At 40.6% G+C, this 144,179-nt stretch overlaps 1 protein-coding gene across 1 annotated transcript; it reads left to right on the plus strand.

Moving 5' to 3' along the window:
* Positions 1–6,479: 6,479 nt before the first annotated feature.
* On the plus strand, positions 6,480–73,087 carry LOC128658012 (gastrula zinc finger protein XlCGF8.2DB-like). The gene is made up of 2 exons (XM_053712454.1): positions 6,480–6,543; positions 72,144–73,087. The coding sequence occupies exons 1-2, from the start codon at positions 6,480–6,482 to the stop codon at positions 73,085–73,087; spliced, it is 1,008 nt and encodes a 335-aa protein (XP_053568429.1).
* Positions 73,088–144,179: the final 71,092 nt, after the last annotated feature.

Consider the following 144,179-nt stretch of genomic DNA (forward strand, 5'->3'; position numbering starts at 1 on the left):
CTCAGTAACTGCCCCTTGTGTATGTTCTCCTTCCATCTTACGTGATGGCAGCTGTCCCTGTGGATGTAATTGTTACAATCCACGGGTTTGAAGTATGTGGAGGTCTTAAGTTTCCCATCTTCTACTGTTATTTTCAAATCCAAGAATGTGATTTCCGTACTGCTGATCTCATGGGTGAATTTTAGGTTGCAGATGTTATCATTCATGACACTGATGGTATGTTCGAGGTCTTCCTTGGATCCTTTCCATATTAAAAGGATTTCATCTATGTATCTATGATAGGAGACCAGGTCCGCGCCGGCTGGGCAGGATTCCCAAAATATATGTTCCCACTTGCCCATATAAAGATTCGCATAGCTCGGCGCGAACCTGGTCCCCATAGCTGTACCGCACAGCTGTCTATAAAATTTCCCATCATGGTTAAAGTAGTTGTGTGTCAGAATAAAGTTGATTCCCTCTAAGATAAATCTCTTCTGGAGTTCCGGCACTGTGTCATCCTTCCCTAGGAAGTATTCTATCGCCTCCCGACCTCCTTCATGCGGTATACTGGTGTATAAGGAGGTGACGTCACAGGTGACGAGTAGATAGTCTTCCATCCATTCTATGTTTTCCAATATGTTTAATACTTGTGTGGAATCTCTTATGTAAGATGGTAATTGTATCACATATTTCTGTAGATTCCTGTCTAGATATTCAGACAGATTGCTGGATAAAGACCCAATGCCTGATATGATGGGTCTTCCCGGGGGGTTGATGAGTGTCTTATGAATTTTAGGGAGGTAATAGAAGACAGTGGTGACAGGGTGTTTGATGTCAATATAACTGTGTTCTTTATTGTTAAGAATTCCATTGTCGTGTGCCTCCCCTAATAAGCCTTCTAATTCGTCCTTATACCCTCCTACGGGATTGTTTCTCAGGACCTCGTAAGTCTCCTGGTCGGATAGAATCCTTCTGCATTCTGTACTGTAGTCCTCTTTGTTTAGGACCACAATCCCGCCACCCTTATCCGCGGGTTTGATCACCAAGTCTTTGTTTTTCTCTAGTGTTCTGATAGTTTGCATCTGGCTTTTCGTGAGGTTGTGTTTATACTTGTTCAATTGGTTTTGGCTAATGTTCTTCAGATTGCTGCATACTATGGTCTCAAAGGCTTCTATGGCGTTACCTTTGCTTTGGGTGGGATAAAACGATGACCTGGGTTTGAGGTCAGAATGCTGGTATGGATCTAAACCAGATTGTATGTTTGATCTTATTCCCAAAGGTCTTGTATTATGTTCTATCGGAGATTTCATGAAATGTCGCTTTAGCGTCAATTTCCTTACAAACTGTTTGATATTAACAAATGTATCGAATTTGTTGAGACTTTTGGAGGGTGCGAAGGAGAGTCCATATCCTAAAACTGAATTCTCCTGCTCTGTTAAAGTGGTAGTGCTGGGATTGAAAATCCCTTTGGGCGTATTTTTCTTCTCTGGACTTTTGGACTCTGGTTTTTGCTTGTTGGTGTTTATTCTCCTTCCGCCCCTCTTTCCTCTACGATTTTTCTTTTATCCATAGGATGTTGGAAATCGTCTGCATTGGAATTTTTTCTTTTTGTGGAAGTCCTTTCTAATTCCTTGGTTGTGATCTGATGTTCTTCTAAAAAATGATGTCCTGAAGTCAAGTTGGTAAGAGTGGTGCTGGGTTTCTCACTGATAACCCTGTTGACTGGTGTACTGATCGTGGGTCTCGGATCTTGTTGTATGGTCACCCGATTCTGTGGATCCATAGATTTCGGTTGGTTGCCATTGGGCGTATTCCTATAACCTTGGTATTCCCTCCTACTGTAGTTGTAGTTGTTGGAATGGTGATTCTGGTACTTCGGGTATTGTTGTTTGTTAAACCTGTTCGGTGTGTATGGTGTTTCCTCAGGTCTAGTATCGAACTGTCTTCTTTCATTTGGTCTGGTGGGGTCACTCCCATAGGTAGATCTGTCATAGTTCCTCCATCTTGGATAATGATCATATCCATATGTAAATTCCTCGTCTGGGTTCCAGCGAGGGGAATGGAAGTTCTCCCTTTGATTAAATGGTCTATGGGAGATATGACTGTTCGACTCCCTATGGTTATGGAAATCGCCATTATAATTATTCCTCCTGTACATTGCCCCACTGGGCCGACGTGGATAGCCCCACTGGTTCCTGTGGTTGAACATATGCGGTGGTCTTTCTCTTCCCCACCTGAATTGGTTCTGATGTTGTCTATGTTCAAATTGGTTGTATCTTTCTCTTGGGGTGTTTTGTTCTTGTTCATAAACCTGATCCTCTCTGTTCTGGAATCTTGGTTTCTGTCTACTCTTTTTATATGTGACCATTGTCCACTCTTCGTCAGCGGGCGGTCTTTCCTCCAAAATACTTGGATGTGGGGCTTCTGTCTCTGTATCTTCAATGGCATGACCTTCTTCACTGTTCCTAATAAGGTTGAGTTCTCTATTTAATTTCTTGCTTTTCTTGCTTATAATATCTTCTCTAATCTTGGAGACCCTCCTTTCCAAATTCTCTTTCTTCTCGATTACTTCTTTGGTGTCTATCGGGTGACCCTCTGGTCCGATCAGGTCATCCTCATTGGTTTTAATCTCTATGTCTACTTGTTTTAGAATAGACTCTCTATGTTCAATAATAGCTTCCATGAGTGACCTTGATGCTCTTATGAGTATATCACACCATTGCTTGGTGAAATCTGGGTTATCTGATTGGAATGCACACTCTTTCTTAATTATCAGCCCCTTCGGGATGATATTTAACTCCAGGCATTTTCTCAGAAAAGTTATTTCTGCCTTATATTTGACTTCTTGTATTAGTAATCTCTCTAGATTCTTAAACACAGAGGTAAAGTCTACTACACCCGGTCCAGTCTTAGTGTTGGGCGTGGATATACCATTGATCTCTAAGGTAATGTCTTGCCTAATAGATTTAGTAAAGTCCATCTCTGTCTATATTGGACTAGAGATAGTGAAATGAAGTGAATAGGGTAAAAACTCACTAGAAAACACTAGAAACACACTCACATACAAGCTGCTTATGAGAGATGGGGAGTACTTAGATTATCAGAGAATTATTCTCACAGCGCTAGAAGGACCTGTAGCTCCTATCTAAAATGGGCCCCCAATGCCCACGGGAAGAGTACTAATAGAAGATAAGTTAAGAGTGGAGCGCCAACAAAGGCAAGGTCTGGTGTGTGTGTGAGGGATGTGTTCACACTATCTTATGTGGGGGCTATATCCCTGTGATTAACTGCAAAGGTTAATAATGGTAAAAAATGATAAGGATAAAAGTAATAACACAATTTTAATACAAACACAAATTACATCACTAAACATGGATCCATGGTACATAAAAACATATATATATATATATATATATATATATATATATATATATATATATATATATATATATATATATATATATATATATATATATATATATATATATTTATAAAAACAATTCTAAAAAACACAGCACTTAAAATATAGGTTTGAATACCAGGGGGAATATGTCCCTCCAAGAGAAAGTTACGATATTGTTAGAACTGATATGGGTATGTAAATCGTAGAGGTGGTTGGACTCAACTACCCTCTATAACATTGGGTACAGGGCTACCCGAAAATGGTTCAAGTCACTGGTAGGTTGGTTCCTACTAGTCTGATCGATGCAATATACAAATTGTACAGAAGCAGAGAAATATATAAAAAAAAAAAATATGAGAAAATACAAATAAAAATTCACAACGTGGTGTGTATCATATGTGGAAAAAAAGGGGAAAAAATGGTTATAAAAGAAGGTGATCACAGATTGTACTAGTGTGTACACAAACTAGTGTTGATCAAAAAATGATTCCAAAAAAGTGATAACCAAAAAATACATGTCACACACATCATGTGGGTGACATGTATGGGGGATGCAGGGTACAGGTGAGTGTATGTGTGTGATGTGTCTGAGGGATGCAGGGCACAGGTGAGTGTATGTGTGTGACATGTATGGGGGATGCAGAGCACAGGTGAGTGTATGTGTGTGATGTGTCTGAGGGATGCAGGGCACAGGTGAGTGTATGTGTGTGACATGTATGGGGGATGCAGGGCACAGGTGAGTGTACGTGTGTGATGTGCTTGAGGGATGCAGGGCACAAGTGAATGGATGTTATTTTCAAAAACCTCACAAAACCCTGTAATAACTCTTACATGGGAATTCTAATTGGTTACAATGGGGGCTGTATTTGCAGCTAGTAAAGTAACTAATTCCCAGCTAACTTGCTTTACTGTATGACACAGGTTGTATTTACTGTTGTGCTGATGTCATTACATGGGTGGTTTCCTCCAGATGTGACTGCTAGTGATGTAGGCTCAGGTGTTTTTAACTTAAATTACACAATATATCACACTAAACTAAATAGAGACCATGTAAATAGTGATTTATTTATTTATTCTTTTTTTTCCAGATGAAAAAGATGCTAAGATTTCATGTAACATGGAACAAACAGAAGATCAGTGGCTAAGTAATATGCCAGAAGCCGCAGAGCAGGAAATATGTGACAATATAAATACAGGTGAGTGTACATGTGTGATATGTCTGTGGAACGCTGGGTACAGGTGAGTGCACATGTGATGTGTCTGTGGGACGCAGGGTACAGGTGAGTGCACGAGTGTGATGTGTCTGACGGATGCAGAGCAATGGTGAGTGCACGTGTGTGACATGTCTGACGGATGCAGAGCAAAGGTGAGTGCACATGTGATGTGTCTGACCATGGAACTTCCAGTAAAGTAACCTACAAGTTTCTCATAAAATTGCGCATACATAAATAGCATTATGAACACATTTTTCAAAGAAATACCTTATTTCTTTTTAAAGATACGATGAGTCTACGGATTTCATCCTTACTTGTGGGATATCGCCTCCTGGTCAGCAGGAGGAGGCAAAGAGCACCACAGCAGAGCTGTATATATAGCTCCTCCTTTCCCTCCCACTCCAGTCATTCTCTTTGCCTGTGTTAGTGATAGGAAGAGGTAAAGTGAGGTGTTAGTTTAGATTCTTCAATCAAGAGTTTATTATGTTTTAAATGGTACGAGTGAGTGCTATTTTACCATAGGGTGTAGCCATATTCCTTGTCAGCCTCTAGAGTAGAGCTACAGGTGGCTTTAGAGCAATGGGAACTGGTGGGACTTAACCCTCACTGCGCCTTCCATATTAGTGCTGCCCTTCAGATGCTGATGGTCTTAGCAGATATTAACTAAGGCCCTTTTGTGTCCACAGAGCTGCAGGAGGGAGCAGACCTCTTGATCCTGTGAGACTGATCATGTTGTCGCTCAGCACAGAGGTAAGTGCAGTCTTTTACTTTCTGGGACACTTGCTACCTCAGAAATGACTGTACACTTCTGACCTGTTGGGGAACAAGGGCTCTCTGGGTAGGGCTTTTCTCTGTAATAGTGTGTGGGAGTTTTCATGGGGCCATGTCAACCGACACAAGGGTGCTGTTTACATTATGTCAAATGTTAAGAGCTATAATTTATTTGGCCTAATGTATGATAACAGGACTGTATGTTATACCGGAGGGCTTGTTATAGGTCACTGCTTAGTGTGCTTATACGAATTGACGCTGGGGGTATGTTACCGGAGTCTTGCTATAAGACTCCGGTTTACGGCTGTGTTTTTGTCTCATGGTCCGGTCTTTTTTTAGACTACTTTCAGCAATGGCCGATGTGACGCCCATGCGAGTAACGCCACGACCACATGGTTGAAAGTTAAGCAAGCGGTCTTGGGCGTTTGTTGACTACATCCCGGATTCGTTATTAGTGTGGTCAGAGGACCGTGGGGGAAGGTAGGCGCCTCAGCAGAGCTGTTGAGGCGAGGTGCTGGTTAGGTTATAATTCATCCTAATGGTACTGATATCGTTTCTCAGTGCAAAAACTGACATATTGTTAATACTTTCTTTTTTAAAGGCACAGTATCTAGTCAGGTTTAAAGTATTCTGACTGATTTTTAGTCTGTGCTGATATTTCTATACTGTTTGGCTATAAATTGAAAACCTATAATTTAAAGACCAAAGTGTTTCTTGCTTTCTATTGTCATGGATTCAGGTGATATCCAGACTGTAACGTGTTCTATGTGTTTGAATGCCACTGTGGAACCTCCTGCTCCTTTTTGTCCCTCATGCCTTACATTATAGAGACAACATTTTTTTTTGACAAATCTTTGCCTAAGGCGAATGCTTCTCAAGAGTCTACAGATGAGATGCAGAGTATGCCGCAGCTTTCTCCCCAAGCGTCACAGCCCTAAACGCCCGCTCAAGCGAGACCTTGTATTTCACCAGTTTCTGCAGCATTTACGTTAAAAGACATAGCTGCAGTGATGTCCTCTACACTTTCTGATGCGTTATCTAATTTTCCCATATCGCACGGCAAGCGTTCAAGACAGGACAACTATGTAGTCAATTCAGCCTCTGATACTATGATGGCGATTGCAGAAGTACCCTCCCGGGGTTCTGAGTTGGAGGGTACAGAGGTACTCTCTGAAGGTGAACTTTCTGAATCAGGGAATGCTGTACCTTTGACTGATTCTGATGTAGTTTCTTTCAGGTTTAAGCTTGAGCACCTCCGTTTATTACTGAGGGAGGTGTTGGTTACTCTGGATGATTGTGACTCAATATTGGTCCCTCCAGAGAAATTGAGTAAGTTTGACAGATACTTGGAAGTTCCATCTTATTCGGATGTCTTTCCAGTCCCAAAGAGGACTTCAGAGATTATTACAAAGGAATGGGAGAGACCAGGTATTCCCTTCTCTCCTCCCGTTTTTAAAAAAATGTACCCTATAGCCGACGCTATTAGAGATGCCTGCTGCTGCTTCCAAGTCAGCATGAAGGGTCGGCCCCAGATCCGGGACCGGATCTATTAGGGGGCAGACTCTCTCTCTTTGTCCAAGCTTGGATAAGAGATGTTCAGGATCCCTGGGCACTGGACATTGTGTCTCAGGGATATCAGTTGGAGTTCAGAAATTCTTCCCCCAGAGGAAGGTTTCTTCTTTCTCGATTATCTGCAGACCAGATAAAAAGAGAGGCGTTCTTACATTGTGTAGGAGACCTCTTTTCCATGGGAGTAATATATCCCTTCCCAATACAGGAACGGGGACAAGGGTTTTATTCAAATCTGTTTGTAGTCCCCAAAAAGGAGGCAACGTTCCGACCTATTTTACCTCAAAAGTCTGAACAAGTTTCTCAGAGTCCTATCCTTCAAGATGGAAACTATTCGTACCATTCTTCCATTGATCCAGGAGGGTCAATTTATGACTACCATGGATCTAAAGGATGCATATCTTCATGTTCCTATCCACAGAGATCATCACAAGTTCCTGAGGTTTGCCTTTCTGGACAAACATTTTCAGTTCGTGGCTCTTCCTTTCGGCCTGGCCACAGCACCCAGAATTTTCGCAAAGGTTCTGGGGTCCCTGCTGGCGGTTCTAAGACCGCGGGGCATTGTGGTGTCGCCGTATCTGGACGATATTCTGATTCAAGCGTCATCTTATCAGCTAGCAAAGTCTCATACCGACATTGTCCTATCCTTCCTTAGGACTCATGGGTGGAAGGTAAATCTGGGAAAGAGTTCACTAATTCCGCAGACAAGGGTGCCCTTCTTGAAAATTTTTCTGACAGAGGTCAGACGGTTAAAGATCATGGATACATGTCAAGCCCTTCAGTCCAATCCTCGGCCCTCAGTGGCTTAGTGCATGGAGGTAATTGGGTTGATGGTGGCGGCAATGGACATCATTCTGTTTGCTCGATTCCATCTCAGGCCTCTGCAACTGAGCATGCTCAGACAGTGGAATTGAGATTATACAGATGTATCTCCTCGAATAAATCTATATCAGGAGACAAGGGACTCTCTTCTGTGGTGGTTGTCGCTGGATCATCTATCCCAGGGGACTTGCTTCCGCAGACCCTCATGGGTGATGGTGACAACGGATGCCAGCCTGTTAGGATGGGAAACAGTCTGGAACTCCCTACGGGCTCAGGGTGTATGGACTCAGGCAGAGTCTCTCCTTCCCATCAATATTCTAGAGTTGAGAGCGATATTCAATGCGCTTCAGGCTTGGCCTCAGTTGGCTTCGGCCCGATTCATCAGATTTCAGTCGGAAACATAACAACTGTAGCTTACATCAATCATCAGGGAGGAACAAAGATTTCCATAGCAATGACAGAATAAGCCAAGATAATACAGTGGGCGGAGTCTCACTCTTGCCATCTGTCAGCAATCCACATCCCTGGGGTGGAAAACTGGGAAGCGGATTTTCTGAGCAGACAGACATTTAATCCGAGAGAATGGGAACTCTATCCGGAGGTATTTTCAAACCTGATTCTCAGATAGGACAGGCCGGAGTTGGATCTCATGGCATCTCGTCAGAATGCCAAGCTTCCAAGATACAGGTCCAGGGATCCCCAGGCCAAGCTGATAGATGCCTTGGCAGTGCCTTGGTCTTTCCGCCTAGCTTATGTATTCCCTCCATTTGCTCTCCTTCCCCCGGGTGATTGTTCGAGTCAAACAGGAGAGGGCATCGGTGATCCTCATTGCCCCTGCGTGGCCTCGCAGGATTTGGTATGCCGATCTGGTGGACATGTCATCTCAGCCTCTATGAAAACTCCCATTGAGGAAAGATATTCTCATTCAGGGACCCTTCCATCATCCGAATCTAGTTTCTCTGCAGCTGACGGCTTGGAGATTGAACACTTAGTTTTATCTAAGCGAGGGTTTTCGGAGTCGGTCATAGATACCTTGATTCAGGCACGTAAGCCTGTTACTAGGAAGATTTACCATAAGATATGGCTAAAATATCCTTATTGGTGCGAATCCAAGGGCTACTCATGGAGTAGGGTTAGGATTCCCAGGATTTTGTCTTTTCTCCAAGAAGGATTAGAGAAAGGGTTGTCAGCAAGTTCCTTAAAAGGACAGATTTCTGCTTTGTCTATTTTGTTACACAAGCGTCTGGCTGATGTTCCAGGTGTCCAATCTTTTTGTCAGGCTCTGACTAGGATCAGGCCTGTGTTTAGACCTATTGCTCCTCCTTGGAGTTTGAATTTAATTCTTATAGTTCTTCAAGGGGTTCCGTTTGAACCTATGCATTCCATAGATATCAAGTTATTATCTTGGAAAGTTTTATTTTTGGTTGCTATTTCTTCTGCTCGAAGAGTATCTGAGCTTTCGGCATTACAATGTGATTCTCCTTATCTTATTTTCCATTCGCATAAGGTGGTGTTGTGAACCAAACCGGGTTTTCTTCCTAAGGTTGTTTCAAATAAGAATATTAACCAGGAAATTGTTGTTCCTTCCTTGTGTCCTAATCCTTCTTCTAAGAAGGAGCGTCTGTTACATAATTTGGACGTGGTCCGTACTTTGAAGTTCTACTTACAGGCGACTAAGTATTTTCGCCAATCGTCTTCATTATTTGTTGTTTTTTCTGGGACACGTAGGGGTCAGAAAGCTACGGCTCCCTCTTTCTTTTTGGCTGAAGAGTATCACCCGCTTTGCTTATGAGACTGCTGGACAGCAGCCTCCTGAATGAATTACGGCTCATTCCACTAGGGCTGTGGCTTCCTCATGGGCATTCAAAAATGATGCTTCTGTTGAACAGATTTGCAAGGCTGCAACTTGGTTGTCTCTTCACACTTTTTCCAAATTTTCCAAATTTGATACCTTTTCCTCATCTGAGGTTGTTTTTGGGAGGAAAGTTCTTCAAGCAGTGGTGCCTTCCGTTTAGGTTCCCTGTCTTGTCCCTTTTCATCCGTATACTCTAGCTTTGGTATTGTATCCCACAAGTAAGGATGAAATCGATGGACTTATTGTATCTTTAAAAAGAAAAGGAAATGTATGCTTACCTGATAAATTTGTTTCTTTTACAAGATACGATGAGTCCACAGATTTCATCCTTACTTGTGGGCTATCGCCTCCTGGTCAGCAGGAGGAGGCAAAGAGCTCCACAGCAGAGCTGCATAAATAGCTCCTCCCTTCCCTCCCAACCCAGTCATTCTCTTTGCCTGTGTTAGTGATAGGAAGAGGTAAGGTGAGGTGTTAGTTTAGATTCTTCAATCAAGAGTTTTTTGTTTTTAAATGGTGCCAAAGTGTACTATTTTACTATAGAGCAGCCTCTGGAGGTATAGCCTTATGGCTATGGGAACTGGTGAGGTTTTTAACCTCGCTGCGCCTCCCATAATTGTGCTGCTCTTCTGTGATGGTCTTAGAGAAGTTTAACTAAGACCCTTCTGTCTTCACAGGACCTCAGGAGGAAGAGTGGACCTCTTGACACTGTGAGTTTCTCATGCTGTTCCTCAGCATGGAGGTAAGTGCAGTCTTTCATTTCTGGGGCTCTGCAGCATATCTCAGAACTGACTGTACTCTGCCTTTTTCTATATGGGGCTATGGGCTTACGGGCTTCCCTTCGTCAGTATGCAGATTCTCATTAATGTATAAGGAAGAATGAGAACCGACATATTGCTTATTTCCTCCAGACATTCTGGCATTTCTGAACTTAGCCTAGAAGCGCTGGGATATTTCTGCTGGTATACAGTTTATATGTACTATATTGGGCAACTCTCTATTTAATTTTATTGAACTCATAGAGATGGCTGATGCTGGGGGTAGTGCCAAAGTTGGGGCTGAAGAGCATCATTCATTTGGCATATGAGACTTCTGGACAGCAGCCTCCTGAACGAATTACGGCTCATTCCACTAGGGCTGCGGCTTCCTCATGGGCATTTAAACATGATGCATCTGTGGAACAGATATGCAAAGCTGCAACTTGGTCGTCTCTTCACACTTTTTCCAAATTTTCCAAATTTGATACTTTTGCTGCTTTTGGGAGAAAGGTTCTTCAAGCAGTGGTGCCTTCCGTTTAGGTTCCCTGTCTTGTCCCTCCCGTTTCATCAGTGTACTATAGCTTTGGTATTGTATCCCACAAGTAAGGATGAAATCCGTGGACTCATCGTATCTTGTAAAAGAAAAGGGAAATTTTATTCTTACCTGATAAATTTGTTTCTTTTACGATACGATGAGTCCATGGCCCTCCCTGTTTTTTATGAGACAGGTCTTTATTTTTGTTAAACTTTAGTCACCTCTGCTCCTTGGCTTTTCCTTTCTCTTCCTAACTTCGGTCGAATGACTGGGTTGGGAGGGAAGGGAGGAGCTATTTATGCAGCTCTGCTGTGGAGCTCTTTGCCTCCTCCTGCTGACCAGGAGGCGATATCCCACAAGTAAGGATGAAATCCGTGGACTCATCGTATCGTAAAAGAAACAAATTTATCAGGTAAGAATACATTTCCCTTTTCTTTTTAGATACGATGAGTACACGGCCCACCCTGTTTTATGAGACAGGTCTTATTTCTTTCATGTAATTAGCAAGAGTCCATGAGCTAGTGACGTATGGGATATACATTCCTACCAGGAGGGGCAAAGTTTCCCAAACCTCAAAATGCCTATAAATACACCCCTCACCACACCCACAATTCAGTTTTACAAACTTTGCCTCCGATGGAGGTGGTGAAGTAAGTTTGTGCTAGATTCTACGTTGATATGCGCTTCGCAGCAAGTTGGAGCCCGGTTTTCCTCTCAGCGTGCAGTGAATGTCAGAGGGATGTGAGGAGAGTATTGCCTATTTGAATGCAGTGATCTCCTTCTACGGGGTCTATTTCATAGGTTCTCTGTTATCGGTCGTAGAGATTCATCTCTTACCTCCCTTTTCAGATCGACGATATACTCTTATATATACCATTACCTCTGCTGATTCTCGTTTCAGTACTGGTTTGGCTTTCTACAAACATGTAGATGAGTGTCCTGGGGTAAGTAAATCTTATTTTCTGTGACACTCTAAGCTATGGTTGGGCACTTTGTTTATAAAGTTCTAAATATATGTATTCAAACATTTATTTGCCTTGACTCAGAATGTTCAACTTTCCTTATTTTCAGACAGTCAGTTTCATATTTGGGATAATGCATTTGATTTAATCATTTTTTCTTACCTTCAAAAATTTGACTCTTCCCTGTGGGCTGTTAGGCTCGCGGGGGCTGAAAATGCTTCATTTTATTGCGTCATTCTTGGCGCGGACTTTTTTGGCGCAAAAAATTTGTTTCCGTTTCCGGCGTCATACGTGTCGCCGGAAGTTGCGTAATTTTTTGACGTTATTTTGCGCCAAAAATGTCGGCGTTCCGGATGTGGCGTCATTTTGGCGCCAAATAATGTGGGCGTCTTATTGGCGCGAAAAATATGGGCGTCGCTTTTGTCTCCACATTATTTAAGTCTCATTTTTCATTGCTTCTGGTTGCTAGAAGCTTGTTCTTTGGCATTTTTTCCCATTCCTGAAACTGTCATTTAAGGAATTTGATCAATTTTGCTTTATATATATGTTGTTTTTTCTCTTACATATTGCAAGATGTCTCACGTTGCATCTGAGTCAGAAGATACTACAGGAAAATCGCTGTCTAGTGCTGGATCTACCAAAGCTAAGTGTATCTGCTGTAAACTTTTGGTAGCTATTCCTCCAGCTGTTGTTTGTATTGATTGTCATGACAAACTTGTTAAAGCAGATAATATTTCCTTTAGTAAAGTACCATTGCCTGTTGCAGTTCCTTCAACATCTAAGGTGCAGAATGTTCCTGATAATATAAGAGATTTTGTTTCTGAATCCATAAAGAAGGCTATGTCTGTTATTTCTCCTTCTAGTAAACGTAAAAAATCTTTTAAAACTTCTCTCCCTACAGATGAATTTTTAAATGAACATCATCATTCTGATTCTGATGACTCTTCTGGTTCAGAGGATTCTGTCTCAGAGGTTGATGCTGATAAATCTTCATATTTATTTAAAATGGAATTTATTCGTTCTTTACTTAAAGAAGTACTAATTGCTTTTGAAATAGAGGATTCTGGTCCTCTTGATACTAATTCTAAACGTTTGGATAAGGTATTTAAAGCTCCTGTGGTTATTCCAGAAGTTTTTCCTGTTCCTAATGCTATTTCTGCAGTAATTTCCAAAGAATGGGATAAATTGGGTAATTCATTTACTCCTTCTAAACGTTTTAAGCGATTATATCCTGTGCCGTCTGACAGATTAGAATTTTGGGACAAAATCCCTAAAGTTGATGGGGCTATTTCTACCCTTGCTAAACGTACTACTATTCCTACGTCAGATGGTACTTCGTTTAAGGATCCTTTAGATAGGAAAATTGAATCCTTTCTAAGAAAAGCTTATCTGTGTTCAGGTAATCTTCTTAGACCTGCTATATCTTTGGCTGATGTTGCTGCAGCTTCAACTTTCTGGTTGGAAACTTTAGCGCAACAAGTAACACATCATGATTCTCATGATATTATTATTCTTCTACAGCATGCTAATAATTTTATCTGTGATGCCATTTTTGATATTATCAGAGTTGATGTCAGGTTTATGTCTCTAGCTATTTTAGCTAGAAGAGCTTTATGGCTTAAAACTTGGAATGCTGATATGGCTTCTAAATCAACTTTACTTTCCATTTCTTTCCAGGGTAACAAATTATTTGGTTCTCAGTTGGATTCCATTATTTCAACTGTTACTGGTGGGAAAGGAACTTTTTTACCACAGGATAAAAAATCTAAAGGTAAAAGCAGGGCTAATAATCGTTTTCGTTCCTTTCGTTTCAACAAAGAACAAAAGCCTGATCCTTCATCCTCAGGAGCAGTTTCAGTTTGGAAACCATCTCCAGTCTGGAATAAATCATAGCCAGCTAGAAAGGCAAAGCCTGCTTCTAAGTCCACATGAAGGTGCGGCCCTCATTCCAGCTCAGCTGGTAGGGGGCAGGTTACGTTTTTTCAAGGAAATTTGGATCAATTCTGTTCACAATCTTTGGATTCAGAGCATTGTTTCAGAAGGGTACAGAATTGGTTTCAAGATGAGACCTCCTGCAAAGAGATTTTTTCTTTCCCGTGTCCCAGTAAATCCAGTAAAGCTCAAGCATTTCTGAAATGTGTTTCAGATCTAGAGTTGACTGGAGTAATTATGCCAGTTCCAGTTCCGGAACAGGGGATGGGGTTTTATTCAAATCTCTTCATTGTACCAAAGAAGGAGAATTCCTTCAGACCAGTTCTGGATCTAAAAATATTGAATCGTTATGTAAGAATACCAACGTTCAAGATGGTAACTGTAAGGACTATCTTGCCTTTTGTTCAGCAAGGGAATTATATGTCCACAATAGATTTACAGGATGCATATCTGCATATTCCGATTCATCCAGATCATTATCAGTTCCTGAGATTCTCTTTTCTGGACAAGCATTACCAGTTTGTGGCTCTGCCGTTTGGCCTAGCTACAGCTCCAAGAATTTTTACAAAGGTTCTCGGTGCCCTTCTGTCTGTAATCAGAGAACAGGGTATTGTGGTATTTCCTTATTTGGACGATATCTTGGTACTTGCTCAGTCTTTACATTTAGCAGAATCTCATACGAATCGACTTGTGTTGTTTCTTCAAGATCATGGTTGGAGGATCAATTTACCAAAAAGTTCTTTGATTCCTCAGACAAGGGTAACCTTTCTGGGTTTCCAGATGGATTCAGTGTCCATGACTCTGTCTTTAACAGACAAGAGACGTCTAAAATTGATTGCAGCTTGTCGAAACCTTCAGTCACAATCATTCCCTTCGGTAGCCTTATGCATGGAAATTCTAGGTCTTATGACTGCTGCATTGGACGCGATCCCCTTTGCTCGTTTTCACATGCGACCTCTTCAGCTCTGTATGCTGAAGCAATGATGCAAGGATTACACGAAGATATCTCAATTAATATCTTTAAAACCGATTGTTCGACACTCTCTAACATGGTGGACAGATCACCATCGTTTAATTCAGGGGGCTTCTTTTGTGCTTCCGACCTGGACTGTAATTTCAACAGATGCAAGTCTCACAGGTTGGGGAGCTGTGTGGGGATCTCTGACGGCACAAGGAGTTTGGGAATCTCAGGAGGTGAGATTACCGATCAATATTTTGGAACTCCGTGCAATTTTCAGAGCTCTTCAGTTTTGGCCTCTTCTGAAGAGAGAATCGTTCATTTGTTTTCAAACAGACAATGTCACAACTGTGGCATACATCAATCATCAAGGAGGGACTCACAGTCCTCTGGCTATGAAAGAAGTATCTTGAATTTTGGTTTGGGCGGAATCCAGCTCCTGTCTAATCTCTGCGGTTCATATCCCAGGTATAGACAATTGGGAAGCGGATTATCTCAGTCGCCAAACGTTGCATCCGGGCGAATGGTCTCTTCACCCAGAGGTATTTCTTCAGATTGTTCAAATGTGGGAACTTCCAGAAATAGATCTGATGGCGTCCCATCTAAACAAGAAAATTCCCAGGTATCTGTCCAGATCCCGGGATCCTCAGGCGGAGGCAGTGGATGCATTATCACTTCCTTGGAAGTATCATCCTGCCTATATCTTTCCGCCTCTAGTTCTTCTTCCAAGAGTAATCTCCAAGATTCTGAAGGAATGCTCGTTTGTTCTGCTGGTAGCTCCGGCATGGCCTCACAGGTTTTGGTATGCGGATCTTGTCCGGATGGCCTCTTGCCAACCGTGGACTCTTCCGTTAAGACCAGACCTTCTGTCACAAGGTCCTTTTTTCCATCAGGATCTGAAATCCTTAAATTTAAAGGTATGGAGATTGAACGCTTGATTCTTGGTCAAAGAGGTTTCTCTGACTCTGTGATTAATACTATGTTACAGGCTCGTAAATCTGTATCTCGAGAGATATATTATAGAGTCTGGAAGACTTATATTTCTTGGTGTCTTTCTCATCATTTTTCTTGGCATTCTTTTAGAATACCGAGAATTTTACAGTTTCTTCAGGATGGTTTAGATAAGGGTTTGTCCGCAAGTTCTTTGAAAGGACAAATCTCTGCTCTTTCTGTTCTTTTTCACAGAAAGATTGCTATTCTTCCTGATATTCATTGTTTTGTACAAGCTTTGGTTCGTATAAAACCTGTTATTAAGTCAATTTCTCCTCCTTGGAGTTTGAATTTGGTTCTGGGAGCTCTTCAAGCTCCTCCGTTTGAACCTATGCATTCATTGGACATTAAATTACTTTCTTGGAAAGTTTTGTTCCTTTTGGCCATCTCTTCTGCCAGAAGAGTTTCTGAATTATCTGCTCTTTCTTGTGAGTCTCCTTTTCTGATTTTTCATCAGGATAAGGCGGTGTTGCGAACTTCTTTTGAATTTTTACCTAAAGTTGTGAATTCCAACAACATTAGTAGAGAAATTGTGGTTCCTTCATTATGTCCTAATCCTAAGAATTCTAAGGAGAAATCGTTGCACTCTTTGGATGTTGTTAGAGCTTTGAAATATTATGTTGAAGCTACGAAATCTTTCCGTAAGACTTCTAGTTTATTTGTTATCTTTTCCGGTTCTAGAAAAGGCCAGAAAGCTTCTGCCATTTCTTTGGCATCTTGGTTGAAATCTTTAATTCATCTTGCCTATGTTGAGTCGGGTAAAACTCCGCCTCAAAGAATTACAGCTCATTCTACTAGGTCAGTTTCTACTTCCTGGGCGTTTAGGACTGAAGCTTCGGTTGACCAGATTTGCAAAGCAGCAACTTGGTCCTCTTTGCATACTTTTACTAAATTCTACCATTTTGATGTATTTTCTTCTTCTGAAGCAGTTTTTGGTAGAAAAGTACTTCAGGCAGCGGTTTCAGTTTGAATCTTCTGCTTATGTTTTTCGTTAAACTTTATTTTTGGGTGTGGATTATTTTCAGCAGGAATTGGCTGTCTTTATTTTATCCCTCCCTCTCTAGTGACTCTTGTGTGGAAAGATCCACATCTTGGGTAGTCATTATCCCATACGTCACTAGCTCATGGACTCTTGCTAATTACATGAAAGAAAACATAATTTATGTAAGAACTTACCTGATAAATTCATTTCTTTCATATTAGCAAGAGTCCATGAGGCCCGCCCTTTTTTTGTGGTGGTTATGATTTTTGTATAAAGCACAATTATTCCAATTCCTTATTTTATATGCTTTCGCACTTTTTTATCACCCCACTTCTTGGCTATTCGTTAAACTGAATTGTGGGTGTGGTGAGGGGTGTATTTATAGGCATTTTGAGGTTTGGGAAACTTTGCCCCTCCTGGTAGGAATGTATATCCCATACGTCACTAGCTCATGGACTCTTGCTAATATGAAAGAAATTAATTTATCAGGTAAGTTCTTACATAAATTATGTTTTTTGTTAAACTTCAGTCACCTCTGCACCTTGGCTTTTCCTTTCTCTTCCTAACTTCGGTCGAATGACTGGAGTGGGAGGGAAGGGAGGAGCTATATATACAGCTCTGCTGTGGTGCTGTTTGCCTCCTCCTGCTGACCAGGAGGCGATATCCCACAAGTAAGGATGAAATCCGTGGACTTGTATCTAAAAAGAAACAAATTTATCAGGTAAGCATAAATTTCCTTTTGACTGATGTGCTAGCTCAGTCCTAAACATGTAAGTAAGTTTGCTTTTTCCTGGTTAATAGGTGCCTCTATGGACGAGTTTACACCATGCACACACAATGCTTCTGTAATATTTGTTTGCCTGTGCACTATAGATCATTAGCAAGACCTAAGTTATCATATGACTCCGCACTTCAGAGGGTACATGTGTCTTAGCAGTAAATTTTAAAATGCTAGATTTCTAATATAGTATTGTTTTTACCTTTTTTATATTTATAGCCCATGTCCTCGTAATTTACTTTCTAAATAATACATGATTTCCTGAGACTGGTGTACAGTCCTTTAGGAAATCAAGGGTTAAGTCATCATGTAGCCACTACAAAATTACTAGCTTCTAGATTTCTTTTATGTAATTGGCAAGAGTCCATGAGCTAGTGACGTATGGGATATACAATCCTACCAGGAGGGGCAAAGTTTCCAAAACCTCAAAATGCCTATAAATACACCCCTCACCACACCCACAATTTAGTTTTACAAACTTTGCCTTCTATAGAGGTGGTGAAGTAAGTTTGTGCTTGATTTTCTTCTGTGATATGCGCTTCTCAGCATTTTGAAGCCCGATTCCTCTCAGAGTACAGTGTTTGTCAGAGGGATGTGAAGAGAGTATCACCTATTGATTCTATGGTTTTCCTCATATCTTTTCAAAGTTTTCTGTTATCGGTCGTAGAGATTTATCTCCTACCTCCCTTTTCAGATCGACAATATACTCTCATATTACATTACCTCTACTGATACTTTTTCAGTACTGGTTTGGCTATCTGCTATATGTGGATGGGTGTCTTTCGGTAAGTTTGTTTTCATTACTTAAGACACTCTCAGCTATGGTTTGGCACTTTATGTATTAATATAAAGTTTTAAATATATGTATTGTACTTATATTTGCCATGAGTTAGGTTTATGTATATTCCCTTTTGCAAAATTGGGAAACATATTTAGGAAGTTATTTTTTCTTACCTGGGGTATAGTCTTTTCTTCAAATTGACTGCTTTTTCATTAATTTTCGCGGGCAAAATTAGGCTTGCAAGGTCGCAAAATGCTGATATTTATTGTGTCATTCTTGGCGCAAGGTACTTTCGGTGACGCAAATTTGTAATTCCTTGCACAAGGTTGCGTCTACCATGATGCGAGTTGTCATTTCCGGATGTTGTTAGGGCCAAAAAAAATTTGCGCTGCGCGTCATACTTGCCGCCAAATAATTTAATTATTTAAACCCCACTTCCTATATGCCTCTTGCCTTTTTTATACTCGGAGGACTATGCGGTTTGCATTTTTTGCCATTCATGAAACTGCCATATAAGGAAATTGATCATTTTGATTTATATGTTGTTTTTTTCTCTTACATTTGCAAGATGTCTCAATCTGATCCTGTCTCAGAAACCACTGTTGAAACCTTGCTGCCTGATAACAGTTCTACCAAAGCTAAGTGTATCTGTTTTAAGTTAGCAGAGATTATATCTCCAGCTGTAGTATGTAACAGTTGTCATGATAAGCTTTTATATGCAGAGAATGTATCCATCAGTACTAGTACAATGCCTGTTGTTCCTTCAACATCTAATGTGCATGATATCCCTGTGAATATAAAAGATTTTATTTCTGATGCGATTCAGAAGGCTTTGTCAGCTATTCCGCCTTCTAATAAACGTAAAAGGTCTTTTAAAACTTCTCATAAAGTTGAAGAAATTTAAAATGACCGACAACATTCTGAATTATCCTCCTCTGATGAGGATCTATCTGGTTCAGAAGATCCTACCTCAGATATTGACACTGACAAATCTACTTATCTCTTTAAGATGGAGTATATTCGTTCCTTGTAAAGAGAGGTTTTAATTAGTTTGGATATTGAGGAAACTAGTCCTCTTGATACTAAAACTAGTAAACATTTAAATTCTGTTTATAAACCTGTGGTTACTCCAGAGGTTTTTCCAGTTCCTGATGCTATTTCTGATATGATTTCAAAGGAATGGAATAGGCCTGGTTCTTCTTGTATTCCTCCTTCTAGGTTTAAAAAGTTGTATCCTTTGCCAGCAGTTATATTGGAGTTTTGGGAAAAAATCCATAAAGTTGATGGGGTTATTTCTACTTTTGCCAAACGTACTACTATTCCTATGGAAGATAGTACTTCTTTTAAGGATCCTTTAGATAGGAAACTTGAATCTTATCTAAGAAAAGCTTATTTATTTTCTGGCTACATTCTTAGGCCTGCTATATCCATGGCTGATGTTGCAGCTGCATCAACCTTTTGTTTGGAAAGCTTAGCGCAACAGGAAATGGATCCTGATTTTTCTAGCATTGTTCGCTTGCTTCAACATGCTAATCATTTTATCTGTGAAGCTATTTTTGATATCATCAAAATTGATGTTAAATCTATGTCTAGCTATTTTAGCTAGAAGAGCTTTGTGGCTCAAATATTGGAATGCTGACATGGTATCTAAGTCTAGATTACCATCTCTTTCTTTCTAAGGTAACAATTTATTTGGTTATCAGTTGGATTCAATTATTTCAACTGTCACTGGGGGGGAAGGGAGTTTTTTTTTTACCTCAGGATAAAAGATCTAAGGGTAAATCTAAAGCTTCTAATCGTTTTCGTTCTTATCAACAGAATAAGGAACAGAAAGCCTATCCTTCCACCAAAGAATCTGGTTCCAAATGAAAACCTTCATCAAGTTGGAATAAATCCAAGGCTTTAAGAAACCAAAGCCAGCCCCCAAGTCCGCATGATGGTGCAGCCTTCATTCCAGCTCAGCTGGTGGGGGCAGATTAAAATTTTTCCAAAACATTTGGGCAGATTATGTCCAAAATCATTATATTCAGAGTATTGTCTGTCAGTATATGGCTGGATTATAACACAATATATTTAATAATTATCCTTTAAACTAAACCCCAATAAAATATGCATATACCAAAAACCATAAAATTAATATAAATTCCTGAATTCTTTTTATTAGTTAATATTTATAGACACATTAAAATACATTTGTAGGAACCAGGATATGAGTCAATACTATACACGTTTAAAACTATTAAAATATGCTATGCAAAGTTCATAAAAGTTGTCTTATTCACAATAGCCTCCCAAATCAGAGTTGCATTTAAAATATCACAATGAGACTAAGATATAAGCTCCTAACATTCAGACTGGTCCAATTTTAACAGTGCTTAGTTAAACAATAGGACAATATACACTCTAATTGAAATACCAGAGAGTTGTATATATTTGTGTAAACAACCAATTCCTATGCCAATTTATTTAAGCTGAAATAAATTCGTAGTTATCTACAATTAAGACCAATTCTGAGTTATAAATCTATATTTGCAAAGATAAACTACTTAGCATTTAGGATTAGTTTAAAATACACCAGCTATGAATACAAGGTTAAAATACAATTTATTCCTTTAAGTCTGCTACCTACAGCAACAATGGATGTTTGTTTTAAATATTTAGCATACAAAAGGCAAGCTTAAAACTATTCAGGACTATGAATATAATTCTAAAATATAAATAATGCTCTTTAAGTCTATCAGTTGTAATTTTACTGCAGTGACTATGCATATATTTTGATTTAGACATTTACCTGTAATTAGCAACCTTTTATATTTTACCAAATACTTTGGATTTAAATATCAAAAATTAGAACAATCATACATCACCAAAAATGACCAAATCGATAAGTCAGTTTCCAAAAACTTCTTGTTTCATCTCAGAAGACAAATAAGTATATTTTGCAATCAATGAGAAAAGGTAGCTCAGCTTTGCTTATAATAACTGTATTTCAGACGCCCAGCAATCAGTTATCAGTAAAGGTCAGCAGCATGTGTCCTTTTTTCTATCTTGCATTTAGCTTATATATGTTTTAATCATTGATGAAACAATATGGGAGGCCCTACGGATCTGCGCATGAATTGGTCACCTGGGAAATTTCATTTTTAACAGCCAAAGGCCTTCTGGCTGTAATACTGGATTTTGGCCATCGGGGGGCAGCATGACAAACAAACAGCAATGCAGTCCTAACATTCATTTTTGCTATATTTTAAATATCTCCCTATATAATGATTATTTAACATACTTTAAATTATTGCATTAATAAATTTCTCTTGTTAGCATTGATATTTCATTTAGCACAACAGAAAATTTACAATTTGATATCAAACATCAATATTTTATAGTCATATCACATCAAAGTGACTTCCATACATCCATCTCACTATATTTCAAGAGATGTATTTAAAGTTTCATAAATATTTAGTGCATAATCATATGATATGACTTAGGTCATCCCATGCAGGCAATCCTGTATTTATCATCTTTTAGCTTCATCTGGAAAATAGAAAAACAAGCAATATGTTATACTAATCCCATTTTGAAATATATATATATAATTATTTAATCTATTACAATTCTGAATTGTATTTCCCATGTCCATATGTATATGTAATACAATCTGAGGCATATTTAATATGTTGTCTGAATATATGTAAATATATATATATATATATATATATATATATATATATATATATATATATATATATATATATATATATATATATATATTCATACAAAATACAGCAGATAAAACATTGTTATATTTTTTTATTTTTAATCATGTAGGCTGTATTAAAAATTGAAGTTAAAATAGCTTCATTGTAACGTGTTTTTGCTGGTGTTTTTTTCTGTTCAGCACAGATGTTGATTTAATTCAACAGGGGCAATTTAGCACCTATGTGCATAACACTGTTTCCTTTGAAATTGTCTGTTCAGCTGAGAACTGATTTTTCCTGAGTCCAATCAAGTTTCAAAAGGGCTGTTTGTGATTATACAATTGCATAATTTAGCATATTGAGTGTTTAGGAAAGGTTCCGGCTGGATCTTGATGTAATTTAGCAATGTCTCCCATGTCTGAATTAAGAACTTGCAATACACCGTGTATTATCTTTTGAGACAATCTGTCCTTCTTTGAAGTGACTGTTTAAGTTAAGTAGATCAAATGTTTTATTGTCCACAATTGGACGCATTGTAACTTTGCATACTGAATGGGGGAGGATTGCATTTTGGTCAGTCAAAGCATTTAATGTCTTATAAATGAATGAATCATTTTGTGCTGATAGCCAAATATATAATAATATATATATTAATCTTCACATATACCTTGACATGTCTCTCAAGGGTATCGAATAGGATTCAGAGTAAGACCTCCTGTGAGAAAAAAATTTCTCTCACACGTTCCAGCAAATCCAGTGAAGGCTCAGGCTTTTCTGAAGTGTGTTTCAGATCTAGAGTTTTCAGGCGTAATCATACCAATTCCGTTTCAGGGTCTGGGGTTTTATTCAAATCTATTCATTGTCCCAAAGAAAGAAAATTCATTCAGGCCAGTTATGGATCTGAAAATTTTGAATCTTTTTGTAAGAGTGCCAACTTTCAAAATGGTGACTATAAGGACTATTCTGATTTTTGTTCAGCAAGGGCATTATATGTCCACAATAGACTTACAGGATGCATATATTCATATTCATCCAGACCACTATCGGTTTCTGAGATTCTCTTTTCTAGACAAGCATTACCAATTTGTCGCTCTTCCACTTGGCCTAGCGACAGCTCCAATAATTTTTTCAAAAGTTCTCGGTGCCCTACTCTCTGTAATCAGAGAACAGGGTATTGCAGTGTTTCCTTATTTGGATGATATCTTGGTACTTGCTCAGTCTTTACATTCTGCTGAATCTCACACAAATCAACTAGTGTTTCTTCAAAGACATCGTTGGAGGATCAATTTTCCAAAAAGTTCCTTGATTCCTCAGACAAGGGTCACCTTTTTAGGTTTCCAGATGGATTCAGTGTCCATGACTCTGTCTCTAACCGACAAGAGACAAATACAATTGGTTTCAGCTTGTCGAAACCTTCAGTCTCAATCATTCCCTTTAGTGGCTATGTGCATGGAGTTTTAGGTCTCATGACTGCAGCATCAGACGAGATCCCCTTTGCTCATTTTCATATGAGACCTCTTCAGCTTTGTATGCTGAATCAATGGTGCAGGGATTATACGAGGATATCACAATTAATATCCTTAAATCCCAATGTTCGACTCTCTTTGACTTGGTGGTTAGATCACCATCGTATAGTTCAAGGGGCCTCTTTTGTTCGTCCAACCTGGACTGTGATCACAACAGATGCAAGTCTTTCAGGTTGGGGAACTGTCTGGGGATCTCTGACAGCACAAGGGGTTTGAAAATCTCAAGAGTTTACCAATCAATATTTTAGAACTCTGTGCAATTTTCAGGGCTCTTCAGGTTTGGCCTCTGTTAAAGAGAGAATCATTCATTTGTTTTCAGACAGACAATATCACAACTGTGGCATATGTCAATCATCAGGGTGGGACTCACAGTCCGCTAGCTATGAAAGAAGTATCTCGGATAGCTCTTGTCTAATTTCTGTGGTACATATCCCAGGTGTAGACAATTGGGAAACGGATTATCTCAGCCGTCAGACTTTACATACGGGGAAGTGGTCTCTCCATCCAGATGTGTTTTTTCAGATTGTTCAGATGCTGGGGCTTCCAGAAATAGATCTGATGGCTTCCCATCTAAACAAGAAACTTCCCAGGTACTTGTCCAGGTCCAGGGATCCTCAGGCGGAGTGGATGCGTTAGCAGTTCCTTGGTTTTACCAACCTGCTTATATCTTCCCGCCTCTAGTTCTTCTTCCAAGAGTGATCTCCAAGATCATCATGGAACAATCATTTGTGTTTCTGGTAGCACCAGCATGGTCTCACAGGTTCTGGTATGCGGATCTTGTCCAGATGTCCAGTTGCCAACCTTGGCTACTTCCTTTAAGACCAGACCTTCTGTCTCAAGGACCGTTTTTCCATCAGGATCTCAAATCGTTAAATTTGAAGGTATGGAAATTGAACGCTTAGTGCTTAGTCATAGAGGTTTCTCTGACTCAGTGATTGATGCTATGTTACAGGCTCATAAATCTGTTTCTAGGAAGAGTTATTATCGAGTTTGGAAGACTTATATTTCATGGTGTTCTTCTCATAAATTCTCCTGGCATTCTTTTAGAATTCCTAGAATTTTACAGTTTCTTCAGGATGGTTTGGATAAAGCTTTGTCTGCAAGTTCCTTGAAGGGACAAATCTCTGCTCTTTCTGTTTTATTTCACAGTAAGATTGCTAAGGTTCCTGATATTCACTGTTTTGTGCAGGCTTTGGTCCGTATCAAGCCTGTCATTAAATCAATCTCTCCTCCTTGGAGTGTTAATTTTGTTTTGAAGGCTTTACAGGATCCTCCTTTTGAGCCTATGCATTCTTTAGATATTAAACTACTTTCTTGAAAAGTGTTGTTCCTTTTGGCTATCTCTTCTGCTAGAAGAGTTTTCAAATTATCTGCTCTTTCTTGTGAGTCTCCTTTTTCTGATTTTCATCAGGATAAGGCAGTTGTGAATTCTAACAACATTAATAGGGAAATTGTTGTTCCCTCTTTGTGTCCTAATCCTAAGAATTCTTTTGAGAGATCCTTACATTCTCTGGATGTTGTGAGAGCTTTGAAATATTATGTTGAAGCTACGAAAGATTTCAGGAAGACTTCTAGTCTATTCTGTTGTCTTTTCTGGTTCTAGGAAAGGTCAGAAAGCTTCTGCCATTTCCTTGGCATCCTGGTTAAAGCTTTTGATTCATCAGACTTATTTGCAGTCGGGTCAGGCCCCACTTCAGAGAATCACAGCTCATTCTACTAGATCAGTTTCCACTTCGTGGACTTTTAAGAATAAAGCTTCAGTTGATCAGATTTGCAAAGCAGCAACTTGGTCTTCTTTGCATACACTTACTAAATTCTACCATTTTGATGTATTTGCCTCTTCGGAATTAGTTTTTAGTAGAAAAGTTTTTCAGGCAGCTGTTTTTAGTTTGATTCCTCTGCTTATGTTTTAAGTTTTTTCTTTTCAATTATGAGAGAAACTTATTTTTTTGGATGTGGACTTAATTTTTTCAGCGGAAAATGGCTGTTTTTATTTTTATCCCTCCCTCTCTAGTGACTCTTATGTGGAGTACCACATCTTGGGTATTACTATCCTATACGTCACTAGCTCATGCCAATTACATGAAAGAAAACATCATTTATGTAAGAACTTAGCTGATAAATTAATTTCTTTCATATTGGCAAAAGTCCATGAGACCCACCCTTTTCTTCTACAAGATACGACGAGTCCACGGATTTCATCCTTGTGGGTTTATCCTCCTGCTAACAGGAAGTGGCAAAGAGCACCACAGCAGAGCCGTATATATAGCTCCTCCCTTCCCTCCACCCCCAGTCATTCTCTTTGCCTGTGTTAGTACTAGGAAGAGGTAAAGTGAGGTGTTAGTTTTAGATTATTCAATCAAGAAGTTTTTTATTTTAAAATGGTACCAGTGAGTACTATTTTTCCTTTAGCAGACGTTACTAAGATCCATTCTGGTTCCCACAAGCTTCTGAAGGTAATGCAAGAGAAATCTTCAGTGTGGAGAACGGTGTCATGCTACAAGCAGCATTGAAGTATGTTCAGTCCTTTAATTCTGAGGAGACTTGTTATATCAGAACTGGCTGACATTTTTCCCTGTAAGGGAAGGGGTAAGCAGTAGACCTATATGACTGAGGGTGTTACTGAAATTACTGTGTATTATATATATTGCTACTACGTTTTTGGTATAGCTATATTGGGGCTTGACACTGGGAGAGGCAGCTTGACTCTTATATATTTAATATGGAAGGAGTCAGTAGGGCTGCAGTAATATGGAATATGCTTATTAGGGGTATAGAAACCACATGGCTTATTTTTAAACCGCTTCTCATGTGGTTAGGCAGACTGTTGATGCGACGTCCATGATGGGCGGGGCCTATTTCGTGCGCTCAGATGCGCAGTTTCTTCATCCTAGAAGGCAGCAGGCACTTGCTCCAGTGGGACCTAGGGTTGAATATCAGTCACCGGATCGTTATTGAGTCAATCTTGTGTACCCAGGGGGCAGGTAGGCGCCACAGCTCTGTGCAGGTGCTGTTATCGTTATTTAAAGGTTTTTTTTTTCAGAATAAAAAAGGCTGTTTAAAAAATGATTTAGCTTTTTATCAGGTGCTGCAAAAATTTTTGGCAAATTTGAACTACTCTGTGTAATTTTTTAGTGCTAAAAACTTGTTTTGATGCAGTTCGGTAAAATTGTTGCGCTTTTATTATTTAAACGCGCAGTACATTTTTTTCTAAACGTTCTTTGACTATAAATAGGGTTAAAAATGACTATTGTGGCTATTGCTAATCTGTTTAACATGTCTGACACTGTGGAAACTAATTGTTCTATGTGTTTAGAGGCCATTGTGGAACCCCCCTTACTTTGTGTACCTCTTGTACTGAAAGGGCCTTACAATGTAAAAAGCATATTTTATGTAAAGAAAGTTTGCCTATGGATGATTCTCAGTCTGAAAAAGAGAATCAGGATATGCCATCTAATTCTCCCCAAGTGTCACAACTACCCTTACAGAGGTATTATCTAAGTTACCAGTGTTACAGGGTAAACGTAGTAGGACAGGACTTAATGTGAATACTGAGTCCTCTGATGCTTTGTTGGCTATTTCCTCACAGCCTGTCACTAGAAAGATCTATCATAAGATATGGCGCAAATATCTTTTTTGGTGTGAATCCAAGGGCTACTCATGGAGTAAAGTTAGGATTCCCAGGATTCTGTCCTTTCTCCAAGAAGGATTGGAGAAAGGGTTATCAGCAAGTTCCTTAAAGGGACAAATTTCTGCTTTGTCAATTTTGCTACACAAACGTTTGGCAGATGTTCTAGACGTTCAGTCTTTTTGTCAGGCTTTAACCAGAATTAAGCCTGTGTTTAGACCAATTGCTCCACCCTGGAGTTTGAATTTAGTTCTTTATGTTCTTCACGGGGTTCTGTTTGAACCCATGCATTCCATAGATATTAAGTTGTTATTTTGGAAAGTTTTGTTTTTGGTTGCAATTTCTTCTGCTTGTAGAGTTTCTGAGCTTTCAGCATTGCAATGTGATTCGCCTTATCTTATCTTCCATTCTGATTAGGTGGTCTTACGTACCAAACCTGGTTTTCTTCCTAAAGTTGTTTCTAATAAGAATATTAATCAGGAAATTGTTGTTCCTTCATTATGTCCTAACCCTTCTTCTAAGAAGGAGCGTATGTTGCATAACTTGGACGTGGTCCGTGCCCTGAAGTTTTACTTGCAGGCGACTAAGGATTTCCGTCAATCATCTTCATTATTCGTTGTTTTTTAAAGAATTACGGCTCATTCTACTAGGGCTGTGGCTTCCTCATGGGCTTTTAAAAACGATGCTTCTGTTGAACAGATTTGCAAGGCTGCAACTTGGTCGTCTCTTCACACTTTTTCCAAATTTTACAAATTTGATACTTTTGCTTCTTCTGAGGCTGGTTTTGGGAGAAAGGTTCTTCAAGCAGTGGTGCCTTCTGTTTAGTTTCCTGTCTTGTCCCTCCCTGTCATCCGTGTCCTGTAGCTTTGGTATTGTATCCCACAAGTAAGGATGAAATCCGTGGACTCGTCGTATTGTAGAAGAAATCAATTTATCAGGTAAGCATAAATTTACTTTTCTTCTACAAGATACGACGAGTCCACAGCCCACCCTGTCATTTTTAAGACAGGTTTATATTAATTTTCTTTTTATAAACTTCAGTCACCTCTGCACCTTTGGCTTTTCCTTTCTCTTCCTAACTTCGGTGGAATGACTGGAGGTGAAGGGAAGGGAGGAGCTATATATACGGCTCTGCTGTGGTGCTCTTTGCCACTTCCTGTTAGCAGGAGGATAAATCCCACAAGTAAGGATGAAATCCGTGGACTCGTCGTATCATAGACAAAATCAATTTTCAGGTAAGCATAAATTTACTTTTTATGGTGGTTATGTTTTTTTTGTATAAAGCACAATTATATTTCCAGTTCCTTTTTTTGATGCTTTTTAATCCTTTTTCTATCACCCCACTACTTGGTTATTTGTTAGACTGAATTGTGGGTGTGGTGAGGGGTGTATTTATAGGCATTTTATGGTTTGGGAAACTTTGCCCCTCCTGGTAGGATTGTATATCCCATATATCACTAGCTCATGGACTCTTGCCAATATGAAAGAAATGAGATTATCAGGTAAGTTCTTACATAAATTATTTTATGGGCTGCCTCGTTGTTTTATACAAATTTTTTAGCCATAAAAAAGACGCTCATAGACAGATATTTAATATTTACATACATTTTAATGCGTTAAATGGACATACATTTTATTTTAAAATTAGATTCCTAAAAAGGTTAAAAGTAATAACTGCTTCATTTCGTGCACACAAGCAATAGTTATAAAATGTAAAGTCATTCAAAAAGGGGGGTAAGAAGAAATGCAGGCTGCACTATCAGGAGGTTCCGTAAGAAACAATACTTTATTTCATCTCTTTAAAAATATTTACAAGCACACTCCATTGTAGTTACCCAAACACTCAGGGAGAAAAAGGCTGCTTTCCCTTTTGGGAATGCAAGGTACGCCATTTTGAAACGGCTACCTTGCATTCAACTTCAGTGTACAACGGTGACCGTATGAAGAGGACGCTCCGCGCAGGATGTCTTCGGCTTCCAGGATGGCTCCGCTCTGCACCGCCTGGATGAAGATAGAAGACGCCCCCGGGATAGATGAAGATATCGCCACCTGGATGAAGACTTCTCGCCGCGTGGATGAAGATGGATGTCCGGACTTCAGGAACCATGAATAGATATTCTGGGGTTAGTGTTAGGTTTTTTTTTTTAGTTTTTTTGGGGTGGGTTTTTTTTTAGGTTAGGGCTTTGGTCTTTTTTAAAAGAGCTGAAAGCCCTTTTAAGGGCAATGAAAAATAGCTGAATGCCCTTTTAATGACAATGCCCATCCAAATGCTCCTTTAGGGGCAATGGGTAGCTTAGGTTTTTTTTTAAATTGTTTTGTATTTTGGGGGGTTGGTTGGATGGTGCGTTTTACTATTGGGGGACTTTGTATTTTTTTACAGGTAAAAGAGCTTTTTAACTTAGGGCAATGCCCAACAAAAGGTCCTTTTTAAGGGCTATTGGTAGTTTATTGTAGGCTAGGGGGTTTTGCGATGTGGGGGGGCTGGCGGTTAATGGGTTTATTTAGTAGCGGCGTTGTGGCGGGCCGGAGGTTTAGGGGTTAACAGGTTTCTTTTGTGTCGGGGAGAGGTGGATTAGGGGTTAATAACTTTTATTAGTGTCGGCAGTGTCGGCAATCTCGGGGAGCAGCGGATTAGGGGTTAATAGCTTTATTATAGTGGTGGCGATGTCGGGAAACGGCGGAATAGGGGTTAATAACTTTTATTAGTGTCGGCGATGTCGGGGAGCGGCGGAATAGGGGTTAATAACTTTATTATAGTGTCATCGATGTCGGGGAGCGGCGGAATAGGGGTTAATAACTTTATTATAGTGGCGGCGATGTCAGGGACCGGCGGAATAGGGGTTAATAACTTTTTATTAATGTCGGGGATGTCAGGTGCGGCAGATTAGGGGTGATTAGACTCAGGGTTTAGGTTAGATTTAAACGTAACTCTTTTTTCCCCATAGACATTAATGGGGTTGCGTTACAGAGATTTTTTATACCGCACTTCAGGTATTAGGTTTTTTTCTAACACTTCCTCCCCATTGATGTCTATGGGGGAAAGCGTGCACAAGCACGTCAACACAGCCCTTGGTTTTTGTGCGGTATGGAGCTTATCACCACCATGTGCGGTATGGAGCTTATGGCAACGCTCATGGAGGCTTTTCAGTAACTCGTAATGGCAGCTATATGGAGAGTGAAATAACGCAACTTTTTTGGCGATAGTTTCGCACCCTGTTTAGCGCAAAATTCGTAATCTAGGTGATTTCTAGACATTCCAGAAATATTTGTTTGCATATTTTCACTAATATAGTTTATATAAAAAAACTAAGTTTTGTTTTTCATTACAAAGCAATAAAACTGAATGCGTTGTGCACACAAGCAATAAGCCTCATGTTGTATATTAAACAAACTTGACCCTCTGCTGTGGTGTAAATGCTCTTAGCCTTTTTAAAGGACCAGTTCCCTCAGGAGAGAGAGTTACTTAGCAGTAATAACACCTTATTAACAATCAAAATGGATGAATAATCATAACCATTGTAATATGATTTTTTTTTTTTTTTTTTTTTAACTTGTTTCATTCTTTGCAAGCCATCAAGCTTGATGATCCTGAAATGCCCTGATAAAAAGGGCGGGCAACAGTGCTATATTAGCCCGTCCCATGACCAATCAATTTGCGCTAATTTATACTATGCAAAATATAGTAATTTTGCAGTCTGCATGTGCAATCTGCATCTGAATGATGGTGTGCGCGTGATGCAGTGGGCGAACTTATCTAGTTATTTTAGAGGCTGCTACAAGTTCACTGCATGTGTCCATAAACAACAAATCGCAACTGTGTTGCAAATATCCACCTTAATTTGGTTGCACATTAAAGTGCCTATATAAGGATCTGGTCTGTTTGTGTATAACACTGTGAATGAGTAAAGTATATGAAAGTACCTTCAGTATTTTATTATTATTATACTTTATTTATGAAGCGCCATCATATTCCGCAGCGCTGTCCATGGATCCAGTTGATATAAATAAAACAATAATATAAAACTTGTAAGAAACAGGACAAAATTTAGAAACACATACACGAGGAATTGAGGGCCCTATTCCCGTGGGAACTTACAATTTAGAAGGGTAGGAGGTTGAGAAACAGGAGGTGAGGACTGCAGGATTGAGAAAGATGTTAATGCACAGTTACATGAGGGAAATGTTGTTAGGTAAGAGAAATAGTATTGAGTTGGGTGGTAGGCTTCTCTGAACAGAAAAGTCTTCAGAGAACATTTAAAGGAAGATAGATTAGGGCAAAGCCTGACAGCATTAGGGAGAGTGTTCCAGAGGGTGCTGCACGACAGAAGTCCTGCAGTCTAGCATGAGAAGAGTTGATAGTCGCAGATGCAAGGTGCAGGTCATTGTTGGATCTTAGTGGGCGGGCTGGAGTATACTTGTCGAGAGGATAGGTAGAGGGTAGCAGTGTTGGTGAGCGCTTTGTATGCAAGGATGAGAATTTTGAATTTAATTCTGCTGTGAATGGGGTGCCAATGAAGGGACTTGCAGAGAGGTGCAGCAGATACAGAGTGATGGGAAAGGTGGATCAGCCTGGCAGAGGCATTTAGGATGGATTGAAGGGGGGAGAGGCAGGAAAAAGGAAGGCCAGTAAGTAGGTTATTGCAGTAGTCAAGTTGGGAAATAACAAGGGAGTGGATTATTTGCTTTGTGGTGTTAGCTCACAGAAAAGGTCGAATCTTGGAAATATTGCGTAGATGGTTGCGGCAGGATGTAGAAAGCGAATGGATATGGGGATGAAGGATAGATTTGAGTCAAGTGCAACTCTGAGGCAGCGGACTTGGGGCGATGGGGAAATGGTGATGCCGTCAACAGGGATAGAGAAGTCACAAGTCGATGCCGTCAACAGGGATAGAGAAGTCACAAGTCGGCGTAGAGCTTGAGGGGGTTTGATAAGAAGGAGCACAGTCTTGAACATGTTAATCTTTAGGTGGTGAGAGGCCATCCAGGAAGAAATACCAGATAAGCAGTTGCTGACATGAGAAAGGACAGAGGGAGAGAGAGCAGGGGTGGAGAGGTAGATTTGGGTGTCATCAGCATAGAGGTGATATTTGAAGCCATAACTGTTGATAAGTTTACCCAGCGAAGAAGTATAAATGGAGAAGAGTAGAGGACCCAGAACAAAACCTTGAGGTACTCCAACAGACAGAGTCATTGGAGATAAGGAGTCGCCGGCAAATGACACAGAAAAAGACCTGTGAGAAAGATAAGAGTGAATCCAGGAAAGAGCAGTGTCACAGAGGCCAAAAGAGCTAGGGGTCTGTAGGAGGAAGGGGGTGGTCTACTGTGTCGAAGGCAGCTGAGAGGTCAAGTAAGATGAGTATAGAGTAGTGGCCAATATTTTTAGCAGAGAGACGATCGTTAGTAACCTTGGTAAGGGCAGTCTCAGTTGAGTGTTTGGGGCGGAATCCGGATTGCAGGGGGTCAAGCAAGAAGTTGGTGGACAGGAAGTGGGTTAGGCGATTGTAAACTAGTTTTTCAAGGAGTTTTGATGTTAGTGGAAGCAGTGATATGGGGCGGTAGCTTTCAGGAGAATTAGGGTTTTTGGAGTATGGGAGTGACTTTTGCGTGTTTGAAAAAAGATGGGAATGAGCCGGTAGAGAGAGAGACGTTGAAAAAGTGGGTAAGAACAGGAGTGAGGGTGGAAGATAGGGAGGGTATTAGATGGGAAGTGATAGGGTGGAGCAGGCAGGTAGTGAGGCGTGAGGAAGATAGAAACTTCATTCTCAGTGACTGGATGGAAGATGCAGAGGGTGGCAGAGGGAGTAACTGGGCCTGTTGATGGAATATTGCAGGTTGGTGTTGGGATGTTGCTTCGGATAGTACCTTTAAGACACGATGAGTCCACGGATCATCTTAATTACTAATGGGATATACACCACCTGGTCAGCAGGAGGAGGCAAAGAGAACAACAGCAGAGCTGTTAAATAGCTCCTCCCTTCCCTCTCACCCCAGTCATTCTCTTTGCCTACGTTAGTGATAGGAAAAGGTAAAGTGAGGTGTTAGTATAGATTCTTCGAACAAGAGTTTATTATTTTTAAAGTAGTACAAGATTGTGCTGCTTTGTTCTAGGGTGTAGCCGTAGTCCATATCAGTCTCTACAGTAGAGCTTTTGGTGGCTTTAAAGCAATGGGAACTTGTGGGACATAATTCTCACTGCGCCTCCCATAAATTGTATGCAGCCCTTTCTCTGAAAGTCAGAGGGGATATACTCAGTCCTTTTTTTCTACACAGGCCCATGTGAGGGAGAGGACCTCGCAAGCAGAGTGTACTGCCCTGCTGTCGGGCAGCAATTTAAGGTAAGTGCTGACTTTCTTATATTCTGGGGAAGGATTTCTCTCATACTAAGTGGGCACTTTATTTGCTAAGAAGAGAATGAGAGGGGGCTGCTTAAGATTAAACTCCTTTATTCTCTGGGACACCTTATCTCTCCTACTGGAGAGAACGTGACAGCATTGCAGGCACTGGGGCTCAGGAAACTTTAATTTGGTGATGGTTCCCTTAGGACTTAAGACGCTAATCTGAAGAGATTCAGTGTGAGGTGTTTGTTTGTGTAGACCGCTGTCAAATAGCAGGCGGTAGACCCAATCTGTCTTCAGGTTAATTATTTCCCGGTGGCGTTTTCTGTACTATAACAATGGCGACCGGGAGATTATTTTGTGTACCGCCCACGATGGGCGAGGTTTGTGTGGCGCCAATTTGGCCCGCGCACTTCCTACTCAAGAGTCACTGATTAATAAAGCTGAGACAGTGACGTAGGGGTAGAACTGGATAGCGTTTCAGCTAGACACCGGTTAATTACAATTAAGACAGTAACATCCAGTGCTAGACTCGCAGTCTTTAACGTCTACGCAGAGGTTGGACAGCGTTCAGCTGACTTTTGGACTTGTTTCCAAAACACTGGTTATTTTCAAATAATACAGTATCGTCAAGTGCTGGACTTTCAGTCTTTAATGTCTACACAGAGGTCGCACAGCTTTTCAGCTGAGTTCCGGACCTTTTTTTGGGCTAAATTTATGTCTTACGTTTTAAAAAAAAAAAAAATGCTTTTGGTAGCAGGGCTCCTCAGCAAGGTTCTTCAAGCACAGGCTGAGGGGTAAATGTAGTCTGCAGTAGTTTTCGTACTATGATAGATTCTTTCAGCACTCAAAAATTAAAAGTTACTCTTTACAATTTAAAGAGACAGTAACGTTTTTTATGTATAAAAAATGTAACCTGTTTTCTTTGTCTAAATCATCTTTTTGTGACTCTGAATGGACCTAGAGGCCCTGCTAGGGGTCTCTTGGTTTTCTGCTTTGTTGCAAATGTGTTATAAAGATAGATTTTTATGAAACTACTCCTTCTAAACCATATTATTTAGGAGTTTATTGACAATGGTAATGGTTGTCACAAATGTTTCCTATTATGTCCCACAACTTTACAGCCCACACGCAGTGTCCTGCGCTTCCTCTCTCTCGCTCCACCTGGAGTTTAATAACTTTTCATGCATTGTCTGTTTTTTTCCATACTGCAGGGAAAAGTACAAGAGGACATTTATTCAATCAATGAATAATGTGACTAATTCAGTAGTATCTATGCCAAATGTTTTTTTCCTGTATCTTGAAAAAGGAGGATACTTCGGTGGTAACTGAGGGGAATTTTCGGACTCGGATGGGGTAATTCTCTTATCCGATCCTGAGAATGCTTCCTTTAGTTTTAGCTTGTATACCTTAATTTGTGTCTTGGAGGTTTTAGCTACCCTGGACGGCTACGACACTGCCGGGCCGGCGTAGTCTATCTTAGAGAGTGCAGTAAAACTTTATTAATATGGTGACATACCCTTCATGGTGGAAGTATGTTCTGTACTAGATAGGGTTATACAGATATTTGTTCAAGAATAGGAGAAACCGGGTTCCCCTGTTTTTATCCTCAAAGCCCTATATTTAAAGGAATGGTTTTTATAGCAGACTCTATCAAGGAGTTGTTGCAGAAGGGAGATACTATTCCCATGGAGGATAGTAGTTTCTTTTAGACCCTATGCAGAAGTACCCTTTGGTCAGAAGAGTTAGAGGGTTTACATTGTCAACCTGCGGTTGGTATGCTGTCACCAGTGCGGCGGCATACTGGTTTGTTTTGGACAGTCTCCCCTTTCAAAGGGATAGTATGAAGTACAGAGGTTTCTTAAACTGGGAGCTATAATTCAGGCTTTGATAGCTAAGTAATAGCCTGATAGTTAGCCAAGCTACCTAGCAAGTGGAAGGTTTGCAGTTGGAATCCAGCGGCTGCTATTTGCATATTAAGTGTGCCTGCAAGGTGACATGGTTAAAATTTTGGTCTGATGATGTTTCATCCACAGGATGAGAGAAATAAGCGAAGGGACGTCAGAGATATTTTTAGGTCCTTTTGAGATTTCTAGGGAAATTCTTTCCCTCCTTTTCCCTTGCAGGAACAGTCTTAGTCTTCCTGGAAGACCCAATCTGTCTTTGAATAGGAGAAAGCAGTCCAAGAAGCTTGCTGTTCAATTGAAGACAGCATAAGGGCCTGCACCCGATCAGTATGGGGTCAGGTTTTTCTACTTCTATCAGGCTTGGGTTGGTGTTTTTCATGATATGTACATTGTGGCCCAGGGCCTCACTAGGACAGCTGTCTGTTTTTAAGTCGACAGAAAATAGAGAGGCGATTTGTCGCTTGCGAAGCCTCTCTGACCTGAGAGTAATAATTCTTGATACAATCCAGGAATGAGACCTGGGCTGCTACTTCTATCTGTGCGTGGTTCCAAGAAAGAGGGAACCTTTAGACCTATTTTAGAACCCACTCAGGGTTCTTAGCCTGACGTATTTAAGATAGACGCTATCGTTCCGTTCTTCTTTTGGGCCAAGGCGAGGACCACTGGAGATTTGAAGGATGCATACCTGCATCTTCCCTTCTACTGCGTTTATTTCTAGATTTTATAGGGTTTGTTTTTCTAGACAAACATTCCAATCTGCCTTTCAACATGCAAGATATCACTATATTTTTCCTGGGGTTTCCCGGATGGGTGAATTTGGTAGAGAGTTCCTTAGTTCCTCCTACAAGGGTAGTTTTACCTTGGAGAGATATTAGTCTCCTCATCAATGAAGCTGACAGTAGTGAGGAATCGAGGATTCAACTCTTACCTAACACTTCAGTTCCAGCAGTGGTTCAGTGCATTTAGGTACTTGGGCTGATGGTAGCAGCAATGGACATCATCCCGTTTGCTCGGTTCCACCTGAGTCAATGGAACGGAGATTATGCGGACTTGTCTCCTTGAATATCTCTGGATCAGGAGACAAGGGATTCTTTTCTATGGTGGCTGTCTCTGGATCATCTTTCCCAGGGATCATGCTTTCGCAGACCAGCTTGGATAATTGTGACAACAGTCGCCAGCCTTCTGGGATGGGGAGCAGTAGGGGGCTCCCTACAATCTCAGGGAATTTATACTCCGCCAGAGTCTATTCTTCCTATAAGCATTCCAGAGCTGAGAGCTATCTACAATGCTCTTCTGGCCTGGTCTCAGTTAGCCACGTTATGGTTTATCAGGTTCCATTCAGACAACATAACCTCAGTGGTTTTCATCAATCATCAGGGAGGAACGAGGAGTTCCTTGGTGATGTCTGAGGTAGCCAAGATATTTAAGTGGGCAGAGCCTATTTTTTTGCTGTCTATTGGCGATCCACATCCCAGGGGTGGAAAACTGGGAGGCGGATTTCCTGAGTAGGCAGACCTTTCATCCGGGGGAGTGGGAACTCCACCCGGGAGTGTTATCCAGCCTGATTCTCAAGTGGGGTCAGCTGGAATTAGATCTCATGACATTGCTGCAGAATGCCAAGCTCCCGAAAGATCCAGGGACCCCCAGGCGGAACTGATAGATGCTCTGGCGGTCCCTTGGACCTTCAATCTAGCATACCTGTTTCCTCCGTTTGCTCTTCTTCCTTGAGTAATTGCTTGAATTAAACAGGAGAGGGCCTTAGTGATCCTCATAGCACCGGCCTGGCCTCGCAGGATTGGGTATGCAGATCTGGTGGATATGACATCTCTACCACCTTGGAGACTCCCTTTGAGGAAGGACCTTCTGATTCAGGGACCCTTTCTTCTCCCGAATCTAGTATCTCTGAAGCTGACTGCTTGGAGATTGAAAACTTAATTTTGTCCAAGCGGGGTTTTTTCCGATTCTGTTTTAGAGACCATGATTCAGACTCGTAAGCCTGTTACTAAAAAGATTTTCCATAGATTTGGCGTAAATATCTCTATTGGTGTGAATCCAAGGGCTACTCATAGAGTAGTGTTAGGATTTCTGGAATTTTGTCTTTTCTCCAAAAGGGTTTGGAGAAAGGTTTATCGACGAGTTCCCTAAAGAGGAACATCTCTGCCTTATCTATTTTGTTACACAAACGTCTGACGGATGTTCCAGATGTACAATCGTTCTGTCAGGCCTTGGTCAGGATCAGGCCTGTGTTCAAACCTCCTCCATGGAGTCTTACTTTAGTTCTCAAAGTTCTTCAAGGGGTTTAGTTTGAGCCTATGCATTCCATAGATATTAAGTTGTTATCTTGGAAAATTTTATTTCTGGTTGCTATTTCTTCTGCTCGGAGAGTGTCAGAGCTCTCAGCATTGCAGTATGAGTCTACTTATCTTATTTTCCATTCAGATAAGGTAGTTTTACGTACAGTACTAAATTAGAATTTCTTCCTAAGGTTGTTTCTGATCGGAACATTAATTAGGAGATTGTTGTTCCTTCCTTGTGTCCTAATACTTCTTCTCAGAGAAACAAACTTCTGCAATATTTGGATGTAGTCCGTGCTTTAAGGTTTTACCTACAGGCAACTAAGGACTTTCGTCAATCTTCTTCTTTGTTTGTGGTTTTCTCAGGAAAATGTAAGAGATAGAAGGCTACGGCTACTTCTCTTTCTTTTTGGCTGAAGAGTATCATACATTATGCATATGAGACTACTGGACAACAGCCTCCCAAAAGGGTTACGGATCATTCCACTAGGGCTGTTGCTTCCTCATGGGCGTTCAAAAATGAAGCTTTCTGTGGAACAGATTTGCAAGGTTGCAACTTGATCCTCTCTTCACACTTTTTCAAAGTTCTACAAATTTGACACTTTTGCCGCTTTTGGGAATAAGGTTCTTCAAGCAGTGGTGCCTTCCGTTTAGGTTTCCTGTCTTGTCCCTCCCGTATCATCTGTGTACTCTAGCTTTGGTATTGGATCCCATTAGTAATTAAGATGATCCGTGGTGTCTTTAAAAAAGAAAAGAAAATGTATGCTTACCTGATAAATTTATTTATTTTTTGACACGATGAGTCCACGACCCACCCTGTTCTTGTAGACAGGTTGTGGGTTATTTAAACTTCAGACACCTCTGCAACTTGGCTTTTCCTTTCTCTTCCTAACTTCGGTAGAATGACTGGAGTGGGAGGGAAGCTGTGGTGCTCTTTGCCTCCTCTTGCTGTCCAGGAGGTGAATATCCCATTAGTAATTAAGATGATCGTGGACTCATCGTGTCAAAAAAAGAAATACATTTATCAGGTAAGCATACATTTTCTTTTTTTGTTTAAATAGTAGTCTGCCAGGTCTTGAGCACTAAAGAAAGATGGGGTGATGGAGCATGTGGGTAGAGGAGAGAGTTAAAGGTGGAGAAGAGTCATTTAGGGTTTGAGGAAAGAGTAGATATGAGAGAAGAGAAGTAGGTTTGCTTGGCTAAGTGAAGGGCAGAAGTGTATGAATGAAGAATAAACTTATAGTGTATGAAATGAGGTTCAGAGTGAGTTTTCCTCCAGACACGCTCAGCACTACGGAAGCATTTTTGCAAATAGCGTGTTTGCTGAGAGTGCCAGGGCTGTAACTATGTGATGTTTTGCGCAGTTGGGGAGGGGCAAGTGTGTCTAGTGCAGAGGAGAGCGTTTTGTTATAGTGGGCTGTTGCGAGATCAGGGCAGGTTATAGTGAAAGTGTGAGGTAGGAGATCTTGAATGATTTTTGAAAATTGGAGCGGATCCACAGCATGTAGATTTCTACAGGTGCGGGGGCGGGATGGAGGAGTGGGTTTAGCTGTTGCATTAATATGATATACTATTTAATATTATATACTAAAGTACCTTCAGTATTTGTTGTGTTGAGCTAAACGCTCATGTTTCTTCAAAACTCCTGCACTGTTCATGTTCACCCAATGTCCGGTTCCACATCACCTGACCAGAACTTCCCCAAACGCAGATTCATAAATAAGGTCTACAGAGCAGCACCAAAATTTAGCTTTCTTTTACAAAGATATGACGAGTCCACGGATTTCATCCTTACTTGTGGGATATTAACCTCCTGCTAACAGGAAGTGGCAAAGAGCACCATAGCAGAGCTGTATATATAGCCCCTCCCTTCCCCTCCACCCTCAGTCATTCTCTTTGCCTGTGTTATACAAGGAAGAGGTAAAGTGAAGTGCTAGTTTTATTTTCTTCAATCAAGAAGTTTTTTATTTTAAATGGTACCGGTGTGTACTATTTTCCTCAGGGGAATATGGAAGAAGATTTCTTCCCTGAGGTTAATGATCTTAGCAGTTGTAACTAAGATCCACGCTGGTTCCCACAAGATTTCTGAAGGTAACACATGAGAGATCCTCAGTGTGGAGACCGGTTTTATGCTACAAGCAGCATTAAGGTATGTGCAGCCTTTTATTTCTGAAGAGACTTGATATATCAGAACTGGCTGGCATTTATTTCCCCATATGGGAATGGGGTAAGCAGTAAACCTGTTTCACAGAAGGGTATTACTAGAGTCCCCTGTTATTACTTTATTATATTTCTGACATAAGGGCATGATATGACACTCTGGGAGAGGCATAAGAACTTTTAATCGATAAGCTGTTAAAACAATTAAGTTATTTTTTATTATATATCCAGCATGACTTGCTGGGATGTTTTTGGGTTGTGTTTTGTGTTCCACTTAGCTGTATGTTAAACCGCTTCCCATGCGGTTGTGTTTGGGCCTACTCCAACTTCGGCCATAAGGGGCGGGGCTTGTCTTCGCACGCTCAGATGCGCACTTCCTTCTGACAGAGGAGCAGCAAGCAGTAACTCCGGTTGCTCCTGGACAGTAGTCTCTGGCTTGGAGTGTTGGCTATTGATTCCGAAGTACCCGGGGGCAGGTAGGCGCCACAGCAGTGCTGTGGCGAGGTGCAGAGGGTGCTTTTGTGTAAACTGATATACTTTTCACGTTAGAGCCTTATTTTTTCACCTTTCTCATAGGGTGCAATATTTTTTGGATATACTAATTAGTTTTAGTGAATTTTGGTAGCAAATTAATGTTATTTAAGCAGTTTTGGAAAAATTGTTCACTTTTTCTTTCTTAAAGGCGCAGTACACGTTTGTCAAAGTTTTATTTAAAACAATAAATAAAGTGTTTAAACTACTTTTGTGGCTATTATTAGTCTGTTCAACATGTCTGACATTGAGGATTCTCATTGTTCTATGTGTTTAGAAGCTATTGTGGAACCCCCTCTTACATTGTGTACCTCTTGTACTGAAAGGGCCTTACATTGTAAAGACCATATTTTAGGTCAAGATAGTGTGCCTAAGGATGATTCTCAATCTGAAGAGAATCAGGTTATGCCATCCAATTCTCCCCAAGTGTCACAACCTTTAACGCCCACACAAGTGACGCCAAATACCTCTAGTGCGTCTAATTCTTTTACTCTGCAGGAGATGGCTGCAGTTATGTCAACTACCCTTACAGAGGTATTATCTAAATTACCAGTGTTGCAGGGTAAACGCAGTAGGTCAGGTATTAATGTAAATACTGAATCCTCTGATGCTTTATTGGCTATTTCCGATGTACCCTCACAGTGTTCTGAGTTGGGGGTCAGGGAATTGCTGTCTGAGGGAGAAATTTTAGACTCAGGGAATGTGTTACCTCAGACAGATTCAGACGTTATGTCCATTAAATTTAAGCTTGAACACCTCTGTCTGTTACTTCGGGAGGTCTTAGCGACTGGATGATTGTGATCCTATTATGATACCACCAGAGAAATTGTGTAAAATGGACAAATATCTAAAAGTGCCTACTTATACTGATGTTTTTCTGGTTCCTAAAAGAATTTCGGAAAATATTAAGAAGGAATGGGATAGACCAGGTATACCATTTTCTCCCCCTCCTTCTTTTAAGAAAATGTTTCCCATATCGGACACCATTCGGGACTTGTGGCAAACGGTCCCTAAGGTGGAGGGAGCTATATCTGCCTTGGCAAAGCGTTCAACTATACCCATTGAGGACAGTTGTGCTTTCAAAGACCCTATGGATAAAAGATTAGAGGGTCTCCTAAAGAAATTGTTTATTAATCAGGGTTTTCTTTTACAACCTACTGCTTGCATTGTTCCAGTAACTACTGCAGCAGCCTTTTGGTTTGAAGCTCTGGAAGAGTCCCTGAAGGTTGAGACTCCGTTACATGACATTTTGGATAGAATTAAGGCTCTCAAGTTAGCTAATTCTTTTATTACTGATGCCGCTTTTCAAATTGCTAAATTAGCAGTGAAAAATGCAGGATTTGCTATGTTAGCGCGTAGAGCGTTGTGGCTCAAATCTTGGTCTGCTGATGTGTCATCAAAACATAAGCTTTTAGCTATTCCTTTTAAAGGTAAGACCCTTTTCGGGCCAGAATTGAAGGAAATCATTTCTGACATTACAGGAGGTAAAGGCCATGCCCTACCTCAGGATAAGTCTGTTAAGATGAGGGGTAAACAGAATAATTTTCGTTCCTTTCGGAATTTTAAGGGAGGACCTTCTGCTTCCTCCTCAAAGCAGGGAGGGAATTTTACCCAATCTAAGTCAGTCTGGAGACCCAACCAGAATTGGAATAAAGGTAAACAATCCAAGAAGCCCGCTGCTGCTACAAAGACAGCATGAAGCGGTGGCCCCCGATCCGGGACCGGATCTAGTAGGGGGCAGACTTTCTTTTCTTTGCCCAGGCTTGGGTAAGATATGTTCAGGTCCCCTGGGCACTAGAAATAGTGACCCACGGTTATCAGTTGGATTTCAAGGATTTTCTCCCAAGAGGGAGGTTTCATCTTTCAAGATTATCTGCAGACCAGGTAAAAAGAGAGGCATTCTTACGCTGTGTAAAAGACCTTGTTACCATGGGAGTAATTTGTCCAGTTCCAAAATCGGAACAAGGACAGGGGTTTTACTCAAATCTATTTGTGGTTCCCAAAAAAGAGGGAACTTTCAGACCCATCTTAGACCTCAAGTGTCTAAACAAATTTCTCCCATCGTTCAAAATGGAGACTATACGAACAATTTTACCAATGATCCAGGAAGGTCAATTTATGACTACCGTGGGCTTGGAGGATGCTTACCTTCATATTCCTATCCACAAGGATCATCATCAGTTTCTAAGGTTTGCCTTCCTGGACAAACATTATCAGTTCGTGGCTCTTCCCTTCGGGTTGGCCACAGCACCCAGAATCTTCACAAAGGTTCTAGGGTCTCTTTTGGCGGTTCTCAGACCGCGCGGCATAGCAGTGGCGCCTTATCTGGACGATATTCTAATTCAGGCATCAACATATCAACTGGCAAAATCTCATACGGACATAGTGTTGTCTTTCCTGAGAACCCACGGTTGGAAGGTGAACATAGAGAAGAGTTCACTTGTTCCACAGAGGTCAGAAAATCAAAGATTCTAAATACTTGCCGAGCACTTCAGTCCATTCCTCGGCCATCAGTGGCTCAGTGTATGGAGGTAATTGGATTAATGGTAGCGGCAATGGACATCGTTCCGTTTGCTCGCTTTCATCTCAGGCCACTGCAACTGTGCATGCTCGGACAGTGGAATGGGGATTATGCAGATTTATCTCCTCAGATAAATCTGGATCAAGAGACCAGAAACTCTCTTTGGTGGTTGTCACCGGATCATCTGTCCCAGGGGACTTGTTTCCGCAGACCCTCGTGGGTGATAGTGACAACGGACGCCAGCCTACTGGGCTGGGGTGCAGTCTGGAATTCCCTGAAGGCTCAGGGTGTTTGGACTCAGGTGGAGTCTCTACTTCCAATCAATATTCTGGAACTGAGAGCAATATTCAATGCGCTTCAGGCGTGGCCTCAGTTGGCTTCGGCCAAATTCATCAGATTCCAGTCGGACAACATCACGACTGTGGCATATATAAATCATCAGGGGGGAGCAAGCAGTTCCTTAGCAATGATAGAAGTATCCAAGATAATTCGTTGGGCAGAGGCCCACTCTTGTCATCTGTCGGCAATCTACATCCCAGGAGTAGAGAACTGGGAAGCGGATTTTCTAAGTCGACAGACTTTTCATCCGGGGGAGTGGGAACTTCACCCGGAGGTATTTGCCTCATTGATTCTCAGATGGGGCAGACCGGAATTAGATCTGATGGCATCTCAACAGAATGCCAAGCTTCCAAGATACGGATACCAGTCAAGGGATCCTCAGGCCGAACTGACAGATGCCTTGGCAGTGCTTTGGTTGTTCAGCCTAGCTTATGTGTTTCCACCGTTTCCTCTCCTTCCACGCGTGATTGCTCGAATCAAACAGGAGAGAGCTTCAGTAATCCTGATAGCGCCTGCGCAGCCACGCAGGACTTGGTATGCGGATCTAGTGGACATGTCTTCTCTGCCACCGTGGAAACTTCCATTGAGACAGGACCTTCTCATTCAAGGTCCATTCCAACATCCAAATCTAATTTCTCTGCAGCTGACTGCGTGGAGATTGAATGCTTGATTTTATCGAAGCAAGGATTCTCTGATTCGGTCATCAATACTTTGATACAGGCTAGAAAGCCTGTCACTAGAAAAATCTATCATATGATATGGCGTAAATATCTTTATTGGTGTGAATCCAAGGGTTACTCATGGAGTAAAGTTAGGATTCCTAGGATTCTGTGTTTTCTCCAAGAAGGATTGGAGAAAGGGTTATCAGCAAGTTCCTTAAAGGGACAAATTTCTGCTTTGTCAATAATGTTTCACAAATGTTTGACAGATGTGCCAGATGTTCAGTCTTTTTGTCAGGCTCTATCTAGAATTAAGCCTGTATTTAGACCCATTACTCCTCCTTGGAGTTTGAATTTAGTTCTTCGAGTTCTTTAAGGGGTTCCGTTTGAACCCATGCATTGCATGGATATCAAATTGTTATCTTGGAAAGTTCTGTTTTTAGTTGCTATTTCTTCTGCTCGAAGAGTTTCTGAGCTTTCAGCGCTACAGTGTGATTCTCCTTATCTCATTTTTCATTCTGATAAGGTGGTGTTACGTACCAAACCTGGATTCCTTCCTAAGGTTGTTTCAAATAAGAATATTAATCAGGAAAATGTAGTTCCTTCCTTATGTCCTAACCCTTCTTTAAAGAAGGAGCGTCTGTTGCATAATTTGGATGTGGTCCGTGCCTTAAAGTTTTACTTACAGGCAACTAAGGATTTCCGTCAATCATCTTCATTATTCATTGTTTATTCTGGAAAGCGTAGGCGTCAGAAAGCTACGGCTACCTTTTTTTTTTTGGCTGAGAAGTATCGTCCGTCTGGCATATGAGTCTGCTGGACTGCAGCCTCTTGAAAGAATTACGGCTCATTCTACTAGGTCTGTGGCTTCTACATGGGCCTTTAAAAATTATGCTTCTGTTGAACAGATTTGTAAGGCTGCGACTTGGTCGTCCCTTCATACTTTTTCCAAATTTTACAAATTTGATACTTTTACTTCTTCTGAGGCTATTTTTTGGAGAAAGGTTCTTCAAGCAGTGGTGCCTTCCATTTAGGTTCCTGTCTTGTCCCTCCCTTTCATCAGTGTCCTATTGCTTTGGTATTGGTTTCCCACAAGTAAGGATGAAATCCGTGGACTAGTCATATCTTTGTAAAAGTAAATTTATGCTTACCTGATAAATTAATTTCTTTTACGATATGACGAGTCCACGGCCCAACCTGTTATTTTAAGACAGATTTATTTTATTTTTTGTAAACTTCAGTCACCTCTGCACCTTTTTAGCCTTTCCTTTTCTCTTCCTATGCCTTCGGCCGAATGACTGAGGGTGGAGGGAAAGGAAGGGGCTATATATACAGCTCTGCTGTGGTGCTCTTTGCCACTTCCTGTTAGCAGGAGGTTTGTATTTATTTTAACTAGGTAGTATAGTTATTAATTAGTTATTAACTATTTAATAACTACCTAGCTAAAATAAAGAGAAATTTACCTGTAAAATAAAACCTAACCTAAGTTACACTAACTCCTAACACTACACTACAATTAAATCAATTACCTACATTAAATAAATTAAATTGGCTAAATCACAAAAAAAACACTAAATTACAGAAAATAAAAAACAAATTACAGATCTTTAAACTAATTACACCTAATCTAATAGCCCTATCAAAATAAAAAAAAAGCCCCCCCAAAATAAAACAAAAACCCTAGCCTAAACTAAACTACCAATAGCCCTTAAAGGGGCCTTTTGCGGGGCATTGCCCCAAAGAAATCAGCCCCCAACAGTAAAACCCACCACCCACACAACCAACCCCCCAAATAAAATACTAACTAAAAAAACCTAAGCTCCCCATTGCCCTGAAAAGGGCATTTGGATGGGCATTGCCATTAAAAGGGCATTTAGCTCTATTGCAGGCCCAAAGCCCTAACCTAAAAAATAAACCCACCCAATACACCGTTAAAAAAATCCTAACACTAACCCATGAAGATTCACTTACCGGGAGAAGTCTTCATCCAAGCGGCAAGATGTCCTCAACGAATCCGGCAGAAGTGGTCCTCCAGATGGGCAGAGTGGTCCTCCAGACGGGCAGAAGTCTTCATCCAGACGGCATCTTCTATCTTCATCCTTCCAGCGCGGAGCGGGTCCATCTTCAAGACATCCGACGCGGAGCATCCTCTTCCAACGAAGTCTTCTTGCTGAATGAATATCTCTTTAAGTGACGTCATCCAAGATGGCGTCCCTTCAATTCCGATTGGCTGATAGAATCCTATTAGCCAATCGGAATTAAGGTAGGAAAAATCCTATTGGCTTATCCAATCAGCCAATAGGATTGAGCTTGCATTCTATTGGCTGTTCCAATCAGCCAATAGAATGCAAGCTCAATCCTATTGGCTGATTGGATCAGCCAATAAGATTGAACTTCAATCCTATTTGGTGATTGCATCAGCAAATAGGATTTTTCCTACCTTTATTCTGTTTGGCTGATAGGATTCTATCAGCCAATCGGAATTGAAGGGACACCATCTTGGATGACGCCACTTAAAGGAATCTTCAGTCGCCGTTGGATGGAAGAGGATGCTCCGCGTCGGATGTCTTCAAGATGGACCCGCTCCGCTCCGGATGGAAGAAGATACCGCCTGGATGAAGACTTCTGCCGCTTGGAGGACTTCTTCTGGCCGGATCGGATGAAGACTTCTGCCCCTCTGGATGTCCACTTCTGCCCGGCTGGGTGAAGACGGCTCAAGGTAGGGTGATCTTCAAGGGGGTAGTGTTAGGTTTTATTAAGGGGGGATTGGGTGGGTTTTAGAATAGGGTTGGGTGTGTGGGTGGTGGGTTTTAATGTTGGGGGGTATTGTCTTTTATTTTACAGGTAAAAGAGCTGATTACTTTGGGGCAATGCCCCGCAAAAGGCCCTTTTAAGGGCTATTTGTAATTTAGTATAGGGTAGGGAATTTTATTGTTTTGGGGGGCTTTTTTATTTTATTAGAGGGATTAGATTAGGTGTAATTAGCTTAAAAAAATTGTAATTCTTTTTTTATTTTCTGTAATTTAGTGTGTTTTTTTTCGTAATTTAGTTTATTTAAATTAATTGAAAGTAGTTTAGGTAATTAGTTTAATTATAGTGTAGTGTTAGGTGTAATTGTAACTTAGGTTAGGGTTTATTTTACAGGTCCTTTTGCATTTATTTTAACTAGGTAGTTATTAAATAGTTAATAACTATTTAATAACTATTGTACCTAGTTAAAATAAATACAAAGTTGCCTGTAAAATAAAAATAAACACTAAGATGGCTACAATGTAATTATTAGTTATATTGTAGCTAGCTTAGGGTTTATTTTATAGGTAAGTATTTAGTTTTAAATAGGATTCATTTATTTAATTGTAGTAATTTAATTTCATTTTATTTAAATTATATTTAAGTTAGGGGGTGTTAGGGTTAGACAGATTTAGGGGTTAATATATTTATTATAGTGGCGGTTATGTTGTGGGCGGCAGATTAGGGGTTAATAAATGTAGGTAGGTGTCGGCGATGTTAGGGACGACAGATTAGAGGTTAATAAAATGTAACTAGTGTTTGCGAGGCGGGAGTGCGGCGGTTTAGGGGTTAATACATTTATTAAAGTGGCAACGATGTCCGGTCGGCAGATTAGGGGTTAAATAATTTTATTACAGTGTTTGCGATGTGGGGGGGGGGCTCGGTTTAGGGGTTAATAGGTAGTTTATGGGTGTTAGTGTACTTTTTATCACTTTAGTTAAGCGCTTTATGTTCCGGCGTTAGCCCATAAAACTCCCTACTACTGAATTTTAAATGCGTTAGGAGTCTGGAAAGGAGAGGCTGTACCGCTCACTTTATCCAGCGATCGTAATACCGGCATTAGGTAAATCCCATTAAAAAGATAGGATACGCAATTGACGTAAGGGGATTTGCGGTATGCTAAAATCGTGGAAAAATGCCTGACTCGTAATACCAGCGGGCGTTAAAAAGCAGGATTAGGACCCCTTAACGCTGCTTTTTAAGGCTAACGCAAGTTTCGTAATCTAGCCGATTGAGCGCCATTATACATGCTGTGGATATGAGCACATGTAAATATAAATAAAAGTATATATTATATTGGTGATATTGGTCATGCGTTATATGATATATTTTTTAATTATTTGAAAGCTCGTAAATTTTGTTACTAATACCAGCAACAGCTGAATTCTATTAAATAAGTATCTCCTATACAGATTAAAAGTATGCTCTGAATACTCTCTAAGTGAATATACACACTAATTTAAATATTAAACATACTTTCGCGATAATAGAAGTTATATAGACATCCATCTACTAATAGTAATAAGTCTAACTGTAGTTTACTATTATAAGATACCAACCATACTTAACCATCTCTCTGACCCTATACTGGGAAACCTCCCTTACAACCCCTTAGGGCTAATTCATCAGTGTTTATTTTATATATATATATATATATATATATATATATATATATATATATATATATATATATATATATATATATAGGTATCCAAAACACCAGAACTCGCCCACAAAGGAAAAATGCCTGGGTGCAAATTTGTAAAAGATATGCAGCCAAAAGAAAATGCACTCTCAGGACTTTCATAAACAAGTTACTTTTATTTCTGTAACGTTTTCGGAGGTCTTGCCTCCTTCATCAGCATAAATAAAGTGAAAACAAACAAACTCTTAAATAGTGACATACTCACTCAAAATCATTTCAAACCACTACCTGTGCTGGCGCCAAAATTACCGGTGTTGGACCGCATAATGCGTTCCAAATGTGCTAAGTGGCGGAAGTAGTGCGCCAAACTACTTCCGGTTGTCAAAAATCTATAGCCGTAAATAATCGGCTTACTCTATATAACTGCTATAATTGTAAAGCCATTGTGGCGTGTTTTATCTAAACAGATAAAGCAAATTCTTAGCGTGCAAACGTTTATGCTAATAAATTAAATAGTGATAGTAAATGAGACAGCCGCTTGTTGCCATGACAACATAAACAATGCTGGAGTGTAATCCTGAACAGGAACAGACAAACAGTAACTATGTTTCTAAATACACCAAAATGTGTTAGAACGGGCCTGTTATTTGGCTACAATGTATATGTTTACAGATGATGTATTAATAAGAGAGGATACCCAAATCTATTTGTTAGGCACGCCAGCTGACATGATGTGCTATATATATATGTTGTTATGTTATCTTATGTTAAAGATATTGAATCAGTATATAATCAGTTGATATTCACAAATTTTGCAGAACTTTAAAGCTTAAAGAATTTTTCCAGAATACTATATCAGATAACACCAAAACTGCAATTGAACGTCAATGTCATATACCAAGCTCATTTGAGCCTACCAATTATAGTGCTAGCACCAAGACCTTTATTCGCATGGTCTCCCAAGACCTAGACAAGGATAGAGAGCACTCTATATGGAAACATAATCTCACACAAATGGAAAGAGAAGCCATTAAAACACTCCAGGATGACACCTCCCTCACCATTAGACCAGCGGATAAGGGAGGGGCCATAGTCCTTTTGAACTATGACTACTACAAAGGTGACATTGTACATCAACTCTCAGATACATCTACATACATGGCTCTGAAGGGTGATCCAACAGATACATACAAAAAACAATTGGATGATTTAATTCAGATGGGTTGCGAACAGGGTTTTATCTCTGAACACATCAAAAAGTACTGCATCACATCACACCCAAGGATACCCATACTATACACAATACCTAAGGTGCACAAGGATGCAAAGACACCTCCGGGTCGTCCCATTGTGTCGGCAGTGGATTCCTTATGCCAACCGGTATCACAGTACATTGATCTACTGCTACAACCGGTTGTCAGAGGAACACGATCTTTTTTGCTGGACACCAGCGAATTCATTAGACTGTTGGGGGCTGTTCACGTCCAGACTGGTGACATTTTGGTCACTATGGACGTGAACAGCCTGTACACTATTATTCCCCACGGGGAGGGATTAGAAGCAGTTAGGGCACACCTCACGAATAATCCCCTCTATGAGGGACCCCCCATTGAATACCTACTATCTCTCATTGAATTTTGTTTACACAAGAATTATTTTAGATTCGAAAACAAATTCTTTCTTCAGATAGCGGGTACGGCCATGGGGTCATCCATGGCCCCCTCCTATGCTAACATCTTCATGTCACATTTCGAGAACATATACCTATGGGGAAAATGTGATTCATCCATCATTTTCTACCGTAGGTATATTGACGATATCTTTTTGATTTGGAGAGGGGGCATGGATGACCTCCATGAGTGGTTTGAAACAATCAACAATACACAGACCACTGTTAGATTCAAAATGCTAAGTGACGCAGAGTCTATTAACTTCCTTGACCTCAAAGTATACAAAACCACACAGGGATTAGGATGTACACTATATAGTAAACCCACGGATAGGAACTCCCTATTGAGGTCAGATAGCTGTCACCCCCCAGCATTACTAAAGGGTATATTGAAATCACAGCTTATCAGAACAGTTAGAAATAATTCGGATCCCATATTAGGAGCCACTCAGTTGTCTGAAATGGGTGCAAAATTTGAAGAGAGGGGATATAAGGTCCAACACATCTGCAAGATGATGAAGGAAGTGTCACAAATAACACAAGCACAACTATTGGCTCAAGAACCTAGACAAACCAGGGATGACAAAATCATAATGGCAACTACATTTTCTCCCAGTACCAGAAATGCTGGACTCTCTTTAAGGACACATTGGCCTATCGTTTCCACTGATCCAAAATTACAATTTAGCAAACATCTGACGCCTATGGTCGGCTATAGGAGGGGCACAAATCTGCGAGACCTATTAGTCAAAACTGACTCAAAGGCAAGTTACAATCCTAAAACACATACTAACATCAGAGGATCTTATAGATGCTTAGGATGCACTACCTGTAATGGACTTATAAGTACCAGAATATTCAACCATCCTCATACCAACAGGCAGTTCCATATACGACATTCGATTACCTGTACGACCACGCATGTTATCTATTTACTGGTATGCCCATGCTCTTGGCATTATGTCGGTAAAACGACAGGTACCCTGAGAGAAAGGATGGCCAATCATCGGCACGCCATAAGGTCGGCTCATAAATCCGGGGAATCGGAACAACCAGTAGCGAGACACTGTGCAGAGTACAGACACTCGGTGGCATCAATAAGGTACACACTCATTGATCATGTACCCCCATTGGATAGAGGGGGGGACAGAGGTAAATTACTTCTGCAACGAGAGGCACAATGGATGTACCGACTGGGTACCATTTACCCAGGGGGGGCTCAACACCACCCCTGATTTTAAGGCTTTAGTGTAATATAGCTATATAATGTGATACAAGCGCAGGGTACGGCACCTAGACTACAAAGACTCTGTGCGCCATGTGGTCGGCGTGCCTCGTCCTAGGGGTACCCCTAAACCATGTTGACACACAGCACCAGGGATAGGAATCTTTGGTATTTCTAACACCTGCGTGGAAGTCGGGTAGTGGTGCCTTGGAGTTACCAGTTTTTTCACACATAGCAGTACACATAGCCAAAACTGGACACTTGATCCTTAAGCAACCCAGGAAGAAGAAATAACAATATGGAGAATATTTTTGCATACTAAGCATTCGATCCTAAAGGCAACGGTAACCCAGGGGTCCAGGGTGCAATAGAAGATACTGAAGAATGCACAGAAATAAACACAGAGCGGATCACAGCATACATAAATTCAGGAGTTAATGATCGAACGCTCTCTATTCTGTATATATGAAAATCAAGAACTATTAGAGCTTAATCCATCCCGAATGGGATAATGTTTAAGTAGTGCTTAAATTTATGGAAAGACCGTTATATTAATTGTTTTTATTTTTAGGTTTATTTTTTTAAGTTTAGTTTTATTCACTTTTTGTACGTTTGTGCTTGAATGCTTTGGAGTATTGACATAGGGAGCATATGAGGGCACTGTTAGCCACAAGATAGGAGTGGAATATACATATATGACCCACGTAGCTCTCACTATGAGATTCAATATGTTGAGAGTATATAACCTCATCACCCAATAGGAACTAGGCGAGCGGTACAAATTTCAATAATATTTGTTTCAAGTTTTGATTACACAAAAGGCTTTTTAACATAGGATAGGAACAGTATGTATGTTAACAGCTCATACTAAGGGGAAGATCGCAGATAGACGATAATCTTTTGCAGTATAGCTATGTAGAAACTGAAGGCTATAAATTGGAGATATATATCTCCATATGAGATTCCTCTATGCATATTGGATATACTGATTCAATATCTTTAACATAAGATAACATAACAACATATATATATAGCACATCATGTCAGCTGGCGTGCCTAACAAATAGATTTGGGTATCCTCTCTTATTAATACATCATCTGTAAACATATACATTGTAGCCAAATAACAGGCCCGTTCTAACACATTTTGGTGTATTTAGAAACATAGTTACTGTTTGTCTGTTCCTGTTCAGGATTACACTCCAGCATTGTTTATGTTGTCATGGCAACAAGCGGCTGTCTCATTTACTATCACTATTTAATTTATTAGCATAAACGTTTGCACGCTAAGAATTTGCTTTATGTGTTTAGATAAAACACGCCACAATGGCTTTACAATTATAGCAGTTATATAGAGTAAGCCGATTATTTACGGCTATAGATTTTTGACAACCGGAAGTAGTTTGGCGCACTACTTCCGCCACTTAGCACATTTGGAACGCATTATGCGGTCCAACACCGGTAATTTTGGCGCCAGCACAGGTAGTGGTTTGAAATGATTTTGAGTGAGTATGTCACTATTTAAGAGTTTGTTTGTTTTCACTTTATTTATGCTGATGAAGGAGGCAAGACCTCCGAAAACGTTACAGAAATAAAAGTAACTTGTTTATGAAAGTCCTGAGAGTGCATTTTCTTTTGGCTGTATATATATATATATATATATATATATATATACATATATATACCTTGACTATGGATTAATATCGACATCCTAGGCCAGGCTTATCATTAATAATTTTCACTGATGTTGAATAAACTGTTGTGTACCTCGAAATATATATTAACCACCATCTCCCTGTGTTTTTAAAGTTGTTTTTTTGTGTGTATGTGAAACCCCTTTTTTTTTAATTTTTTCAAATAAAAGATTATATTTTAATCCGTATACTCCTCTTCCTTCCCACATCTTTCTACTAATCTGCCCAATAGGCCTTTGAGGAATGTGAGTGCTACACAAGTGTACATTATTGTCAGTCTCCGACTGATTTACCTGTGTTTTGTATACCCAGTACACAGCACCCCAGCTCATAATATATTACTATATATTGTGTCTATAATTTTTAGACTAACAATAGATGACTAAGATTAGCATCCTTACCCTTTTACATCAGTAGTGCCATTAGTGCCCCTGTTTTTTCTCCTTTTTTTCCACTCTCAGTTTACCCTGCCTTATATCAGACATATTTCCCTTCTCCTTTCCTGCTGTGCCAATTCCCTCTCCTTTAGATTGTAAGCATGAGAGCCTCTCTATCTGTAGGCCACTTTGTATTTAAAGTGAACTACTACTGATTGTGCTCAAGGGCAGGGCATTCCTCTCCTTTTGTATAACTCAATTATTCCACCTACAACTGTAATGTACCTCAATACTGTACGTGTTTGTGTATGTAATGCATCCCTGTAATGTTTTATTATTACTTGTATAGCGCTGCGTAATCTGCTGGCGCTTTATAAATACCTGATAATAATAATAATAATAGGGACAGATGTTGGGAACCCATACCATACATTTGCACAGTGTGGATTCCAAACTAGTAATACCACTCCTGTTGTTGTACCACCAGTCTCTGCTCCTAGTACTGTGGCTTCTTCCCATGCTTCTGTAAGCATTCCCTGGATACCATTGCCTGACAAATATGAAGGTACTACTGATTGCAGGGGTTTTCTTAACCAGTGCAGGCTGCACTTCCGTAACGATCCTCGCACATTTCAGCCTCACCAATCAAGGGTTAGCTTTGTAATTTCCTTACTGAAAGACATGGCCCTAGCCTGGGTCTCTCCCCTTTTGGAACAGAAGGCTCCACTCCTACCTGATGCTTTTGCTTTCATTTCTGCACTATCTTCTGTGTTTGGGACTTCTGGCCGAACTTCTACTGCAGAATTTTCTCTCCTGGATCTCCGCCAGGGCAATAGAAGTGTGGCACAATTCGCCATCGAGTTTTGCACCTTTGCACTTGAAACCACTTGGGATGGCAATGCTCTCAAGGCAGCCTTTAGGAGGGGTTTGCATGAACGCATCAAAGATGAACTCACTTATCGTGATATTCCTTCTTTGGATGACTTTATAACGCTTTGTATCAGTCTGGACTCTCGCTTCCAGGAGAGACAAGCCGAGAGAGACAGAACTCAGATGGTCCTTCTCTCCCGTCCTTCTATTCGTCCGGCGTCTGCAGTATCCTCTACCCCTTTAACAGCTCCAGTTACCCCAGCAGAGGAACCCATGGATCTCTCCTCCTTCAAACCTTCAGAGTCGGAAAGACAGAAAAGGAGATTGAGACTATTCTTTTATTGTGGATCTAACACCCCCCAACTAAAGAATTGTGACATTCGGCCGGGAAAAGCCAATGCTTAGGGGATAACACTGGGGTACCTCTAAGCATGATCACTACTAAATCCCCTCACTCTTCTCTGATTCTGGTACCTGTAACCCTTACCTACCTTCAGAATACTGTCCACACTCGAGCCTTCATTGATTCAGGGGCAGCTGGAAACTTTCTGGATCACCGTTTTTATGATTCAATTTGGCTTGCCTCTTCTGCAGAAAAGACATTGTCTCAAAATAACTACTCTGGATGGCACCCCCCTTGGTTCAGGGTTGATCCATTTTGAGTCAGCACCCCTGACTGTGGGAGTCCTTCATACCGAACAGCTGCATTTCAAGGTCATTCATTCCCCAGCACAGCCTGTCATCCTTGGTCTTCCTTGGCTTCGTACACACAATCCACAGTTTGACTGGGCTGAGGGACAACTGGCCTCCTGGGTTACCTCCTGTTTCCACTTCTGCCTTGCTAAAGTCACTCCTCTGCTCCGCATCCCCATAGCCAGTATACAGACTCCTCCAAACCATACCTCAGTATATGCTAACTTCGCAGATGTGTTTGAGAAAAAAGCAGCCGACGAGCTGCCACCCCACCGTCCTTATGACTGCAAAATTGACCTCTTTCCCGGAGCCCCACTTCCTAAAGGTAGGACTTATCCGCTCTCCAAAGCTGAAACCAAATCCATGGAGGAGTATATCCAAGAGAACCTAGCTAAAGGTTTCATTCGCCCTTCCTCGTCTCCTGCTGTGGCAGTCTTCTTTTCTTCTATAAGATACGACAAGTCCACGGATTCATCCTTTACTTGTGGGATATTATCCTCCTGCTAACAGGAAGTGGCAAAGAGCACCACAGCAGAGCTGTCTATATAGCCACTCCCTTGACTCCACCCCCATTCTCATTCTCTTTGCCTACTCTAAGTACTAGGAAGGGTAAAGTGAAAGAGGTGATAAAATGTTAGTTTTCTCTTGTTAAGTGTGTTCAGTCCACGGGTCATCCATTACTTATGGGATATATTCTCCTTCCCAACAGGAAGTTGCAAGAGGATCACCCAAGCAGAGCTGCTATATAGCTCCTCCCCTCACATGTCATACCCAGTCATTCTCTTGCAACCCTCAACATAGGAGGTCGCGAGAGGAGCTGGAGTTTTTACTTAACTATTCTTCAATCAAAAGTTTGTTATTTTAAATGGCACCGGAGTGTGCTGTTTTTCTATCTCAGGCAGTATTTGGAAGAAGAAACTGCCTGCGTTTTTTTTCTATGATCTTAGCAGGCGTAACTAAGATCCACTGGCTGTTCTCGACATTCTGAGGAGTGGGGTAACTTCAGAAACTGGGAATAGCATGCGGGGTCCTCCGCAAATGAGGTATGTGCAGTACATTATTTTCTGGGAATGGAATTGACTAAGAAAATACTGCTGTTACCGTATGATGTAAGTACAGCCTTAAATGCAGTAGTGGCGACTGGTATCAGGCTGATAAATGTATGCGCAGTCGAGTTATTTTCTAGGGACTAGAATTTGACTGAGAAAATACTGTTAATACTGAAATAATGTTTAAGCCTTATCTGCAGTGGAAGCGACTGGTAGCAGGCTTAGTGATAACTTTGCATGACATTGGAAAATGTTGTTTTTAATAAAACGTTTACTGGCATGTTATTCGTTTTTGTGAGGTACTTTGGTGATAAATCTCCTTGGGCATGATTTTTTTCCACATGGCTAACATATATTTTCTGCATGGAAACCGTTATATCAGGGCTCCCACTGTTGTAATAGGAGTGGGAGGGACCTTGTTTTAGCGCCTTGTTGCGCAGTTAAAATTCTAGCATAGTCTTCCTGCTTCTTCCTCCTTGATCCAGGACATCTCTAGAGAGCTCAGGGGTCTGCAAAATTCATTTTTGAGGGAGGAAATGAGTCACAGCAGATCTGTGACAGTGTGTTTGACTGTGATTAAAAGCGTTAAATCTTAATTGATATCCGTTTTATCCGTTTTGGGTATTGAGGGGTTAATCATCCTTTTGCTAATGGGTGCAATCCTCTGCTAATAATACACTTCTTGTTAAGAATTGTTTAATTATATCTGTATTTTTGAAGCGCTGCAGCGTTTTTTATATTGCTTGTAAACTTATTGAAAGTGATTTCCAAGCTTGCTAGTTTCATTGCTAAGTCTGTTTAAACATGTCTGATTCAGAGGAAACTGTTTGTTCATCATGTTCAAAAGCCAATGTGGAGCCCAATAGAACGATGTGTACCAATTGTATTGATATTGCTTTGAATAAAGGTCAATCTGTACTGATAGAGAAACTATCACCAGACAACGAGGGGGAAGTTATGCCGCCTAACTCTCCTCACGTGTCAGTACCTGCGTCTCCCGCTCGGGAGATGCGTAAGATTGAGACGCCAAGTACATCTAGGCCCTTACAAATAACTTTACATGATATGGCTAATGTTATGAAAGAAGTATTATATAATATGCCCGAATTAAGAGGCAAGCGCGATAGCTCTGGGTTAAGGACAGAGCGCGCTGATGACACGAGAGCCATGTCTGATACTGCGTCACAATTTGCAGAACATGAGGACGGTGAGCTTCATTCTGTCGGTGACGGTTCTGATCCGGGGAGACCGGATTCAGAAATTTAAAATTTTAAATTTAAGCTTGAGAACCTCCGTGTGTTACTAGGGGAGGTATTAGCGGCTCTGAATGATTGCGACACGGTGGCAATTCCAGAGAAAATGTGTAGGTTGGATAGATACTATGCGGTACCGGTGTGTACTGACGTCTTTCCTATAACAAAAAGACTTACAGAAATTATTAGTAAGGAGTGGGATAGACCCGGTGTGCCTTTTTCCTCTCCCCCGATATTTAGAAAAATGTTTCCTATAGACGCCACCACACGAGACTTATGGCAGACGGTCCCTAAGGTGGAGGGAGCAGTTTCTACTTTAGCCAAACGTACCACTATCCCGGTGGAGGATAGCTGTGCTTTCTCAGATCCAATGGATAAAAAATTAGAGGGTTATCTTAAGAAAATGTTTGTTCAACAGGGTTTTATATTGCAGCCTCTTGCATGCATTGCGCCTGTCACGGCTGCAGCGGCATTCTGGTTTGAGTCTCTGGAAGAGGCGATTCGCACAGCGCCATTGGATGAGGCTTTGAGCAAAGTTAGAAACCTTAAGCAAGCTAATGCGTTTGTTTCAGATGCCGTAGTACATTTAACCAAACTTACGGCTAAAAATTCCGGATTCGCCATACAGGCGCGCAGAGCGCTCTGGCTTAAATCCTGGTCAGCGGATGTAACTTCCAAATCTAAGCTACTTAACATTCCTTTCAAAGGGCAGACCTTATTCGGGCCCGGCTTGAAGGAAATTATTGCTGACATTACGGGAGGTAAGGGCCACGCCCTTCCTCAGGACAGGGTCAAACCAAAGGCCAAACAGTCTAATTTTCGTGCCTTTCGTAACTTCAAGGCAGGAGCAGCATCAACTTCCTCCGCTCCAAAACACGAAGGAACTACTGCTCGTTACAGACAGGGTTGGAAAGGCAACCAGTCATGGAACAAGGGCAAGCAGGCCAGAAAGCCTACTCCCGCCCCTAAGACAGCATGAAGACAGGGCCCCCTATCCGGAGACGGATTTAGTGGGGGGCAGACTTTCTCTCTTCACCCAGGTTTGGGCAAGAGATGTGCAGGATCCCTGGACGTTGAAGATTATATCTCAGGGATACCTTCTGGATTTCAAAACCTCTCCTCCACAAGGGAGGTTCCATCTGTCGAGGTTATCACCAAACCTAGTAAAGAGAGAGGCATTTCTACAATGTGTACAAGACCTCTTAATCATGGGAGTGATCTACTCAGTTCCGCGATCGGAACAGGGACCAGGATTTTACTCAAATCTATTTGTGGTTCCCAAAAAAGAGGGAACCTTCAGACCAATCTTGGACTTAAAGATCTTAAACAAATTCCTAAGGGTACCATCGTTCAAGATGGAAACCATTCGAACCATCCTACCCATGATCCAAGAGGGTCAATATATGACCACAGTGGACTTAAAGGATGCTTACCTTCACATACCGATTCACAAAGATCATTATCGGTACCTAAGGTTTGCCTTTCTAGACAGGCATTACCAGTTTGTAGCTCTTCCCTTCGGGTTAGCCACGGCCCAGAGAATTTTTACGAAGGTTCTGGGCTCACTTCTGGCGGTACTAAGACCACGAGGCATAGCAGTGGCTCCGTACCTAGACGACATTCTGATACAAGCGTCAAGTTTTCAGAATGCAAAGTCTCATACAGAGATAGTTCTAGCATTTCTGAGGTCGCATGGGTGGAAAGTGAACGTGGAAAAGAGTTCTCTGTTACCACTCACAAGGGTTCCTTTTCTAGGGACTCTTATAGATTCTGTAGAGATGAAGATTTACCTGACGGAGTCCAGGTTATCAAAGATTCTCAATGCTTGCCGTGTCCTTCATTCCATTCCAAGCCCATCAGTAGCTCAGTGCATGGAGGTAATCGGCTTAATGGTCGCGGCAATGGACATAGTGCCATTTGCGTGCCTACATCTCAGACCGCTGCAACTATGCATGCTCAGTCAATGGAACGGGGATTACTCAGATCTGTCCCCTTTGCTAAATCTGGACCAGGAGACCAGAGATTCTCTTCTCTGGTGGTTGTCACCGGTTCATCTGTCCAAAGGAATGACCTTTCGCAGACCAGATTGGACGATTGTAACAACGGATGCCAGCCTTCTAGGCTGGGGAGCAGTCTGGAATTCCCTGAAGGCTCAGGGATCGTGGACTCAGGAGGAGAAACTCCTTCCAATAAACATTCTAGAATAAAGAGCAATATTCAATGCTCTTCTAGCTTGGCCTCAGTTAGCAAAACTGAGGTTCATCAGATTTCAGTCGGACAATATCACGACTGTGGCTTACATCAATCATCAAGGGGGAACCAGGAGTTCCCTAGCGATGTTGGAAGTCTCGAAGATAATTCGCTGGGCAGAGTCTCACTCTTGCCACCTGTCAGCGATTTACATCCCAGGCGTGGAGAACTGGGAGGCGGATTTCCTAAGTCGCCAGACTTTTCATCCGGGAGAGTGGGAACTTCACCCGGAGGTATTTGCTCAACTGATTCGGGCAAACCGGATCTGTATCTCATGGCATCTCGCCAGAACGCGAAGCTTCCTTGTTACGGATCCATGTCAAGGGACCCGGGAGCGGTGCTGGTAGATGCATTAGCAGCCCCTTGGGTTTTCAACATAGCTTATGTGTTTCCACCATTTCCGTTGCTACCTCGACTGATTGCCAGGATCAAACAGGAGAGGGCATCGGTTATTCTGATAGCGCCTGCGTGGCCACGCAGGACCTGGTATGCAGACCTAGTGGACATGTCGTCCTGTCCACCATGGTCTCTACCTCTGAGGCAGGACCTTCTAATTCAGGGTCCTTTCAACCATCCAAACCTAATTTCTCTGAGGCTGACTGCCTGGATTCTATCAAAGCGTGGGTTTTCGGATTCGGTTATTGATGCATTAATACAGGCTCGGAAACCTGTGACCAGAAAAATTTACCATAAGATATGGCGTAAATATTTATATTGGTGCGAATCCAAGAGTTACTCATGGAGTAAGGTTAGGATTCCTAGGATATTGGCTTTTCTACAAGAGGGTTTAGAAAAGGGTTTATCCGCTAGTTCGCTAAAGGGACAGATTTTCGCTCTGTCTATTCTTTTACACAAACGTCTGGCAGAGAATCCAGACGTCCAGGCTTTTTGTCAGGCTTTGGCTAGAATTAAGCCTGTGTTTAAAGCTGTTGCTCCTCCGTGGAGCTTAAACTTGGTTCTTAAAGTTCTTCAGGGTGTTCCGTTTGAACCCCTTCATTCCATTGATATTAAGCTTTTATCTTGGAAAGTTCTGTTTTTGATGGCTATTTCCTCGGCTCGAAGAGTCTCTGAGTTATCTGCCTTACATTGTGATTCTCCTTATCTGATCTTTCATTCAGACAAGGTAGTACTGCATACTAAACCTGGGTTTTTACCTAAGGTTGTTTCTAACAGGAATATCAATCAAGAGATTGTTGTTCCATCATTATGTCCTAATCCTTCTTCAAAGAAGGAACGTCTTTTGCATAATCTAGACGTGGTCCGTGCTCTGAAGTTCTACTTACAGGCAACTAAAGATTTTAGACAAACTTCTTCTCTGTTTGTCGTTTACTCTGGACAGAGGAGAGGTCAAAAGGCTTCGGCTACCTCTCTCTCTTTTTGGCTTCGTAGCATAATACGTTTAGCCTATGAGACTGCTGGACAGCAGCCTCCTGAAAGAATTACAGCTCATTCCACTAGAGCTGTGGCTTCCACCTGGGCCTTTAAGAATGAGGCCTCTGTTGAACAGATTTGCAAGGCTGCAACTTGGTCTTCACTTCATACTTTTTCCAAATTTTACAAATTTGACACTTTCGCTTCTTCGGAGGCTGGTTTTGGGAGAAAGGTTCTACAGGCAGTGGTTCCTTCTGTTTAATGTTCCTGCCTTGTCCCTCCCATCATCCGTGTACTTAGCTTTGGTATTGGTATCCCATAAGTAATGAATGACCCGTGGACTGAACACACTTAACAAGAGAAAACATAATTTATGCTTACCTGATAAATTTATTTCTCTTGTAGTGTGTTCAGTCCACGGCCTGCCCTATCTTTTTAAGGCAGGTTCTAAATTTTAAAATTATAACTCCAGTCACCACTGCACATTATAGTTTCTCCTTTCTCGTCTTGTTTCGGTCGAATGACTGGATATGACATGTGAGGGGAGGAGCTATATAGCAGCTCTGCTTGGGTGATCCTCTTGCAACTTCCTGTTGGGAAGGAGAATATAGCCCATAAGTAATGGATGACCCGTGGACTGAACACACTACAAGAGAAATAAATTTATCAGGTAAGCATAAATTATGTTTTTTATTTTCTTCAAGCAAGACTTTTTTTATTGTAAATGGTACCGGTGTGTACTATTTTCTCCCAGGCAGCAGATGGATGAAGACTTCTGCCTGGAGGCTGATGATCTTAGCAGTTGTTACTAAGATCCAGAGAATCCCTGAGATCCCACAGAATGGCTGAGGAGTACTTAAGAAACTTCAGTGTGAGGAACGTTTTCATGCTATAAGCAGTGAGGTATGTTCAGTCATTTTTTTCTGGAGAGACTGTGTTATTTCAGAATTGGCTGACAGTATCCCCATGAGGGAAAGGGTAAGCAGTAATCCTAAAGTATAAAGAGGGGTATTACTGAACTTGCATGTTGGGCTATATAAAAATGGTTGACACTGATGTTATGAGGTTTGTGGGACAAACGTTTACATGATTGGGAGTACAGATAACTTTTTTTAAGAGAAACGTTTTTTTGAGACTTTATGCAGTATAACAGGGTACACATGGCTTCATTATGGGTTTTTGAACCCACATGGCTAGGTTTTAGACTGCTCTGGTGCGGTCATTTTAGGCTGTGAGACATCGAGTGAGATGGGCGGGGCCTATTTTCGGGCCTCAGTTGCGCAGTTGTTTTTCCCAGGCAAGGCAAGCTCCAACTCCGGTGGGCCTTTTAGAGCAGTTTTGGGCCAAATCGAAGGTTTAATCCGATTTTACAGACCCCTGAGGGCAGGTAGGCGCCACAGCAGGGCTGTGGCGAGGTGCAGGGGGTGTTTTTCATTGAAATAATTGTTTTATTGCATTCCGTTTTTTCTGGTAAGGGTTAAGTGTTCCTTTCCTTGTGGGGCAAACTTAGCTGAACAGTTGGGATGCTTTTATCATAAAATTGGGATAATTTTATTGTTTTAAAGCAGTTTTGGAAAAATTGTATGCTTTTTTCTCTTAAAGGCGCAGTACCGTTTTTTTTTCAGATTGTTATTTTTTCACTGAATAAAGTGTTTTCAAACCTGTTTGTGGTCATTACTGGCCTGTTTAACATGTCTGACATTGAGGAAAGCCAATGTTCCTTGTGTTTAGAAGCCATTGTGGAACCCCCACTTAGAATGTGTCCCTCATGTACCGAAAGGTCCTTGCATTGCAAAGAACATATTTTAGCTGATAAAAGTATGTCTCAGGATGATTCTCAGTCAGAAGAGAATAAGGTTTTGCCATCTACTTCTTCCCAAGTGTCACAACCTTTAACACCCGCCCAAGCGACGCCAAGTACTTCTAGTACGTCTAATTCTTTCACCCTGCAAGATATGGCCGCAGTTATGTCTACTACCCTCACAGGTACTATCTAAACTGCCTGGTTTGCAGGGGAAGCGCAGTAGGTCCGGTATTAGAGTAAATGCTGAGCCCGCTGATGCTTTAGTAGCCATCTCCGATGTACCCTCTCAATGTTCTGAATTGGGAGTGGGGGAATTGCTGTCTGAGGGAGAGCTTTCTGATTCATGAAAGATGTTCCCCCAAACAGACTCTGATAGGACGGCTTTTAAGTTTAAGCTTGAACACCTCCACTTGTTACTCAGGGAGGTTTTAGCGACTCTGGATGATTGTGACCCTATTGTAATTCCACCAGAGAAATTGTGTAAAATGGATAGATATCTAGAGGTTCCTTCTTACACTGATGTTTTTCCGGTCCCTAAGAGGATTTCAGACATTGTTACTAAGGAATGGGATAGACCAGGCATTCCGTTCTCTCCCCCTCCTAATTTTAAGAAAATGTTTCCCATATCTGACACCATCCGGGATTCGTGGCAGATGGTCCCTAAGGTGGAGGGAGCTATTTCTACCCTGGCTAAGCGTACAACTATACCTATTGAGGACAGTTTTGCTTTCAAAGATCCTATGGATAAAAAGTTAGAGGGTCTTCTAAAGAAATTTTTTATTCATCAGGGTTTTCTTCTACACCTATAGCATGCATTGTTCCTGTAACTACTGCAGCTGCTTTTTGGTTCGAGGCTCTAGAGGAGGCTCTTAAGGTTGAGACCCCATTAGATGATATTTTAGATAGAATTAAGGCTCTCAAGCTAGCTAATTCTTTTATTACAGATGCCGCTTTTCAGCTGGCTAAATTAGCGGCGAAGAGTTCAGGTTTTGCCATTTTAGCACGTAGAGCATTATTGCTTAAGTCCTGGTCTGCTGATGTTTCATCGAAATCTAAGCTATTCCTTTCAAAGGTAAGACTCTATTCGGGCCTGAACTGAAGGAGATCCGACATCACTGGAGGGAAAGGCCATGCCCTTCCTCAGGATAAGACAAATAGACTGAGGGCCAAACAAAATAATTTTCGTTCCTTTTGAAATTTCAAAGGTGGACCCTCTGCCGCCTCCCCTGCCACAAAGCAGGAGGGGAATTTTGCTTAATCCAAGTCAGTCTGGAGACCTAACCAGACATGGAATAAAGGTAAACATGCCAAGAAGCCCGCTGCTGCTACCAAGACAGCATGAAGGGGCAGCCCCCGATCCGGGACCGGATCTAGTAGGGGGCAGACTTTCTCTCTTCACTCAGGCTTGGGCAAGAGACGTTCAGGATTCCTGGGCTTTAGAAATCGTGACCCAGGGGTATCTGCTAGACTTCAAAGATTCTCCTCCAAGGGGGAGATTTCATCTTTCATGATTGTCTGTAAACCAGACAAAAAGAGAGGCGTTCTTACGCTGTGTAGAAGGCCTATATACCATGGGTGTAAGGGCAGGGGTTTTACTCCTCTGTTCGTGGTTCCCAAGAAAGAGGGAACCTTCAGACCGATTTTAGATCTCAAGATCCTAAACAAATTCCTTCAAGATGGAGACCATTCGGACAATTTTACCAATGATCCAGGAGGGTCAATATATGACCACCGTGGATTTGAAGGATGCGTATCTTCACATTCCACAAAAACGGAATGCAATAAAACAATTATTTCAATGATCATCACCTGTTCCTCAGGTTCGCCTTCCTGGACAACCATTACCAGTTTGTGGCTCTTCCTTTCGGGTTGGCCACCGCTCCCAGAATTTTCACATAGGTGCTAGGGTCCCTTCTGGCAGTTCTAAGGCCGCGGGGCATAGCAGTGGCACCCTATCTAGACAATATCTTGATTCAGGGGTCAACTTACCAACTAGCCGAATCTCACACGGACATCGTGTTGGCTTTTCTAAGATCTCACGGGTGGAAGGTGAACATAAAAAAGAGTTCACTTATCCCTTTCACGAGAGTTCCATTCCTGGGAACTCTGATAGACTCGGTAAACATGAAAGTTTTTCTGATGGAGGTCAGAAAATCAAAGATCTTAACCACCTGCCGAGCACTTCATTCCATCCCTCGGCCGTCAGTGGCTCAGTGTATGGAGGTAATTGGACTAATGGTAGCGGCAATGGACATAGTTCCGTTTGCTCGCTTACATCTCAGACCACTGCAACTGTGCATGCTCAGACAGTGGAATGGGGATTATGCAAATTTATCTCCTCAGATAAATCTGGATCAAGAGACCAGAGACTCTCTTCTTTGGTGGTCACAGGATCATCTGTCCCAGGGAATGTGTTTCCGCAGGCCAGCATGGGTCATAGTGACGACGGACGCCAGCCTCTTGGGCTGGGGTGCAGTCTGGAATTCCCTGAAGGCTCAGGGTGTGTGGACTCAGGAGGAGACTCTCCTTCCAATAAATATTCTAGAACTGAGAGCGATATTCAAAGCGCTTCAGGCGTGGTCTCAGCTAGCTTCGGCCAAATTCATAAGATTCCAGTCGGACAATATCACAACTGTAGTGTATATCAATCATCAAGGGGGAACAAAGAGTTCTCTAGCGATGATAGAGGTTTCCAAAATCATTCGATGGGCAGAGACTCACTCTTGCCATCTATCAGCAATCTTTATCCCAGGAGTGGAGAACTGGGAAGTGGATTTTCTCAGTCGTCAGACTTTTCATCCGGGGAAGTGGGAGCTCCATCCGGAGGTGTTTGCACAATTGATTCATCAATGGGGCACACCAGAATTGGATCTGATGGCATCTCGTCAGAATGCCAAACTTCCTTGTTACGGGTCCAGATCAAGGGATCCTCAAGCAGTACTGATAGATGCTCTAGCAGTACCGTGGTCATTCAACCTGGCTTATGTGTTTCCTCCTTTTCCTCTCCTTCCTCGTCTGATTGCCAGAATCAAACAGGAGAGGGCTTCGGTAATTTTGATAGCACCTGCATGGCCACGCAGGACTTGGTATGCAGATCTGGTGGAAATGTCATCTCTGCCATTGTGGAAACTGCCACTGAGACAGGACCTTCTCATTCAGGGTCCATTCCAACATCGAAATCTAGTTTCTCTGCGGCTGACTGCCTGTAGATTGAACGCTTGATTTTATCTAATCGGGGATTCTCTGAGTCGGTCATAGATTCCTTGATTCAGGCTCGAAAGCCTATCACTAGGAAAATTTATCATAAGATATGGCGTAAATATCTTTATTGGTGCGAATCCAAAGGCTACTCATGGAGTAAGATCAGGATTCCTAGGATTTTGTCCTTTCTTCAAGAAGGATTGGAGAAAGGGTTATCAGCTACTTCCTTAAAGGGACAGATTTCGGCTTTGTCAATCTTACTGCACAAGCGTCTGGCAGATGTCCCAGACGTTCAGTCGTTTTGTCAGGCTTTGGTTAGAATTAAGCCTGTGTTTAAACCTGTTGCTCCGTCAAAGTTCTTCAAGGGGTTCCGTTTGAACCTATGCATTCCATAGATATTAAGCTTCTATCTTGGAAAGTTCTGTTTTTAGTTGCTATCTCTTTTGCTCGAAGAGTTTCTGAATTATCTGCGTTGCAATGCGACTCGCCTTATCTTATTTTCCATTCTGATAAGGTGGTTTTGCGTACCAAACCTGGATTCCTTCCTAAGGTTGTTTCTAATAAGAATATTAATCAGGAAATTGTTGTTCCTTCTCTGTGTCCTAACCCTTCTTCTAAGAAGGAGCGTCTGTTACATAATTTGGACGTGGTTCGTGCCTTGAAGTTTTACTTGCAATCGACCAAGGATTTCCGTCAAACATCTTCCTTGTTTGTGGTCTATTCTGGAAAACGTAGAGGTCAAAAAGCTATGGCTACCTCTCTTTCTTTTTGGCTGAAAAGCTTCATCCATTTGGCATACGAGACTGCTGGACAGCAGCCTCCTGAAAGCTCATTCTACTAGAGCGGTGGCTTCCACATGGGCTTTTAAAAACAATGCTTCTGTTGAACAGATTTGTAAGGCTGCGACTTGGTCGTCACTTCATACCTTTGCCAAATTTTACAAATTTGATACTTTTGCTTCTTTGGAGGCTATTTTTGGGAGAAAAGTTCTTCAAGCAGTGGTGCCTTCTATTTAGGTATCTGTCTTGTCCCTCCCGTTCATTCGTGTCCTGTAGCTTTGGTATTGTATCCCACAAGTAAAGGATGAATCCGTGGACTCGTCGTATCTTATAGAAGAAAAGTAAATGTATGCTTACCTGATAAATTAATTTCTTCTATGATACGACGAGTCCACGGCCCGCCCTGTCAATTTAAGACAGTTTTTATTTTTTTATTTAAAACTTCAGTCACCTCTGCACCTTGTAGTTTCTACTTTTTCTTCCTATACCTTCGGTCGAATGACTGGGGGTGGAGAGAAGGGAAGCGCTATATAGACAGCTCTGCTGTGGTGCTCTTTGCCACTTCCTGTTAGCAGGAGGATAATATCCCACAAGTAAAGGATGAATCCGTGGACTTGTCGTATCATAGAAGAAATTCATTTATCAGGTAAGCATAAATTTACTTTTTCGTCGGTAAGAAGGATGGTGGACTCAGACCCTGCATCGACTACAGGGCCTTGAATAATATCAATAATCGCTATCCCATTCCTTTAATCACCAAACTCTATGACTCACTCCAGAATGCTTGCTTATTCACCAAGCTGGACTTACATGGGGCATACAATCTGATCCGTATCTTCCCAGGCCACGAACGGAAGACCTTTTTTTTAACACAAGATCAGGGCATTACGAATACCTTGTAATGCCCTTTGGGCTGTGTAACACCCCTGCAGTCTTTCAGGCATTTGTCAACGATATTTTCCGTGACCTTCTCAATCACACTGTTAACGTCTAACTGGATGACATCCTTGTTTTCTCTTCCACTCTGGAGGAGCATCATAAGTACGTAAGATAGGTACTTCAACGTCTCAGAGACGATTCTTTGGTAGCCAAACTAGAAAAATGTGAGTTTGACCAAGTTCAGATCCAGTTCCTTGGTTATGTCATCTCAAAAGAAGGTTTTGCCATGGATCCTGCTAAACTCAACGCAGTTTTAGAATGGCCTCAACCTACTTCATTAAAGGAACTACAGAGATTCTTGGGGTTCTCCAATTATTACCGCAAGTTTATAAAGAACTTTTATCAAACAGTCGCTCCACTCACGGAATTGACAAAATGGAACAAAGACTGTAAACATTGGCCCCCTGAGGCCATATATGCCTTCACTTGTCTAAAAAATGCTTTTTGTTCTGGTCCTGTGCTCCGCTATCCTAATCCTGACCTACAGTTCACTTTAGAGGTAGATGCCTCTGAGATAGGGGCTGGAGCAGTTCTAACCCAAAGGGATCCTTTAACCCCCAAGTTGCACCCTGTAGCCTTTATTTCTAAACACTTTACTACTGCAGAGAGGAATTACGATGTGGGTAATCATGAACTCTTAGCCATTAAGATGGCCTTGACTGAATGGCGTCATTGGTTAAAAGGCACCGCCAATCCTATTCAGATTCTCACCAACCACAAGAATCTGACTTACCTAGAGACTGCTCATTGACTCAATCCTCGACAGGCCAGGTGGGCCTTGTTCTTTTCCCGTTTTAATTTTGTGGTATCTTATCTTCCTGGGACCAAAAACAAGAAAGTTGACACACTTTCCCGTCAGTTTCCTCACTCAAGTGATTCCTCTGAAGCTCCTATTGAACACATCATACCTCCCTCTTGAGTGGCTCAACTGAATACCACCCTTCTTCAAAGACTGCAATGTGCCCAGTCTAGTAAACCTCCTGAAGCCCCTGTGGCTTCCGATATCTTTTCTGTACCTCTGAACCTACGCACTTCTGTGCTGTCCTGGGCTCATGATTGTAAACTCTCAGGACATACTGGTTTGACTAGGACTTTTAAGAGTCTTTCCCAACACGTATGGTGGCCTACTATGAAGTCTGATGCTCAAGATTATGTGAAAGCCTGCACAACTTGTGCTGCCAACAAAACTCCCCGATCCTTTCCTCCTGGCTTACTCCAACCATTGTCCATTCCCAAACAACCATGGGAACACATAACAATGGATTTCATTGTGGACCTTCTGACAACCATACAGTTATCTGGGTTGTGGTGGATCGCTTTTACAGATTGGCTAATTTTGTACCCCTTACATAACTGCCTTCTGCCCAAGAATTATCGTCTCTTTTTCTCTTGCATGTGGTACGACTTTATGGCATTCCTGTGAATATTGTTTCCGACAGAGGTCCACAGTTAATCTCTAGCTTTTGGAGAGGCTTTTGTAAGTTGATTGGAACCACTATTTCCTTATCTTCTGGCTACCATCCTCAGACCAATGGACTAACTGAGAGAGTAAACCAGGATCTTGAGGCCTACCTTAGAGCCTTTGTCAACGCTCTCCATACCAACTGGTCTGAGTTGTTACCCCTAGCTGAGATGGCAAGAAACACTCATTGGCACTCTTCAATGTTCTCCAATTTAAGCCGCAGCAGGGTATCAACCTTGTGTCTTTCCTCTTTCTGCTCAGTCCACTGGGGTTCCTGCTGCAGATCGACACGTTACTGAACTCACCACTCATTGGCAACGTATTCACTCTCAGCTACGTTCAGTTGTCTCTAGATATAAAAAGTTTGCTGACTGTCATAGAGCTTCTGTACGTTCCATCTCAGTAGGTGAACGTGTTTGGGTCTCTACTCGACATATTTGTCTACGTCAACCCTGTCACAAATTGGGGCCTAGGTTTATCGGTCCTTACAAAGTCCTGAAAAGACTGTCTCCTGTTGCCTACAAAGTGGCCTTGCCCAAAACCCTGCGCATACACCCAGTCTTCCAAATCTTACTACTCAAGCCTTACATCAAGAATAGATATACCCGGCTCCTCCTCCTCCTCCACTCCTGGTCCGTGGTGAACCTGAATATGAGGTTGCTAAGATCCTGGACTCCAGATACAGGCGCAGACAACTGCAGTATCTGATACAATGGAAGAGTTACTCTGTGGAAAATCGTTCCTGGGTTCCTGCCTGTGATGTGCATGCTCCATCTTTGGTTTCCAAATTCCATGCTGCTCATCCTTTGAGGCCGACTCTTGTTCCTGGAGGGAACCCTTTAGAAGGGAGCTATGTTGCTCCGCTCTAGCCGTTGCTAGGGACACGGCGCTTGCTGCTAGTTGCCTAGGGAGAAACGGCTCCTGTCTGCGTGCGGCGGTGACATTATCACCACACGCTCCCTCCCTTCTTGATGCCGGTCTGGATTCTTCCTGTAGCGCAAATCCTGCAGCTATGTAAGTGCTTCACTTACATTTACCTGTGCCCAAGTATAGGTGTTACTTTCTGTTCTCCTGGGTGTTATCATTGCTATTTACTGGACTGTTATAATGTTGCTGACCTCTGCTTGTCTGACCACTCTGCCTGTTTACCCCTTAACTGCTGGATTGATATACTGTTACTGAACCCTGACTGTCTGACTACTCTGCTTGATTAACCCCTATTGCCTTACTGTTGCCAAACCCTGCCTGCCTGACCATCCTAGTGGTTTACCTCTGGACTGCCTTACTGTTGCCAAACCCTGCCTGCCTGACAATCCAAGTGGTTTACCTCTGGACTGCCTTACTGTTGCCAAACCCTGCCTGCCTGACCATCCTAGTGGTTTACCTCTGGAGTGACTTACTGTTGCCAAACCCTGCCTGCCTGTCCATCCTAGTGGTTTACCTCTGGACTGCCTTGCTGTTGCCGAACCCTACCTGTCTGACCTTTCTGGTGGTCTATCCATGATTTCCTGCCTGTTGCCGACGAGGACTATCCTGCCTGTGCAAACTTTCTCTGCTCTGGGATATTCCCTATCTTTCCGGCTTGACGCCGGGATTACAAGCCTACTGGCCGAGTTCGGTCTGATAGTGGAATATCCCACAAGCATTACAACAGGTGAGTGTGTGTGACATGTCTGTGGAAAACAGGGCACAGATGAGTGTGCGTGTGTCATGCCTTTGTGAAGTAGGGCAGAGGTGAGTGTATGTATGTGACATGTCTGTGGGAAGAAGGGGATAGGTGAGTTTATATGTTTGACATATCTAAAGGAAGCAGTTTATATGTGTGACACTTGAGAGGGATGTAGGGCAAAGTGAGTGTTTGTGTGCCATGTCTGTGGGAAACAGGGCACAGATAGTGTATGTGTGCGACGTGTGAGGATTGCAGGGCACGGTTGAGTGTACGTGTGAGATGTGTCAGCTGACACAGGAGAGTTTATGTGTGATGTGTATGTTCACTAATAAAGTTTATTTTACATATTATATATTACTTTTTATATAAAATTATAATCTGGTTTTCATTACAAGTAAAGAATCTATGGCATAAATGCAACATTCTAAAAAAATAAAATCTGATTTTTTTTGTGCACATAAGCAATAATCTTTTTAAGGGACAACTCAAGTCAAAATAAACTTTTATGATTCAGAAAGAGCATGCAGTTTTTAGACACTTTCCAATTTACTTCCAACTTGATCAAATTTTGCATTCTTTTTATATACACACTTTCTGGGGAGCAAGCTCTTACTGAGCATCTGCACAAGCTCACAGGGTATAAATATACTAGTCTGTGATTAGCTGATGTCTGTCACATGATACAGGGGCAGAAAAAGGGGAGAAAAAATAAATATGACAGAATTATTTTTACTGCTTATTTGAAATTTAGAGGTGTTATTGCCTTGTCTTTTTATTATGCATTTGTTAATTATGCAATTGTACTGTATTTAGGGGTCCTTTAAGTTGCAATATTAATCCTCTTCCCTGTGATGTAAACGCTCTTAGCCTTTTTTAAGTTAACTCATTAACTGTGGTGGTTTGATGTTATTTTGGAAATTTCTCACAAGTTGATATACTTTTGGTTTAGCTGTATTGGGGTCTTTAAGCCTTTTCAGTAAATAATTCTTATAATTTATATGGTATAACAGAATTGCCTGAGTAATACAGTTGGCTGGGGAGCTGCTAACTATCCCGGAAGGTGTAGTTGACACGTGAGTGAGATTCTTCTCTCTGATGAAGATTTTATATATTGCTTAGATATACTACACCACCTGGTGCCATTTTATTTGTTTTGTTGTTCTAGAGTTATCCTTGTTTTAACTACAAGCACACAAGCAGTAGTTATAAAGATTAGTTTATCAGCTGAAATAATTGTATTACTAAAAGTTTCTGTGAACACAATTTTAAAAGGACTAGATACATTAGGTAGAAAAACATTAATTTAAATTTAATTTGGTCTTTGACTAATTGTGAATTCTTAGAAATAGCCCCTAATGTCCAGTTAACTGTCCTTAAGCCTTAGCATAGAAGATAGGAAAGGTCTAGTGGTCACAGTGTCTACTACAAGTGTAGGCAACTGACTGAATCAGAACAGTTGATATGTTCTCAATAACTATGTAATTAATATCATTACTCCCATTGTGTTTCTTATTGACAGGTGAATTCACACACTGCAATAATCCTAGTCCTAATCAGAGTGCAGATGGTTTTTTACATCTTCTTCAAAATCAAAGAAGCCACGTGGGAGATTTATGTTCTGAATGTGGGAAATGTTTTTTTAAGAAATCACATCTTCTTAAACATCTAAAAATTCATAAAGGAGAAAATCCATTTTCTTGTTCTATATGTGGGAAGTGTTTTAACCGTAAAAAAATTCTTGTTGCTCATAAGAAAATTCATACAGGAGAAAAAGGATTTTTATGTTCTGACTGTGGGAAATATTTTACTGGGAAATCACATCTTATTGCTCATCAGAAAATTCACACAGGAGAGAAAGCATTTTCTTGTTCTGACTGTGGGAAATGTTTTACTCAGAAATCAAATCTTATTAAGCATCACAAAATTCATACAGGAGAAAAACGATTTTCATGTTCTGACTGTAGGAAATGTTTTACTCAAAAATCAGATCTTATTAGGCATCAAAAAATTCATACAGGAGAAAAGGGATTTTCATGTTCTGACTGTGGGAAATGTTTTACTCAGAAATCATATCTTATTATTCATCAAAAAATTCATACAGGAGAGAAAGATTTTTCATGTTCTGACTGTGGGAAATATTTTACTCACAAATCAAATCTTATTACTCATCAGAAAATTCACACAGGAGAGAAAGCATTTTCTTGTTCTGACTGTGGAAAATGTTTTACTCAGAAATCACATCTTATTAGCCATCAAAAAATTCATACAGGAGAAAAAGGATTTTTATGTTCTGACTGTGGGAAATGTTTTAATCACAAAACAAATCTTATTAAGCATCAAAAAATTCATACAGGAGAAAAAGGATTTTCATGTTCTGACTGTGGGAAATGTTTTACTCAGAAATCAGATCTTATTAGGCATCACAAAACTCATATTAAAATAAATCAGAGTTTTACCTCCTAAGTGCAGAGGGTGATACAGTTGTGCTCATAAGTTTACATACCCTGGCAGAATTTATGATTTCTTGGCCAATTTTCAGAGAATATGAATGATAACACAATTTTTTTTCTTTCACTCATGTTTAGTGTTTGGCTGAAGCCATTTATTATCAATCAACTGTGTTTACTCTTTTTAAATCATAATGACAACAGAAACTACCCAAATGAGCCTGATCAAAAGTTTACATACCCTGGTGATTTTGGCCTGATAACATGCACACAAGTTGACACAAATGGGTTTGAATGGATATTAAAGGTAACCATCCTCACCTGTGATCTGTTTTCTTGTAATTAGTGTGTGTGTATAAAAGTTCAATGAGTTTCTGGACTCCTGACAGACCCTTGCATCTTTCATCCAGTGCTGCACTGGCGATTCTGGATTCTGAGTCATGGGGAAAGCAAAAGAATTGTCAAAGGATCTGCGGGAAAAGGTAGTTGAACTGTATAAAACAGGAAAGGGATGTAAAAAGATATCCAAGGAATTAAGAATGCAAATCAGCAGTGTTCAAACTCTAATAAAGAAGTGGAAAATGAGGGGTTCTAATGAAACCAAACCACGGTCAGGTAGACCAACTAAAATTTCAGCCACAACTGCCAGGAAAATTGTTCGGGATGCAAAGACAAACCCACAAATAACTTCAGGTGAAATACAGGACATGTGGTGTGGCTGTTTCAAGATGCACAATAAGGAGGCACTTGAAGAAAGATGGGCTGCATGGTCAAGTCGCCAGAAGAAAGCCATTTCTACGCAAATGCCACAAAAGTATCCCGCTTACAATACACAAAACAGCACAGACACAAACCTCAAACCTTCTGGCACAAAGTCATTTGGAGTGATGAGACCAAAATTGAGCTTTTTGACCACAACCATAACCGCTACATTTGGAGAGGAGTCAACAAGGCCTATGATGAAAGGTACACCATTCCTAATGTGAAAAATGGAGGTGGATTGCTGATGTTTTGGGGATGTGTGAGCTACAAAGGCACAGGAAATTTGGCCAGAATTGATGGCAAGATGAATGCAGTATGTTATCAAACAGAACCCCTCATTTCTTTCATGTAATTAGCAAGAGTCCATGAGCTAGTGACGTATGGGATATACATTCCTACCAGGAGGGGCAAAGTTTCCCAAACCTCAAAATGCCTATAAATACACCCCTCACCACACCCACAATTCAGTTTTACAAACTTTGCCTCCCATGGAGGTGGTGAAGAAAGTTTTTGTGCTAGATTCTACGTTGATATGCACTTCGCAGCAGGCTGAAGCCCGGTTTTCCTCTCAGAGTGCAGTGAATGTCAGAGGGATGTGAAGAGAGTATTGCCTATTTGAATACCATGGTCTTCCTTTTAGGGGATCTATTTCATAGGTTCTCTGTTATCGGTCGTAGAGATTTCTTCTACCTCCCTTTTCTGATCGACGATATACTCTTATATACCATTACCTCTACTGATTCTCGTTTCAGTACTGGTTTGGCTATCTACTATATGTAGATGAGTGTCTTAGGGTAAGTAAGTCTTATTTCTATTTATGACACTCAAAGCTATGGTTGAGCACTTTATATGTAAAGTTCTAAATATATGTGTTTAAACTTATATTTGCCATGATTCAGGATAATCAGTATTCCTTCATTCAGACTGTCAGTTTCATTTTTTTGGGAAAATGCATATAAATTTTATTTTTTCTTACCTTAAAATTTTCAATTGACTTTTTTTCAAAAATTGTGGGCTGTTAGGCTCGCGGGTGCAGAAAATGCTTCTATTTATTGCGTCATTCTTGACGCGAGACTTTTTTGGCGCAAAAATTTCGTCATTTCCGGCGTCATAATTTGCGTCATTTTTTTTACGTATGTGTATTGCAGACGTTTTTTTGGCGCCAAAAAATATGGGCGTCATTCTTGGCGCCAAAATATGTGGGCGTTATACTTGGCGCCAAAAATGTGGGCATCATACTTGGTGCCAGTTTTTTTCACATTATTTCAGTCTCACTTTTTAGTTGCTTCTGGTTTTCTAGAGGCTTGTTTCTCCAACATTGGTGTGTCCGGTCCACGGTGTCATCCTTACTTGTGGGAATATCTCTTCCCCAACAGGAAATGGCAAAGAGTCCCAGCAAAGCTGGCCATATAGTCCCTCCTAGGCTCCGCCCACCCCAGTCATTCTCTTTGCCGTTGCACAGGCAACATCTCCACGGAGATGGTTAAGAGTATGTGGTGTTTAGTTGTAGTTTTTTTATTCTACTATCAAGAGTTTGTTATTTTAAAATAGTACTGGTATGTACTATTTACTCTGAAACAGAAAGAGATGAAGAATTCTGTTTGTGAGAGGAAGATGATTTTAGCAGACAGTAACTAAAATCCTTTGCTGTTTCCACATAGGACTGTTGAGATGAAGTAACTTCAGTTGGGGGAAACAGTTAGCAGACTTTTCTGCTTAAGGTATGACTAGCCATATTTCTAACAAGACTGTGTAATGCTGGAAGGCTGTCATTTCCCCTCATGGGGACCGGTAAGCCATTTTCTTAGTCTCAAGCAGAATGAAGGGCTTAATATGGGCTATAAAACTGGTAGACACTTTTATGGGCAAAATCGATTGCTTTATTTGGGCATTTTATACATGTTTATGCTGGTATTTCACATTTATAAACTTGGGGAACGTTTTTTAATGTCAGGCACTATGTTAGACACCTTTTCCAGTCAGGAAGGGCCTTCCCAGTTGTAGGCTGAGCCTCATTTTCGCGCCATTACTGCGCAGTTGTTTTTGAGAGCAAGACATGCAGATGCATGTGTGAGGACCTGAAAATAGTTGGAAAAGTTCCTAGAAGGCGTCATTTGGTATCGTATTCCTCTCTGGGTTTGGTAGAGTCGCAGCAAAGGCTGTAGCTGGGACTGTAGAGGGGTTAAAACTGTAACCGGCTCCGGTTTTGTTATTTTAAGGGTTAAAGCTCTGAAAATTGGTGTGCAATACATTTAAATCTTTAAGACACTGTGTTGAAATTTTGGTAAATTTTGAACAATTCCTTCATATTTTTTCACATATTCAGTAATAAAGTGTGTTCTGTTTAAAATTTAAAGAGACAGTAACGGTTTTGATTTAAAACTGTTTTTGTGTTTTACTGACAAGTTTAAGCCTGTTTAACATGTCTGTGCCTTCAGATAAGCTATGTTCTATATGTATGAAAGTCAATGTGTCTCCCCCTTCTAAATTATGTGATAATTGTGCTAAAGCGTCCAAACAAAGTAAGGACAGTACTGTCACAGATAATAAAGTTGCCCAAGATGATTCATCAGATGAAGGGAGTAGACATGGTTCTACATCATCTCCTTCTGTGTCTACACCAGTTTTGCCCACGCAGGAGGCACCTAGTACTTCTAGCGCGCCAATGCTTATTACCATGCAACAATTGACGGCTGTAATGGATAACTCCATAGCAAATATTTTATCCAAAATGCCTGCATATTAGAGAAAGCGCGATTGCTCTGTTTTAAGCACTGAAGAGCAGGAGGGCGCTGATGATAATTGTTCTGTCATACCCTCACACCAATCTGAAGGGGCCATGAGGGAGGTTTTGTCAGATGGGGAAATTTCAGATTCAGGAAAAAATTCCCAACAGGCTGAACCTGATGTTGTGACATTTAAATTTAAATTAGAACATCTCCGTGCACTGCTTAAGGAAGTGTTATCTACTCTGGATGATTGTGACAACCTGGTCATTCCAGAAAAATTATGCAAGATGGACAAGTTCCTAGAGGTTCCGGTGCACCCCGACGCTTTTCCTATACCCAAGCGGGTGGCGGACATAGTGAATAAGGAATGGGAGAATCCCGGCATACCTTTTGTTCCCCCTCCTATATTTAAGAAATTATTTCCTATGGTCGACCCCAGAAAGGACTTATGGCAGACAGTCCCTAAGGTCGAGGGGGCAGTTTCTACTCTAAACAAGCGCACTACTATTCCTATCGAGGATAATTGTGCTTTCAAAGATCCTATGAATAAAAAATTGGAGGGTTTGCTTAAAAAGATTTTTATACAGCAAGGTTACCTTCTTCAACCCATTTCGTGCATTGTTCCTGTCACTACAGCAGCGTGGTTCTGGTTCGAGGAACTAGAAAAGTCGCTCAGTAGAGAGACTCCATATGAGGAGGTTATGGACAGAGTTCACGCACTTAAGTTGGCTAACTCTTTTATTTTAGATGCCGCTTTGCAAATAGCTAGATTAGCGGCGAAAAATTCAGGGTTTGCAATTGTGGCACGCAGAGCGCTTTGGCTAAAGTCTTGGTCAGCGGATATATCATCCAAGACAAAATTGCTTAATATCCCCTTCAAGGGTAAAACTCTCTTTGGGCCAGAATTGAAAGAGATTATCTCAGACATCACTGGGGGAAAGGGCCACGCCCTCCCACAAGATAGGCCTTTCAAAGCCAAGAGTAAGTCTAATTTTCGTTCCTTTTGTAATTTCGGGAACAGACCGGGCTCTAATTCTGCATCCTCTAAGCAAGAGGGTAATACCTCACAGACCAAACCAGCCTGGAAACCGATGCAAGGCTGGAACAAGGGTAAGCAGGCCAAGAAGCCTGCCGCTGCTAACAAAACAGCATGAAGGAATAGCCCCCGATCCGGGACCGGATCTAGTGGGGGGCAGACTCTCTCTCTTTGCTCAGGCTTGGGCAAGAGATGTTCAGGATCCCTGGTCGCTAGAAATAGTTTCTCAGGGTTATCTTCTGGAGTTCAAGGAACTACCCCCAAGGGGAAGGTTCCACATGTCTCACTTATCCTCAAACCAAATAAAGAGACAGGCATTCTTACATTGTGTAGAAGACCTTTTAAAGATGGGAGTGATACACCCAGTTCTGTTTGTAGTTCCCAAAAAAGAGGGAACTTTCAGACCAATCCTGGATTTAAAGATCCTAAACAAATTTCTCAGAGTACCATCGTTCAAGATGGAAACTATTCGAACGATTCTACCCACAATTCAGGAAGGTCAATTTATGACTACCGTGGATCTAAAGGATGCATATCTACATATCCCTATGCACAAGGAACATCATCAGTTGCTAAGGTTCGCCTTTCTGGACAAACATTACCAGTTTGTGGCCCTCCCATTCGGGTTAGCCACTGCTCCAAGGATTTTCACAAAGGTACTCGGATCCCTTCTAGCGGTTCTAAGACCAAGGGGCATTGTAGTAGTACCGTACTTGGACGACATTCTAGTACAAGCGTTGTCTCTTTCAAAGGCAAAGGCTCACTCAGACATCGTTTTGGCCTTTCTCAGATCTCACGGATGGAAGGTGAACATAGAAAAAAGTTCCCTGTCTCCGTCGACAAGAGTTCCCTTCTTGGGAACAATAATAGATTCCTTAGAAATGAGGATTTTCTTCACAGACGTCAGAAAGTCAAAACTTCTAAACGCTTGTCAAGTTCTTCATTCTATTCCTCGTCCTTCCGTAGCTCAGTGCATGGAAGTAGTAGGATTGATGGTTGCAGCAATGGACATAGTTCCTTTTGCGCAAATTCATCTAAGACCATTACAACTGTGCATGCTGAAACAGTTGAATGGGGATTATACAGACTTGTCTCCAGTGATTCAAGTAGATCAGAAGACCAGAGACTCACTCCGTTGGTGGCTAACCCAGGATCACCTATCCCAGGGAATGAGCTTCCGCAGTCCAGAGTGGGTCATCGTCACGACCGACGCCAGCCTAGTGGGCTAGGGCGCGGTCTGGGAATCCCTGAAAGCTCAGGGACTGTGGTCTCGGGAAGAGTCTCTTCTCCCGATAAACATTCTGGAACTAAGAGCGATATTCAATGCTCTCAAGGCTTGGCCTCAGCTAGCAAAGGCCAGATTCATAAGATTCCAATCAGACAACATGACGACTGTTGCGTATATCAATCATCAGGGGGGAACAAGGAGTTCCCTGGCGATGAAAGAAGTGACCAAAATAATACAATGGGCAGAGAATCACTCCTGCCACCTATCTGCGATCCACATTCCAGGTGTGGAAAACTGGGAAGCGGATTATTTGAGTCGTCAGACATTCCATCCGGGGGAGTGGGAACTCCACCCGGAGATCTTTGCCCAGTTGACGCAACTATGGGGCATTCCAGATATGGATCTGATGGCGTCCCGTCAGAACTTCAAGGTTCCTTGCTACGGGTCCAGATCCAGGGATCCCAAGGCGACTCTAGTGGATGCACTAGTAGCTCCTTGGACCTTCAACCTAGCTTATGTGTTTCCACCGTTTCCTCTCATTCCCAGGCTGGTAGCCAGGATCAAACAGGAGAGGGCCTCTGTGATCTTGGCCACGCAGGACTTGGTATGCAGACCTGGTGAATATGTCATCGGTTCCACCATGGAAGCTACCTTTGAGACAGGACCTTCTTGTACAGGGTCCATACGAACATCCAAATCTGGTCTCTCTCCAGCTGACGGCTTGGAGATTGAACGCTTGATTCTATCAAAGCGTGGGTTTTCAGATTCCGTGATAGATACTCTGGTTCAAGCCAGAAAACCGGTAACTAGAAAGATTTACCATAAAATATGGAAAAGATATATCTGCTGGTGTGAATCCAAGGGATTCCCATGGAATAAGATAAAGATTCCTAGGATTCTTTCCTTTCTACAAGAAGGTTTGGATAAAGGATTATCTGCAAGTTCTCTAAAGGGACAGATTTCTGCTTTATCTGTCCTACTGCACAAACGACTGGCAGTTGTGCCAGATGTTCAGGCATTTGCTCAGGCTTTGGTTCGGATCAAGCCTGTTTACAGACCTTTGACTCCTCCCTGGAGTTTAAATCTAGTTCTTTCAGTTCTTCAAGGGGTTTCGTTTGAACCTTTGCATTCCGTAGATATTAAGTTGTTATCTTGGAAAGTTTTGTTTTTGGTTGCTATTTCTTCTGCTAGAAGAGTTTCTGAGTTATCTGCTCTACAATGTTCTCCACCATATCTGGTGTTCCATTCAGATAAGGTTGCGTACTAAGCCTGGTTTTCTACCAAAGGTTGTTTCCAACAAAAATATTAATCAGGAGATAGTTTTACCTTCTTTGTGTCCGAATCCAGTTTCAAAGAAGGAACGTTTGCTACACAATTTAGATGTAGTCCGTGCTCTAAAATTCTACTTAGAAGCTACAAAAGACTTCAGACAAGCTTCTTCTCTGTTTGTCGTCTATTCTGGTAAAAGGAGAGGTCAAAAAGCAACTTCTACCTCTCTTTCTTTTTGGCTTAAAAGCATCATCCGATTGGCTTATGAGACTGCCGGACGGCAGCCTCCTGAAAGAATCACAGCTCACTCCACTAGGGCTGTAGCTTCCACATGGGCCTTCAAGAACGAGGCTTCTGTTGATCAGATATGTAAGGCAGCGACTTGGTCTTCACTGCACACTTTTACCAAATTTTACAAATTTGATACTTTTGCTTCTTCGGAGGCTATTTTTGGGAGAAAGGTTTTGCAAGCCGTGGTGCCTTCCGTTTAGGTGACCTGATTTGCTCCATCCCTTCATCCGTGTCCTAAAGCTTTGGTATTGGTTCCCACAAGTAAGGATGACGCTGTGGACCGGACACACCAATGTTGGAGAAAACAGAATTTATGCTTACCTGATAAATTACTTTCTCCAACGGTGTGTCCGGTCCACGGCCCGCCCTGGTTTTTTAATCAGGTCCAATGAATTATTTTCTCTAACTACAGTCACCACAACACCATATGGTTTCTCCTATTTTTTCCTCCTGTCCGTCGGTCGAATGACTGGGGTGGGCGGAGCCTAGGAGGGACTATATGGCCAGCTTTGCTGGGACTCTTTGCCATTTCCTGTTGGGGAAGAGATATTCCCACAAGTAAGGATGACGCCGTGGACCGGACACACCGTTGGAGAAAGTAATTTATCAGGTAAGCATAAATTCTGTTTTCATTTTGCATTTTTTCCCATTCCTGAAACTGCCATTTAAGGAATTTGATAATTTTGCTTTATATGTTGTTTTTTCTTTTACATATTGCAAGATGTCACTACCTGACCCTGGATCAGAATCTACTTCTGGAAAAGCGCTGCCTGATGTCGGTTCTACCAAAGCTAAGTGCATTTGTTGTAAACTTTGGGTAACTGTTCCTCCGGCTGTAGTTTGTGTTAGTTGTCATGATAAGCCATGATAAGCAACGCTGATAATATTTCCATTAGTAATAATCCATTACCTGTTGTTGTTCCTTCAACATCTAATGTTCAGGATGTTCCTGTTAATGTTAAAGAATTTGTTTCTAATTCTATTCGGAAGGCTCTGTCTGTTATTCCTCCTCCTAGTAAACGTAAAAGTTTTTTTAAAACTTCAAATATTTCAGATGAATTTTTAAATGACCGCCATCATTCTGACTTATCTATTTCTGATGAGGATCTATCTGGTTCAGAAGATTCTACCTCAGATATTGACACTGATAAATCTTCATATTTCTTTAAGATGGAGTTTATTCGTTCTTTACGTAAAGAAGTGTTGATTGCTTTAGATATGGAGAAGTCTAGTCCTCTTGATATTAAAACTACTAAGCGTTTAAATTCAGTTTTTAAACCTCATGTAGTTATTCCAGAAGTTTTTCCAGTTCCTGATGCTATTTCAGAAGTAATTCTAGAGAATTGAATAGTCTGGGTACTTAATTTACTCCTTCCCCAAGGTTTAAGAAATTGTAGCCTTTGCCATTTGATAGATTAGAGTTTTGGGAGAAAATCCCCAAAGTTGATGGGGCTATATCTACTCTTGCTAAACGTACTACTATTCCTACGGCAGATAGTACTTCGTTTAAGGATCCTTTAGATAGGAAGCTTGGATCCTTTCTAAGGAAGGCTTATTTATGTTCAGGTAATCTTCTTAGACCTGCTATTTCTTTGGCTGATGTTGCTGCAGCTTCAACTTTCTGGTTGGAGGCTTTAGCACAACAAGTGTCAGACCATAATGCTTATAGCATTGTTAAACTCCTTCAACATGCTAATAACTTTATTTGTGATGCCATTTTCAATATCATTAGAATTGATGTCAGGTATATGTCTTTAGCTATTTTAGCCAGAAGAGCTTTATGGCTTAAGTCTTGGAATGCAGATATGACTTCTAAGTCAACTTTGCTTTCTCTTTCTTTCCAAGGTAATAAATTATTTGGTTCTCAGTTAGACTCAATAATTTCAACTGTTACTGGGGGGAAGGGAGCCTTTTTACCTCAGGATAAAAAATCTAAAGGTAAATATAGGGCTGCTAATCATTTTCGTTCCTTTCGTTAGAATAAGGAACAAAAGCCTGACCCTTCCTCTAAAGGAACAGTTTCCGTTTGGAAACCTTCTCCTGTCTGGAATAAATCCAAGCCTTTTAGAAAGTCAAAACCAGCTCCCAAATCCGCATGAAGGTGCGGCCCTCATTCCAGCACAGCTGGTAGGGGCAGGTTACGATTTTTCAAAGATGTTTGGATCAATTCGATTCAAAGTCTTTGGATTCAGAACATTGTTTCACAAGGGTACATAATAGGTTTCAAGGTAAGACCGCCTGTGAGAAGATTCTTTCTTTCACGCATTCCAGTAAACCCAGTAAAGGCTCAAGCATTTCAGAAATGTGTTTCAGATCTGGAGTCAGCTGGGGTAATTGTGCCAGTTCCAGTTCTGGAACAGGGCCTGGGGTTTTATTCAAATCTGTTCATTGTTCCAAAGAAAGAGAATTCTTTCAGACCAGTTCTGGATCTAAAAATATTGAATCGTTATGTAAGGATACCAACATTCAAGATGGTGACTATAAGGACTATTCTGCCATTTGTTCAGCAAGGGCATTATATGTCCACAATAGACTTACAGGATGCATATCTTCATAGTTTGTTGCTCTTCCTTTTGGCCTAGCAACAGCTCCAAGGATCTTTTCGAAGGTTCTCGGTGCCCTTCTTCCTGTAATCAGGGAGCAGGGTATTGCGGTATTTCATTATTTGTACGATATCTTGGTACTTGCTCAGTCTTTACATTCTGCAGAATCTCACACTAATCAACTTGTGTTGTTTCTTCAAAGACATGGTTGGAGGATCAATTTACCAAAGAGTTCTTTGATTCCTCAAACAAGGGTAACCTTTTTGGGTTTCCAAATAGAGTCAGTGTCCATGACCTTGTCTCTAACAGAAAAGAGACATCTGAAATTGGTTTCAGCTTGTCGAAACCTTCAGTCTCAATCTTTCCCTTCGGTAGCTTTGTGCATGGAAATTTTAGGTCTCATGACTGCTGCATCGGACGCAATCCCTTTTGCTCGTTTTCACATGAGATCTCTTCAGCTTTGTATGCTGAACAAATGGTGCAGGGATTATACAAAGATGTCACAATTAATATCCTTAAACCCCAATGTTCGATCTTCTCTGACTTGGTGGTTAGATCACCATCGTTTAGTTCAAGGGGCCTCTTTTGTTCGTCCAACCTGGACTGTGATCTCAACAGAGTCTTTCAGGTTGGGGAGCTGTATGGGGATCTCTGACAGCGCAGGGGGTTTGGGAATCTCAGGAGGCGAGATTACCAATCAACATTTTGGAACTCCTTGCGATTTTCAGAGCTCTTCAGTTCTGGCCTCTTCTGAAGAGAGAATCGTTTATTTGTTTTCAGACAGACAATGTCACAACCGTGGCATATGTCAATCATCAAGGGGGGACTCACAGTCCTCAGGCTATGAAAGAAGTATCTTGGATACTTGTATGGGCGGAATCCAGCTCCTGTCTAATTTCTGTGGTTCACATCCCAGGTATAGACAATTGGGAAGCGGATTATCTCAGTCGCCAGACGTTACATCTGGGCGAATGGTCTCTTCACCCAGAGGTATTTCTTCAGATTGTTCAGATGTGGGGACTTCCAGAAATAGATCTGATGGCCTCTCATCTAAACAAGAAACTTCCCAGGTATCTGTCCAGATCCAGGGATCCTCAGGCGGAAGCAGTGGACGCGTTGTCACTTCCTTGGAATTATCAACCTGCTTATATCTTTCCGCCTCTAGTTCTTCTTCCAAGAGTGATTTCCAAAATCCTAATGGAGCGTTCGTTAGTACTGCTGGTGGCTCCAGCATGGCCACACAGGTTTTGGTATGCGGATCTCAACCTTGGACACTTCCGTTAAGGCCAGACCTTCTGTCTCAAGGCCCATTTTTCCATCAGGATCTCAAATCATTAAATTTGAAGGTATTGAGATTGAATGCTTAATACTTAGTCATAGAGGTTTCTCTGACTCAGTGATTATACTATGTTACAGGCTCGTAAATCTGTGTCTAGAAAGATCTATTACTGAGTCTGGAAGACTTACATTTCTTGGTGTTCTTCACATAAATTCTCTTGGCATTCTTTTAGAATTCCTAGAATTTTACAATTTCTTCAAGATGGTTTGGATAAGGGTTTGTCTGCAAGTTCCTTGAAAGGACAAATCTCTGCTCTTTCGGTTCTTTTTCACAGAAAGATTGCTAATCATCCTGATATTCATTGTTTTGTACAGGCTTTGGTTCGTATCAAGCCTGTCATTAAGTCAATCTCTCCTCCTTGGAGTCTCAATTTGGTTCTGAGGGCTTTACAGGCTCCTCCCTTTGAACCTATGCATTCTCTGGATATTAAATTACTTTCCTGGAAAGTTTTGTTCCTTTTGGCCATCTCTTCCGCTAGAAGAGTTTCTGAGTTATCTGCTCTTTCTTGTGAATCTCCTTTTCTGATTTTTCATCAGGATAAGGCAGTGTTGCGGACTTCATTTAATTTTTTACCTAAAGTTGTGAATTCTAACAACATTAGTAGAGAAATTGTTGTCCCTTCATTGTGTCCTAATCCTAAGAATTCTCTGGAGAGATCTTTACATTCTTTGGATGTAGTAAGAGCTTTGAAATATTATGTTAAAGCTACTAAAGATTTCAGAAAGACTTCTAGTCTATTTGTTATCTTTTCTGGTTCTAGGAAAGGTCAGAAGGCTTCTGTCATTTCTTTGGCGTCTTGGTTAAAGTCTTTAATTCATCATGCTTATGTAGAGTCGGGTAAATCCCCGCCTCAAAGGATTACGGCTCATTCTACTAGGTCAGTTTCTACTTCCTGGGCTTTTAGGAATTAAGCTTCTGTTGATCAGATTTGCAAAGCAGCAACTTGGTCTTCTTTGCATACTTTTACTAAATTCTACCATTTTGATGTTTTCTCTTCTTCTGAAGCAGTTTTTGGTAGAAAAGTACTTCAGGCAGCTGTTTCAGTTTGATTCTTCTGCTTATAATTTCAGTTTTTTTCATTATAAGATTAAAACTTTTTGATTTGGGTTGTGGATTATTTTTTCAGCGGAATTGGCTGTCTTTATTTTATCCCTCCCTCTCTAGTGACTCTTGCGTGGAAGTTCCACATCTTGGGTATCTGCTATCCCATACGTCACTAGCTCATGGACTCTTGCTAATTACATGAAAGAAAACATAATTTATGTAAGAACTTACCTGATAAATTCATTTCTTTCATATTAGCAAGAGTCCATGAGGCCCACCCTTTTTTGTGGTGGTTATGATTTTTTTGTATAAAGCACAATTATTCCAATTCCTTATTTTTGATGCTTTCGCTCCTTTCTTATCACCCCACTTCTTGGCTATTCGTTAAACTGAATTGTGGGTGTGGTGAGGGGTGTATTTATAGGCATTTTGAGGTTTGGGAAACTTTGCCCCTCCTGGTAGGAATGTATATCCCATACGTCACTAGCTCATGGACTCTTGCTAATATGAAAGAAATGAATTTATCAGGTAAGTTCTTACATAAATTATGTTTTTCCACTTCTTGATTAGAGTTTGAACACTGCTGATTTGCATTCTCAATTCCTTGGATATCTTTTTATATCCCTTTCCTATTTTATACAGTTTAACTACCTTTTTCCCACAGATCCTTGACAATTCTTTTTCTTTCACCATGACTCAGAATCCAGAAATGTCAGTGCAGCACTGGATGAAAGATGCAAGGGTCTGTCAGGAGTCCAGAAACTCATTGACCTTTTATACACACACACTAATTACAAGCAAACAGATCACAGGTGAGGATGGTTACCTTTAATAGCCATTCAAACCCCTTTGTGTCAACTTGTGTGCATGTTATCAGGCCAAAATCACCAGGGTATGTAAACTTTTGATCAGGGTCATTTGGGTAGTTTCTGTTGTCATTATGATTTAAAAAGAGTAAACACAGTTGATTGATAATAAATGGCTTCAGACAAACAATAACCATGAGTGAAAGAAAAGTTTTTGTGTTATCATTCATATTCTCTATAAAATGTCCAAGAAATCATAAAATCTGCCAGGGTATGTAAACTTATGAGCACAACTGTACATAGTTGTCACCCACACAATACCAAGTGCTGATGATGACTGCAAGTGACCCCCTGGAGCGTGCAGTTTTGGAGCTGTTTGAGGCCCTTCTGCACCTCAAGCGTTTATGAGGTGACCCCAGGGTGGATTTGATTTAAATCAATTGTCATTAATAGCGATTAAAATAATGTTTTTCATTTTTAGAATAATAACTTTTCAGATAATTTTTCCAGTTATATCAGACCAATACTCATTTGGTTATATATCATTAGATATGCATAGATAGATCATTGAAATGAATGAAATTATTTGGAGGTGAACTATCTCCAGTTAAACTGGTTAATCGTTCATTTTTTTTTTCACCAGTACTTTATTGAAATGAGAAAATGATTACATTAATAACAATAAAAATAGTTTTATTTTAGCGCTAAATACACCAATTACTAATGAGGAGATTACTAAAGCCATAGAAAAGAAGTTGAACAAAGTGGCCGGATTGTTTACCAGTAGAATATCTTAAAATCTTATCCAAAGAAATTAAACCTACTCTAGTTAAGCTTTTCAATAGTTATTTTTTATATAACAATCCAATTTCTGCATATTTATTTCATGTAATTGGCAAGAGTTCATGAGCTAGTGACGTATGGGATATACAATCCTACCAGGAGGGGCAAAGTTTCCCAAACCTCAAAATGCCTATAAATACACCCCTCACCACACCCACAATTCAGTTTTTACAAACTTTGCCTCCCTATGGAGGTGGTGAAGTAAGTTTGTGCTTGATTTTCTTCTGCGATATGCGCTTCTCAGCATTTTGAAGCCCGATTCCTCTCAGAGTACAGTAAATGTCAGAGGAATGTGAAGGGAGTATCACCTATTGAATTTTATGGTTTTCTTTGCGGGAAATCTTTTTATAGGTTCTCTGTTATCGGTCGTAGAGATTCATCTCCTACCTCCCTTATTTAGATCTACAATATACTTTCATATTCCATTACCTCTACTGATAACTGTTTCAGTACTGGTTTGGCTATCTGCTATATGTGGATGGGTGTCTTTTGGTAAGTATGTTTTCATTACTTAAGACACTCTCAGCTATGGTTTGGCACTTTATGTATTAATATAAAGTTCTAAATATATGTATTGTACTTATATTTGCCATGAGTCAGGTTTATGTATATTTCCTTTTGCAGACTATCAGTTTCATATTTGGGGGGGAAACAGGAAAATATTTTTCTTACCTGGGGTATAGTCTTTTTTCAAATTGACTGCTTTTTCATAAAATGTTCGCGCGCAAAATTAGGCTCGCGAGGTCGCAAAATCCTGATGTTTATTGCGTCATTTTTGGCGCGAGAATTTGTTTTGCTGCAAAGGTACGTCTGGTGACGCAAATTCGTCATTTCTGGCATTTAGTTGACACAGAGTTTCCTTGCACAAGGTTGCCTCTGCAATGACGCACGTGTGTCTTTTCCAGATGTTGTTAGCGCCAACAAATTTCATTTTGCGTTGTGCGTCATACTTGGCGCTAAATAATTTATTTAAAACCCCATTTCCTATATGCCTCTTGCCTTTTTCTATGTCCGAGGGCTATGCTGTTTGCATTTTTTTGCCATTTCTAAAACTGCCATATAAGGAAATTGATAATTTTGCTTTATATGTTGTTTTTTCTCTTACATTTGCAAGATGTCTCAATCTGATCCTGTCTCAGAAACCACTGTTGGAACCCTGCTGCCTGATAACAGTTTTACCAAAGCTAAGTGTATCTGTTGTAAATTTGTGGAGATTATATCTCCAGCTGTGGTATGTAAGAGTTGTCATGATAAGCTTTTACATGCAGAGAATGTGTCCATCAGTAATAGTACAATGCCTGTTGTTCCTTCAACATCTAATGTACATGATATCCCTGTGAAAATAAAATATTTTATTGCTGATGCGATTCAGAAGGTGCTATTCTGCCTTCCAATAAACGTAAAAGGTCTTTTAAAACTTAAAGTTTGTGAAATTTCAAATGACTGACAACATACTGATTTATCCTCCTCTTATGAGGATCTATCTGATTCAGAAGGTCCTACCTCAGAGATTGACACTGACAAATCTACTTATCTCTTTAAGATGGAGTATATTTGTTCCTTGTTAAAAGAGGTATTGATTACTTTGGATATTGAGGAATCTAGTCCTCTTGATATTAAAACTAGTAAATGTTTACATTCTGTTTATAAACCTCCTGTGGTTACTCCAGAGGTTTTTCCAGTTCTTGATGCTATTTCTTTTTTTTTATTCTTTTTTTTATGATTATTATTGAGGAAATGCACAATACAATTATTATACTGTTATACAATTAAATAAAAGAAAAATACAATCAATACTTAGAAATACTTTTTTGTACAATTTAAGCAATGATCCTCCTTTTTGTCCCTTTTGCCAATAGTTAGGGCCTCTCTTGGGTCCGTGGTTTAACATAAAAAAGAAGGATATAGGGATGTTGTAAATTTGGTTATTCTATTGAGTGCATAGAAGTATGATTTAAAAGTAAAAAGAAGAAAAGGCAAAGGAGGGAAGGGGTCAATGAGAAGAAAGAAAAGGCCAGAACTGTCATTCTTTTTATAAATTAGGACTTGAGCCTGTAAAATTCTGAATATGTTTGGGGAGGAAGATGTTATATAATTTCTCTTAATGTCCCTAGATATAGCTTGTGCATTGTATTCAGGGCATTAGTTCTCATCTGCTAGTTATCAGGCAAGTGGAGTTGTGCATATAGATAAAAGAATAATTAAGACCTGTAGTTAGATGTTTCTTACAGTAGGGTAGTTCAGGTTAAAGACTCATATTAGTGGGCATTAGCAACTAGGTGAGATTATAGAGCTATAAACCGCACAATTTGACAACCATACAACAACATAATTTGTGAGTGATATAAGTACTATATTTGATAAATATGGTGGACTACCAATGTACCTGTATCTTTAACACTATAATTGTTGTCTAAACCATGCATTATAGCCATGTTGTATGTTTTTGAAGGCTGATTAAATGTGATTAGGGTGTCCCTCCTATAGCCTCGGCCGCTGGCCACAAGAGGGGAGCCTAAATGTGGGTCACAGGATCCAACATTAGCATAGATAAATAACTATTAGATATCAGTAGACATTGTGCTTAATACAATAAATCTTAAACTGGAAAGACAGCTAGAAACAATAGCTCTTTGGGACATTAGTAGGATCTTAACTTTAGGACATTTTGCTCAGCTACTGTAGCATGAGTATTTTAATAAATGTGACTGCATACATGCTCATAAGTATCAGTATCAGTAAACATTGTGCTTAATACACAAAACAAACACAAGCAAACCAAAAAAGCAAAAACAAGGAGCCTTTAACTGGGAAGACTTCAAGGGTAATAACTTTTTTTTTTTTTCCCCCGGGCTGTGCTTTTACTCGTATAGAACAGTTTGCTCGGCTATTGTAGCATGAACCTTTCAATAAATGCAACTGTATATATGCTCATAGGCTAAAAGTACTGGAATGTTTCATTAAGAGCCGAGATAGCAACTTAAAGGGACATGAAACCCAAAATTTTTCGTTCATGATTCAAATAGAGAATACAATTTTAAACAACTTTCCAATATACTTCTATTATTTAATTAGCTTCATTCCCTTGTTATCTTTTGCTAAAAGGTTTATCTAGGCAAGCTCATGAGCAGCAGAGAACCTAAGTCCTAGCTGTTGATTGGTGGCTGCATATATATCTCGATTGTGATTGGCTCACCCATGAGTTCAGTTAGAAACCATTAGTGCATTGCTGCTCCTTCAACAAAGGATACCAAGAGAATGAGACAGATTAGATAATAGCAGTAAATTCCAAAGTTGTTTAAAATTGTATTTTCTATCTGAATCATGAAAGAAAGAAAGAAAGAAAGAAAGAAAATGGGTTTCATGTCCCTTTAAAAGAAGTTGAGTATATTCATGTTATCATTAAGGGGGGCAATCAGCAGGATAACGTGTTCTTCTTTGCCCATTTACGTACCGGCCAAAGTCCTGTATAATAAAAGTCCCCTGTTGATATGCAGGCCAGATAAGTCTGCACCGTTTTCTTCCAGCCGGAGATATATATGAAAGTACAGGGGAATCCTGCATCCCGTTGTTTATGGCTGAAATCATTTTCTGCAGACAATGATACTTATGATGCCCATTTTGGCTGCCGTCTTTAGGGTTCGAGACAGTCACTGATTGTTGTAAGTTTCCTCTATGTACAGATTTCTCTTGTAAGGTGTATCCAGTCCACGGATCATCCATTACTTGTGGGATATTCTCCTTCCCAACAGGAAGTTGCAAGAGGATCACCCACAGCAGAGCTGCTATATAGCTCCTCCCCTAACTGCCATACCCAGTCATTCTCTTGCAACTCTCAACATAGCTGGAGGTAGTAAGAGGAAAGTGGTGTAATATAGTTAGTTTTTTCTTCAATCAAGAGTTTATTGTTTTTAAATGGTACCGGAGTTGTACTTTCTTTCATGAAATTAGCAAGAGTCCATGAGCTAGTGACGTATGGGATATACATTCCTACCAGGAGGGGCAAAGTTTCCCAAACCTCAAAATGCCTATAAATACACCCCTCACCACACCCACAAATCAGTTTTACAAACTTTGCCTCCTATGGAGGTGGTGAAGTAAGTTTGTGCTAGATTCTACGTTGATATGCGCTCCGCAACAGGTTGGAGCCCGGTTTTCCTCTCAGCGTGCAGTGAATGTCAGAGGGATGTGAGGAGAGTATTGCCTATTTGAATGCAATGATCTCCTTCTACGGGGTCTATTTCATAGGTTCTCTGTTATCGGTCGTAGAGATTCATCTCTTACCTCCCTTTTCAGATCGACGATATACTCTTATATATATATATACCATTACCTCTGCTGATTTTCGTTTCAGTACTGGTTTGGCTTTCTACAACATGTAGACGAGTGTGCTGGGGTAAGTAAGTCTTATTTTCTGTGACACTCTAAGCTATGGTTGGGCGCTTTTTTTATAAAGTTCTAAATATATGTATTCAAAAATTTATTTGCCTTGACTCAGGATGTTCAACATTCCTTATTTTCAGACAGTCAGTTTCATATTTGGGATGATGCATTTGAATCAATCATTTTTTCTTACCTTAAAATTTGACTTTTTCCCTGTGGGCTGTTAGGCTCGCGGGGGCTGAAAATGCTTCATTTTATTGCGTCATTCTTGGCGCAGACTTTTTTGGCGCAAAAAATCTTTTCTGTTTCCGGCGTCATACGTGTCGCCGGAAGTTGCGTCATTTTTTATGTTCTTTTGCGCCAAAAAATGTTGGCGTTCCGGATGTGGCGTCATTTTTGGCGCCAAAAGCATTTAGGCGCCAAATAATGTGGGCGTCTTATTTGGCGCTAAAAAAATATGGGCGTTGCTTTTGTCTCCACATTATTTAAGTCTCATTTTTCATTGCTTCTGGTTGCTAGAAGCTTGTTCTTTGGCATTTTTTCCCATTCCTGAAACTGTCATTTAAGGAATTTGATCAATTTTGCTTTATATGTTGTTTTTTCTCTTACATATTGCAAGATGTCTCATGTTGCATCTGAGCCAGAAGATACTTCAGGAAAATCGCTGCCTGGTGCTGGAACTACCAAAGCTAAGTGTATCTGCTGTAAACTTTTGGTAGCTGTTCCTCCAGCTGTTGTTTGTATTAAATGTCATGACAAACTTGTTAATGCAGAAAATATTTCCTTTAGTAAAATACCATTACCTGTTGCAGTTCCATCAACATCTAATGTTCAGAGTGTTCCTGATAACATAAGAGATTTTGTTTCTGAATCTATTAAGAAGGCTATGTCTGTTATTCCTCCTTCTAGTAAACATAAAAAGTCTTTTAAAACTTCTCTTTATCCAGATGAATTTTTAAATGAACATCATCATTCTGATTCTAATGATTCTTCTGGTTCAGAGGATTCTGTTTCAGAGGTTGATGCTGATAAATCTTCATATTTATTTAAAATGGAATTTATTCGTTCTTTACTTAAAGAAGTCCTAATTGCATTAGAAATTGAGGATACTGGTCCTCTTGATACTACATCTAAACGTTTAGATAAGGTTTTTAAATCTCCTGTAGTTATTCCAGAAGTTTTTCCTGTTCCTGGTGCTATTTCTGAAGTAATTTCCAGGGAATGGAATAAATTGGGTAATTCATTTACTCCTTCTAAATGTTTTAAGCAATTATATCCTGTGCCGTCTGACAGATTAGAGTTTTGGGACAAAATCCCTAAAGTTGATGGGGCTATCTCTACCCTTGCTAAACGTACTACTATTCCTACGGCAGATGGTACTTCCTTTAAGGATCCTTTAGATAGGAAAATTGAATCCTTTCTAAGAAAAGCTTATTTGTGTTCAGGTAATCTTCTTAGACCTGCTATATCTTTGGCGGATGTTGCTGCAGCTTCAACTTTTTGGTTGGAAACTTTAGCGCAACAAGTAACAGATCATGATTCTCATAACATTATTATTCTTCTTCAACATGCTAATAATTTTATCTGTGATGCCATTTTTGATATTATCAGAGTTGATGTCAGGTTTATGTCTCTAGCTATTTTAGCTAGAAGAGCTTTATGGCTTAAAACTTGGAATGCTGATATGTCTTCTAAATCGACTCTACTTTCCCTTTCTTTCCAGGGTAATAAATTATTTGGTTCTCAGTTGGATTCTATTATCTCAACTGTTACTGGTGAGAAAGGAACTTTTTTACCACAGGGTAAAAAATCTAAGGGTAAAAACAGGGCTAATAATCGTTTTCGTTCCTTTCGTTTCAACAAAGAACAAAAGCCTGATCCTTCATCCTCAGGAGCAGTTTCAGTTTGGAAACCATCTCCAGTCTGGAATAAATCCAAGCCTTCTAGAAAAGCAAAGCCAGCTTCTAAGTCCACATGAAGGTGCGGCCCTCATTCCAGCTCAGCTGGTAGGGGGCAGATTAAGTTTTTTCAAAGAAATTTGGATCAATTCTGTTCACAATCTTTGGATTCAGAACATTATTTCAGAAGGGTACAGAATTGGTTTCAAGATAAGACCTCCTGCAAAGAGATTCTTTATTTCCCGTGTCCCAGTAAACCCAGTGAAAGCTCAAGCATTTCTGAAATGTGTTTCAGATCTAGAGTTGGCTGTAGTAATTATGCCAGTTCCAGTTCTGGAACAGGGGCTGGGGTTTTATTCGAATCTCTTCATTGTACCAAAGAAGGAGAATTCCTTCAGACCAGTTCTGGATCTAAAAATATTGAATCGTTATGTAAGGATACCAACATTCAAAATGGTAACTGTAAGGACTATCCTGCCTTTTGTTCAACAAGGGCATTATATGTCTACAATAGATTTACAGGATGCATATCTGCATATTCCAATTCATCCAGCGCACTATCAGTTTCTGAGATTCTCTTTCCTAGACAAGTATTACCAGTTTGTGGTTCTGCCGTTTGGCCTAGCAACAGCTCCAAGAATTTTTACAAAAGTTCTCGGTGCCCTTCTATCTGTAATCAGAGAACAGGGTATTGTGGTATTTCCTTATTTGGACGATATCTTGGTACTTGCTCAGTCTTCACATTTAGCAGAATCTCATACGAATCGACTTTTGTTGTTTCTTCAAAATCATTGATTCCTCAGACAAGGGTAACCTTTTTGGGTTTCCAGATAGATTCAGTGTCCATGACTCTGTCTTTGACAGACAAGAGACGTCTAAAATTGATTTCAGCTTGTCGAAACCTTCAGTCACAATCATTCCCTTCGGTAGCCTTATGCATGGGAATTCTAGGTCTTATGACTGCTGCATCGGACGCGATCCCCTTTGCTCGTTTTCACATGCGACCTCTTCAGCTCTGTATGCTGAACCAATGGTGCAGGGATTACACAAAGATATCTCAATTAATATCTTTAAAACCGATTGTACGACACTCTCTGACGTGGTGGACAGATCACCATCGTTTAGTTCAGGGGGCTTCTTTTGTTCTTCCGACCTGGACTGTAATTTCAACAGATGCAAGTCTTACAGGTTGGGGAGCTGTGTGGGGGTCTCTGACAGCACAAGGGGTTTGGGAATCTCAGGAGGTGAGATTACCGATCAATATTTTGGAACTCCGTTTTCAGAGCTCTTCAGTGTTGGCCTCTTCTGAAGAGAGAATCGTTCATTTGTTTTATTTGTTTTCAGACAGACAATGTCACAACTGTGGCATACATCAATCATCAAGGAGGGACTCACAGTCCTCTCGCTATGAAAGAAGTATCTCGAATTCTGGTTTGGGCGGAATCCAGCTCCTGTCTAATCTCTGCGGTTCATATTCCAGGAATAGACAATTGGGAAGCGGATTATCTCAGTCGCCAAACGTTGCATCCGGGCGAATGGTCTCTTCACCCAGAGGTATTTCTTCAGATTGTTCAAATGTGGGAACTTCCAGAAATAGATCTGATGGCTTCTCATCTAAACAAGAAACTTCCCAGGTATCTGTCCAGATCCCGGGATCCTCAGGCGGAGGCAGTGGATGCATTATCACTTCCTTGGAAGTATCATCCTGCCTATATCTTTCCGCCTCTAGTTCTTCTTCCAAGATTCTGAAGGAATGCTCGTTTGTTCTGCTGGTAGCTCCAGCATGGCCTCACAGGTTTTGGTATGCGGATCTTGTCCGGATGGCCTCTTGCCAACCGTGGACTCTTCCGTTAAGACCAGACCTTCTGTCGCAAGGTCCTTTTTTCCATCAGGATCTCAAATCCTTAAATTTAAAGGTATGGAGATTGAACGCTTGATTCTTGGTCAAAGAGGTTTCTCTGACTCTGTGATTAATACTATGTTACAGGCTCGTAAATCTGTATCTAGAAAGATATATTATAGAGTCTGGAAGACTTATATTTCTTGGTGTCTTTCTCATCATTTTTCCTGGCATTCTTTTAGAATTCCGAGAATTTTACAGTTTCTTCAGGATGGTTTAGATAAAGGTTTGTCCGCAAGTTCCTTGAAAGGTCAAATCTCTGCTCTTTCTGTTCTTTTTCACAGAAAGATTGCTAATCTTCCTGATATTCATTGTTTTGTACAAGCCTTGGTTCGTATAAAACCTGTCATTAAGTCAATTTCTCCTCCTTGGAGTTTGAATTTGGTTCTGGGGGCTCTTCAAGCTCCTCCGTTTGAACCTATGCATTCATTGGACATTAAATTACTTTCTTGGAAAGTTTTGTTCCTTTTGGCCATCTCTTCTGCCAGAAGAGTCTCTGAATTGTCTGCTCTTTCTTGTGAGTCTCCTTTTCTGATTTTTCATCAGGATAAGGCAGTGTTGCGAACTTCTTTTGAATTTTTACCTAAGGTTGTGAATTCCAACAACATTAGTAGAGAAATTGTAGTTCCTTCATTATGCCCTAATCCTAAGAATTCTAAGGAGAAATCATTGCATTCTTTGGATGTTGTTAGAGCTTTGAAATATTATGTTGAAGCTACTAAGACTTTCCGAAAGAGTTCTAGTCTATTTGTCATCTGCCATTTCTTTGGCATCTTGGTTGAAATCTTTAATTCATCATGCCTATGTTGAGTCGGGTAAAACTCCGCCTCAGAGGATTACAGCTCATTCTACTAGGTCAGTTTCTACTTCCTGGGCGTTTAGGAATGAAGCTTCGGTTGATCAGATTTGCAAAGCAGCAACTTGGTCTTCTTTGCATACTTTTACTAAATTCTACCATTTTGATGTGTTTTCTTCTTCTGAAGCAGTTTTTGGTAGAAAAGTACTTCAGGCAGCTGTTTCAGTTTGAATCTTCTGCTTATGTTTTCATTTAAACTTTATTTTGGGTGTGGATTATTTTCAGCAGGAATTGGCTGTCTTTATTTTATCCCTCCCTCTCTAGTGACTCTTGCGTGGAAAGATACACATCTTGGGTAGTCATTATCCCATACGTCACTAGCTCATGGACTCTTGCTAATTTCATGAAAGAAAACATAATTTATGTAAGAACTTACCTGATAAATTCATTTCTTTCATATTAGCAAGAGTCCATGAGGCCCACCCTTTTTTGTGGTGGTTATGATTTTTTTGTATAAAGCACAATTATTCAAATTCCTTATTTTTTATGCTTTCGCACTTTTTTCTTATCACCCCACTTCTTGGCTATTCGTTAAACTGAATTGTGGGTGTGGTGAGGGGTGTATTTATAGGCATTTTGAGGTTTGGGAAACTTTGCCCCTCCTGGTAGGAATGTATATCCCATACGTCACTAGCTCATGGACTCTTGCTAATATGAAAGAAATGAATGTATCAGGTAAGTTCTTACATAAATTATGTTATTTTATCTCAGGCAACATTTAGAAGAAGAATCTGCCTGCGTTTTCTATGATCTTAGCAGAAGTAACTAAGATCCACTGCTGTTCTCACATATGTCTGAGGAGTGAGGTAACTTCAGAGGGAGAATGGCGTGCAGGTTATCCTGCAATAAGGTATGTGCATTTTAATTTTTCTAGGGATGGAATTGCTAGAAAAGGCTGCTGATACCGGATTAATGTAAGTTAAGCCTAAATACAGTGATTTAATAGCGACTAGTATCAGGCTTGCTATCCGAGGTATATACTCTGATTAATGTGCAATATAAGATGTTTGCTGGCATGTTTAATCATTTTTATATGTGCTTTGGTGATAAAACTTATTGGGGCCTAGTTTTTTCCACATGGCTGGCTTGATTTTTGCCTAGAAACAGTTTCCTGAGGCTTTCCACTGTTGTAATATGTGTAATATGAGTGGGAGGGGCCTATTTTAGCGCTTTTTTTGTGCAGTTAATATTACAGACAGAGACATTCAGCTTCCCTCAGCAGTCCCCTGCATGCTATAGGACATCTCTGAAGGGCTCAAAAGGCTTCAAAAGTCGTGTATTGAGGAAGGTAAAGTCACAGTGGAGCTGTGGCAGTTGTTATGACTGTTTAAAAAACTTTTTTTTTCGTTTTGTTAATCTGTTTTTTGTATTAAGGGGTTAATTATCCATTTGCAAGTGGGTGCAATGCTCTGCTAACTTGTTACATACACTGTAAAAATTTTGTTAGTTTAACTGCCTTTTTTCACTGTTATTTCAAATTTTGGCAAAATTTGTTTCTCTTAAAGGCACAGTAACGTTTTTTTTATATTGCTTGTTAACTTGATTTAAAGTCTCATTGCTAGTCTGTATAAACATGTCTGACATAGAGGAAACTCCTTGTTCATTATGTTTAAAAGCCATGGTGGAACCCCATAGGAGAATGTGTACTAAATGTATTGATTTCACTTTAAACAATAAAGATCAGCTGTTATCTTTAAAAGAATTATCACCAGAGGATTCTGACGAGGGGGAAGTTATGCCGACTAACTCTCCCCACGTGTCGGATCCTTTGACTCCCGCTCAAGGGACTCACGGGACTTATGGCAGACGGTTCCTAAGGTCGAGGGAGCAGTTTCTACTTTATCAAAGCGTACTACTATCCCTGTCGAGGACAGTTGTGCTTTTTCAGATCCAATGGATAAAAAATTATAAGGTTACCTTAAGAAAATGTTTATTCAACAAGGTTTTATCCTGCAGCCCCTTGCATGCATTGCGCCTGTCACTGCTGCTGCGGCGTTCTGTTTTGAGTCTCTGGAAGAGGCCTTTCAGACAGCTACTCCATTGACTGAAATACTTGACAAGCTTAGAACACTTAAACTCGCTAATTCTTTTGTTTCTGATGCCATTGTTCATTTGACTAAACTAACGGCTAAGAATTCTGGATTCGCCATCCAGGCGCGTAGGGCGCTATGGCTTAACTCTTGGTCAGCTGACGTGACTTCAAAGTCTAAATTACTTAACATTCCCTTCAAGGGGCAGACCACTGTTACAGAAGCATTAGTTATTTTGTTGTGAAGAGCTTATTTCCCAGCAGCAATGCCTGAACCAGCCAAGCCAGCGCCTAAGAAGGGCTCCAAGAAAACCGTAACAAGTATCATTTCATAAAGAGTTAACTTTTTTCAGCTTTTAGAAACTATTGTCTAAATGCAAGTTTGCTGGCTTCAGCTCTAAGTTTAGAGATAAACAATCCCATTGTCTAATCACCTCCGGAGCCAGACTGCTAATTGATAAGATGAACTTGTAAACTTGTTATCTTAAGTACTGTAATCCTATTGTGGCCTGTCAAAGGACATTGCTCTCTATCTAAATGTGTGATGGGGGATTTTGTGCTTCCCCCCCCCCCCTGGGAGTGCCCTGTGTGCATGTAACCTTAATAAAAAGCAGGCTGGGCATCCCAGTCCTGAGTTCTTGTTTGACCCTCAATCGCAGCGTTGACTCGTTTTTGTGGGCAGAAGGGTATCCTAGCTGTACTGCAGCTAAGGGAGATTATTCTATATTTGCAGGACTCGTATAGAATACTATGGAAAGCAGCTTCTCCCCTCTTTAGCAATAGGGATCCAGGCTACTAAGCGGTCCATCTCTCAGCGAGAATAAGGGTAACCGTAACAACCCTATTCGTGCCGGGTTTGAAGGAAATTATTGCTGAAATTACTGGAGGTAAGGGTCATACCCTTCCTCAGGACAGGGCCAAATCAAAGGCCAAACAGTCTAATTTTCGTGCCTTTCGATATTTCAAGGCAGGTGCAGCATCAACTTCCTCTTCTACAAAACAAGAGGGAACTTTTGCTCAATCCAAGCCGGGCTGGAAACCTAACCAGTCCTGGAACAAAGGCAAGCAGGCCAGAAAGCCTGCTGCTGCCTCTAAGACAGCATGAAGGAACGGCCCCCTATCCGGTAACGGATCTAGTAGGGGGCAGACTTTCTCTCTTCGCCCAGGCGTGGGCAAGAGATGTTCAGGATCCCTGGGCGTTGGAGATCATATCTCAGGGATATCTTCTGGACTTCAAAGCTTCCCCTCCTTAAGGGAGATTTCACCTTTCGAGATTATCTGTAAGCCAGATAAAGAAAGAGGCATTCTTACGCTGTGTGCAAGACCTCCTAGTTATGGGAGTGATCTGTCCAGTTCCACAGACGGAACAGGGGCAGGGCTTTCATTCAAATCTGTTTGTGGTTCCCAAAAAAGAGGGAACCTTCAGACCCATTTTGGATCTAAAGATCTTAAACAAATTCCTCAGAGTTCCATCGTTCAGAATGGAAACTATTCGGACCATCCTACCTATGACCCAGGAGGGTCAGTACATGACCACAGTGGATTTTAAGGATGCTTACCTTCACATACCGATTAACAAAGATCATCATCGGTTCCTAAGGTTTGCCTTTCTGGACAGGCATTACCAATTTGTGGCTCTTCCCTTCGGGTTAGCTACAGCTCCAAGAATCTTTACAAAGGTTCTGGGATCGCTTCTGGCGGTCCTAAGACCGCAAGGTATATCAGTGGCCCCTTATCTGGACGACATCCTGATACAGGCGTCAAGCTTTCAGATTGCCAAGTCACATACGGACATAGTTCTGGCATTTCTCAGGTCACATAGGTGGAACGTGAACGAGGAAAAGAGTTCTCTATCCCCACTCACAAGAGTCTCCTTCCTAGGGACTCTGATAGATTCTGTAGAAATGAAGATTTACCTGACAGAATCCAGGTTGTCAAAGCTTCTAAAATCTTGCCGTGTTCTTCATTCTATTCCGCGCCCTTCGGTGGCTCAGTGTATGGAAGTAATCGGCTTGATGGTAGCGGCGATGGACATAGTGCCATTTGCGCGCCTACATCTCAGACCGCTGCAACTATGCATGCTCAGTCAGTGGAATGGGGATTACACAGATTTGTCCCCTCTGCTAAATCTGGATCAAGAGACCAGAGATTCTCTTCTCTGGTGGCTATCTTGGGTCCATCTGTCCAAAGGTATGACCTTTCGCAGGCCAGATTGGACAATTGTAACAACAGATGCCAGCCTTCTAGGTTGGGGTGCAGTCTGGAATTCCCTGAAGGCTCAGGGATCGTGGACTCAGGAGGAGAAACTCCTCCCAATAAATATTCTGGAGTTAAAAGCAATATTCAATGCTCTTCTAGCTTGGCCTCAGTTAGCAACCCTGAGGTTTATCAGATTTCAGTCGAACAACATCACGACTGTGGCTTACATCAACCATCAAGGGGGAACCAGGAGTTACCTAGCGATGTTAGAAGTCTCCAAGATAATTCGCTGGGCAGAGACTCACTCTTGCCACCTATTAACAATCTATATCCCAGGTGTAGACAACTGGGAGGCAGATTTAAGTCGTCAGACTTTTCATCCGGGGGAGTGGGAACTCCTTCCGGAGGTGTTTGCTCAATTGGTGTGATATTCCTTTTAGGATTATCCCCTCCCACCTAATTAACTTTCCTTTATTGGGCAGTAACTTCCAACACTCATTGCCTGAATATTGAAGCTTACTGCTACGTTTGCTCTCTTGTGCCTATCCTACTTGCTATTCGTATCTACAGCTGATTCCCTTGAGGACTTTCTTCCTGACTTCGACTTCAGATCCATACGCATCCGGATCTTCATCCTCCGCGTTCCGGAAACCAAGCCGCGCACATACAGCTTCTCACCGCCGTCGGCGGTCACTGCTCAGCTCTGCTCATACCAGATCCTTGTGGGGTATCGTATGTAGTCTATCCGGATAATACTTACCTTGCTTTGTATCCGCATATTGCCTCACAACTTGAACTGATTTACTCTGACACTTTAAGCTGCATTGTTATACTTACCTCTTTTATTCAGTATAAGTTGTGCTATAAAAATCCGCATCAACCTCTGCTTACTACTAACAGCAAATATAGGAATATCCATATAACCTATATTGTTTGTGTGTTTTGGACTGCTTGGAACTGTAAATATTTTAGAATGACTGTGTGTGTGCGTGAAGACAGGTTTTGACTTCAAATACCTCTGATTTGTCATCTCTATGGAATATACTAATTCTACCTGACTAAAGTTATACCAACTCAAATATCTCAAACGTATTACTTATATTTTACAAAAGATTTCAAAAGTAACAATCTCACAGTATCTATTCAGGTAATTCAAACTACCATTACCTGCTTAGTTTACAAAAGAGAAACACATCCCTTATTTTACTGAGGGATTTTGGTTATATTTTCAAACCCTTGATACAAAAGTGTACCAGTTACTACATAATATTCAGGCCTAAAAAATAAGGGTTTATATATAACAACCTAACATGAATCCTCAGGAAGTAAAGAATGAGTTAACCAATATATATCAAAAATTAGATTACTTAAATAAAGGGTTAACTGAAGTGCAAGCAGAAACTGCTGCATTAAGAGCTTTGCTAAAAGACTGTTTGCCTAGTAAAAGTGCTGAAAGCCCAGAACCACATGTTCACTATCCCCAACCATTTACTGGTAAAAGGAATGAGTTTAGGGATTTTAAAAATGCCTGCCATCTACTTTTTTCTCTAAGACCACGTACATATCATGCAGAGAGAATCAAAGTATGCACAACCATTTCCTTTTTACAAGGGGAACCAAGAACATGGGCTAATAGGTTCTTTGAAAGTAATAATCCTATCTTAGACTCACTACAAGATTTTTTTCGAGCACTCACAAACCTATATGAGGATTCCAACAGTCAAATTACTGCAGATACAAAATTACGTTCCTTAAAGCAAGGAAAAAGAACCATTGAGGAGTACACAACTGAATTCCAAATGTGGGCAGAAGACTCTCAATGGAATGAGATTAGTTTGCGTACTCAATTTCGTTTAGGACTATCAGAAAATTTAAAAGACGAACTCTCCCGCCTGGATGCCCCTGACAGTCTCCTCTCTTTGATAAAACTCAGTACAACTTTACACAGAAGACTCCGTGAAAGAAAGGCTGAAAAAGCAGGTTATGATGTCATACCAAAACGTCTCTTCAACTATACCTCTACTCAGGAAAGATCTAGTACCAGTACGCCTATGGAAATCGGAGTCATCAAAGGCCCCCTCACACCAGAGGAAAAAGCCAGGAGAAGGATGGAAAATGTGTGTCTCTACTGTGCTCATAAAGAGCATACTGTTTCTTCATGTCCTCAACTTCTGAAGCAAACGAAGGGTAAGCTAACCCACAGTACTCATTTGTATAATATAACATTGGATACACAAATGACTTTATTTTTTTCATTACAGTGGGACCAGAGAAACATCCAATCTAAAGCTTTGGTTGATTCAGGGGCTTCACGGAGTTACATAGATACTACCTTTGTTAAGAATAATAAAATACCTATTGTGTGTAAAGCAAAACCTCTCTTTGTCAAATTAATAGATGGTTCACTGATACAACAAGGTCCAATAACTCATCACACCATACCTTTACTTTTAACCACTAAGGAAGGTCATACTGACTATATCTCCTTTGATTTAATTCCTATATCATTACACACAATAATTCTGGGTTTTTCCTGGTTGCAGAAACACAACCCAAATATAGACTGGTCTCAAAATAAAATAACACTAAGTTCTCCTTATTGTTTGAAGACCTGTTATCCACACCGTACCATAGCTACTCTAGAGAATGGGATACCCAGACCATATCAGGATCTGGCAGAGGTTTTTGACCTTAAAGAGGCAGAGAGTCTTCCCCCACACAGGGAATTCGATTGTCCGATAGATCTAATACCTGGGTCACAAGTTCCACATGGGAAAATATATCCCCTCTCACAAACCGAACTAGCTTTTGTAAGAGCTTACTTAGACGATAATCTACGTAAAGGGTTCATTTCACATTCTACTTCCCCTGCAGCAGCAGGTATGTTTTTAGTTAAAAACAAGGATGGGACTATACGTCCTATTATTGACTACAGAGCACTAAATGATATTACTTTAAAGAACAGATATCCACTACCGTTAATTCCTGAGCTTCTTGAACGCTTACATGGCGCCACCATCTATTCTAAACTTGATTTGAAGGGTGCTTATAACTTAATAAGAATCAAACAAGGTGACGAATGGAAAACAGCGTTTAGAACACGTTATGGGCTTTATCAATACAACGTGATGCCTTTCGGCTTAAGTAATGCGCCCGCTACATTCCAACATTTTATTAATGAAATCTTCCGAGATTTATTGGATGTATGTGTTATAATTTATTTGGATGATATCCTTATTTATTCTAAAACATTGCAAGATCATGAAAAACATGTACGATGGGTGCTTACTAGGTTAAAAGAACACAAACTATACGCTAAGCTTGAGAAATGTTCTTTTCACGTTCAAGAAATTAAGTTCTTGGGTTATATTATAACACCAGATAAAATCATGATGGATCCAGAAAAGGTTTCTGCAATTGAAAATTGGCTAGTCCACACAACTGTTAAAGCTCTACAAAGATTAATTGGGTTCTCAAATTTTTATCGTCGCTTTATAAAAGATTTTTCACTAATTGTGAAACCGTTAACACAACTAACAAGTAAGAAACAAAGATTTATTTGGACCAAAGAAGCTCAATTATCTTTTGAGACTCTAAAGAATCAATTCATTAATGCACCAGTTTTAACATTACCCAATTTTGATTCTCAATTTATTCTTGAAGTAGACACCTCAAATACCGGTATTGGGGCAATTCTTTCACAAAAGAATAAAGAAAAGACAGAAACCCATCCTATAGCCTTTTATTCAAGAATGCTCACTACTGCTGAAAAGAACTTTAGTATAGGGGATAAAGAGTTACTGGCAATAAAATGTTCACTAAAACATTGGAGACACCTCCTTGAAGGTTCAAATCTCCCTTTTATAATTTTCACTGACCACAAGAACTTAGAATACTTAAAGAAAAGTAAAACACTTAATTTACGACAGGTCCGTTGGTCCATCTTTCTAGACCGGTTTAATTTTTTAATTACATATAAACCAGGGAAACTCAATACTAAGGCAGACGCCTTATCTAGAATGTACCAAAAAGGTCTGTCTGATGATCCTGAGTTTGTAATCCCTGAAGAAAGGTTCATAGGAGTTATATCTTCTCTAGAACAGGAAATACTTGATGTTCTAAAGAAAGACTCTAACATACCTGGATCTTGTGATAAAGATCCACAGATGGGACTATATTATTACAACAGGAAGTTGTTCATTCCTGAATACTTAAGGGAAACTATCCTTAAACAAACCCATGATGGAACTTTAGCTGGTCACCTGGGAATCCAAAAAACCATAGAATTAACTAGAAGAAATTTCTGGTGGCCTGGGATGAATCACACCATTTACCTATACATAAAAGGCTGTGATGTATGTGCTAGAAACAAAATCTCTCATAAAAAACCAATAGGCCTCTTAACACCTCTGCCTATCCCAGATAAACCATGGGAGACCATTTCTATGGATTTTATTGTTGATCTTCCTAACTCTCAACATTACACTTCCATACTAGTTGTAATAGATCATCTAACACGTTTGGCTCATTTCATACCTATGAAAGGTTTGCCTTCTGCTCTAGCAACAGCTACAGCATTTTTGAATCAGATTGTAAGATTACATGGATTACCCACCGTAATAATTACGGACAGGGGTACACAATTCACCTCTTCTTTCTGGAAATCCTTATGTACATTACTAAAAGTAGATAGTAGATACTGCATTCCATCCCCAAACAAATGGACTTACTGTAACAAATACGTTATAAATGCTACAAAATTAAGTTTTTGTTGCTCTTTTGTGAAAGATACTCAGGAGTCACTGATTACTCTTAGTAACAACACAGTGAGCTAGTTTTGATGTTAAGTAGTTTCAGATAAAAGAGAGCAGATTTTATGCTTTAAGATAGTTCTCTCAGCGTGGGCTGGCTCTGATATGAGTAGCTTAGCAAGGAGATGTTAGTTTGAATTGGTAATAGAAGCAGTAAAAAGTCTTTACACAAATGATGAAGTATAATCTGATTGAGTCTTTCTGTCTTCACACACACACACCCGATCAATATATACACACACAGAAGCTCACAGGTATTGAGAGGAATCCGGCAATGAGGAAAGATTAGGTAAACAGTCTTAGTATGAGTTACGGTATTTGTATTAGTAACAGTTGATATAAGGTTTTGTATAAACACAAGTAATGAGAAAAGTAATATGCTTGAAATGGTAACCGCTATGATACCTGACCTCCTCGGCGTGTTCAGTGTTTACACAGCAGCGGGTATGTGCGTGACTGACTTCCGGTCCTGCAAACACTGTGTCCTTGCTGTGAGATTCTGCAAACAGCTGACTCCTGTCAGCGTAACGGTAAATGAACAATTGGAAGTTTCCTGAGAAAAGGCTGAGAAGAGGTTTACCCAATAATGCACAAAAAAGGAATAGTAGCGAAACTGCTAGCAAAATAACAAATAAAAAAATAGCAACAAAACTTGTAGTAGAAAGTTTTAAATACTGCAGTAACAATCAGAGCAATTAAGAAACTCAGATGCACAGCAGTGTTTGTCCTTCAATATTCAGGCAATGAGATACAGGAACAGGAAGCCTTTTATAGGGTTAGAGGCCAAACAGGTGATATACCTTAAAGGTATATCACATACCCCCCTCCTCAAGGCCCCCCAGGTCAAATCAGGAAGGTTTATTGGGGTAACGTCTGTGGAATGCAGAACGAAGCGAAGGAGCATGAACGTCCAAGTGAGAAACCCAGGAGTTTTCCTCCATACCATAACCTTTCCACTTAACCAAATACTGGAGAGTACGTCTCCGTACCCTGGAGTCAAGAATTCGCTCCACCTCATACTCCGGACCATCCTGAAGCAAAACAGGAGGGAGAGGAGATGATTGATGAAGGCAGTCATAAGGTTTCAGTAGGGAGACGTGGAATACAGGGTGCAACCTACAATCAATGGGTAATTTCAACTTTACAGCATTTGGATTCACTATGGAAATAATACGGTACGGTCCGATATATTGATTAGCTAATTTCTTGCTGGGGAGCTGAAGCTTAAGATGTTTGGTAGAGAGTAGCACTAAGTCACCTATTTTGTAGAGAGGTGTTGGTGAATGATGATAATCATAATATTTTTTCTGACGATCTTTAGCCTCACTTAAATGTAGTTTGAGTATCTCCAGTCTGTCTTTCAATGTTGAGGTGAAATCAGTAACACTTGGACAAGAGACCGGGGCATGCGAAATGGCTATAGTGGATGGATTATATCCGTAAGTAGCAAAGAATGGAGTCATCTTTGTGGATGTTGATATCGAATTGTTATAAGAGAATTCTGCCATAGGTAGGTATTCAACCCAATCGTCCTGTAAGTGGGTTATGTAACATCTTAGGAACTGCTCTAAAGTCTGATTTAGGCGTTCAGTCAACCTGTTGGTTTGAGGGTGGAATGAAGTTGAGTACCTAGTCTCTATTTGTAGAAGTTTACAAAGTGATTTCCAGAGAGCTGAGGTAAACTGTGTACCCCGATCAGAAATGATGGTAGTGGGAATGCCATGTAAGCGTACTATGTGTTTCAAAAATACTCTAGCTGTAGTCATAGCAGTGGGTAGATTCTTGAGAGGGATGAAATGTGCAAGCTTTGTTAAGTGGTCAACAACTACTAATATTGTGGTAAAGTGTTGAGATGAGGGTAGATCTACTATGAAATCCATGGAGATGGTGGACCATGGCATAGACGGTATTGGTAGTGGTGAGAGATATCCAATTGGTTTTTTGTGTATAACTTTGTTTCTTGCACATATATCACATTTTTTTATATAGGAGATAATAGAAAGTTCCATTTGAGGCCACCAGAAGTAGCGTTTAATTAGCTCTGTCGTCTTTTGTATGCCTTTATGTCCTGCTAATACATTGTCATGATGATGATGTAAAATGACATCTCTGAGTGTTTTGGGAACATAGATTTTCTTGTTGTGAAGGTAAAGTCCGGTGGCTTTGTCTTTCTCACAGTCACTTGGTAACTCTGTCTCTTTAAGAGTTTCAGATAGTATCTCACTTTCAAGAGAGGTTAGGGATCCCAAGAATTTTTCTTGAGGAATAATCGGATTGAGGGTATCCAGACTCGAATTGACATTCGGTATTCGAGATAGTGCATCAGCTTTAGTATTACTGTTTCCAGGTCGATAGGTGATTAAAAAATTGAAACGGTCTAAGAATAAAGACCAGCGAACTTGTCGGGCCGAGAGAGTCTTGTTTTTCCGTAAGTATTCTAAGTTCTTATGGTCAGTGTATATTAGGAAAGGTTCTGGAGAACCTTCCAGAAGGTGTCTCCAATGCTCCAAATCAGCTTTAATCGCTAGAAGTTCTTTATCTCCCACATTGTAGTTTAATTCAGCTGGGAGTAAAGATCTGGAGTAGTACTCTATTGGATGTAATTCCTGAGTAGTTTTATCCTTCTGGGATAAGACAGCTACTAGTCCATAATTAGAAGCATCTACTTCTAGGATGAACTGTGAAGTATAATCAGGCAGGGTTAACACAGGTGCTACTGTGAATAAATGTTTTAGAGTAAGAAATGCTTTTTGAGCCTCGTCATTCCATTTGTAGTTACAGTTCTTTCTGGTAAGTAATGTGAGTGGCTTCACAATGTCTGAAAATTTATTTATAAATTTTCTGTAAAAATTGGAGAATCCCAGAAACCTCTGGAGTGCTCTCAGGGTTTTAGGTTGTGGCCAATTAGTTATTGCAATGATCTTGTCTGGGTCCATTTGAATTGTATTAGGTGAAATGATATATCCAAGAAATTTTATTTGTTGAACATGGAAATTACATTTTTCCATCTTTGCAAACAGTCGGTGCTCTCGTAGCCGTGTCAGGACCCATCTTACATGTTTTTCATGTTCTTTAAGGGATTTGGAATATACCAGAATATCATCTAGATAGATGATGACGCATATGTCTATGAGATCGTGAAATATTTCGTTAATAAAATATTGAAAAGTCGCTGGGGCGTTAGTTAAACCAAATGGCATCACGTTGTATTGGAATAAGCCATAGCGTGTTCTGAAGGCTGTTTTCCATTCATCCCCTTTTTTGATGCGAATTAAGTTATAAGCACCTTTAAGGTCTAGTTTGGTATAAATTGTTGCATTTGTCAATCTTTCTATCAATTCTGGTATCAAGGGTAGTGGGTAACGATTTTTTATGGTAATTGCGTTGAGGCCTCTATAATCTATTATGGGTCGTAGTGAGTGGTCCTTATTTTTTACAAAAAAGATTCCAGCTGCTGCTGGTGATGTGGAATGTGAAATAAAACCTTTTTTGAGGTTATCATCTAGATATGTGCGTAGGTGTTCGAGTTCGGTTTGAGATAATGGGTAGATTTTCCCATATGGGATTTGTGAACCAGGAATTATATCTATTGGACAGTCAAAGGGCCTATGAGGTGGTAAACTGTCCGCTTCTTTGAGATCGAACACATCTACCAAATCAGAATATGCCAATGGTAAACCAGTCTCCAGGCTGGATATCGAACAATGTGGAAAACAAGTTTTAGTACAGTAATTCGAACTTAAGAGAATGGAATTATGCGACCAATCTATGTTTGGATTATGTGTATTCAACCATGAGTACCCTAGAATTATTTCATGTCTATCAATAGGAATTATATCATAGACTAAATATTCTGTATGTCCATCTAGTGTTGTGGTAAGTAAAGGAATGGTGTGATGGGTTATAGGCCCTTTTTGTATTAAAGAACCATCAATTAATTTGACAAAGACTGGTTGCTTTTTACACACAACAGGAATTTTATTTCTATATACATAATCAGCATCTATATATATCCCAGATGCTCCGGAATCTATTAAGGCATCAGTCTGGGTATGTGTTTGATCCCACTGTAAAGAAATGGATAAAGTGAGTTGGTTTGGAGTAGGTGTTTTGGTTTTACACACAAATATAGTGGTCTTAATCTTACCCTTCTTTTGTTTGGCCAATAGAGGACATGAGGATACTGTGTGCTCTTTGTGTGCACAGTAAAGGCAAAGATTCGCCAGTCTCCTCCTGGTCTTTTCCTCTGCAGATAATGGTCCCTTGATAGTACCTATTTCCATGGGTGTGGATTGGTTTCTATCGTGACCTTGGGTAGTTTGAGTCATGCGTCTGGGGGTAGGATCATAGTAACCCTTTTCTGCCTTTCTTTCTCTTAATCTGCGATCAAGTGTAGTACTGAGTTTAATTAATGATGCAAGTGTCTCAGGCATTTCCAAACGAGATAGCTCGTCCTTCAGAGTCTCTGAGAGTCCCAACCTAAATTGATTTTTCAGGCTGATCTCATTCCAAAGAGATTCAGAAGCCCACATTTGGAAGTCAGTGGTGTATTCTTCCACTGTTCTTTTCCCTTGTTTGAGAGCTCTTAATTTTGTCTCTGCATTTAGCTGACTGTTTGAGTCCTCATATAAACTAGCTAAAGCAGAAAAGAATTCTTGAAGTGAATCTAATATTGGGTCATTGTTCTCAAAAAATCTATTAGCCCAAGTCCGCGGTTCACCAATCAAATAAGAGATAGTTGTGCAGACTCTGATTCTATCTGTAGGATAGGTACGTGGCTTCATAGAAAATAAAAGGAAGCATGCATTTTTAAAGTCACGGAACTCTGACCTTTTCCCTGAGAAGGGTGTAGGTGTTTGTATGTGTGGCTCAGGAAGCTGTGGTTCCTTAGGGGTTAATGAATCCTTTATCAAAGTTTTGATAGCTGTGTTTTCAGCTTTAACTTCATTTAATGCATGAGCTAAGAAATCTAACTTCTGGTACACATTATTAAATTCCTTTTTGATTTCATTAGGATCCATGGTTTAATAACCTGATACTAATGTTTATATGGCCTGAATATTATGTAACAAATACGTTATAAATGCTACAAAATTAAGTTTTTGTTGCTCTTTTGTGAAAGATACTCAGGAGTCACTGATTACTCTTAGTAACAACACAGTGAGCTAGTTTTGATGTTAAGTAGTTTCAGATAAAAGAGAGCAGATTTTATGCTTTAAGATAGTTCTCTCAGCGTGGGCTGGCTCTGATATGAGTAGCTTAGCAAGGAGATGTTAGTTTGAATTGGTAATAGAAGCAGTAAAAAGTCTTTACACAAATGATGAAGTATAATCTGATTGAGTCTGTCTGTCTTCACACACACACACCCGATCAATATATACACACACAGAAGCTCACAGGTATTGAGAGGAATCCGGCAATGAGGAAAGATTAGGTAAACAGTCTTAGTATGAGTTACGGTATTTGTATTAGTAACAGTTGATATAAGGTTTTGTATAAACACAAGTAATGAGAAAAGTAATATGCTTGAAATGGTAACCGCTATGATACCTGACCTCCTCGGCGCGTTCAGTGTTTACACAGCAGCGGGTATGTGCGTGACTGACTTCCGGTCCTGCAAACACTGTGTCCTTGCTGTGAGATTCTGCAAACAGCTGACTCCTGTCAGCGTAACGGTAAATGAACAATTGGAAGTTTCCTGAGAAAAGGCTGAGAAGAGGTTTACCCAATAATGCACAAAAAAGGAATAGTAGCGAAACTGCTAGCAAAATAACAAATAGAAAAATAGCAACAAAACTTGTAGTAGAAAGTTCTAAATACTGCAGTAACAATCAGAGCAATTAAGAAACTCAGATGCACAGCAGTGTTTGTCCTTCAATATTCAGGCAATGAGATACAGGAACAGGAAGCCTTTTATAGGGTTAGAGGCCAAACAGGTGATATACCTTAAAGGTATATCACACTTACAGAAAGAACTAATCAAACCCTTGAACAATATCTAAGGTGTTTCATTACCTACTTACAAGATGATTGGATTGATTATATCCCTATGGCAGAATTTTCTTACAATAACTCTGTTTCCACTTCTCTTAAAATGTCACCTTTCTTTGCTACTTATGGATTCAATCCCACTACCGTATCTCTTTCTAGAAAAGAAGTAAACTCGCCTAGTGCCACAGAATTCACTAATTCTTTACAAGAAAGGTTAGATCATTTGAAGGATTCCCTCTCAAAGGCAAAAGACTATCAAAAACGTAACTATGATCATCATCATAGTCCAAGTCCCACTTACCAAATTGGTGATCAAGTTCTACTGTCCATCAGGAACCTCAAGTTGCAGATACCATGCAAAAAACTTGCCAATCAATTCCTAGGACCTTTTACTATTGATAAGATTGTTAACCAGAATGCAGTTAGACTCATTTTGCCTGATTCTTATAAAACACATTCCACATTTCATGTGTGTCTCATTAAACCTTATTCTACTATAGACCATCACGGTATCAATCTAAGACCTCCGCCTATCTTGGTGGAGAATCAAGAAGAATTTGAAGTTGAGTCTATTCTTGATTCTAGAATAAGACGACATAAGCTGGAATATTTAATAAAGTGGAAAGGTTATGGTCCGGAGGAAAATTCCTGGCAAAGGTTTACTGAAATACATGCACCTCGTTTGGTTGCTGCTTTTCATCGTCGTTACCCAGAGAAACCTCGGATGGAATCCCCTGGGGTGATTCCTTGACTGGGGGGATCTGTGATATTCCTTTTAGGATTATCCCCTCCCACCTAATTAACTTTCCTTTATTGGGCAGTAACTTCCAACACTCATTGCCTGAATATTGAAGCTTACTGCTACGTTTGCTCTCTTGTGCCTATCCTACTTGCTATTCGTATCTACAGCTGATTCCCTTGAGGACTTTCTTCCTGACTTCGACTTCAGATCCATACGCATCCGGATCTTCATCCTCAGCGTTCCGGAAACCAAGCCGCGCACACACAGCTTCTCACCGCCGTCGGCGGTCACTGCTCAGCTCTGCTCATACTGGATCCTTGTGGGGTATCGTATGTAGTCTATCCGGATAATACTTAACTTGCTTTGTATCCTCATATTGCCTCACAACTTGAACTGATTTACTCTGACACTTTAAGCTGCATTGTTATAATTACCTCTTTTATTCAGTATAAGTTGTGCTATAAAAATCTGCATCAACCTCTGCTTACTACTAACAGCAAATATAGGAATATCCATATAACCTATATTGTTTGTGTGTTTTGGACTGCTTGGAACTGTAAATATTTTAGAATGACTGTGTGTGTGCGTGAAGACAGGTTTTGACTTCAAATACCTCTGATTTGTCATCTCTATGGAATATACTAATTCTACCTGACTAAAGTTATACCAACTCAAATATCTCAAACTTATTACTTATATTTTACAAAAGATTTCAAAAGTAACAATCTCACAGTATCTATTCAGGTAATTCAAACTACCATTACCTGCTTAGTTTACAAAAGAGAAACACATCCCTTATTTTACTGAGGGATTTTGGTTATATTTTCAAACCCTTGATACAAAAGTGTACCAGTTACTACAATTGGTTCATCGTTGGGGCAAACCAGAACTGGATCTCATGGCGTCTCGCCAGAACGCCAAGCTTCCTTGTTACGGATCCAGGTCCAGGGACCCAGAAGCGGCACTGATAGATGCTCTAGCAGCGCCTTGGTTCTTCAACCTGGCTTATGTGTTTCCACCGTTTCCTCTGCTCCCTCGACTGATTGCCAAAATCAAACAGGAGAGAGCATCGGTGATCTTGATAGCGCCTGCGTGGCTACGCAGGACCTGGTATGCAGACCTAGTGGACATCTCATCCTTTCCACCATGGACCCTGCCTCTGAGACAAGACCTTCTACTACAAGGTCCTTTCAATCATCCGAATCTAATTTCTCTGAGACTGACTGCATGGAGATTGAACGCTTGATTTGATCAAAGCGTGGCTTCTCCGAGTCAGTCATTGATACCCTTATACAGGCACTAAAGCCTGTTACCAGAAAAATTTACCATAAGATATGGCGTAAATACCTTTATTGGTTTGAATCCAAGAATTACTCATGGAGTAAGGTTAGGATTCCTAGGATATTGTCCTTTCTCCAAGAGGATTTGGAAAAAGGATTATCAGCTAGTTCTTTAAAGGGACAGATTTCTGCTCTGTCTATTCTTTTGCACAAGCGTCTGGCAGAAGTTCCAGACGTTCAAGCTTTTTGTCAGGCTTTGGTTAGAATTAAGCCTGTGTTTAAACCTGTTGCTCCCCCATGGAGCTTAAACTTGGTTCTTAAAGTTCTTCAAGGAGTTCCATTTGAACCCCTTCATTCCATTGATATTAAACTTTTATCTTGGAAAGTTCTGTTTTTGATGGCTATTTCCTCGGCTCGGAGAGTCTCTGAGTTATCTGCCTTACAATGTGATTCTCCTTATCTGATTTTCCATTCAGATAAATTAGTTCTGCGTACAAAACCTGGGTTTTTACCTAAGGTAGTTTCTAACAAGAATATCAATCAAGAGATTGTTGTTCCATCATTGTGTCCTAATCCTTCTTCAAAGAAGGAACGTCTTTTACATAATCTGGACGTGGTCTGTGGGTTGAAGTTTTACTTACAAGCTACTAAAGATTTTCGCCAAACATTTACACTGTTTGTTGTTTACTCTGGACAGAGGAGAGGTCAAAAGGCTTCGGCAACCTCTCTTTCTTTTTGGCTTCGGAGCGTAATACGCTTAGCCTATGAGACTGCTGGACAGCAGCCCCCTGAAAGAATTACAGCTCATTCTACTAGAGCTGTGGCTTCCACCTGGGCCTTTAAGAATGAGGCTTCTGTTGAACAGATTTGCAAGGCGGCAACTTGGTCTTCGCTTCATACCTTTTCAAAATTTTACAAATTTGATACTTTTGCTTCTTCGGAGGCTATTTTTGGGAGAAAGGTTCTACAGGCAGTGGTTCCTTCCATTTAAGCCTGCCTTGTCCCTCCCTTCATCCATGTACTTTAGCTTTGGTATTGGTATCCCACAAGTAATGGATGATCCGTGGACTGGATACACCTTACAAGAGAAAACATAATTTATGCTTACCTGATAAATTTATTTCTCTTGTGGTGTATCCAGTCCACGGCCCGCCCTGTCTTTTTAAGGCAGGTTTAAATTTTAATTTAAACTACAGTCACCACTGCACCCTATGGTTTCTCCTTTCTCGGCTTGTTTTGGTCGAATGACTGGATATGGCAGTTAGGGGAGGAGCTATATAGCAGCTCTGCTGTGGGTGATCCTCTTGCAACTTCCTGTTGGGAAGGAGAATATCCCACAAGTAATGGATGATCCGTGGACTGGATACACCACAAGAGAAATAAATTTATCAGGTAAGCATAAATTATGTTTTTACCGATGTTGCCATGGGGTTCCAGCCTGCCCGCCAGCCGGGCCACGCTTTTTCCTGTGTGTTTGCCCTCTGATGCTTACTAAAGCCCATTAGATTATTTCTTATGTCCGGTGAGCCTGTCGCTATGATAAAGGGTGCCACGCTTCTCTGCCTCTGCTTTAGCGGTGCCTCCTTGAGGCCTGATTGGGGTTGTGGTCCCGCTTGCTGTTTCTCACTGGTAAGCTCACGTTGAGATCTGATGTCGTTAACAGGAGTTTAATTTTCTGTTTCGCCCAAAGCAGGATCTGTACTGCCCTTATTGAATAATTTTAAGAGGTTATCTGCTGGGGCTCTGTCAATAAGGGATTGCATAAGATGATCAAACCTTTTGAAGAAGTTATATGTAGTTTGTATGTGCGCTCCCGCTATAGCCACCATTTCCAAAGCTGTTGTAGTGGTGTGGTCGTAGGTCTGGGTATAGCTATCTGGGTTATTTCTCCCCGGAGTCTTAATAGGAGATATTTTGTCAGGTTGGGACTTACTTTGGATGTCAGTCCTAGTCGATGGAAGGGTAATATATTTAGTTGTGGCCAAGATACCGTAGATATACCGAGGGGGTAGCGCCGCCGGTGATGAGCCACCGCTCCAGGCCCCAAATATCTTTAAAGGGACACTGAACCCAAAAAATTTCTTTCGTGATTCAGATAGAGCATGCAATATTAAGCAACTTTCTAATTTACTCCTATTATCAATTTTTCTTTGTTCTCTTGCTATATTTATTTGAAAAATAAGGCATCTAAGCTTTTTTTTTTTGGTTTAGGACTCTGGACAGCACCTTTTTATTGGTGGATGAATTTATCCATCAATCAGCAAAGACAACCCAGGTTGTTCACCAAAAATGGGCCGGCATCTAAACTTACATTCTTGCATTTCAAATAAAGATACCAAGAGAATAAAGAAAATTTGATTCTCTCAAATTCATGCTCTATCTGAATCACAAAAGAAAAAATATGGGTTCAGTGTCCCTTTAAGGACCCTTTAGATTGGAAACTTGAATCTTATCTCAGGAAAGCTTATTTATATTCTGGCTATCTTCTCAGGCCTGCCATTTCTATGGCTGATGTTGCAGCTGCGTCAACTTTTTGGTTGGAAAGTTTAGTGCAACAGGAAATGGATCCTGATTTGTCTAGCATTGTTCGCTTGCTTCAGCATGCTAATCATTTTATCTGTAAAATTGATGTTAGGTCTATGTCTTTAGCTATTTTAGCTAGAAAAGCTTTGTGGCTCAAATATTGGAATGCTGACATGGTATCTAAGTCTAGATTACTATCTCTTTCTTTCCAAGGTGATATTTTATTTGGTTCTCCGTTGGATTAGATTATTTCAACTGTCACTGGGGGGAAGGGAGTTTTTTTTGCCTCAGGATGAAAGACTTAAGGGTAAATCTAAAGCTTCTAACTGTTTTCATTGCTTTCGACAAAATAAGGAACATAAACCCAATCCTTCCCCCAAAGAATCTGGCTCCAATTGGAAACCTTCGAGTTGAAATAAATGCAAGCCATTTAAGAAACCAAAGCCAGCCCCCAAGTCTGCATGAAGGTGCAGCCCTCATTCCAGCTCAGCTGGTGGGGGAAGATTAAGATTTTTCCAAAGCATTTGGGCAGATTCTGTCCAAAATCAATTGATTCAGAGTATTGTCTCTCAAGGATATCGACTAGGATTCAGAGTAAGACCTCCTGTGAGAAGAAAATTTCTCACGCATCCCAGCAAATCCAGGCTTTTCTGAAGTGTGTTTCAGATCTGGAGCTTTCAGGGGTAATCATACCAGTTCCGTTTTAGGAACAGGGTCTGAGGTTTTATTCAAATCTATTCATTGTCCCAAAGAAAGAAAATTCATTCAGGCCAGTTCTGGATCTGAAAATTTTGAATCGTTTTGTAAGAGTGCCAACTTTCAAAATGGTGACTATAAGGACTATTCTGCCTTTGTTCAGCAAGGTCATTATATGTCTCTTTTCTAGACAAGCATTACCAATTTGTCGCTCTTCTTCCTTTTGGCCTAGAGACAGCTCCAAGAATCTTTTCAAAGGTTCTCGGTGCCCTACTCTCTGTAATCAAAGAACGGAATATTGCGGTGTTTCCTTATTTGGACGAAATCTTGGTACTAGCTCAGTTTTTACATTCTGCAGAATTTCACACGTCAACAAGTGTTGTTTCTTCGAAGACATTGTTGGAGGATCAATTTACCAAAAAATTCTTTGATTCCTCAGACAAGGGTCACACCTTTTAATGTTTCCAGATAGATTCAGTGTAAATAACTCTGTCTCTAACAGACAAGAGACGATTAAAATTGGTTTCAGCTTGTCAGAACCTTCAGTCTCAATCATTCCCTTCAGTAGCTACAGTATGTGCATGGAAGTTTTAGGTCTCATGACTGCAGCATCGGACGCGGTCCCCTTTGCTTGTTTTCACATGAGACCTCTCCAGCTTTGTATGCTGAGCCAGTGGGGCAGGGATTATACAAAGATATCACAATTAATATCCTTAAATCCCAATGTTCGACTATCTCTGACTTGGCGGTTAGATCACCATCGTATAGTTCTAGGGGCCTCTTTTGTTCATCCAACCTGGACTGTAATCACAACAGATGCAAGTCTTTCAGGTTGGGGAGCTGTCTGGGGATCTCTGACAGCACAAGGGGTTGGAAATCTCAAGAGGCGAGATTACCAATTAATATTTTGGAACTCCGTGCGATTTTCAGGGCTCTTCAGGTTTGGCCTCTGTTGAAGAGAGAACCATTCATTTGTTTTCAGACAGACAATATCACAACTCTGGCATATGTCAATCATCAGGGTGGGACTCACAGTCCCCAAGCTATGAAAGAAGTATCTCGGATACTTGCTTGGGCGGAATCCAGCTCCTGTCTAATTTCTGTGGTTCATATTCCAGGTATAGACAATTGGGAAGCGGATTATCTCAGCCATCAGACTACATCCGGGGGAGTGGTCCCTCCATCCAGATGTGTTTTCTCAGATTGTTCAGATGTGGGGTCTTCCAGAAATAGATCTGATGGCTTTTCATCTAAACAAGAAACTTCCCAGGTACCTGTCCAGGTCCAGGGATCCTCAGGCGGAAGCAGTGGATGCGTTGACAGTTCTTTTGTGTAACCAACCTGCTTATATTTTCCCGCCTCTAGTTCTTCCAAGAGTGATTTCCAAAATCATCATGGAACAATCGTTTGTGGCCTCACAGGTTTTGGTATGCTGATCTTGTTTGGATTTCCAGTTGCCAACCTTGGCCACTTCCATTAAGGCCAGACCTTCTGTCTCAAGGTCCATTTTTCCATCAGGATCTCAAATCATTAAATTTAAAGGTATGGAAATTGAACGCCTAGTGCTTAGTCATAGAGGTTTCTTTCATGTAATTAGCAAGAGTCCATGAGCTAGTGACGTATGGGATATACATTCCTACCAGGAGGGGCAAAGTTTCCCAAACCTCAAAATGCCTATAAATACACCCCTCACCACACCCACAATTCAGTTTTACAAACTTTGCCTCCCGTGGAGGTGGTGAAGTAAGTTTGTGCTAGATTCTACATTGATATGCGCTTCGCAGCAGGCTGGAGCCCGGTTTTCCTCTCAGAGTGCAGTGAATGTCAGAGGGATGTGAAGAGAGTATTGCCTATTTGAATTCAATGGTCTCCTTCTACGGGATCTATTTCATAGGTTCTCTGTTATCGGTCGTAGAGATTCATCTCTTACCTCCCTTTTCAGATCGACGATATACTCTTATATACCATTACCTCTACTGATTCTCGTTTCAGTACTGGTTTGGCTATCTACTATATGTAGATGAGTGTCCTGGGGTAAGTAAATCTTAATTTTTTGTGACACTCTAATCTATGGTTGGGCACTTTATTTATAAAGTTCTAAATATATGTCTTTAAACTTATATTTGCCATGATTCAGGATGATCAATATTCCTTATTTCAGACAGTCAGTTTCATTATTTGGGATAATGCATATGAATAGTAAAAAATTTTCTTACCTTAAAAATTGTTTCAATTGACTTTTTTTCCCTGTGGGCTGTTAGGCTCGCGGGGGCTGAAAATGCTTCAATTTATTGCGTCATTCTTGGCGCTGACTTTTTTGGCGCAAATTTTTTTTGTCATTTCCGGCGTCATAATTGTCGCCGGAAGTTGTTCGTGATTGCATAATTTTTTTGTCGTTTTTGCGCCAAAAATGTTGGCGTCACCGGATGTGGCGTCATTCTTGGCGCCAAACAATTTTAGGCGCCAATAATGTGGGCGTCTTTTTTGGCGCTAAAAAAATGTGGGCGTCATTCTTGTCTCCACCTTTTTTTCACATTATTTCAGTCTCATTTTTCATTGTTTCTGGTTGCTAGAGGCTTGTTCATTGGCATTTTTCCCATTCCTGAAACTGTCATTTAAGGAATTTGATAAGTTTTGCTTTATATGTTGTTTTTTCTTTTACATATTGCAAGATGTCTCAAATTGACCCTGGATCAGAATCTACTTCTTTAAAGACGCTGCCTGATGCTGGTTCTACCAAAGTTAAGTGCATTTGTTGTAAACTTGTGGTAACTGTTCCTCCGGCTGTAGTTTGTGATGAATGTCATGATAAACTTGCTAATGCAGATAGTATTTCCATTAGTAATATTCCATTACCTGTTGCTGTTCCCTCAACATCTAATACTCAGGATGTTCCTGTTAATATAAAAGAATTTGTTTCTAAATCTATTAGGAAGGCTATGTCTGTTATTCCTCCTTCCAGTAAACGTAAAAGTTCTTTAAAACTTCTCATTTTTCTGATGAATTTTTAAATGACAGTCATCATTCTGATTTGTCTATTTCTGATGAGGATTTTTCTGGTTCAGAGGATTCTGTCTCAGATATTGACACTGATAAATCTTCATATTTATTTAAAATGGAATTTATTCGCTCTTTACTTAAAGAAGTTTTAATCGCATTGGAGATGGAGGAATCTAGTCCTCTTGATACTAAATCTACTAAGCGTTTAAATTCGGTTTTTAAACCTCCTATAGTTATTCCAGAAGTTTTTCCTGTCCCTGATGCTATTTCTGAAGTAATTTCTAGGGAATGGAATAATCTGGGTTCTTCATTTACTCCTTCTCAAAGGTTTAAGAAATTGTACCCTGTGCCATCTGACAGATTAGAGTTTTGGGACAAAATCCCTAAAGTTGATGGGGCTATCTCTACCCTTGCTAATTGTACTACTATTCCTACTGCAGATAGCACTTCGTTTAAAGATCCTTTAAATAGGAAAATTGAATCTTTTTTAAGAAAAGCTTATTTATGTTCAGGTAATTTACTTAGACCTGCTATATCTTTGGCTGATGTTGCAGCAGCTTCAACTTTTTGGTTGGAGGCTTTAGCGCAACAAGTGTCAGATCATAATACTCATAGCATTGTTAAACTTCTTCAACATGCTAATAACTTTGTCTGTGATGCCATCTTTGATATCATTAGAGTTGATGTCAGGTATATGTCTCTAGCTATTTTAGCTAGAAGAGCTTTATGGCTTAAAACTTGGAATGCAGATATGTCTTCTAAGTCAACTCTGCTTTCTCTTTCTTTCCAAGGTAATAAATTATTTGGTTCTCAGTTTGATTCTATTATTTCAACTGTTACTGGGGGGAAAGGAACTTTTTTGCCTCAGGACAAAAAATCTAAAGGTAAATATAGGGCTGCTAATCGTTTTCGTTCCTTTCGTCAGAATAAGGAACAGAAGCCTGACCCTTCCCCTAAAGGAACGGTTTCTGTTTGGAAACCATCTCCAATCTGGAATAAATCCAAGCCTTTTAGAAAGCCAAAGCCAACTCCCAAGTCCACATGAAGGTGCGGCCCTCATTCCAGCTCAGCTGGTAGGGGGCAGGTTACGATTTTTCAAAGATATTTGGATCAATTCGATTCACAGTCTTTGGATTCAGAACATTGTTTCACAAGGGTACAGAATAGGTTTCAAGGTAAGGCCGCCTGCGAGAAGATTTTTTCTCTCTCGCATTCCAATAAACCCAGTGAAGGCTCAGGCATTTCTGAAATGTGTTTCAGATCTAGAATTGGCTGGAGTAATTGTGCCAGTTCCAGTTTTGGAACAGGGTCTGGGGTTTTACTCAAATCTATTCATTGTACCAAAGAAGGAGAATTCCTTCAGACCAGTTCTGGATCTAAAAATATTGAATCGTTATGTAAGGATACCAACATTCAAAATGGTAACTATAAGGACTATTCTGCCTTTTGTTCAGCAAGGGCATTATATGTCTACAATAGATTTACAGGATGCATATCTTCATATTCCGATTCATCCAGATCAGGGGTGTCCAAACTTTGCTCTCCAGAGGTTTTGGAACTACATTTCCGATGATGCTCAGCCAGCATTTTATCTAGCTGAGCATCATGGGAAATGTAGTTCCAAAACCTCTGGAGAGCAAAGTTTGGACACCCCTGATCCAGATCATTTTCAGTTTCTGAGATTCTCTTTTCTAGACAAGCATTACCAGTTTGTAGCCCTGCCGTTTGGCCTAGCGACTGCTCCAAGGATCTTTTCTCTGTGCCCTTCTATCTGTAATCAGAGAACAGGGTATTGCGGTATTTCCTTATTTGGACGATATCTTGGTACTTGCTCAGTCTTCACATTCTGCAGAATCTCATACGAATCGACTTGTGTCGTTTCTTCAAAAACATGGTTGGAGGATCAATTTACCAAAGAGTTCATTGATTCCTCAGACAAGAGTAACCTTTTTAGGTTTCCAAATAGATTCAGTGTTCATGACCTTGTCTCTAACAGAAAAGAGACGTCTGAAATTGGTTTCAGCTTGTCGAAACCTTCAGTCTCAATCATTCCCTTCGGTAGCTTTATGCATGGAAATTCTAGGTCTCATGACTGCTGCATCGGACGCGATCCCCTTTGCTCGTTTTCACATGCGACCTCTTCAGCTTTGTATGCTGAACCAGTGGTGCAGGGATTATACAAAGATATCACAATTGATATCCTTAAATCCGAATGTACAACACGTGGTGGACAGATCACCATTGTTTAGTACAAGGGGCTTCTTTTGTTCTTCCAACCTGGACTGTGATCTCAACAGATGCGAGTCTAACAGGTTGGGGAGCTGTATGGGGATCTCTGACAGCGCAGTGGGTTTGGGAATCTCAGGAGGCGAGATTACCAATCAACATTTTGGAACTCCGTGCGATTTTCAGAGCTCTTCAGTTCTGGCCTCTTCTGAAGAGAGAATCGTTCATTTGTTTTCAGACGGACAATGTCACAACTGTGGCATATGTCAATCATCAAGGGGGGACTCACAGTCCTCAGGCTATGAAAGAAGTATCTCAGATACTTGTATGGGCTGAATCCAGCTCCTGTCTAATCTCTGCGGTTCACATCCCAGGTGTAGACAATTGGGAAGCGGATTATCTCAGTTGCCAGACGTTACATCCGGGCGAATGGTCTCTTCACCCAGAGGTATTTCTTCAGATTGTTCAAATCTAGGGATTTCCAGAAATAGATCTGATGGCTTCTCATCTAAACAAGAAACTTCCCAGGTATCTGTCCAGATCCAGGGATCCTCAGGCGGAGGCAGTGGACGCGTTGTCGCTTCCCTGGAATTATCATCCTGCTTATATCTTTCCGCCTCTAGTTCTTCTTCCAAGACTGATTTCCAAAATTCTAAAGGAACGTTTGTTTGTACTGCTGGTGGCTCCAGCATGGCCTCAAAGGTTTTGGTATGCGGATCTTGTTCGGATGGCTACTTGCCAACCTTGGGCTCTTCCGTCGTTAAGACCAGACCTTCTATCTCAAGGCCCTTTTTTCCATCAGGATCTCAAATCATTAAATTTGAAGGTATGGAGATTGAACGTTTGATTCTTAGTCATAGAGGTTTCTCTGACTCAGTAATTAATATTATGTTACAGGCTCGTAAGTCTGTGTCTAGGAAGATTTATTATCGAGTCTGGAAGACTTACATTTCTTGGTGTTCTTCTCATAAATTCTCCTGGCATTCTTTTAGAATTCCTAGAATTTTACAGTTTCTTCAGGATGGTTTGGATAAAGGTTTGTCTGCAAGTTCCTTGAAAGGACAAATTTCTGCTCTTTCTGTTCTTTTTCATAGAAAGATTGCTAATCTTCCTGATATTCATTGTTTTGTACAGGCTTTGGCTCGTATAAAACCTGTCATTAAGTCAATTTCTCCTCCTTGGAGTCTTAATTTGGTTCTGAGGGCTTTACATGCTCTTCCGTTTGAACCTATGCATTCTCTGGATATTAAATTACTTTCTTGGAAAGTTCTGTTCCTTTTGGCCATCTCTTCTGCTAGAAGAGTTTCTGAGTTATCTGCTCTTTCTTGTGAATCTCCTTTTCTGATTTTTCATCAGGATAAGGCGGTGTTGCGGACTTCATTTAAATTTTTACCTAAGGTTGTGAATTCTAACAACATTAGTAGAGAAATTGTTGTTCCTTCATTATGTCCTAATCCTAAGAATTCTCTGGAGAAATCTTTACATTCTTTGGATGTAGTGAGAGCTTTAAAATATTATGTTGAAGCTACTAAAGATTTTAGAAAGATCTCTAGTCTATTTGTTATCTTTTCTGGTTCCAGGAAAGGTCTGAAAGCCTCCGCCATTTCTTTGGCGTCTTGGTTAAAGTCTTTGATTCATCATGCTTATGTTGAGTCGGGTAAAACTCCGCCTCAAAGGATTACAGCTCATTCTACTAGGTCAGTTTCTACTTCCTGGGCGTTTAGGAATGAAGCTTCTGTTGATCAGATTTGCAAAGCAGCAACTTGGTCTTCTTTGCATACTTTTACTAAATTCTACCATTTTGATGTGTTTTCCTCTTCTGAAGCAGTTTTTGGTAGAAAGGTACTTCAGGCAGCTATTTCAGTTTGATTCTTCTGCTTATAATTTCAGTTTTTTTCATTATTAAGATTAAAACTTTTGTTTTGGGTTGTGGATTATTTATCAGCGGAATTGGCTGTCTTTATTTTATCCCTCCCTCTCTAGTGACTCTTGCGTGGAAGTTCCACATCTTGGGTATTTATTATCCCATACGTCACTAGCTCATGGATTCTTGCTAATTACATGAAAGAAAACATAATTTATGTAAGAACTTACCTGATAAATTAATTTATTTCATATTAGCAAGAGTCCATGAGGCCCACCCCTTTTTGTGGTGGTTATGATTTTTTGTATAAAGCACAATTATTCCAATTCCTTATTTTTTTATGCTTTCGCTCCTTTCTTATCATCCCACTTCTTGGCTATTCGTTAAACTGAATTGTGGGTGTGGTGAGGGGTGTATTTATAGGCATTTTGAGGTTTGGGAAACTTTGCCCCTCCTGGTAGGAATGTATATCCCATACGTCACTAGCTCATGGACTCTTGCTAATATGAAAGAAATGAATTTATCAGGTAAGTTCTTACATAAATTATGTTTTCTCTGACTCAGTGATTAATACTTTGTTACAGGCTCGTAAATCTGTTTCTAAGAAGATTTATTATCTATGAATATGTAAAAAGAAACAAAGATACCTTATAACAGCACTCTTAGTCAAATAATTTGTTTACTGAGAAAATTGTGCCTTTTACACAATAACCCTATTACTGTGCACAGTATACATAGCTATTACATAGATAATAAAAATGTATCATATATAGCTGATATGCACCAAATAGCTATTACATTGATAAATCAGATGCATAAAATGAACACAATATAGTTCTTATGCACCAAATAGCTATTACATAGATACTCAATGTATAGTATAGCAAATATCATTGTAAGATATAGATAATATGCACCAAAACAATCCCCTAAGGATACATGATAGAGAAAACAAACTACACAAAATGCAGGGAACAACAAAAAACATTTAATAAGGCATTTGCTGAAGGAAAACAGCCAATACTCATCGTAAAGTTCAGACGTTGTCAGTCCTGTGAATCCCACAATAAATCTTCCGGCAAGTAAGATATTGAATACGCTATTGGCATATACTCCAAAGTGATTCTAAACTTAACCAAGTTTTAACCTCCCAACCTCTCATGACGTCACGTAGGGCACCAAACCTACGTGATAATCTGGTACATAGTCATTTTATTAGACCTAGAAGTGAGCCAAATTGGCTTAGACAAACTAGTATGGAACCTGGTTGTTATCCCTGTAAACGATGTAAGGCTTGCAATTATATAGAGAAAATACGATTTTTCTCTGATAATAAAGGCAAGATCTACAAGATTAGATCCAAAATCACTTGTCGAACTGAAGGTTTGGTGTATCTGGCCAAGTGTAGTTGCCCCCTATATTATGCGGGTAAAACCACAAGGGCCCTCCGTGATAGGACCCTTGAGCATATAAGAGATATCGAGCAGGAAAAGGATACATCTAGTATAGTCAAACATTTTATGGAGTATCATAATTCCTTACCACGTGATTTTAGAATAATAGGGATTGACAGGGTTAATTTAGGATCTCGTGGTGGCAATATGGATAGAGTATTGCTGCAACGCGAGAGTAAGTGGATTTTTAATTTAGGAACACTTACTCCAAATGGCCTGAATGAGGAAAATAATTTGGGTCATTTTCTGTAATTTAGTATATAGTACAAGTGAAAATAATTGTGCTACAATCAAATCTGTATAACTTTGTTATCTTAGAGTATTCTTAAGTATGACAATTGCTGTCGCTTTAAGTAAGCCTCTCTTTGTAAATATATGCATCTACATAAAATATAAAATTAAATAACTTTATAAATTATTTATATGTGCACCTTTATCATTTAGAATTAACAGTCATCTGTTACTATTAAGTGGAACCTATATTCACATGCTCAAAATCCGGAGGCAGTTAAACAATTGCGCTGCCTTTAAAAGGGACGCTAATACGAGCTAGTAACATACAAGCCCGGAAGAAGCCAATCAGAAGGTGAAACGTACGTCGGTGAACTTTTTGGAGGAACGCCAGCACGCAATTGATGCAGGAGGTGTGAGCGCCAAGAAAGATTACTCAGTGGCTTTGAGCCCTTGGATCTGCGGTGTGAGTGTGTAGAAGGAGGAGTGTCGGGATGCAGATACGGGATCCCTCCATGGTGTATTAGCACTGGGTACGCCTGGTGTGTTACCGCGTAGAGGTAGAGCTCCTTCCAGGATCACGTCCACCAAGTCTTTGCAAGTTTGCAACATAATCATTAACAGTTGTGTTTGTAGCGACCGGAATTCATTGACATCGGCCATTTTTGTGGATTACAAATATCTTACCTGCCGGAAGATTTATTGTGGGACTCACAGGACTGACAACGTCTGAACTTTACGATGAGTATTGGCTGTTTTCCTTCAGCAAATGCCTTATTAAATGTTTTTTGTTGTTCCCTGCATTTTGTGTAGTTTGCTTTCTCTATCATGTATCCTTAGGGGATTGTTTTGGTGCATATTATCTATATCTTAAAATGATATTTGCTATACTATACATTGAGTATCTATGTAATAGCTATTTGGTGCATAAGAACTGTATTGTGTTCATTTTATGCGTCTGATTTATCAATGTAATAGCTATTTGGTGCATATCAGCTATATATGATACATTTTTATTATCTATGTAATAGCTATGTATACTGTCCACAGTAATAGGGTTATTGTGTAAAATGCGCAATTTTCTCAGTAAACAAATTATTTGACTAAGAGTGCTGTTATAAGGTATCTTTGTTTCTTTTTACATATTCATTAATTATAATTACTACCTTAGCACCGATATGATTATATATCTATTATCGTAATTTTAATTGACCGGAGCATAGTAGAAATTTAAGTTTGGTAAGATTTATTATCGAGTTTGGAAGACTTATATTTCATGGTGTTCTCATAAATTCTCTTGGCAGTCTTTTAGAATTCCTAGAATTTTACAGTTTCTTCAGGATGGTTTGGATAAGGGTTTGTCTGCAAGTTCCTTGAAGGGACAAATCTCTGCTCTTTCTGTTTTATTTCACAGAAAGATTGCTAAGCTTCCTGATATTCACTGTTTTGTACAGGCTTTGGTCAGTATCAAGCCTGTCATTAAATCAGTCTCTCCTCCTTGGAGTCTTAATTTGGTTTTGAAGGCTTTACAGGCTCCTCCGTTTGAGCCTATGCATTCTTTGGATATTAAACTACTTTCTTGGAAAGTGTTGTTCCTTTTGGCCATCTCTTCTGCTAGAAAAGTTTCTGAATTATCTGCTCTTTCTTGTGAATCTCCTTTTCTGATTTTTCATCAGGATAAGGCGGTTTTGCGGACTTCATTTAAATTCTTAACTAAGGTTGTGAATTCTAACAACATTAATAGAGAAATTGTTGTCCCTTCTTTATGTCCTAATCCTAAGAATTATTTCGAGAGATCCTTACATTCTTTGGATGTGGTAAGAGCTTTGAAGTATTATGTTGAAGCTACTAAAGATTTCAGGAAGACTTCTAGTCTATTTGTTATCTTTTCTGGTTCTAGGAAAGGTCAGAAGGCTTCTGCCGTTTCCTTGGCATCTTGGTTAAAGCTTTTGATTCATTAGGCTTATTTGGAGTCGGGTCAAGCCCCGCCTCAGAGAATTACAGCTCATTCTACTAGATCAGTCTCTACTTTGTGGGCTTTTAAGAATGAAGCTTCAGTTGATCAAATTTGCAAAGCAGCAACTTGGTCTTCTTTGCATACAGTTACTAAATTCTACCATTTTTATGTATTTGCTTCTTTGGAAGCAGTTTTTGGTAGAAAAGTTTTTCAGGCAGTTGTTTCAGTTTGATTCTTCTGCTTATGTTTTAAGTTATTCTTTCATTTATGAGAATTTTTTCAGCGGAAAATGGCTGTTTTTATTTTATCCCTCCCTCTCTAGTGACTCTTGTGTGGAGTTCCGCATCTTGGGTATTGCTATCCCATATGTCACTAGCTCATTGGCTCTTGCCAGTTACATGAAAGAAAACATAATTTATGTAAGAACTTACCTGATAAATTAATTTCTTTCATAATGGCAAGAGTCCATGAGGCCCACCCTTTTTATGGTGGTTATGATTTTTTTGTATAAAGCACAATTATTTCCAAATTCCTTTGTTCATGCTTTTTACTCCTTTATCACCCCACTACTTGGATATTCGTTAAACTGAATTGTGGGTGTGGTGAGGGGTGTATTTATAGGCATTTTGAGGTTTGGGAAACTTTGTATATCCCATATGTCACTAGCTCATGGACTCTTGCCAATATGAAAGAAATTAATTTATCAGGTTAGTTCTTACATAAATTATGTTTTTCCTATGCTATCCAAAACTAAAAAACAGTTTGGCTAGAGTTTCACCTAAAAAAAGTGCCTGTTCCAACTTACATACAAATTCAACTTAAGAACAAACCTACAGAACCTATCTTGTTCGTAACCTAGGGATTGCCTGTATCTTTTTTACTAATCAATGGAATCCTTTCACCAAAAAATATTTTTAAAGAGAGGTACTAGGCAGGGTTGTCCACTATCCCCTCTTCTTTTTAATATAGCTCTGGAACCACTTGCTATATGGTTAAGGGGTTCCTTAATTGGGATTCCTATGTTGTCACAAAAATTAAAAATTCTAATATATGCAGATTACATGCTAATTTTTCTTTATAATACAACTCAAACAATGCAAGTAATTTTACAATGTTTAAACTTTTTTAGTTCATTCTCAGGATACAAAATACATTATGTCAAAAGTGAGCTTTTGTGGATTGATAAGTCTAGACTGAGTGCACAAGAATATCCTTTTAAAGTTGTCACTGTTCTCAGATATTTAGGCATATATCTTCATAGGAACCCAAGAACTGGTATAGGCCCCTAGTTATCAAGCCGTCAACCTCAAATACGCTGGAATTCCGCAGCGTATTTGTGGCGAGGCTGATTTGCCTTAGTTATCAAGCCCTAGACACCGGCAAAAGTAGAATTTAGTGACGTAAGCTTCGATCCACCGGACTCAGTCCGACACAGATCGATTCTTGCTTCACTACAGATGTCCCGCACACAAGTGCGGCACAATCTGACTACTTTTGCTAGTTATCAAAAAACTAGCAGGTACGCTCGGCACTTTTCCGGCCCAGCGTACCTGGTTTTCAAACCGCCGCCCTGGAGGCGGAGGATCCCATAGGAATCAATGGGAGTCTGACCATAGCGAAAGTTCATGTTCGCTGCTGCCAGACATCCCATTGATTCCTATGGTAGTTTCTACACCTAACACCCTAACATGTACCCCGAGTCTAAACACCCCTAATCTGTCCCCTCCTACACCGCCGCAACTAAGTTATTACCCCCTAAACCGCCGCTCCCGGAGCCTACCGCAAGCTATAATAAATATGTTAACCCCTAAACCACCACTCCCAGTCCCCGCCGCAACTATAATATATGTATTAACCCCTAAACCGCCGCCCCGGACCCCGCCGCCACCTATATTATACCTATTAACCCCTATCCTGCCCCCCCTACACCGCCGCCACCTATAATAAAGTTATTAACCCCTATCCTGCCCCCCCTACACCGCCGCCACTGTAATAAAATGATTAACCCCTAAACCTAACCCTAACACCCCCCTAACTTAAATATTAATTAAATAAATCTAAATAATATTTCTCTTATTAACTAAATTAATCCTATTTAAAACTAAATACTTACCTTTAAAATAAACCCTAAGATAGCTACAGTATAATTAATAATTACATTGTAGCTATTTTAGGATTTATATTTATTTTACAGGTAACTTTGTATTTATTTTAGCTAGTTAGAATAGTTATTAAATAGTTATTAACTATTTAATAACTACCTATCTAAAAGAAATACAAAATTACCTGTAAAATAAATCCTAACCTAAGTTACAATTAAACCTAACACTACACTATCATTAAATAAATTAGCTACAAATAACTACAATTAAATTAAATAAACTAACTAAAGTACAACAAATAAAAAAAGCTAAGTTACAAAAAATAAAAAAAATAAGTTAAACATTTTAAAAATATTACAACAATTTTAAGCTATTTACACCTAATCTAATCTCCCTAATACAATAACAAAGCCCCCCAAAATAAAAAAATTCCCTACCCTATTCTACATTAAAAAGTTACCAGCTCTATTACCAATCAGATTGAGCTCGCATTCTATTGGCTGATCGGAACAGCCAATAGAATGCAAGCTCAATCTGTTTGGCTGATTCAATCAGCCAATCAGATTTTTCCTACCTTAATTCCGATTGGCTGATAGAATCCTATCAGCGAATCGGAATTGAAGGGACGCCATCTTGGATGACGTCCCTTAAAGGAACCTTCATTCGTCGTTAGTCGTTGGGTAGAAGAGGATGGCTCCGCGTCGGCTCGTCTGAAGATGGCTTCGCTCCGGATGGATGAAGATTGAAGATGCCGCCTGGATGAAGACTTCTATCGGATGGAAGACCTCTTCAGCGCCGCCTGGATGATGACTTCTGCCGCTCCGGATCTCCTCTTCGGTTCCATCGGTGGTCGGCTGGCTGAAGACGGCTCAAGGTAGGATGATCTTCAGGGGGGTAGTGTTAGGTTTATTTAAGGGGGATTTGGGTTAGATTAGGGGTATGTGGGTGGTGGGTTTTAATGTTGGGGGGGTTGTATTTTTATTTTACAGGCAAAAGAGCTGAATTCTTTGGGGCATGCCCCGCAAAAGGCCCTTTTAAGGGCTGGTAAGGTAATAGAGCTGGTAACTTTTTAATGTAGAATAGGGTAGGGAATTTTTTTTATTTTGGGGGGCTTTGTTATTTTATTAGGAGGATTAGATTAGGTGTAAGTAGCTTAAAATTGTTATAATATTTTTAAAATGTTTGTAACTTATTTTTTTTATTTTTTGTAACTTAGCTTTTTTTATTTTTTGTACTTTAGTGTAGTGTTAGGTTTAATTGTAACTTAGGTTAGGATTTATTTTACAGGTAATTTTGTATTTCTTTTAGCTAGGTAGTTATTAAATAGTTAATAACTATTTAATAACTATTCTAACTAGCTAAAATAAATACAAGGTTGCCTGTAAAATAAAAAAAAATCCTAAAATAGCTACAATATAATTATTATTTATATTGTAGCTATATTAGGGTTTATTTTAAAGGTAAGTATTTTTAAATAGGATTAATTTAGTTAATAAGAGAAATATTATTTAGATTTATTTAATTAATATTTAAGTTAGTGGGTTGTTAGGGTTAGTGTTAGACTTAGGTTTAGGGGTTAATAATTTTATTACAGTGGCGGCAGTGTAGGGGGGGCAGGATAGGGGTTAATAAATGTATTATAGGTGGCGACGGTGTAGGGGGGGCAGATTAGGGGTTAATAAGTTTAATATAGGTTGCGGCGGGGTCCGGGAGCGGCGGATCAGGGGTTAAACTATTTATTTAGTTGCGGCAAGGTCCGGGGTCCACAGGATAGGGGTTAATAACTTTATTATTGGTGGCAGCGGTATAGGGGGGGCAGAATAGGAGATACTAGGTATAATGTAGGTGGCGGTGGTGTCCGGGAGCGGCGGTTTAGGGGTTAATACATTTATAAGAGTTGCGGCGGGGTCTAGGAGCGGCGGTTTAGGGGTTAATAACTTTATTTAGTTGCGTGGGGCTCCGTGGGCGCCGGTATAGGGGGTAGAACAGTGTAGTTAGTGTGGGTGCTTAGTGACAGGCTAGCAATAGAGCTGTCAAAAAGCCGAAGAGCAGCGAGATCGGATGAGTGATAACTCTCACAGTCCGCTGCTTATCGCCCCGTACTTGGTGCGCAGCTTTTTGACAGCTTTTTTGATAACTTAGGCGAAATTTTGCAGGTCCACGACGGCGATGGTAGGCGAGCTTAGGCGGGCGTATTGGACCGGCGAAGGCAGGTAAAGTAGATGCGTTGATAACTAGAGGCCATAGTCTCAATTTTCAAAGTCTTTTCCAAAAAGTTAAATCTGATCTATAAATATGAACATCTTTACCTCTCTTGATTTCCGCGAGGGTCAGCTTAATAAAAAGCCCTCTACAAAATGTATCCCTATTTATTACAAATCCAGATATGCGTTAACTATACGCTTGGTTCTCAAAATGTATCTGGAGAGAAAAGAAACCATGCATTTCCTTAAAAAATGTAATGCAAACTCGAATTACAGTGGGTCTTCTTAATCTCAGTTTACATAACCTAGCCATGTTAAGTAAAATCGCAATGGACTGGATATCGCAATCTAACATATTCTCTTCTTCTGATATAGAAAGCTATCTTATTTACCCATTTTCATTAAAAGCCATTTCTTTTACAAGATATGACGAGTCCACGGATTCCATCCTTACTTATGGGATATCACCTACTGGTCAGCAGGAGGAGGCAAAGAGCACTACAGCAGAGCTGTATATATAGCTCCTCCCTTCCCTACCACCCCAGTCATTCTCTTTGCATGTGTTAGTGTAGGAAGAGGTAAACTGAGGTGTTAGTTTAGATTCTTCAATCAAGAGTTTGTTTTTAAATGGTGCCAGTGAGTACTATTTTTCTCAGGGTAGAGCATCAGGTGTTTTCAACTATGAGAACTGAGGAGATTCTATATTCTCGCTTCACTCCCCATGCTGGTGCTGCCCTGCTGATGGTCTTATCAGATATTACATAAGGCCCTATTTGTCCCCACAGATCTACAGGAGGTAATACCAAGGGACCTCTTCTTTGTGTGGGACAGGTTCATGATGTGATCGACACTGCGGTATGTACAGTCTTTTTATTCTGGGGAGACAATGTAACTCCGAACAGACTGGACGCTAATTGCTGCAAAAGGGGTAATCAACTTGCAAAAATGTTATTTGCTTAGCTGTTTTGCCTCTTATGCTATCTATGTGAGCAGGGTTGGTGTGTATGGGACCCGATTTCATTAAGGGTCAGAAGCGGTGACTCGTGTCATTTTGTCTGCAGGCTGACGCTGGGGACTGTTTGGGAGCTTTTTGCTCCATGTTTTGCATTGTTTATTATGAGCGAGTGTGCAACTACAATTCCTTTGAGGGTACGCATTGGTTATAATGCAGTCGGGTCTGCCCGACATTGATATTTTCCATGCGGCTTCTATGGGGTTTTTCTGATAACGCCCACGAAGGGCGGGAATTACGTTCGTGCGTTAAGCCGCGCACTTGTTTGTCAAGCTTCCGACAGTCTAAAAGGATTTCAGTGCGCCTGTGTTTCCTATGTCCGCTTGGTTTCAGCTGATACAAAGATCACAAGCGGACTTAGGCAACAGTTCACGGAGGTTGTTGGTTGTGAGGTAGGCACCACAGCAAAGCTGTGGCTTGGTGCAGGGGTTAGTTTTCTCATAACATACAAAGGGGCTATTATAACCTTAGGGTTGAATAGGTTCTGTTATACTTGTTAAACATTTGAAGTAAAATTTGCAGTATAATTTGCGGTTTAAATTTTAAAGGCGCAGCACATATTTTGTCATTTTTTTTTTATCTATATCACGACCAATATTGCACTTTGTCTTTTTATCATGGCTGACCTACTGGAACATACTTTTTCTATGTGTTTAGCTGCCAATGTTGAACCCCCTGTTACATTTTGTCCCTCATGTACTGAGAGGGCTTTACAATTTAAAGAGCAAATCTTCTTTAAGACTAGTATATCTAAGGATGCTTCTCAGTTTGATGAGACTCAGGGTATGCCGCAAACTTCTCCCCAAGCGTCACAGCCTTTAACACCCGCTCAAGCGCCATCAACTGCGTCCACCTCATTTACTCTGCAGGATATGGCGGCAGTTATGTCATCCACTCTTACAGAGGTTTTGTCTAAGTTGCCAGTGTTGCAAGGCAAACGTAGCAGAAGAGAGAACCAGGTGGTCCAGGCGACTTCTGACTCTGGCGATCTCCGAAGTACACTCCCAGGGCTCTGAAGTGGGAGGTAGGGAGGCTCTATCTGAAGGGGAATTGTCTGACTCAGGAAGCACATTGCCCCAGACAGATTCGGACGTAATGTCCTTCAGATTTAAGCTTGAACACCTCAGTCTGTTGTTGCGGGAGGTTTTGCTAACTCTGGATGACTGTGACTCTATTGTGGTCCCACCAGAGAAATTGTGTAAGATGGACAAATATCTAGAGGTCCCTTCTTATTCTGATTTGTTTTCCGGTTCCTAAAAGAATTTTGGAAATTATTACACGGGAATGGGAAAGACCAGGTATTCCGTTTTCACCTTCCCCTACCTTTAAGAAAATGTACCCTATAGCTGACACTGTTTGGGATTCTTGGCAGACGGTCCCTAAGGTGGAGGGAGCAATATCTACCCTGGCTAAGCGTACGACTATCCCTATTGAGGACAGTTGTGCTATCAAAGACCCTATGGACAAAAAATTGGAGGCTCTTCTAAAAAAAGTTTTATTCATCAAGGGTTCCTGTTACAACCGACGGCCTACATTGTACCAGTCACAACTGCGCAAAGAACCTTATGGTTAAAATCTTGGTCTGCGGACGTATCCTCTAAATCTAAGCTTTTGGCTATTCCTTTCAAAGGGAAGACCCTGTTCGGGCCTGATTTGAAAGAGATAATTTCTGACATTACAGGAAGTAATGGCCACCTCCAACCTCAGGATAAATCATCTAAGCAAAGGGGTAGACAGAGTAATTTTCGTTCCTTTTGAAATTTCAAGGGAGTCCCCTCTTCCTCTTCCGTTAAACAGGAAGGGAAGTTTGCACAAGCCAAGTCCGTCTGGAGACCCAATCAGGCTTGGAACAAGGGTTAGCAACCCAAGAAGCCGACTGCTGCTCCCAAGACAGCATGAAGGGGCGGCCCCCGATCCGGGACCGGATCTAGAAGGGGGCAGACTTTCTCTCTTTGTCCAGGCTTGGACAAGAGACTTCAGGATCTCTGGACACTAGAAATCGTGTCCCAAGGGTATCAGCTGGGTTTCAAAAATTCCCTCTCAAGGGGAAGGTTTCTTCTTTCACGATTGTCTGTAGACCAGATAAAAAGAGAGGAGTTCTTACATTGTGTAAAAGATCTCTCCATTATGGGAGTAATTTGTCCCGTTCCAATACAGGAACAGGGTCAGGGGTTTTACTCAAATCTTTTCGTGGTTCCCAAAAAAGAGGGAATGTTCCGACCCATTTTAGATCTCAAGAGTCTAAACAAGTTTCTCAGAGTCCCATCCTTCAAGATGGAGACTATTCGGACAATTCTTCCATTGATCCAGGAGGGTCAATATATGACTACCGTGGACTTAAAGGATGCATACCTTCATATCCCTATCCACAGAGATCATCACCAGTTCCTGAGGTTTGCCTTTCTGGACAAACATTTTCAGTTCTTGGCCCTTCCTTTCGGGTTGGCCACGGCACCCAGGATCTTCACAAAGTTTCTAGGGTCTCTGCTGGTGGTTCTCAGACCGCGGGGCATTGCAGTGGCCCCTTATCTGGACGATATTCTGATCCAGGCGTCGTCTTATCAGCTGACAAGGACTCATACCGACATTGTCCTATCCTTTCTGAGGACTCATGGGTGGAAGGTGAATCTGGAGAAGAGTTCATTAATTCCACAGACAAGCGTTTCTTTCTTGGGAACTCTGATAGATTCTGTATCCATGAAAATCTTTTTGACGTAAGTCAGAAAGCTAAAGATTCTGAATATATGCCGAACCCTTCAGTCCAATCCTCGGCCATCAGTGGCTCAGTTCATGGAGGTAATTGGATTGATAGTGGCGGCTATGGACATCATTCCGTTAGCTCGTTTTCATCTCAGGCCTCTACAACTGAGCATGCTCAGGCAGTGGAATGGAGATTATGCAAATTTGTCTCCTCAGATAGATCTGGATCAGGAGACAAGGGACTCTCTTCTTTGGTGGTTGTCGCTGGATCATCTGTCCCAAGGGACGTGTTTCCACAGACCCTCATGGGTAATAGTGACAACGGACGCCAGCCTACTAGGTTGGGGGGCAGTCTGGAATTCCCTGAAGGCTCAGGGTGTGTGGACTCAGTCGGAGTCTCCACTTCCAATCAATATTCTGGAATTGAGAGCAATATTCAATGCGCTTCAGGCTTGGCCTCAGTTAGCTTCGGCCAAATTCATCCGGTTTCAGTCGGAACACATCACGACTGTGGCTTACATCAATCATCAGGGAGGAACAAGGAGTTCCTTAGCGATGACAGAAGTATCCAAGATAATTCGGTGGGCAGAGGCTCACTCTTGTTATCTGTCATCAATCTACATCGCAGGAGTGGACAACTGGAAGGCAGATTTTTTGAGCAGACAGACATTTCATCCAGGGGAATGGGAACTCCATCCGGAGGTCTTTGCCACCCTGATTCTCAGGTGGGGCAGACCGGAATTGGATCTGATTGTGCCTCGTCAGAATGCCAATCTCCCGAGATACGGATCCAGGTCCAGGGATCCTCAGGCCAAACTTATAGATGCCTTGGCAGTGCCTTGGTCGTTCAACCTAGTTTATGTGTTTCCACCGTTTGCTCTTCTTCCCCGGGTGATTGCTCGAATCAAACAGGAGAGGGCTTCAGTGATTCTAATCGCTCCTGCATGGCCTCGCAGGACTTGGTATGCTGATCTAGTGGACTTGTCATCTCTGACACCGTGGAAGCTTCCATTGAAGCAGGACCTTCTCATTCAGGGACCCTTCCATCATCCGAATCTAATTTCTCTGTAGCTGACTGCTTGGAGATTGAACGCTTGATTTTATCTAAGCTAGGGTTCTCTGAATCGGTCATTGATACCTTGATTCAGGCACGTAAGTCTGTTACTAGAAATATTTACCATAAGATATGGCGTAAATATCTTTATTGGTGCGAATCCAAGGGCTACTCATGGAGTACGGTTAGGATTCCCAGGATTTTATCTTTTCTCCAAGAAGGATTAGAGAAAGGGTTGTCAGCAAGTTCCTTAAAGGGACAGATTTCTGCTTTGTCTATTTTGCTGCACAAACATCTGGCAGATGTTCCAGATGTTCAATCTTTTTGTCAGGCTCTGACTAGAATCAGGCCTGTGTTTAGACCAATTGCTCCTCCTTGAAGTTTGAATGTAGTTCTTAATGTTCTTAAAGGGGTTCCGTTTGAACCTATGCATTTCATAGATATTAAGTTGTTATCTTGGAAAGTTTTATTTTTGGTTGCTATTTCTTCTGCTCGCAGAGTTTCTGAGCTTTCAGCTTTACAATGTGATTCTCCTTATCTTATTTTCCATTCTGATAAGTTAGTGTTACGTACCAAACCTGGTTTCCTTCCTAAGGTTGTTTCTAATAAGAATATTAATCAGAAAATTGTTGTTCCTTCCTTTGTGTCCTAATCCTTCTTCTAAGAAGGAGCATCTGTTACATAACGTGGACGCGGTCCATGCCCTGAAGTTTTACTTGCAGGCGACTAAAGATTTTCGTCAATCATCTTCATTATTTGTTGTTTTTTCTGGAAAACGTAGGGGTCAGAAAGCTACGGCTACCTCTCTTTCTTTTTGGCTGTAGAGTATCATCCGTTTTGCATATGAGACTGCTGGACAGCAGCCTCCTGAAAGAATTGCGGCTCATTCTACTAGGGCTGTGGCTTCCTCATGGGCATTTAAAAATTATGCTTCTGTTGAACAGATTTTCAAGGCTGCAACTTCGTCATCTCTTCACACTTTTTCCAAATTTTCCAAATTTGATACTTTTGCCTCGTCTGAGGCTGTTTTTGGGAGAAAGGTTCTTCAAGCAGTGGTGCCTTCCGTTTAGGTTCCTGTCTTGTCCCTCCCTTTCATCCATGTCCTATTGCTTTGATATTGTATCCCATAAGTAAGGATGAAATCCGTGGACTCATCATATCTTGTAAAAGCAAAGGAAATTTATGCTTACCTGATAAATTTATTTATTTTACGTTATGACAAGTCCACGGCCCACCCTGTTATTTTCTGAGACAGGTTTTTATTTTTGTTAAACTTTAGTCACCTCTGCACCTTGGCTTTTCCTTTCTCTTCCTAACTTCGGTCGAATGACTGGAGTGGGAGGGAAGGGAGGAGCTATATATACAGCTCTGCTGTGGTGCTCTTTGCCTCCTCCTGCTGACCAGGAGGCGATATCCCATAAGTAAGTATGAAATCCGTGGACTCGTCATATAGTAAAAGAAATACATTTATCAGGTAAGCATAAATTTCCTTCTTGCACTGTGCACATAAAAATGTACCCTTTAATATTGAGTGTTTGATCACTATAAAAAAAATATTATTTTAGCATGGCATAAATTTTGCTCATTATCAGAGATCAATTTTGGTTTCTCGAAATTTCTTCCCATAATTGGCAATCCGGAATTTACCCCAGGAATTAACCAAAAAGTTTTCAAGATTTGGTCTGAAAAAGGCCTTAAATTTATTTATCAAACTCTCTCTGATAATGGACATTTTCTATCTTTTGAGACTCTTTAACAACAATTTTAGCTACATAGAAATAACTTTTTTGCCTATCTGCAATTGAGACACTATGTCAATAGTATGAAATGGGATATTAATTTGCTATCTGCATGGTCTGATATTACGTGTATTCAAAAATTTTCAATGGGCCTTACCTCAATCTCTCTCATGTATGATATTATGTTGACTAAACAAAGCCTATTTTTCCTTGATAAGATCTGCAATACATGGGTGCCTTACTTTCCTAAAATAGATCATGAAAAAATTAAACTAAGTTTTACTATATTAGATAAAAGTCAAATCTCAATGAGCTGGAAGGAATCACATCTGAAACCTATTAATAATTATTATATCATCCCTCCAAAATGTCTAGATTTTATTCTCTTCAATCTTTTGGATGTCCACGCTGTGCTTACCCTAAAACGGATGTAATGCATATATTTTGGTCTTGTCCAAAGATCTTTTAATTTTGTCAGAAAATCGCTTTCTGGCTTAATTATCACTATAATGTAACTGTTTCCTTTGCCCCAGAGAATATTTTCTTTCTTGTCATTTATAGTCAAGGACTGGAAGACTAGCGTAGCCCCTAGTTTCTTACTTTTTACTAATGAAAGCAATCCCAAATAATTTTTGAATCTTTTCATACTCAACTAGCAACTGAGAGAAAAATTAAAAACTTCTTAGTAGGATGGCTTCCTATATTTAAATCATATACACCACACATCCAAAAGCATATTTCATGTCCATTTTTAAGTTCTAATAGTTTTGCAGAAATCGTATTATTAGATAAATTCCCAGCAACCTGGATATCCTGCTATAGAGAGTCATATTTAAAAAGATAGAGACTAGAAAAATGCAGAAATATAAAACGGGCTTGGTAACTTATTGAAAGCTTCAAGGGACTTAAAACTTGTAGACATAGTAAGCATTAAGAGATTGAGGAGGATTGTTGGAGGGTGTGAGAGAAGAAAGGGAGATTTTTTTTTTCTTTTTAGTGTTTTTACTTGCATATTTTAAAAGGAAGTACTGACATAATATGGTAGGACAATCATAACTTTTCAATTTATACATATTTTGTGTTATCTTGTTAAATGTACACTTCTTATTTGATGATGATGATGTATGCAACTTATGATTCTTATTAATAATCATGTAACATCATATTTTATTACTTTATACCTTTTGTTTTTGTTGCTACAGTGTCAATAACTATACTTCTCAGAATAAAAATGATTGGAAAAAAAAATAGTTTTAATTAAATAAAACAATAACATTAATTTTCATTTTTAATGCTTGCCCCTCCCTCCTCACACTTAGGTCCTTGTGCAGATCTTTTCCACTCCAAACATTCTTCTATTCAATGAGATTCTTGAAAATTAGTATGGGTTGATTCTGTGTACATAGATTTGCAGGGGAACAATGGCATTAAAGGAAAGGAAAAATTAAACTTTCATGATTCAGAATGAGCATGCAATTTTTAACAATTTTCCATTTGACTGATTTAATTTGCTTTGTTCTCTTGGAATCCATTGTTGAAATGCCTGCATAGGTAGGCATTACTTTTTAATCCACCCTCTATGACCCAGTGTATTTGCCATTCGGGGGGGCAGGGGATCCAGGGACCTTATGTAGGTTTGAATAGCTAAGTGATCACCTGGAGTCTTAATGTTATTTTCTTCCTAAATGGAAAGAGCCCACAGCTGCATTCATTACTTTTGGGAAAAGAAGAACCTGGCCACCAGGCAGAGGCAAATACACCCCAGCCAAAGACTTAAACACTCCTCCCACTTCCCTTATCCCCCAGTCATTCTTTGCCTTTCGTCCCAGGAGGTTGGCAGAGAAGTGTCAGAAGTTTTAGTTTGTCTCTTATGGAGGGTAGTACTCTTCAGAATGGGACGGGAGTTTTAAGTAGTCCTGTCAGCCTCTCAGTGACGGCCTGGATGAGAGTTAGAGTCTGGAGATGCAGGGAGAGTCTTTCTGTGAAACCATCCTGACTCATTTTAACAGCTCCACAAGCAATCAGCGTTGTCTAACTTCGCTTTGCTGCCTGCTTTCTTCTCTCAAGTCCATGGTGGAGGCGAAGCTACTATCCATCACTCTTGAAGGTCCGTGTTCCTGTTCCATGGCGAAGATTCCGGTAAGATCGTTTCATTTTACTTCTTTAGAATGTACTGTAACTCATTATGTTTCCCGTGAGGTGCTATCTTGTGGGATTTACTAAACTACAGGGTCTCAGTGAGACACCTAATTAGGGTCTTTGAATCGAGGGTTAATATCTCCTGATAGGGATTGTTGAACAGGGGGGGGTTTAATCATGTTTGTTATGGGATTCAACCTGCTGATGTGTAGTGTTATCTGGGCTCATGGCTGGAACATAAGAGCCTTGGAAGTGACGCCACCTTATGGTTTGGCATGCTTTTTGGACTGTACGGTTCACCTTGTGACTGGGTGCGCTTACGTTCTGGTTTCCATTTCCACATTCCTGACTGTGTAGCGATGAAGAAATTCTGGTTCACTGGTATGTGGTTCATAGGTGGTGAGTGCCTGAGCCATTGCGGGTGTCAGGTGCCATTTAGATTTTTATTATATAGTCCTTGTTTTTTGGTATCTCTATCCAGTTATGGAGGATTCTGATGTTGAGACAGTTCAAAATTCAGATTCTTCATCCTGTGAAGAATGTGTATTGGCCCCGTTGACACAGGTCAATCAGTTATGTTCGATATGCTGTGTTAGAGCGCCTGGTTCCTCGGGCTCGGGGAACCAAGGGACTGCTGAGCCATTCGCCTTAGCGTTTTACTCAGACATGTTTTTGAGTTATTGGAGGATCCTATCCTTAATGGATACGGGAATCCGCAGTCTTCAACTTCGAATGGCTCACCTCATTAGACATGAGGGGATGACGTAATCTCCTGATTGTTTGATTATTGAGATCTTTCCCAGTTTTGATGGAAGGTCAGGGTTCCGTTCGGCTGGTCCTGCAGGTATGCCTGTTCTTCCTAAACCGTTAACCTACGGGTTGCCTTATATTTTATTTTTATCCGATTTATTATTATTTTTGTTTTTATGTTTCCTTCTGGAACTTTTTCTGGGATCAATTCTCTCTGGTTGCTTTTACGGAAGTTTGTTATGGGACATGTTAGTCCTATATTTGTCTGTTATGCTGGTCCCCTCTGAGGGAGGATTTAGGCAACTTGACAGTTATGACCCTAGCTGCGGCTGGTCCTGCTGGGATCAGATCTTCTGTCTCGTGGCTTATTCAGACACGTGGCGCCTGTTCTGCCTGGCTGGTTTGGTGGGGCGCCGAGTGCTCACATTATTATTTGTTTTCTTGTTTTTCTTTTACAAGTTTCAGCTAAGCATTCTAAAGAGGATTTGTGGGTTTGTGAGGCAGGAAGGATTATTTCAGTCCTTATTAGCCTTCAAGCTGTGTGACTGGATCAGTGAAGTTCCACTGCGTCACTCTCTTTTGCTTCCGATACTCGCGGGACCTAGAGGTTTTTTTTTCTCACGTGGGAGAATTGGGGGCTTAGCACCTCCTTACCACTGGTTTGGGCTTTCTGAGGCTCTGGGAATTGTCCTTTTGGACTTGTTCCTTCAGTGGTTCTCTTCTTCATTGAGACCATTTGGACTTTGTCCGTTTCTCCATGTGGGTTAGGTCACCTTATGGGGTTTCCCTTTGGGAGATGGTTGTTCTCTTCATTGAGACCTTGGGACTTTGTCCGTTTCTCCATGGGGGTTGGGTCACCTTATGGGGTTTCGCTTTGGGAGATGGTTGTTCCCTTTTAGGGACATTGGGCAGTGTGGTCTCCTTTTGGCTCTGCTTGGGGTTCTTCCCCAGACCTGGAGATGCTCCGTATCCTTTTCTTCCCTATGATCCTCTGATTCGTATTAGAGGTGATGTGGAGACTAGCTTTTGCTCGAGTGACGTTGTCTTCGAGGTATTCCCTTGCTCTTGGATGTCTTGTGGCTGTTTCAACACCTATGGGCTCTAGTGTCTTTATATGACTTTTAATGCCTTAGCTCCTTTGGAGCGTTAGACTCCTGCAGGGGGTGGTCTCTTCCTTGGGTTGGGACTTACTAGGTGTTCTCGTTATCTGGGTTAATCTGGATATTGCATTGATCTCCCTGTGGGTCTGGTTTTTATATCAGATGGGGTGTTTAAGTTTCTGGGATATTGTTTGTTTTAAACAATTGGGGGCTCAGACCTGGCTCTTCCGGTTGCTGATGCTTTCACTCAACTTTTTCCCTTGTGGATCCCGTTGCGGGTTGTTACCGGACTTTTTGGATCTAGGGCTGGTTCAGGTTCTCCAGTTCCAGGGAACTTGGACTATGACCTTTGGTCTGGCTGGTGGACCTGGTCATAGTTGGCCAGGTTTTCTGAGTGCCGATGCTACTTGGGCTTGCCTTACACTTCAATGATCAGTTTTCCTTGGTCTGCTTGCTGAAATGGCCTGATGGCTTCGCTGCTCTTCAAGCGAGGGGTTCGATGTGTAACTGTTGCAGCTATTGCATCTTGTATGTGTGCTAGCAAGCTCATTTTTAAGGGGATCCTTCCAGGTTCATTTGCGTTGGAGATTTGATCTCTCAGTTCATCCTGTGGCTTTGTGTCCTGTGGGCAGGTGCTCTACCCTTCCAGCTCCCCTTTTCTTGGGGGGGGGGCTTATCTCCTTCTTACGGAAGTGTGATCCTATCTTAGGGCTTCTCCTGGATTCAGGAGGTTGGGACAGAAGGTTTAACCTTTTCGAGAGAGAGGTACACTCTCTGGGTTGTTCTGTCCATCTGGAGAGTTACTGACTCCTCATTGAGTTAGTTGGGCCTTTAGCTAGATCTCTAGGTCTACAGCCTTGTTGACTGTCTCCATGTGGTGTTTCAGATTGTCATCCAAGCACTGTTGGAATGGCTGTGCCATCCTTCTGCTCGTTCTTTTGAGCTGGGTGGGGGTTCTTTTGTTTCCTTGGTTTTGGACCTGCCGCTGATTGGGCTGGCCCAGCTCGAGGTAGGTCCTGAGATCCGTTGTTCTTCTCGGGTCTTGGGGGCGTTGTGGACCTCGTTGAGGTTCTGGGCTTCTCCCTTTTTTAAGACCTAGGTGTAGGTCTGGCGGCTTGGGTTGCCTAGAGTGTGACCTCTGTCGTGGAGGTGTAGCATTCTATATCTGGTTAGCTGCTTTTTGCTTCTTGCAAGTAGCGTCTGTGTCATCCTGATGATGGCTATGTGTTCTTGACTCAGGTGTTTACCTCGTCTGGGTGTGCTACATGCTCTTATGTCTGAATACTTCTGTATTCTGAGTTCGGATGATTTTTGGTCTCCGTTTTCGGATGTTTAAAGGTGATGGTTCTCTTGCTGCCTGGCAAGTTCAGGGTTGCTCTTTGAAACCAGCTGCAGCTGTTTGCGCCTTGATTGCGGGCTAGCTGGCCATTCCAAACCTTCGCTCGATGCTGGATGCTGGGAGAAACTTTTTCTCTGTTCTACTACCAGGTTCTACACCTTGTGGTTTTTGTTTGGTTTGGGTGTTGCCTCCCCTTGTTGTCTGGACCCATTTGGGTCTTGTATGCTTGATTTGTTTTTGTTTTTTCCTTTATGGAGTTTGTGGTAACCTTTCGGTTTCCCTTTGGTTCTTACTTTCCTTATCCCTTGGGTGTTTTCAGCTAGGATTCCCTTCCCTAGTATGTGGTGTGTGGTTGGGGACCGACTGTTGGGCAACGGTGTCTCCTGGAGGACTGTTGAGTCTGATTTGCGGTCTCTAGCTAGGCTTCTGTTGGTCAGTGTGCTTGGGACTTTTTCCTTCCTGTTTTCTCAGCTTCGGACGAAGCAGGGTTTTTTGTTGGGTAGTGGTTTCAGGCCTGGTGCCCTCAGAATGGGCTGCCTATTGTACCCTCCTGTTTTGGCATTCAGTGTCCTCTATTGCTTGGGTATAGTTTTCCCAAAAGTATTGAATGCAGCTGTGGACTCTTTCCATTTAGGGAAAAAAACATAAATTATTCTTCGGATGGAAAGAGTCCACAGCTCCCCACATGTCTGTTTTATGTGGGGCGTCTTTATTTTTATTCTTCTGGCACCTTTCGCCCTGATATTTCTTCTACTATTCCTTGTTCCTCGGCAGAATAACTGGGGGATGAGGAAAGTGGGAGGAGTATTTAAGCCTGGGGTGTCTTTGCCTCCTTTTGGTGGCCAGGTTCTTTCCCAAAAGTAATGAATGCAGCTATGGACTCTTTCCATCGGAAGAAAAGAAAATGATCAAGTAAGCATTATTTATGTTTTTGTAATTTCTGCTTATTTTAGAAATGTTATCTAATACAACTATAGATCAACAACAGTTCAGCAGTTTGGTACATTCTGAGAACAAAAAAAAATGCACTGGTGAGCTC

This window comes from Bombina bombina, chromosome 4, assembly GCF_027579735.1.
Source record: "Bombina bombina isolate aBomBom1 chromosome 4, aBomBom1.pri, whole genome shotgun sequence".
Lineage (NCBI taxonomy): Eukaryota > Metazoa > Chordata > Amphibia > Anura > Bombinatoridae > Bombina > Bombina bombina.

What these genes read in the sequence shown, in the direction of transcription:
- LOC128658012 (XM_053712454.1), top strand. Translation starts at nt 6,480, where the DNA reads ATGGCGATTGCAGAAGTACCCTCCCGGGGTTCTGAGTTGGAGGGTACA. An exon ending in TACAGAGGTACTCTCTGAAG is followed by an intron (nt 6,544 to 72,143) that starts GTGAACTTTCTG and finishes TCTTATTGACAG; the next exon opens with GTGAATTCACACACTGCAAT.